This window comes from Coffea arabica, chromosome 6e (genome assembly GCF_036785885.1).
Source record: "Coffea arabica cultivar ET-39 chromosome 6e, Coffea Arabica ET-39 HiFi, whole genome shotgun sequence".
Lineage (NCBI taxonomy): Eukaryota > Viridiplantae > Streptophyta > Magnoliopsida > Gentianales > Rubiaceae > Coffea > Coffea arabica.
The window spans coordinates 15,179,533-15,308,083 of NC_092321.1; the positions used below are offsets into that span (position 1 = coordinate 15,179,533).

Consider the following 128,551-nt stretch of genomic DNA (forward strand, 5'->3'; position numbering starts at 1 on the left):
TATGGGCCCTAAAATTAACTTCATCAATAAAAGAGAGGAAAATAGAATATAATTATAAAGTGAGACATCTTCCTCTTTATCTTTTATCATTTGATTCGCTCAGTCGTATTTTATATGTTTATCTTTTATCACTTGATTCGCTTAGTCGTAATTTATATGTTTTTCGTGATTTGTATAATGATCATAGTTAATAATAATCGCTTGGGTTGTAAAAATTTCTTGACGGAGGATTGCAACTTTCATGGTACCAAAGCCCAAACGCAAAATGAAGTTTTCATGTCTTTCCCAAACAGACCAGCAATGGGCATGGACTAGACGAAGACCACAGACTGATATAGCTTAAGTTGTTTACTTTAACACCCAATTCGTTTTCTTTATTGGGCCTAGTGGTTTATTAATTAGAAAAAGGAAACAAAAAAGACCAATCTTGGTTTATAATCACAACTAAATTAAGTGAACAATACTAAATCGAAAAAACACAAAATTTGTACCGCTTACCATGAAAAACTCAGAATTCATTGATTCTCATCCACTGATAAAACTCAAGTAAATGCAGCGTAGGTAAAATTGCTCGTCAATCCACGTAAAATTTGTTTTAAAATATAACGTGATTTTTTTTTTTTTTAAACTCTTAGGCCCCATTTGGAGCGCTGGAAAATTGAGACGTTTTCCGTGATCACATTTTCCTATCACCTTTTTTTCTCACATACATCAAATCGCTACAGTAATTTTTTTATAAAAAAATCAAGAAAATACAATCCAAATGGGGCCTTAATTTACAGTCAGACGCCAACTTCTCTAAAGCGAGCTGGTTATTTCCACGTGGTAGTAATTAAATGCGTAATTGGTGATGTAAAGTACTCAAGAAGGAAAGTAGTACTAGATCACTAGTATGAGGTCAAGGTCATGGTCAAGAACCTTGTTATCATTTGGTATGAAGCAGACTAAGAAACCTCCGTACCCCACGGATTTCTCATAATCAACGGCTATAGTTGCCAGCCGCGGTAAGCAACCAGCTGGCTGACCCTGAGTTCCTACCTCCATTATTATTATTTTTTTTTAAAGGAAAAGCTCCTACCTTCCTTGATTGAAGCAATTAAAGATCCCCGCTTCATTGAAATGTCAACCATTCGCATAGCCAACTACAAATGTTGGACCACGCAACATTCGGATGAAATTATTGTACACTTATTCGATTGTAATACTCTTTGTGTAGTATAGTGTACATCTATATAATTTTATTGGTCCCTTCGAGGACATCCGATATATAATTTTATTGTGCTTATAAATTTTATTCATGTATTCTGACTTAGAACATGTTTGGATTGTTATTTTTGAAATTTTTATTAAAAAAAAATATTGTAACCATTTGATGTATATAAAGTAAAAAGATGATTAAAAAAATATGTTAATGAAAAATATAAAAAATTATAATCCAAACAAGGCCTTAATATATAAATACCGTTGCGCCTCATGTATACCAAATTGTTAAAAACACTTATATAATTGTCAAAATTTAGACAAGTTAAAATCGGAAAATTAATTAAACGCAATTGAAAATTAATTAATTTTACTTTTTCGAACACGTAACACATGAGTTTCACTTAACCAGTGACTACAGCTGCTGTGCTGCGTATTTCTTCTTGCAACTCCTTTTTTTTTTTTAAATTTTATAAATTCTGTTGCAGGCATAACTCATAAGTAAAGATGCTCGACAAATTCCATTTTTGTCTTCGAATCGGGAGTTACCATCAATAAGTATTCTATTTTTCACACAGAATGCCAAATGGATGCAAAAATGCACAGAGAGAAATAAACAAAATGACAAATGTAAAGAGTGAATGGATAGATTTGAATCTCCCTGTCTAATTTGGGTGCGTCGCAGGGGGTCGTCGCAGGGCGTATCACTCAGTTTGGTGTGTCAACTCGGATTCTAAGTGACTCGGGTCGGAGTATGTTTCGAGTCATTTAAATAAAAAAAAAAAAAAGAAGAATGAACAGATATCCGAGTAGGTCGCCCGGCCCATCGATAAGGTCTTAATCAACATTTTCGTTCTGTTTTCCTGAGGGGATACGTCAAGATGTCGACTCTCTATCCGTCTACACGGGTGGTTCTTGATTATGAATGTGACAAGTGGAAGATAGCAGAGCTACCAATTGACTGCGCTTGTCCCATTTAGTTGCCTACATGATTTCCATAGAAAAACTGCATCTTCTTCAGTTTTAATTTCACCAAAGTCCTCAAAAACGGCTGGCTGGCTGCAATAATATCCTAACCAACACCTTGTTTGGTGGAAATTGGAATGTTAGCCCTACTTCTCTCTGTTCTTTTGTTCAAGGGTGCATCAAATAGTACCCTCGTTTAAATTAAACTAACATGCAAGTCTTTTACAATCATTTGAGCAAGTTTTTACTTTGCATAAAGAATTGACCTGCTTTTTGAGTCAATTCCCCGTCTTGTCGCATTAAGTTGGTTTACATCTTTTTCAAGTGAAGAAAAACATTTTAAAGTATTTTATTGCTCCAAGTCTTCAAAACCGGCTGGCAGAAATGGATGCCTCAACTTCATAGCTTTGTCTTCTTTCTTGACTACTTTTCTTCTTGTCCTTGCACTATATGAGGAATGAAGTAGGAGAGAGTTAACTTGTCTAAAAGATTGTGGAACCACTTGTCGAACTTGTTTCATACGACAAAATTTTCATATGAAGATGTAGTGATACTTTGCTTTGTCTTCGGCATTTGGAAATTTACTTGTGCCTATAATAATCAACACGACACTTGGTTGTTGTGCTTCACCAAAGCTTTACTCATCTAAACTAATTCCACCGGTGACATTTGGAGGGTTTTTAATCATCTTCAATGCAGAAAAACTTTAAAGTCACGTTTGAATATTTTTTATAAGTACCGATGAATTGAATTGGTCTGAGCTGTGAATGAGTATCTAATTTGTGCTTGCAAAAACACAAAAGAGGAGAAAAGTTTCATGCCAATGTACGTTAGCTCAATTGATATGAAAAGAAAAGTCATATCCTTTAACGAAGGTCAAGTATTTGAACTAAAGTTACTTCTTAAAGATTGCATCCACATACATGATATAACATGTAAACACTTTCATGGGCTACCCATGATCCTAAAAGCTGCTGAAAGAAAGGAACTCTTCCGCTTTGAAAAAACTCTCGTAATTTCTCTTTTCGATTATAATTGATGTAATCAAGTTTAAATAATAAAATAAACTATAATTTTGGATCCTCAGTTGCACATTTTCATATTACATTATATTACGCAACTTCTTAAACTAATAAGTGTTATATTAATTGAGATATTTTAAAACTTGAATTCTTATCCATTATTGTACGGGACGCATGGCATTTAGGATCCTATGTTACACATTTTCATGTTACATTATGTTACGCAACATCTTCCATGTTACCCGACTTTTTAAATTAAAAATTATTCATTATTGCAAGAGATACGTGGCAATCAGATAGATAGTGTAATAGGAAAAGTGCGTTGCTTGGATTGTGATTTTTTTGTAAAAATTTTTTTACGTTTTTTATAAATATATTTTTAATCACTTTTTACCTTATATATGCATAAAATTGTTATAAAAATTTCTAAAAATAGCAATACAAATGAGAACGTAAGTATTACAGACCATCAAAATGTATGTTTGCTTGTTTGTTTGTCTTGGAGCGTTCAGCAGACACGTGAAGTGTCCCAAGAAGAAGTAGTGGTTTTTGTGATATGGGGCAGCGATGAAGATACGCAAGGAGGCCAGCTTCCATAGTCCATACAACGCCGTCACCGACAAATGCAACAAACAATAATCGGTTCCCCCGTTTTCACATTAGAATTTTGAGCTGTCTGTTCGGCGACCCCATTAATCTTCTGTGGCCAGCATGCAATAGCCCAAAAGCCGAAGCCAGTAATTGACAATTTCGCCCCCAAGACTCCCCCTATAAATACACCACTCTTCTACCATCATAATCCCTCACAAAAGTCACCCACAACATAATACTACCAGTAATCTGTGAGCTCTAAAATCCTGCTTCCAAGATGGCCCAAGTTAGCATTGCCAAGACATTTTTGGTGGCCATGGTTTTGGCAATATTCTCCACAGCCTCAGCCCAAGAGTCTTTGTCACCGGCACCGGCGCCTAACACCGGAGCAGCCTTCTCCTTGCCGGTTGCAACCACCATGGTCGTTGCCTCCATCGTTCTCTCCCTTTCTGCTGCTCTCTTGAGGCACTGAACTTTTCTTTTTCTTTTTCTTTTTTTTATTGTGGGTGTGGGTTGGGGGGAGGAGTTTTGCTGTTATATAGTTAGCGGGGCATTACAGGATTTATTTGTATCACTTGTGGTTGTAGTGATGAGTTCCATTCTTTTGGCCCTTTGTCAGCTTTAATAAATAAAGGAGTTCTTATATAGCTTTTTTGTGTGCTAGTTTGTGTGATGATTTGCTTGAATTGGGATTATGAATATGGTTAGTGTTGTACTTCAATGAACCGAAAAGAAAATACAGCTAATATGACATTCTAATGCTGTGAAATTTCATCTCGTGTCTTTATTTTTTTGTCATACTTTTAATCGACTCACAGACCATGAAATCAGAACCTTCTACTTCAAAAAAAAAAAAGGGAAAAAGCATCAAAAAGCGAAACGAAGTTGTAGTGGGAATGTTTTAAGTGTCACTTTTTGCCTGCGCCTCCAAGTTTTAGTGGTCTCTGCTCGCTGTCAAAAAGATCAATTTGATGTATAGTTTGTTGGTAATGCATCAATCAATCAAGAAATGTTCTTCCTGTTTTTCCTGTAGCAAATAATGAAAAGCCTTTTTTTTTTTTTTTAGCTGCATATGTAAACCCCATAATCCTCGCATATCACACCAACAGAGTATTTGGAGCCCACTTTTCCATTTTCCTTTACACACACATATAATTCTAACTTCTTCAAAAATTAGGCTCCACCACAATATGTTAGCAAGATACAGTATATAATAAAGATGCAAAAGCTGAACCAAATGACGTTAACATCCTTCCTACTAATTTGGGTTTGAACCCCTTTTGGTACATCCGTCCGTCACACAGAGTTTATCTATATGACTGATTATTATATGGAACGGAATTTATCTAATGCGTACTCTCAAGTAACGACGGTTGATTCCCTTATTTTAAAAAAAATGACATTTACATTTATGCATTTCAAAGGTCCACTTTTACTATCCAAGTTTATATACATGAACAAAACCGCAAGACTAAGTCGACTTCCAAGTTAAATGACATTTTAATGTATAATGGTCATCACATTATTGCTGCGAATGACTATCCAACTGGCCACCCACTGATGAATGTAACTTTTCTTTGTAAAGCACTATGCTCTGTTTGGTGACCGCCTTTTTTTCCGTCCCCACCTTTTCTATTTCGAACTTTTTAGTTGCACCTTAGTTGGAGTACAAATATGTACGTTTTGACAACGAGTGCACCTACAGTACACAAAATTTGAATTTGTTTCAAAGTGCTAAAGTGCAAACGACCGTTTACAACGGAACACTTACTGAAAAAAAGAAGTCTTTTATTTGACAGTAAGGAAAAAAAATAAAAGAAAGTGAATTTCCTGTTTTAGTTGTTTGAATAGCGATTTTAGTTATAGGACCTAATCAGTTCTCAACTGATTTTCGCTTTTGATTCTAGAGTAGTATTTGTTATGTGATGTTCATAATTCTTTTCAGGGTATAATTTTTTTGACATTTTAAAAATCAGATTTTATAACAATCAGAATCATTTGAGAACATGTCCATAATAATTGATGTTGATAGTATTTTGTTACTTTTTTTTCCTTTTTTCTTTGAAGACATATTTTAACAAATAACTGGTATGACAAATCCAACACCAGCTACGGACCTATACCTATTTCCGTCAAAATTTCTAAAATCACTGTGGAAAAGTCATTATTGAAAGAAAAGGTAAAAATAAGTGAAAGTATATATACTTAACTGTTAAATCCAGAATTCGAACTCTAAATCTGATAGTAAAAAGAAATGTTAAGAGCTCTCCCTTGATCACTGGATTTTAAAAATATAACTTAGGTTGTGTTTGGATTGCATTTTCCGTCATTTTTCATGGAAAAATTACTGTAGCGATTTGATATATGTGAGGGAAAAAGGTGATATGGAAATGTGATCACGGAAAACGATAATATTTTCCGACGGAAACAAGCAATCCAAGCAAGGCCTTAATTTGTCATTTCGTTTTGATAAATTGAATCTTTCACATCAATATAACCACTGTAAAAATAAAATGGAATTCACTTCTCCAGAAATCTCCGTGCAATGAACATAGCTAGTCAGTCACATTCATATGATTCGTGCCAGCCATGTTTATTCATTTTTAAACTTGATTTGTTTGACATGAATAATCAGCATTTGGAGGGTAATCATTATTGTTCTTTCATTACTTTAATGAAATTATTTCAACCACCAATAATAAATAGTTAATTACTAGGTAGTACTATATATTTTTCCATCATATTACAGCGACATTTTCCTATTCCTAAATCCAAAGAAGCAAGAAAAATGTCTTATTTACACTCCTATTTTAATTAATCACACTTTTACTATCATTTCAATCATATAATTTTTTTATTAAATTATACGATAAAACAAATAAATGTGTGCATAACAAAAAAAAATGAAGTGTAAATAGTAATAATATTTTCTAAAAGCAAAAGAAAAATCGACATACCAAAAGAAGAAAAGGGTCCATGTTTGAAAAAAAAAAAAAAAAAAAAAAAAGGGTCCACCTCAATGAACTCACAGAAATCAACGCGTCAAACTCCCATAGGACTCCTTCTGACCACACTTCTCTTTCTTTCTCAAAAGCCTCACCCGACCGTCACGCCAGCTACTTCAACATCACCCACGTTCTCACCAAGCCCAGCTGTCCCTTCCCTGCCCACCTATAAATATCCCCCGCCCGTCACTTCGCTTTCGTCCGCCCCCAAAGGAAAACCCTTCTCTCTGAGCTTGAAGAAGAAAACTCAAATCAGCAGCACACAACTTTTTGGTAACAACCAAATGGCGCAAGTTAGCATTGCGAAGGCTTTGGTGATGATGGTGGTCGTTTTGATGGCCGTCGTGGCAGCAGCATCAGCACAGGAGTCTCCCTCGCCGTCGCCTGATGCCGGAGCAGGGTTTTCTTTGCCGGTTTCCGGTGCTATGGTTGCGGTCTCTCTAGTGCTCTCCTCCGTGGCCTTGTTGAGGCATTATTGAGTTGATCTTCTTATTATTTATGTATTATTATTTTCATCCATTCCCCATGCTTGCGCTGGGGAATTATTAGAGGGGAATTTGTTCTGTTTTGTAATTTTTTGGAGTGATTATTTGTGAGTGTGGTTTGGTGGTCCCATTGGATTGTTTTTCCATCAGAATATAATAAAATTCTTTTACTGCTTTACTTTTAGTGTAATGGTTTAATTTGCCAAATTAAGTTTAAATCTTTTGAGTCATGGCCAAAAAATAAAAAAAAAGGAAAAGTTAAATAGCAAAAATAGGACACTGTAAATTCGTGGCTTTGGTTGTTCAATAAAGTATTCAATGCTCGTTAGCTATTTCATTGGTTGTTTAATAAAGTATTCAACCTTCTTAGTAGTTCTTTACCTAATTTCATCTGGGAAGATATTTTTTTTTAAGTCCATAATTTGTTCATCACAAATTCACAATAGCGACGACAATCTACAAGTTAAAGAGAAAAGTGTTGGATTGCCTGGTAAGATATGTCATTGAGATCTAGCTAAGAAGGCTTGAAAAAAAGCACTCAGTTGGATTACATGGGGAAAAAATTTCTCAATTTCTGTGGAAATATGATCAGCAGTATAAACTTCAGATTTACAACAGCCTTTGTAAGATTCACACATAACACGTCTATCATCATGTATGATGCCCCATGTCTTCAATCTAGCAAAGTTAAAGAGGCAAATCTAGGAAAACAGAGAGCCTTTGAACTAGACTGAGGGTGCGTTTGATAAAAGTGAAATTTGAAATTTAAATTCATTAAATTATTGAATTGTTAAGTATTAAATTTAATACATTTAAATGCATATCACAAGTTTGGCTTATCACTTAATTTGGCTTATAAGTGAATAGTTTATCACTTAATTTTGAGAGTAAATTTAGTTTAGAAAATTCATTGTTATTTAATTAATTTAAATGTTCAATTTTTTATTATCAAACGATTTGAATAAATTAAGATCTGAATCCATTAAATTTAATGTTGAACTGAGTTATCAAACAGGATCTAAGCCCGGCAGATTGTTCAAGTGTATAATTAGCAGATTAATGAGCACATGACCATTTCCGGCCATATTGAGTAGAAAAGTATCTCGAGTAGCTCTAATTTGGTCCACAAATTTCTTCTCTTGCCTCAGGCCTTCTCCAAATGTACGTGCATTCTTGTTAGAAGCTGCTTAGGCCAGTAGAGAACTGCCAAATTAAGCATGGCGTTGATTTATTTATTTGGGTCAAACGGACTATAGAGGATTGATAGGTCTCTAATTAACACCCTAAACCCCAAAGGAATGCCATAGGTCATACATACATCACATATTGACAGCGTTACCATAGCCAATGGCAGATTAATCAAGAATCAAGGGTGTAGAATTCAATCTCACTTGAACTCACAAATAAAAATCATGTTTGACTAACAACTTTCAGTCAGAAAAAAAAAAGAAAAAATGCCAAAAGAGGCATGGTTTAGAAAATTATATGGTAAGCACAAAAACTCTTCCATCTTTCCCATCGTATGCTTTAAGCAAGCATAAAAAACATCTCAAAAGATTTGAACTGCGAAGGAGCGTGAGGGCAATTGTAGGCACATATTAAAAGTTTGAAATAATTAAGAGAAGACATGTAACGTGGAGGCCACTGATGTACTTTCCGGATACCGACCTTCTGGTCAATTCAAAAGTACGGTTGGTATGAAATGTACATCAACGTAAGTAATTCAATCGCGGTTTCGTGAAATTGTTACTAAGTTTGCCTTGTTTGAAAAGAGATTTTCTACCAAAAATTTTTTTTTTTATATTTTGTATGAACACATTGTTTAATCACTTTTTTATCTTATATATATCAAATTATTACAATATATTTTCTAAAAAAATTCAAAAAATTACAAAGATGACCATTTCTCATATGAAAACGACACTACTAGAAAAACGTCCAAAGTTCCTTAAAAAAAAAAAAAGGAAAAACATCCAAATTGAGCATTAATCATTTTGGGTACGATAAAATTTTGAATTACCAGCAAGTTGTGGCTTTATTGGAGAACTGGAACAAGATTGTCCAGGCACCATGTGGGGTCAAATATCAAGAGGTGCATCTTAGAGAAAATCCTATTCAAATATAAACAATTGAGTTTAGCTCATGGAAAAAAAAAAAACAAAGTTGATCATGTTTAAATAAATAAAATAAAAAAAATAAAATCCAACTCAATCCCAACCAATTCTTACAACTTTATAAAATCCAAACTGTCCACGAGTAGCTTTTTGAGAGAGCGATAATTCACAATTCAAGTTATTTTTTAATTTTTTTAAAATGAAAAGTTTTGAACTCAGGATCTTTAATTTATAACATCTCTCATTTTACCATCCAATCCAATCTTTTCCTGACAGTTCATGCTTAGCTGTTTTTATTTTTGTAAACGGAAACTGAAATGCTTGTCATTATTAGCTAGACAAAAGCTGTGACAACATAATTTTTGTTATACTCTATAGTAATTAAAGACTGTTCTATAAATTAATGAGTTAATCTCACCTTTAAATATGATTTCCAACTCTTGACCCATACCTCATGAATAAAAGATTAGGTGAGATTTTTTTTTTTTTTTTTTGTTGATAAAATCATGAGGAAGCCAACGATGGAGGATGTAATGGACAATCTAACTCACAAATACCGAGAATTATATATAACTCACTAGCACAAATAAACCCACGATTAGTGGGAAAAGAAATTCACCTATAGAGACGCTCGAATTTATAGATTTCTAATTCTTAAAACCTAACTTTAAGCTATCAAATCAAGGTCTCACAGGTATAAGGTGCGTTAATATAGGTAGAAAAATTTGCCTTGAATTTTGGCTGTTAATTTAATACAAACAATCCTACGTATCGTCAATTTATGATCTCATAATCAACGTTTGGCATCTTTCCAGCCAAAAATTACTACTTAGATCCGTTTGGATTGATCATTTTTTGAAAAAACAAGTTTTTTATGTACAATGTTACAGTAATACATAATAAAAAAATAATCTCAAAAATACCAAAAACAGTCTCAAAAAACAATATCGTCTACAGTAAAATATTTCAAAAACACCTTTAAAAACAAGTTTGGATTGAAGTTTTTCACAAAAAAATCCTTAAAGCTTTTCGTGACTATAAATTTCTAAACAACATTTTATCTCGCGTACGTTTTGAATCATTACAGTATATTTTTTTTTACTAAAAATCAAGAAAATGACAATCCAAACAAGAGCAGACTGACGAAATCCAGGATTATTCCCAAATCCTCGAGAGCAACAGTTACAAATTGCTAAAGAAAGAGCACCGCCATTAGGACAAAATGTAAGCCAAAAATCGATCAATCACCATAAAGGCAGGCATCAACAATCCAGCCGTTACGCCACGTATCCCCTCTTCTCTTCTTCTTTTTCTTCTTTCTTTAACCACTTTACGATTTCAAACGTTGGTTGAACGAACCTTCTCCCCCGGTATGTCCCTCCAGCTGTCCCTATTCCGCGTAACCCCTAGGCTATCCCAATTCCCACCCCATCAAGATCTCCCTATAAATACCTTGACAGCCCATCAACATTCCTATTCCATCACAGAACAGCACAAGAATTTCTAAGGTCCCGTCCCCTACTTTTTCATCCCCACAGCGTCTATTTCTTTCTACTCTCGACTTCTGCTATATTCTTCTTCTTCCTAAATGGCTTCTCAAGTTAGCTTCATCAAGGCGTTGGTGTTCGCTGTTGTCATGATGTTGGCCGTAGCGGCGGCCTCCGCCCAAGAGTTGGGCCTCTCCCCGGCACCTTCACCGGATGCCGGAGCTGCTTTCTCTTTGCCGGTGTCCACTGCTTTCATTGCCAGCTCCCTGCTCTTCTCTGTTTTTGCTCTGTTGAGGCACTAAGATTACAGGATGCAAGGGGAGAGGTTTTTGGGATGGCGAGCGTACTTAGTCCTTCTATGGTACCAGCATAGTTATTATGGACCTATTCAATTTTATTATTTTATGTAAAAATTTGAGATTACTGAGTCTATGATCCTTGTATCTGTTGATACATATTGTATTATATTTATCCGTTGATGAGAAATAAAGTTTGCTATTTATTGTATCACTCTGTTCTTCGTTTTTGCAAGACACAGATATTAGACCAATTTGTTGTCATCCAAAAAAAAAAGAGGAAAAAAGGGGCCAAAAGCCAAACAACATGAAAGGGGTCTTTTATCTTTTTTTTTTTTTTTTTTTAACAAAATGAGAGGTCATGCAAAACAATTCTTGAAATTGATTTTTAATATTAAGTTCGAATTTATACCATGTGGCACGACAAAGGATATAGAAAAAAAGAGTATGGGAGAGCGGTTACACAATAAAATTTTGCAATTCCCAAAAATTGATCTTTTGTGTTAAAGTGGCTGAAAAATTCTATGGCGGATTAATGGGCTAAAGATCGGAATATGGAAATAGATCTGATACCACTACGGACTACCTATTTCAGTTGTTGTTACTCTCTAAAATTACATATCCATACAAGGGTTCGAGTTTCGATTTATATTTGTAGAGTTTTTTAAAATTTATTTAAAGGATTTTTTTTTCTCAAAAGGGATATTTTCTAAAAGTAACACGAAAATATGTCCACTTTTGACATTTTCTAGCTAGACAAAAGGGTTTCATGTTCAAGCATTTCAATTCGGTTTTGATTGATCGACACATTACAAGGATAACTTCTTTTAGCTTCCAATATATGTCCTCAAATATATATGGCTCATGAAAAAGGAAAACAATATAGGCACAATGGATGAGACGCGTACATTTGTCATATTAGTTTGTCGTACCAAGAAATTTTTTTTTTAAAAAAAAAAAAAGTTTGGCATACCAAGAAAAGAGCGTTCAAAAATTTCTTTATTTGTCCTTTATCGATGTAAGATGTAAAAACTTTTATGCTTAACTCGAAATTTGTGAAGGTATTCGAAATCCCTCCTCCCAAAAAAACAAAACGAAAAAACACTCGTCAATTTTTGAAAAGATTCATCTGATTGGAGCAAAAAATCCCGGATTAACAACAAAAATTCCGAGAAATTAATAGCAACAAAATCCCGAATTGCGACTCCTTGTTTGCAACGTTACGATGTTGCCATAAAGAACGATGATGAGGGACAAATGGTACGTCCAAATCAATCAGTCCAACAAATGAAGCCGTTACGTACGCCTTCTTCCTTTAGCCACACAACAAAATTCAAACGTCGGTGGTGAACCACCTTTGCCGTCTTCATCCTCTCTCGCTCCCACCACCTGTCGACCTTCCCCCCTCTATATAAATGCCACAACCATTCCACCTCTATTCAATCGCAAAAACAACTTCGAATCAACCAATTTACACACCCTTTCCTCTCTTTCTTCAAGATCCTTAACACCATTCACACCCTCTCCTCTCATTTTACAAATGGCTTCTCTGCAGGGTAGCATGATCAAGGCCATGGCATTGGCAATTGTGATGTTGGCCGTTGCAGCCGCCTCAGCCCAAGACCTGTCCCCGGCGCCGTCTCCCAGTGAAGGCAATGCAGCATTTTCTCTGCCGGTCTCCACCGCCTTGATCGCGAGCTCTGTGCTCCTCTCTGTCTTCGCCCTACTGAGACATTGAGTATCGAGAAGCAAAGAGCAAATTGTTTGAACATGGAGGAGAGAAAGAGGGTTTTGTTTTGGATTTTATTACCAGATTTTTTGTATTACATGTTATTGAAACGTACTGAGAAATAAAAATTCTGATTACTTTATTATCATGCTTACAATCTCTTTTCAGGCTTAATGGGTGTTTTACCTTTTTTTTTTTTTTTTTTTTGTGCCTTTTATACGATGAAGGAGTAGTTATAAGTTCAGCATAAATTCGAAGAAAAAGATTCCATTATTAGTTCCAATATGTATATATTGTTTCTTGTAATTCTCCAAATATGCACATATTCAATATAGAGTTTCTCTTTAATATTTAAGATCATACGATATCAATTACTAGAGGAACATGCAATTCCTATTGTCATTTTGCGTTATCTCATTTAATTTAAGTAATTATATGAAATCTATGCTTACACATCAAAAAGGAAAATAGACAAAAAAAAGCCACTGAAGAACAAGTTCTTGAGGCTTTAAAAAATAGGTTATTGATTTCTGTCACAAGAAATTCATGAAATGCTTGATCTTTGAATTTCTTTCTGTGCATTTTTTTTCTTAAGAAAAGAGATAATTTGAAAACAATAAAAATAAAAATTAGTTAACGTTATCTCATTTAATTTAAGTAATTATATGAAATCTATGCTTACACATCAAAAAGGAAAATAGAAAAAAAAAAGCCACTGAAGAACAAGTTCTTGAGGCTTTAAAAAATAGGTTATTGATTTCTGTCACAAGAAATTCATGAAATGCTTGATCTTTGAATTGCTTTCTATGTATTTTTTTTCTTAAGGAAAGAGATAACTTGAAAAGAAAAAAATAAAAATAAAAATTAGTTAACGTTATTCTCTAAAGTCCAAATTCCAGACATACTAAAAAATAATATGCAAGTAAATTGATCTCAATAAAATAAATTCAACCAAAAAGGGATGAAATAAATATTAAACTTAATATTTTTCGTGATTGTTCAAACGTAGGAAATTCACTGGGCATTTCTTTAATAGAAAATCTATGTGCTGATGGCTTCTTTAAAGTATAAGTGTATCATTTTTTTTTTCGAGATATAATGCCTGTGAAATAAAAACAAGTTTTTTTAGAAAAAGGAAAAATATAATTGAAAACAATAATGTTTAGGGAATAGAGTAAATTATTATTATATATCATTTTACAAAAACAAAAAAAAAAAACCTATTCAAACTGCCATTTGTCCATTTACACAGCTAATTCTTCCCTTGCAGTTACTTAATCAATTTGTTTACTACTTGTCCTATTTTCGTGGACCATGGAGCAAATAGGTGTTGAATCTGTCCAAGAATCGGCATTCTGAATTTTACAATTGAATACTCTTTCTTTCACATATGGCTGCAGTGTTTGGTGTATACGTGAAAGCACACAGGCCAGCATGATGTTAAAATGGGCAGGCCAAGTCCAGGCGACCTTGTAAATTCCACCTGTACCTGCTCAAGAAAGCATACCGCACCGCCCCACGTTTGGTATGTGGTGGATCCCCAATTCTATACAACAACCATTCTTGATGGTATACAAGTTGTGAATTAGAATTAGAATGCAAGGCAACTGTATTTTATCCTCCTTTCATCTGTAATTGATCATATATAGAGCTAGGAAGCTAGATTTTCAATGAATATCTTGAACCAGGTCTAAACTAGATTTCAAAGACCAAAAATGAGCATTTATAGACGTACAAAGAAGTCGTCTTGAAGCGATTGTGACTATGCGTTTAGGTCCTATTTGATAATTCAATTCAGTGTTTCAATTTAATGAATTCAGATTTTAATATGTTCAGCTGCATTTGATAATTAAAAATAGAATATTTAAATTATTTAAGTAGTATTAAATTTTTTAGGCAAAATTTGATCCTAAAAGTAAGTGATAAGTAGTTATTTACTTATCACTTAACGTAATATATACTTAAATGTATCAAATTTAGTACTTAACTATACAATAATTTAATGATTTCAAATTTCAGTTTTCGAATTTCAATTTTATTAAATACACCCTAAAAGTTGGTAAGATAACATGAGACTAGTCCGGGACTAGCTATAACTTTCCTACTATTTCACCCTTCATTTGCTCATGGACAGCCCTTGATGCAATAATGCTTCCATTTTAATTATTGCAACGATCCCATGAGCTGATCTGCCGATATTCAACAGCTGCTGCATATTGCTTTAATTATGAAGTCAACTTTCAGCTGGATTGCCCTGTAAAAATTGTGCTCAATTTGTTCCTTTTCTTCCTTTTGCCAACTTTATCAAACTCGTCTCCCACTCTTTCATTATTGACATAGAACTTTACCATAGTATGTCGATCTTCGGAGCTATGTGTTGCATTGTAACTTCTTATCTTATTATATAGGACAAGTGCGGTAAGCTGGTTAATAAAGTACTACTATCAAAATTTCTACAGCAACAATATATACGAGCTCGAATTTGATCTCAAAATTTTGCATGCAAAACATGCATTCCATCTAAACCCGTTAGCGTAAATCTTACGATCAAAAAAGATTAATTCTTTAATCTACTCTCTAACATTCTACCGATGCAAAAGATGATGCTTAATACTATGGAGTGCAAATGATTATGCTTAATGATGTGATTGGACAGGGTGAAAAATCATTGTCCATTTTTAACCTCGTTGGCAGAAACATGGATCATTATGAAAGTGAATCGAATTCTGGACCCCCAATCCTGGACTTCCAACGTTACAATGTGTGAAAGAGTACGATACCTGGGGACAAAAAGGAAATAATCAGTCACCCGCAAATCCAGCTGTTACGCCGCCTTAATTAGCTATTCTTCTGGTTCTTTAAAAGTCTAAATTAGCCGCTTTTAATATTCAGACGTTGGAGAACGAACGAACGTTCTGGTTCCACCAGCTGTTTGTCATTGCGCGTTAAGTTCAATCTACACGTCAAAATCTCCCTATAAATGCCACCACGTCTTGACTCCCATTCCATCACAGAACAGCAAACTTCTATATTTCTATTGCTGCTTACTACAGCTTCGACTTTTGCTAAAAAGAAGTAAAAGACATCTTCAAGAAAATGGCTCAAGTTAGTATGATCAAGGCTTTGGTGTTGACAGTCGTCATGTCGGCCATTACTGCCGCCTCGGCTGAAGAGGTAAGCCTGGCCCCGGCACCGTCTCCTGATGCCGGAGCCGGGTTTTCTTTGCCAGTGTCCACCGCTTTGATCGCCGCGTCTCTGCTCTCGTCAGTTTTTGGTCTGATGAGGAATTGAGGTTTTCCTCATGGACCAGCTCGTATACATTTACCATTGATTATGGACATATTCTTTTTGTTAATTATATGCAGGAATTTGACACCTGAATTCGTGATTCTTTCATCCCTGTATTTGTGTATCACTACATTTATTAAAAGATAGTGAGGAATAAAAATCTCTATTTTGTTATCATCATGCTTTTGTTCGTGTAAGATTTGCATGCAAATTGAATTATATTTTGTTCTGTCTTATCTTTATATCTTTTACTTTTTCAATCCGATAGCGTGTCGCCTAAAAAGCAAGACTAATGGCCTCAAAAGCCCCATATATATGTTCCTCTCAAATCCAAACTTTTGATCTTCTATTCCTTGTTTTCCCCTTTTAATTCACCTTGAAAATGCCATCGTTTCTGGATGCAAAACTGTGGGGAGACTATGAAAGATTGCGTTTTTTTTTTTTTTTTTTTTTGGAAAGAAAAGAGCCAAAATTTTATTAATCTGAGATAATGTCCGCAACAAATGCGGTAATAATAAAATCTGGAGGGGAGACTATGAAACATTGCCTTAGTCAATAAGGAATTGTAAAGTTTTTTTTTTTTTTTCTTTCTTTGTAAAGGAAACCGAATTAGAGTATTTTAAATATTAGCACATTCGATGTTTAATTACTAGAATAGTTATAGGTTTCCAACAATGCGTTTAGGGCAGCAGCGACCTATGAGCAGGGGATAACTGATTCATACATAGATTTGTACTAACTATAGTTAGATATTCAATGTGAATTGTTTTATATCCCTCCTATTTAAATTGTTGCTTTAGGTTTATAATAATCTAAATCATGCTTGTGTTCAAACTAAAATGGTTGAGATTCTTTTTCTTTATTAGTATTCTTCTTACATAAAGAGACAATTTTTAGGACTTTGAAGAATGAAACATATATATATATATAACTGTGTGAATTTTGACAATTTCAAAAACGTCTAAAATAAGAAACTTTACAAAAACTAAAAGGAAGAGAATTCCACCTCTAGACTAAAAGGGTATTATACTACTGCATATCTTTCGAATTTTATGTACAGAGGTTTAGACGTCTGAAACCTGCATTTTATGCTTCACCTAGTTAGTGATCAATTCGCCTAAAGAAAGTTGGTTTGGAAATTTATCCTTGTTGGTAAATAGGAAATTGAACCATCAATCTCTCGTCAGTATTCCCTGCAGATAACATCGTCTCTAAATTTGGCCATTTGTCCCTCAGAATGCTACCTTTAACCTTTCACCTTTCTAACATCTTCCTTCTTCCGTTCTGCTCCCATCCATGTGGAGAATAGAGCAATTAGTCGTTGAATGAACCTGTTCAAAGAACTTTTGTCCACCACTTCAATTCAGTCACTACAATATCCTTTATTCCATTCTATGGATTCAATTGCCCCCTGGGTTAGATCACCCGGTCTGCGGCTGGAAAACCACTCGCAAGGTCGTGGGATCGAACCTCACCTAACGCCTGGGTGCGGTTGGGGTGGCGCTGTACTCCAGGCGCAGGGGATTAGTCGGGCCGCCTTCGGGTCTTGACCCGGACACCCCTGTGTTGACAAAAAAAAAAAAAAAAAAAAAAAAATTTTTCTATGGATTCAATTCTTTATTTCATCATGCCTTAACCCGCAACCAAACCACCTGCCACTGTAATGAGACTTCCAAGTTCCCAACTGCAGCTGATAACATGCTAAAAGCCTAAAACATAAAATACGGCGCCGCCCACGTTAGCCACATGGCGCATCAATAATAGCCCACTCACTCACTCCCAGCTAAGCTCCAGGTAACCGGAATCATGCCGGGAACGGGGGGTGGGACGAATGCTTTCGAAACGGTTTTGTCCAATTCAACAAGTTGTACGTTTAATTTTTAAAAAAAAAATGTAAATTATTTTAAAATACGAAGTAAATATAAAATAAACTTTTGCAAAGTTCAACAGTATATATGGTTTAATGTGAACCTTAGTATATCTTTTTTTTGTACCAATCTTAGTAATTTGGCATGCAAAGACCGTTATGCCATGCAAACTCTCAAGGTCCGTAGTTTTATTTTACACATTTGAATTTGTACGTCAGTTGAGTGCTGGTTTGATTGTATAAATGGAGGACTGTCAGTTGACGGTGAAGCAAGTTCAAAGCAGTACTGGCTAAAAATTCTTCTGGTATTTTGTCAAAAGAATTGAATAGGCGCTTGATTTGGCTGAGTTGGAAAATTATTTGTTTTTTCCAAACCAATTCAATTTGGTAGTGACATATGAGGTTCAGCTTAATATCGACACCTTTTCCTTTCTTTTTTGTGTTGAAATACTATATGGTATACAGCAGTATACCACCACAAGTGGTTATATCTAACATCTACGCCAAGATGTATACAAGAAGAACATATTAGTATGATTTATGAAACGATGCATCCTACCATATATACTATGCTAATGACTTCCATTAATTTAATGGAGTGGAAGTCCTTCGAGGTTGAACGATCACTTAAGAAGGAGAGGCTTCGGATTCTTGAATATCCAACTCATGCTCAGCAATTATGATGCAAGAATCAGCTTCCAGGGGTGAGTTCAAGTTCTTGTCCTTGGAGGATTCTTTGGGTGAATTGAGCATATCAGCTGAGCACTGAACATCAGGTGTTATTCCAACCTGATCAATGTCATGAAGTCCTGGGGACAAGTATTTTGCCACTGTTATAAATAAAGCCGATCCGTCATCCAGCTCCGTTATGCTCTGCAGCAAAATGACTCAGCATTGTTAAGGGAACTGATGTGCAGTGCCATAAGTTCTCAAAGAAGTGGTGATAAAAAAGTGATAAGGTAACCCCAAAGTCGAAAAGGATTCAGATGTTTAAGAGTCAGTAGGAGGAATCCAGCCATTAGGATGCCACCCCAATGGCAAGACTTCAAACTCCTGGTATATGGCAATTAAATGCTTCTTTGTTCTAACATTTTAACCATCCCCAATTCCAAACTTGATGGCCACAGGTTGAGTTCAGCTAATCTTAAATATTTGAGGTGAGGCCTAGTGTAATCTCTTGAAACCACTTAAACAAGCTAAGAAAAGTTTTTGGCGTGTCCACCACAACATGGCCAGTTTGTAAAAATCAGTCTGAGGAAGACAAGGATATGTTTCCTGGTATCTATTACCTTTAGGAAAAAAAAGGGAATCTCTGATATTTTTATGAGCTCATCCTTTGATTCAAAGCTCCAAGTTATTGATCCTTAGATTATGAGCGGAAGTTTGAGATTTTAAATGATGGAGTGCGTCTATAACAGTTATGCTTTTAAGAAGATACTGCAAACCTGTATTTTTCCCTTCCCAAAAGTTCTATGTCCAACAAGAAGTGCTCGGCCATTGTCATGAAGAGCTCCTGCCAGAATCTCACTGGCACTTGCACTTCCCTCGTTCACCTGTTCAAGTAAAAGGAAAGAAGTTCGCAGGTCAAACCATGGGAATGCTTTCGGGAAGTATTATTCAAGTATCTCTCAAGCAAAAAGAGATCCATCTACACTTCTATGTTGTTGGAATCATTCATCTACTCACAAGGACAACAAGTGGATCGTGTGTTACAGCATGCCCGTTGGCCATGCTGATTGAGAACAAATTACCATCTCTATCAATGGTGTTTACAAGAGTCTCATCCCCATCAAGCCAAATTTGGGCAACATCAAGTCCTGCTTTGACCAAACCGCCCTGCAAGGTCATAAGGAGAAAAAAGAATACTTGTAATCAAGTTATGAATGCGCATTAAAGGTACAAAAAGCTTTGCACCAAGAGAACAGAAATCCTTGAGCTTACAGGATTATTCCGCAGGTCTAAGATGTACGACTGTACGCCTTGATTTTCCATCTCACGGATGGTATTTTGCATATCGGTTGCAGAACTCTGTCATATTAAAAGGATGTCATGCAAACATGATGTGCAAAAGAAGAAGTGACTGAATATCATGAGTTTTTTCTGACTACCTGAGAGAAAGCTGACAATTTCACATATCCAGTTTTTGACATGTGACCGTCAGGTGTTCTGTGAGTGATGATAGCACTGGATACTGGTGAGAACCGAATTACTTCACGAGGTAGTTTTACCTTCACGATATTGTGTAGTTTTATATAAGTTCATCGAGTAATAAATACTGGATCTAGGTTGCAGCACAAAGCTCTGCTGTGGACATGTTCTATTCCAAATTACTGCAATCTAGCCTTTGAGATAACCGTCACTATGCCAGAATTAACTAGCCATGTAAGATGCAGTATACCAACTAATTGTACTAGTAATGCATTTGTACCTCTCTGAAATTAGAATTTTTGGAATCAGTACCCTGAAAAGAATGAAAACAAACCAGCAAGAACAGGAAGTTAGAATGTGAGTACAACATGTGATTACCAATGCATGTTAAATATGTCAACTCTCAGATTGACATGCTTGTATATGCAAGTCAAGTTACATCCACCATCTTAGAACTTCAACTGACAATGACACCAACAAATCAGCATCACTGAATGTTCATATGCATCATCTAAATGTGATTGATTTCATGCAGCTGTCGGGGCTTAGTCTTGTTATAAACAAAGTGAACATTTTTATGTTGGAAGTGAAGCAATGGTTACTTAACAAGAAAATATGTCAAAGTATCATAGAATGTTGGATAAAAATGAAAATTTCCTGACCTGTCAACTGACTCATTGTTTGAAAGAACCAGAGACATCCAGTTTTAGATACTTTGAATCCAATCAAGGTTTGAAATGAATCTTGACTTCTGGATTCCTTGTCATTTTTAACATTTGCAAAGCTAAGATGCATAATTGTCTAATTGAAGGATGCTGCAGTTTTTGAGAACACCCTATGGCCATGTTGAATACAAAGATTGGAAGGAAAATTGCTTACGGGGTGAATTTTTACAGTAACAGTAGTGCCAGCACGGCCTCTGAGCTTCTGTGCTGCTGCTTCGCTTCCGATTCCCTCAATGCCTTCCCCTGATTTTTACAAACAACAGTCAACAATGCTTTAGGCACTTATTTTTGTACACATATCTTTTCCTACCAAGACAAGTTGGTAGAATAACACCTATATTTATTTCAAGTACACAGTGTGTAGTACTAAAGAATTATGAACAGAACCTTTTGGAACGAAGATAAATACAAGCTATTAGTTCTAATCACTAGCTGAGTGGTAACCCCCGAGGCTGTTCATGGTCCTAAACTGACAGTCAAGAGAAAAGGATTTGCAGTGGATAAAGATAAAAAGCTTCCCCCATCAACAACATCTCTTCCCAGAGAGGAAGTGCTTACAGAAAGCACTTAAAAGTAGATTGGAAAATGTCAAACTTTAGAGATGAATAAAATACTTCAGGTGAGTCCCAAAGAAATTTTGTTAAATGAAGATCCGAATTTACAATATTTGATTTCCTTGTCATTATCCAAATTTATTTGTTTCTGAACAGTATGTATGAGTTTGAATACATCTGGAGCTAAAACCACAAGGATTGTGTGGATAAAGTCTAATAAATGTGGCTGACCTTAGGATTTTCCTTTAGAATACATGAGTCAGTAATCTACACGAGGCAATTCAATTACTTAAAAAACATCATCTGCCTACATGGCATAGACATAATTAACGCATTGCCTTGGCCTGATAGTCTGAACTAAATCCAGAAAATTGAGGCAAATCTTCAACTTAAAAAGAACTAACAGCATTGAACCCTATCCACAGGGTAAATTATCTGAAGCATATAGACCTTTCAACTTTCACATAAGACAGTATAATTATTTAGAATCTGCCAAGAAAAAAATTACAATCCATCTTTGAGATTAGGTCCTAGAGTCTCATTTATTTCACTCAGCCATTATGCATGGGAGTATTGTTCAATAGTAGCTCAGCCTCTATCAAATTATGGAAAATACATAAATAAATCTTGTTAATTGATAAGATGAAGAGTTTGGTCGTCATTTACCATTAATTTCAACCAGCTCATCTCCTTCATGTATACCAGCACGTGCGGCTGGACCATGCTCCACACATGATGAAACAACCTGCAGTTAGATGACAATGAAAACAATACATAACCATTTGTAGTCAAATGTTAGAAACAAAGACTATATGAATGTTTGCAGGGATCCAAGAACCTGGACAGATAAACAAATATTTTACAGTCTCAGTAGAACTTGGACACATTTAGGAATTTAGTATTCAATCCACTTGGTGGACATAATGTGCAGTCAAATGAATGCAAAAGAGAAACAAAACAAATAGACACATGTGCCAAGAAGAGAAAGGCACAGAATAACAATGGTTCTCATCACATCAGAATAACAATGGTTCTGTTCAGTCTTGTTTCCCCTCAAGGGTTGCATCTTGTGACACCCTGCTCGAATTCTGGGGAGCATGCAGACTATCAGTTATGGTGACAGAATAATGCTTTGTTCCAGAGTTTCATGATCCGTATCACCATGAATGCAACTACATGCATCTTCACTTCTTTTCACCTGCTTTGCTTTTGGTTGATTTTTCCTAATACGCTGGCTATAGGCTTTGGGCTTCTTAAGCTTGCGATTATCTTAATTAAATAGGTAGACAACAGCTTCAATTAGAAGGGTGTCAAAAAGTTTAAGCAAGTGTAGTAGGAACCATGGTAGCAAGTTTATGAACTATGCATGATATGAATAAATTTTGAACGCATTAATTCATTTAGTAATCCATTTAGGAGCACAGACTTACAGAAAATGCAGATTAGAAAATGTATTGTTTTGGCCTGATTGCTATTAATAGAATATGAAAACTCAAGTTCAAAAGAATGTGTTACCAACCAGGTGCCCTGTTTTTGGTTCGACAGTAATGAAGAGACCAACACCTTGCAAATTTCCATCAGTTCCTATTCTAAAGCTCTGGTATTCCTGCATTCAAGAACCCTCTACAATAAATCATAAACAAAATCGAAACTTTAGATGAACCAAAATGGAACAACACAGCAGACTAGGTACTTTTGATATAAAATGAGGTCAATGTAGTTTCTAGCAATTGCATTCCAAAATGCCAAGGAAGGAGTTGGAAATTTAGAAATAGGAACTTTATAGAACTGGAATGACTAGAATAGCTGCTCAAATCTTTGAAATTATAGCATGTTAAGAAGGTATAACAGGGAAGAAGAGAAAATCAAAGGAACAACCTGGCGATTAAGAAATCCAGCGGATTGTCACTTTTTATCATGCCAGGAATGATATTGGATATTGGACATTCATATCTTCCGATGGTTATTACCTTAGGACTGATAATGCGAGTAAAGGGATCTCCAAGAGAAGAAAGCATTCCCTTAATCTTGCCATAAGCTGCATCTTCTGACTTAAGAGGAAACATTTCTACCATTGTCTGCTGAAGTTTCAAATCCCAGTCTGCAAATTGAAACTTCACCAATTCAGAGATTACACCGAGTTTCAAATAGTGCTTGGTAAATGGGAGATAAGTCTCTTAATAGAGTGGAATAATCAACAGCTATCAAGAGCAGAGGACAGGAAGGACTAGCGACAATCTTATCATTTCTTTTTGTTTATTCAATCTACCAAGAAAAATTCCATTTGCCAATCAAGTATTTCTCCTCAAATTAGACAGTTCTTGACAGTGCCACATTGCATGCAATTACAAGCTTGAAATTATTTTGTTTCTCACGGAAAACATCTGAACTCAAGAACATGCATTAAAGAATTGTGATTTCATACCTTGATGATTGAAAGTAGGATCAACAAAGGTTTCCCTAATCAGACCCCAAGCTTCCACAAGGGTTCTCTGAACTGTATTTATCTACCAGTAAAACAATTCCATAATCAGGAAACTCGTAAAACAAAAGTAAAAATCCAAGTGAAACCAAACCAGGCAACAAAATACTTAGAAAGATACAGTTCAAGAACTGAATTGTTTCAGTAATTAGTTACCTCCCGCGTGTGAGAAACCGGGAATGCAATAGTAATAGACTGTGCAAAAGCTGGAGAGTCAGAACAACATAAGGATACAGCAGCAGCAAACCCAAAAACTCCACCACTGACCCATCTAAACAAACTGTCTTTTAATTCAACAGGTGCTTTATTGTTATGATGTGTATTGGACTTCCTTGTTGCAGGTAATTTAAGTCCAAATTTTTTGTTTTTATCACAAATTGAGCTAGGAAACCGACTAGGAAAGAATAACTTTGAAGTGGGTCTTTGAAACGATTTAGAAATTAGAGAAGTAGTTGATGGGTTGAGATCAAAATTCGAGCAGAAAGATTCCATACTTCTAAGAGGAAAAAATGATGATCTGAGAAAGAATTCTTGAGTTTGAGCTGTTAGTCTATTTAAAAGTTGGAGTGGTTAGGCAAAATTTTGCATGGACCGTCATGTCGTGAATCTGGTTAGGCCTGCTTGGATCTTTGTTCGTTGATACTTTGTGGTGATTAAGTCTGTTGCGTGGGCGAGTGTCTGAGTGGTAAAAAATGTTCTTCCAAGTGGGCCAATAGATAGATTGGTTCATATTATGTGATTCTTAAGCATTTAAAATTACTAAAATGAGGAGGAACTCACTTTTTGGTGGGGTTCAAGAAAACAGCCCTCCAACTTTGGTCAATTTGCACACTGCCCTGTCGCTTTCTCGTTTGCATTTAATATGCCCTTTACTAGACATGTTTGGCTCGTTCGAGTTTGAAAAGGGTTTTGATCGAATGATACGAATTTAGCTTCAACACATTTATTATTAGGATCATTTACTAGTCGAGCTAAAGATGGAATTTGTTTGTAAGCAGATCAACTATATTTGTGATTATAAACATTAGGTATACATATACTAAATTATATAATAAACAAATGGATGCAATTCCTTTTTTTTAAAATTTTTTTAGTAGAAGAGGAGTAGGATTTAAGAAGCAGAGAGAGGGTAGGGGAATTAGAATTTAAAATCTCTACGTATTAGGATTTCGACCTTAGTCACTAAGCTAAAATAAGTGGCTACAAATCCATTTGCAAATAGTTTTGCAAACATATACATTATATATATACACGCACATCTGTCCCTAGTTTCTAATCCTACAAAATATGTATAAAAGTATGTTGTGAAAAAAATATATACTTCACTAAATAAAATGTTCAGATCCTTCTCCTTCCCTATTGCTACTCAAAATCCACGACTTTTTTTGTCTCTTCTAGTCGATCATCCTTCCCCTCAAAGCTCAAATCTATTTATCCCATCATTCTAATTCACAAACCCTTTCTTATATTCAACTCCCAACGATCCTTGCATTGGTAAGTTGGATTTTATTTTCCTTTTGTTTTTTACTCTTGTTCTTCTTTACCTCCCAATTTTGAGCCTCTATTTTCTTCTTTTTGTTTTCTTTATCATGCATATGGAGCAATAAAGCTTCATTTATTGTGTCTCTTTTCTAGCTTTTCGTTTTTTTATTCTTATGATAGTTTGCACCTATGAGCCTTATATTTTAATGTTTTCTTTATTCTATTTTTTAAGAGTATTGAAACAAGGTTATAAGAACATCAATTCTTTCATATTTTACAACTAATATAACATTTGTTAAATGAGTATTGCAAACTTAAGTTCGAACTCAGCTTGGTCAAGTTTAAAGAGCCAAACTCAACTTTCAACTTGAATTCCCATATAATGTCAAAGAATTGAGCTCCAACAGTTACTTGTGCTAGTGTAATAATTAAACAAACACAAATGCTGTGCTCATAACATACGGAAAGAGATTAAATACTAGGTAATCAGCTCGTTAGTTGCTCTTTTCCACTTGAAAGAAAGAGAAGCTTTGTAAAGAGATAAAGAATTTGGAAATAATTGCGACAGGAATTAAGATCCCCAAAATAACATTCTTCAATTCATTATCTGGTCCTTCAATTCTTTTGTTTCTCACGAAAAGTAACCCACAAACATGTTGAAGTGTTAAACAGGCCTAAAAAAGGTTGGGCTTAAGAACAATATAGGGGGGTTGGGCTTAGTTAGTTCACAGTCCATCTGGATAACTATTATATATTTGGCAATAAAAGGTGCATCGCATGGGCTTTAAATTTTATCTACTATGTCGCTTTAGAATTGGCGTTCAACTTGATAGAAGGACCTATGGGATCAATATATCAATCTCTAGAATTATAATTTACTTGAAGGGAAAATCGTTCAAAATATTTTTCACATTTCGTCAAATTAATCTTTTAAAATTTTAATTTTATATCCCTTACAAATTTAAATTTGTAAAATTTGGTCCTAATTTAATTTTTCGAACCATTTTAATTTATATGCATATACAATCTAGTTCGGCCATGGGGTTGTGAAACACAACAACATAGATTTTCAATCAATTTGCTTTATTGAGAAGAAGATTACTAGAGAATTTGATGGGAATTTGTTCTATGAAATGTTTAGGTACATGACAATGACATGTTTGGTAGGAGTCCAGACAAAATGCATGAAATTGCGTTGCAACAAGGTGAATGGGAAAAAAGTGGGTGGGGAGTATAGCTGTCAAACAAACCTATTTAATTAAGTTTACCCAAATCCGCCCATGAATAGATGGGTATGGGTATCTTAAATTATTGCATATGGGTATAAATGGGTTACCCAATAATATCCATTTAATAAATTGATATTATTGGGTAACCTATCAAACCTAATTAATCCATTTAGAATTGACTTCTCCCAAACCTCCTCCTTCCTCCACCCATTTTTTTTTTTTCAAAATTTTCATTTTGTCATGATGTTAACTACTTTTGTTACATTATTATTATTATTTGTTGGTTTTATTTTATCATTTTATTTTCTCTTAGTTTGTTAACTTACTTATTTTTCAGCATTACCAATTTATGACAAGTTTTAACCTCTTTTCTTATTTTTTCAAAATAAAAATTTTAATTTACACACAAAAAAATGTTAGAGGTTCAAAATTTTTTGATTAAGTTTTTATGTTAACTTTTATAGTACTTAGTTCAAATTTTTATATTCTTATTTTTTAATTATTAAATAGTATGTAATTTTGCGACATACATAAAATTGATAATTAGGTTTATTGAGCATTATAAATAAATATTTAAAACTAATGATAAGTGCAAAGGATGGTATAAATTGATAATTTAGTTTGCAAAAATGAATTTAAATGAATTTACAAAAAGTTAAAATAAATGGGTTATAAATGGGTAATTGGGTTATCTAATTCATTTTTTGACTTACCCATTTATACCCATCTAATTAAATGGGTATAAATGGATTGACTCACTTATACCTATTACCCATTTTACCCAACCCAAACCCACTCAAATCACCCATTTTGACACCTTTAATGGGGAGGGATGGATTTGGTGGTATCAAGGGAGGGAGTGTAAGTGAGAGATATTAGATTCGAGACTTTTCACTTATATTTTAAAAAATAAATAAAAGAGCAGCTAAAAGAAAATGTGAATGAGAAAAGTAGGTGCTCTTGTGGTGTGGAGGTTTATCCTTGGTAAGCAAGAAACATTTTATCTGTTTCATGTTTAGATTATTTACGTTCTATTTACACTTGGATGTTTTACTGTTTTAAAGTTACAAGTGAAGATCGGCATGATGTGAAAGTTGAAAATCTCAGATGTAGTTCTTGGATCCATTTTTCCTTTTATAAAAGAGACTTTTCGAGAAGCAATGGATGTTTACATTAGGATAATGATGCAAATTGATTATGCAATGTATACAAATCAAAATTTTCTAACGAAATTCTAGAGGTAGAGTTGTCATCACACTATATGTATTTGGTTGTATATCTGTGTGCACTGTAAAGAATTAATTACCTGTGATCTTGTCCTCTTTTTTTCCTTTTTTTGGGGGGGGGGGTCCCAAAAATTAGATTTCATCCTGTCACCATGTCTGAATTCATAAATCACAAGGAGTTTATCTGGAGATAATTTTGTTTAATGGCCTATGAAAAATTAAACTTCATCAACTTTATTTGAAAGTTCTGATGACTGATTCAATTGTTCTTTTTGTATTTAGATGGAAAAGAGAAGATCTCCAAAGAGACCATTGAGGCCATAGATATGAGAAAAACATGACTATCACACATACAATGTTTACTTGCAAGTTAGATTCTCTGCATGGAAATGATGCTTAAGAGAGAACTGATTAACTATCTTGATTCTAGAAACATCAAACTGGCAATACAAAATCAACCGAATTCCATCCAAATAACTTGCATCCCTTAACGATGAGATCTCGACATAAAACTAAGTTTCACTTTTTGCATCCTTTAATCAAGTGGAAGGGGCTTGCATCCTTTAATCATGAGGTCTCGAGTTCAAAACCCATAGGAATGTAAAAAGACAACGTTGAGAGAGTTTCCCCTTGCAAGAGACTCGACGTGACTTGAACAAAATTAGTTGCAAACCGTAAAACGAATGCGGATACTTATATACAAAATAAAAAAAAATCAACAGAATTCCAGCAATAACCAACAATTGCAGGCTATTGGTCAAGAACCTTGTCGTCCTATATTCATGCCAGACATCATAGATGTAAGTGTCTTTGCTTAGTTTCCATTTTTCCATCATGCTGTTCCAGAAATACACTGCACTTCGTGCACTATATTCCTACTGAGGATTCCTATAAACATTTGAAGCATTGACAATTTTTTTTTCCCTGTGAAAAGCTTTTTGGAGTAATGGAGGAGAAAAGTGAAAGAGGAACAATAGAAAATTAAATGCCAATGAAGGTGCCAATGAAGATAGGATAAGCATTTGCAACCTTGAAGGATTAGTACTCAGCCTGATTGATGTAGGGGATGTGGCAAATAATAAAAAAAAATGCACTTGCAACAAGAAATTACAACAAATTAGAGGCTTTGCAATTGTGACCTAACCTATCTATATATTTGATGGTGACACTCCTTAGTGTTGCAATTTTAAGGGTTTATAATAATAAATCCCCTTAATTTCATCTTGGTATTCATTTCCTCCCTCTATGTCATTTTCTCATGACTTGAGTTTCTTCTACTGCCCACAAATATAAGAATTTCAATAAAAAAAAAGCCTTAGTGGTTCAAAACATATTGATTGCAATCAAGAAATTTCTCCAGAAACCTTAGTAAAATAAAATAAAGGGATCCCCAAATACAATGAATTGTAGAAAGCTACTTTTTTTTAACTAAATTTTTAGTAAACCTAAGTAATTTAATTAACCCCAAAAGTAATGATAACAAAATGTATGCTTTAATAAAATTTGTTAAAAGAGCATTTCTATATTTTTTGTCAATTAAACTAGTCAATTTTTAGTACTTGACATGAAAAGTGCCATACCATACTCAACTCAATTTTGCTCTCAACTATACGGCCAGATGCCAATCTCTTGTACCAAAACTACAATTGATTAAGGTGATTGCTTTAATATGTATGTTATTGTGGAAAAATTCAATGCAATAGACATGAACACTTCTAATCTTGAAGAAATAGTTCTACTATTTGATTGTACGCTAGTTTTAATAAGAAACACCTCAAACAGTTCAAAAAGACAAGGCCAAATGCTCTCTCTAAAGTCTGCAGAATAGTTTACTAAGTTCAATCTTAAACTTGTTTCAATCATCATTTTTCTCCGTGGAACAAGGAACTAAAATGTTTCGAGTGACCAAGAAAGTGAAGAATTGCAAGATTGATCTCCTAAAATGGAAAAACACTTTCCAGGCAAACTCCAAAGTAAGAATCAATGACATTAAGAGTAGGTTAGAGAGGTTGAATGTGTCAAATGTGGAGAACAAAAGGATGATCAGATTTGACCTTAAGGAACAGATCAAAGAGGCATATAAAGAGGAGGAATCTTTTCGGAGCCAAAAAGCTAGAGTGAACTGGCTAAGAGAGGGAGACAAGAACACTAGTTTTTTTCATGCTCATGTGAGAGGGAGGAGAAACAGGAATAGAATCTGTAATGTTCAAAGAGAGGATGGTACTTGGACAAAAAATGATGAAAATCTAATTTCTGAGATTTCCATGTTCTATAGGAGCCTTTTTACCAGTGGAGGAAAAGAAGATAACTCAGAGGTACTAAGGGATATCCCACACTCTATTACTGAGGAAATGAACTCCAAATTGACAAAACCAGTGCATGAGGAGGAAATCAGGACTGCTATTTTTTCCATGAATCCAGATAAAGCCCCTGGAATGGATGGAATGACTCCACTGTTCTTCCAAAAATTCTGGAAAGTGATTAAAAATGATGTGGTTCAAGCTGTCCAAGATTTCTTTGTAACTGGCTGCATGCTTAAATCTATTAACCATACAGTTATCTCCCTCATTCCAAAAATTCTGAATCCAATTAGGTTGAAAAACTATACACCAATCAGTCTGTGTAGTGTCTTGTATAAAATCATATAAAAAATTTTGGCAAACAAACTGAAACCTGTTCTTGACAAGTGCATTTGTAAAATCAATCTGCCTTCATACCAAATAGACAAATCTTAGATAATGTGATCATTGCTTAGGAATATATGCAATATCTGAAAAACAAAAGGCAAGGGAAAGAAAAGTATATGGCTATCAAGCTAGACATGGCTAAAACTTATGATAGAGTTGAATGGCATTTTATTAGAGACATGATGACAAGAATGGGGTTCTGTGATAAATGGGTAAGTTGGATATCAAGATGCCTGAAGACTGTCTCTTACTCTTTCAATTGCAATGGGGAAGTCAAAGGCTTTGTAAAGCCAGGAAGAGGAATAAGGCAGGGAGACCCCCTCTCACCTTACCTGTTTTTGATCTGCTCAGAAGGCTTCTCAAATCTACTCCAAAGATCAACAGAAAGCAAAAATCTGAAAGGCTTGAAGATCAGTAGACAAGGTCCAAGCATAACTCACCTTACCTGTTTAATATATGAAAGTACTAATTCCGTTTGTTGAAAAAAAAAAATGTGCAACAAGCTAAGGAACTCATGAAAATTCTCCAAGATTATGAGCAGGCCTCAGGACAGCTAATCAATCTGGAGAAATCATCAGTGTTTTTTAGCAAAAATTTGACATGCAGACAGAAACAGGAGATTTGCAGTGCTTTAGGAGGAATGGCAGAAGTGAAGCAAGGGAAATATCTTGGTCTTCCTATGGTTATTTCAAGAACAAAGGAGCAGATTTTTGGCTATATAAGAGATAATATAAAGATGAGGCTGGAAAGTTGAAAGAATAAATTGCTAAGTCCTGCTGGAAAGGAAGTCACGCTCAAAGCAGTCACAATGGCTATGCCAACCTATGTTATGTCTTGTTTCAACCTGCCTAGGAAACTCCTCAAGGATATCAACTCAGCTATGGCCAACTATTGGTGGGGGGAAACTAATGGCAAAAATAAAATGCACTGGATATCTTGGAGGAGAATGGCTTAGGATCGACAGGAAGGTGGCTTGGGATTTAAGGATCTAGAAGTTTTCAACAAAACTCTACTAGGAAAACAGGTTTGGAGATTAATCACCAAACCAAACCTCCTAGTCAGCAAAGTATTGAAAGCCAAGTATTTTTCGAAAGAACCAATTTTTACTTGTAAAGTTCAGAGTAATGCGTCTTGATTTTGGAAAGGACTGATAGAAGTCAGAGGGATTGTGGAAGAAGGAATAAGGAGGAGAATTGGCAATTGGAGAGGCACAAACATATAGGAGCATAAATGGATACCAACTTTTCCATTAGGTCTGCCTACAACTCCAAGACCCCCAAACTGTGAGCTTGTTTTTGCATATCAGCTAATCAACCAAAGTAGATGGAACACAAATGTAATATTCAGATTGTTCAACAGGACTGATGCAGAGAAGATTCTCAGTATTCCAATTAGTCTTGCAGGTAGAACAGATTCCAACTACTGGAAACACAGTGAAGGAGGCGAGTATACGTGAGATCTGGTTACAAAAGGTTCTTAGATGAGAGATCAGGCAGCGATAAAGGACAGGAATCTGTTGGAACTAGTTTTGATGCAGGTAATCATCAAAGCAAGCAAACTTGGAATACACTGTGAAAGCTCAACATCAAACACAAAATTAAGGTGTTTATCTAGAAGTGTATTAATGGAGTGCTACCAGCCAGAGAGGCAATCCACAGGAAAACTGCAATTGGGGATCCAGTGTGCAAGGGATGCGGAGAGGAGCCAGAAACGATAGAACACATACTTTTGCAATGCCCTTTAGCAAACGATGTCTGGAAAGTAGCTCCAGTTATGTGGGATGGAGCAAAAAACCAGAGATGCAACTTCACAAGGTGGTGGCGCAGGATCACAGAAGCTAAAACAAGGCAAGAGGGTAACAGCCATATTGGTCTTACTGCAAACATCTTATGGCACATTTGGAAAGAAAGGAACAAGAGGGAATTTGAGAACCAAGGTAGACGCCAATCATGCTGTGTTATTCAAAAAGCACATAAAGAATGGTTGGAGATGGAGAAAGTAAATAGGAAGGAACCTGATCAGAGTATAACAGAAACAATGCCAGACCTAGAGGGGGAACATGAGGTACAAGAGGACCAGGATTTGATAAGGCTGAGAGTGACAACAACGAGCTTATTGAGATCTGCTTTGTTGGGTATTGGAGTTGCTATCAACACAATGTCACATGATGCAACAGAATTCTGGGCATTAAAGGACAGAAGCTACGGAAACAAGAATACGGATGTAGCTTTAGCAGTCAGACTAGTCTTGTGCAAAACGCTGAATAAAGGATGGTGCAATGTCCAAATACAACTCCAAAACAAGGAAGTGCTAAGACAAATCAAGCATGGTAAATCATCGGATGACAGACTTGTGACGCCCCCACTTCTCCCTAAGGCGAACTAAAGGGTATCCGCGGGACGCCTGCCCAACTCTCGCCAGTACTCGAAACAAATTCAATTCAAACCTAGTCTAATACTAACAACGAAAGTCGGAATAAAGGTAGGAAATCATTTCCATACATAATTATCCAGTCTTACATCACAATTTCAAATTTACAAACACTTTTCCCAAAAATATACAACATCCAAAAGTGTCTAGTCAATTACAATCAAAACACTAATACAAAAGTGCCTCAAGTCGGCATTTGCTTAACTCCTTCCAATCGGGTTCCTGTTAAGAAAAATAAACTAATGGAATGAGCCAATACTCAGTGAGACCAAGAAACACACATGCAAACACATAACCCAAGTAGCAACAACAATTACATTGTAGATGAAGCTATCAAATTCGAATAATTCACACTTCGAATAGGAAAATAAACGAAAACAATTCAAGGATACTGTAGCTCTCAGGAGCTAAATTCCACGTAGTCGAGTCAAAGTCTTAATCGCAGCTCATGTTGACACTCCGTCAACCACATAAGTATCAAATCCGTAGATACACCACTTTTCTTCGAATTTCGTCACCGTTACACTCCCTTACCGGGCCCGCTCATCAAAGTTTTGATAATATTCGAGTATATCATGGCAATACTGCGCGAGTAATGCCGAACAAGATCTCTCCAATAGATCATACTCTACGAATATCTCATGGTTTGCTAAGCTTATCGACCAAACCCATACTGGCTCGAATCGCAAAGTTAATCAACGAGTTTGGGAGTCCCCCGAATACGAATACGAATATAAGTCAATAAGCAACACTCAAATCGACGATTCCAAATAGGAATCACATATACGAATCCATCCACATTACTATGTACAAGTCGAATATGAATTCACATAGCAAAATACGAATATAATTTCGTTCGAAAGGGAACGAGTGCGATAAAGTACATACTCGTCTCAAAATTTCAAATTCACATAACGAATAAGAAATAGTTAATCACTTAGCAACAAATTCATGCACTTGACACTTACCAATCAAAATAAGAGAGTGAGTGCGTAAAGAAGCCTTTAGGTGTTCCCTTCGAGATCCTCACGAAGGTCTCCTTGAGCACCTGAGCAAACAATAGTTATCTATTACACACCATCACTTGAAAATCCTTTCTTATCAAGAGAGGGATTGTACACTTGTACAATCTAGAAAATACCATGGAATGGGGCTTTACTTGCTCAAAATTCAAGGTTCTAAAGTAGTATTTATTAACACAAGAAAAAACTGATTTTCTTCATGAAGACAAGTTCAAAATGGTCAATTAATATTGAAGGATAGGGAAGAGTTTCAAAAACTCAATTCCCGTCAAGTTTGAAAATTTTCGATTTGAGGTTCAATTTTTGAAAAATCGTATCTCACTCTTCGTATGTCCAAAATTGGAAAACTTGATACCGTTAGAAACTAATTTCAAAGTACTAAAAGTTCCTAGATGACATTTTTTCAAGATTCCAAATGGATAACATTCAAAATTCGGTTCAAAGTTGCTATTTTGGACCATTGAGACAGTTTCTGGGTTGATTTTTGGCCAATTTTAAAAATTTGAAAAAATTCACACAATGTAAACTAACCTTTGAAATTTGCAACTCAATTAGAGTTACAAATAAAGTTCAAAACAAAATAAGCGGGACAAGAATTGAAATTTTGAGCACTAAGATATAGCGGTTCAAAGTTACTGAAAAAGTGAGACCGTTAGGCCAAATTCCAGATTTAATTCACGAAAGTTGGGACTTTGATTGAACATCGAAACGGACTCGGAATGGCACCAAGTTTAGTAGTATTATCCTACCATATAAGGGCTATTCCTCTACCAAATTTCATAGGAAAATTCATTCAGAAATTTGGTTAACAAAACCTTCAAAGTTTCTAAATCTCCAAGACAAAGCTGCCTTGCACCTCTAGTTTTCTTTTTCTCAAACCTTTGGCCAATAAAATGCCTAAAACATGTCTCATTTATGATAACCAGGTCTAATAAGGATCAAGATACATTTGGTAGGTGATTTACACCAAGAATTTCGAATAGAAAGTCTCAAATCAAGATTGGTTACAAATCTGTCCAACATGAGGGTTTTCTCCCACAAAGTCAGTTTCGAAATCTGGTCGTAAATAACTCAATTCAACTCAGAATTGAGCGTGGTTGGTGGCGTTGAAAACTAGATTCATTATGCTAAAATTTCCTAGAAGAAACCATTTTCAAAATATATCCACAACCAGCTCATATGTGAGCATCAATTTGCTGCTCAAAACAGAGCTCCCAGTGTAGACGTGAAACAGGACTATCATGTTCAAACGATTGGTATGGACGACTCAGATGGAACCAGAATGTGCATTTATACTGTTAGAAAGTTGGAAATGTCTAGTTTCCAGTGCCGTAAATGGCACTCAATTTTGACATCGGGGCAAAAAGTTATAGCCAAAACAAGAACACTGCCAGAGCAGTTATGGGAAAAATTTTCAGTTTTGCTGATTTCCGAAAACACAACATTTGACCAACCAAATCACGTTATTTTTTGTTGAAACTTTGTACACAATTTATACTACATATATACATCATAAACAAGTCATTAGAACCACGAAAAATCACCCTATGGGTCATGGAAAACACAGGGGCAGAAATGAAAAAATTTCTCTCTTCACATCCTTTGAGTTTCCACAAACAACACAACATTATTTCACTAAATTAAGCACTAGACCAACATTAATAACACCATAATTCATCAAATCAGTCCATCCAACCATAGTGGGAATTCATAGAATCCACACAATATTTTCCAACATAAATAAGACTACCCACATGTATGCAGTTTATAAATGCTATATTACTTCCATAAGACAAGATTTGAGTAGTGGATCATCACTTACTTCCTTAGATGAACCAAGCAGAAATTTTTGGTTCTAAGATGCTCAAGAAAACCGTGGAAAGTAGCCCTCTTTCCTAACTTGATGTGGTCTCCAAGTGATTAACTAAGTCTGGTTAAATTTTGGTGTGATTTGGTGGAAGATTTGATGAAGAAATGAGGAAGAAATTGGAAGAGCTTCTTGGTTCTTTTTCTTTCTTGATGGCCGGCTGTTTGGAGCAAGAGAGAGAGAGTGTTTGATGCAAATGAAGCTTCCAAGAGAAGCTAAGATGTGTGGCCCAAAATTATGCAAAAGTCAACTCTCTCCTCGCGCGCGTTTTGTGCTCGATTTCTCTCGAGTTTGTTTCACTAGTGTACTAAACTTCTAATGCACTTGTATTCATGCTATTATTATTCACTCTTAATGGTATAAAAATAATGGTTTTAAGTCCCTCAATTTAATCGCGCGCATAAAAACGCGTACTTCCGACGCGATAAAGCGAAATCTCCAAGAAATTCTTATAACGATTATATCACTAACTAATAATTGAACATTTAAATATAAAAATACATATTTCAAGATTAATGTACTCTCGGATCAAACATAGTCTCGAAAAATGTGTACTCCTTATTTCTCGCTAAACGAGCTCTAGAAAAATTAATTTTACTAACGAGGCGTGTTAAAAATATAATTGAGACATTATTCCATGTAAATAAGTTTAAAGTAGTTGAAATAAATTATTCTGAGAAAATGAGTGAATAAATATTTAATAGAGCCATTAAAATAATACAAAAGTAAGAAAATAAAAATCTGGGTCCTTACAAGACTGGTAATGATCCTAGAGGATATTTTTTGCTTAATGTCGTTGTTTCGAATGTGCTCTTTTTGCTTAGATAGTAATGATAATAGTAACACTATTGCTAATGTTAGCTCATATGCCTTAGGCATTATGATGGATGAGAAAGGATCTTTTCCTCTGTGTTGTTGAACACAAGTTGTACAGCTTGACGAGCCGTTGCTCGAATTGTAAAGTCATCTTTTATATCAATACAAGTAATCTAACGTTTTGAGAAAAAAAAATCATCATTTTTCTCCGCAAAATATCTCTACAATAATAAAGTCTCTATAGGTGTTAACTTTGTTTGTTTTCAAATTTTCCTCCATCTCTGACACACAAATCCTATCCAATCAAAATTATCTCCTTTCAATTCTCAAGTTCTCCTTTATTAACGATTTTTTTACTTCCAATTATACATATTTTTGTATTATACATTTTTATTACATATTACACAAAATAATTATATTCACTTGTATTATTTTTATGATTCTTTCAATTAAAAATATTTTTTGACAAGTTACACACGTATCGAGTGTGCCTTGATAACTAGTGTATATTAAGTTGGTAACGCAAATAACAGTTAATAAGATTTGAAAGATTTAGATCCCATTTGAATTGCAATTTTTTAAAGTTTTTATTAAAAAAATTTACTATAACGATGTGTGATGTATATAAATTTAAAAAAAAAGAAAAGATAATTGAGAAATTTGTTAACACTATATTCCAAAATTTTTCTACAAAGAAAAATCACAATCCAATTGGGCTCTTATATTCGTCCGTCTTTTTTTTTTTTTTAGTTAAAAAGTTGTAATATTGTCTATTAAATCAATTATTTAAATGAAACACCACAGGAAATATAATTATATTATTACAATATACCCAAAACATTAGTAACCATACAACTTGTGGAATTATATGGCTGTATTTAACTTTGGAAATTGAGAAACCTTCAGCATTCGGAAGAATGCTATGTCTATATAGTAATAAATAATTTATCAGGAAATTTGGATTCGTATGTATCTATTAGTATTATCATATACCGCAACTTTCTTTATAAATCCTTACCCAAACGGCTACTATGTTTGCCGCCACTGGATTGTCTGCTGAAACAATTATTCCCTCAGCTGGGACAACTCTTTTTTTTTCCAAAACGATATATGGTTATAATCCTTTTAAAAAATGTACAAGTACGAGCAAAGGCTCGATGAAATTATATAAGCGGTCATCTAATCATTAAGAAAATAAAAATTCCTCATCAAAAGTAATGCCTATAGCATAAGTACTAAGCTTAGAGTTTAGATGATAATTATCATTTTGAACTTGACAAAAGGAGCACAGGTGAAATAAAAGTCTAAGTTGAACAATATCCTCCACCACAGTTGCTAATCTGATATCCCGAGCTTGTTTGGATTGAATAAGGTTGAGCAGCTGCTGATTCTGCACTTGGAATTGGACCACTCTGTGTTGCATTTCAGCAACTTTACACGTTGCCAATTTTAGAGCTAATGCTTCATCCAGCAAGAAAGATCCTGAACTGGTTTCACGCATTGCCCCTCAGCTGGGACAGCTCCTCCGGTCCTTTTCCCTAACTCCAAAACGGAAAAAAAAAGGAAATTTCCATTCTGGGCTTGGAAAATTGCTAGTCTTTGAAGCTGTTCATCATCTGGTTTGTGGAGTTCCAAGAAAATGAGAATCTAAATTAAGGTTATTCTTCTGTTTCCCTTTAATCTATTCTTCTCTTGTGATCTATAGTTTTAAAAAAAAAAATTTTTTTGATGGGCTAATTTGATAACTAGTGGGAGAAAGTTACATTTTGTAGTTGTGTTTGAGCTTATTCGATGTAGTCATGGGTTTTCTTGATGAATTTTTTGGCAATCGAGAAGAGGGCTTTTCTCTGTTCTGGCCGATTCATATTCCAGTTGTTTCTTTTTTCCTACTAATTGCATCTGATACCTGGCAAAATTCGCATACTGAATGTAGGAGTGGTTCGAGATGGAAAAAAAAGGGGGTCTTTTAAGGCCTTCGTGAGATTGGTTTTAACAACTGCTTGCAGAGACCTGCAACAATTGAAAAAAAAAGTGTTTGAGCATAGACAAGAATATCTGTGTATGTCCTGGTTTTGATTGGTCTATCAAAGGATTTTGATAGGATCAGTGATAGTCAAAGTGGAATTAATTGAGAGCAAGAACTAGAATCAGATGGTAGTAATCAATTAATTAAAGAACTGGAAGCAGGAACCAGTTCTGGATATTGATTATGTGAAGAATAGACTGATCAGAGTGATCAATGGTTTTGCTTCTGCAAATTACACTATCAGAAAAGAACTGGCTACAATCAACATGGCTAATCCTACCTCATTATACGTAGTTACATAATACAGCTGTCAGTTAGTTATGATGCTACGCTGACTAACTACTTGTGACTGCTGAGCCTCACTAGCTGAGTCATCTTGACAACTACTAAGCTGTCCAATCACGTATCAGATCAATCTTAAGCTGATGATGAGCTATACTCCTGATGATCATGGCTTCATCCACTAGTCTCTGATTCTCTTACTTCTCTTGATCAAGTGCATATCTATCAAGGATTTCTTGTCTTGCTACATGGTGCTCTTTGGATCTCTAATATCGCTAATTGTCTTTCGCCTTAACATTCCATTAACCTCCCAAACTTATCCTACTTAGTTTGAAAGTGGTATCTAGACATTTTGTTTTCTGTTAAAAGTTAACATAGGATGCTTACCATTTTTTTGGAGCATGCTATTTTGCTTTCTAACTTTTAATTCTGACGATGAATACATCAAGAGTTCTACCTACGTCTAATGAAAGAATCATTGTCTGACATTTGTCTACTTATGCACCTTTTCGTAATTGATTGTGTTTTCTAGATATAATGTTTTCTTGAGAATTGAGGAGTTTCTGGTGGACTTTCTCATCTTTCAAACTAAGTTGTTTGCTTAATGAGCTCGTTAATAGTGTTTTGCTCCTGTAGTATTTTCTTTTTTGGTGCTTATGTTTGTTGATATTATGACGCTTTTAGACTTGCTGAATATCTGGAGTAGCTCTTTAGCAGAGGCTCTGAGCTTTCGGTGAACATATGCCACAATGACTATTCTGAGTGATTGAAGTTTATATATTAGCTAATATGTTCCTGTTCAATTTTAAGGTCCATCAATAGCAGAACATCAGGCTGGTTGCTTCCACAAAAGAAGCATGTGTTAGGTGCTAGGTTTCTTCATGCAATAAGTTCTAAATATACATTGTGTAGAATAATTGTGCTGAAAAAGTTGTCATCTCTGTTTGAAGTTGTATGTGTTTAAGCTAATGGTTGGAATACATGGTTGAAAGGTTGAAAAAAAAAGATGGACCATTTATAGAGAGGCTTAGGTGTTTTCAGTTAACAGTTATTTGGTGGTTTTTGGGGTTGTCTAGGCACTTTAGGGTTGCAATTTCTAGTTCAAGAACATAGACATCAATGGTAGAGTTAAAATTGAGTTAAGACAGTTTAAGATTGAGACCATTGCTGGAGCAAAAATTTTCTTATTCAATTGCTACTGAGAAGGAAAAGAATGGGGAAGCCTAAATAGACACACGTGATTTCCTGTTACATTCAGTTACTTATTTTCCAGGTTTTCAGCATGGTCAAGTAAGCTTACTTTGTTTTATATACTCTGCATTCATTTTGCATATCTCCGCCATCTTTCCTGGAGTTGACTCTGGAAAGCTAAAGACCATGAAACTGCTTATGCTAGATTTTGTCCCTGTTCAATCTGAAACTGGTTGTATTAGTTTTGCAAGATATGATCTAGAGGTTAAAATGGCTGCAGGTGGTGTTGTGCATGAAATCCTCATAATGCCCATTTTCAGTGTGGATAAGCTCTCTACATGTATGTTCTTTCATCTCTCCCTCTTTCTTTATAGATGTGTGGAAGCCTCTGGAAATATTAGATCCTCTTACTGAGTCATAAGTGGTTCAAATGTAGAGTAACTTCTCTCAGCATTACAGCTAAAGTAATAGCTACCATATATCAAATTTTTGCTCATTATGTTTTTGCTTCCGTTAAAGGGAATGTTAAAATTGATATAGTGAAGCAAACTAGAGAGTTGCTGGAGAGCAGTCTCAGACTCTTACAGGGTTGTGTTTAGATTCAGGATCCTTTCATAGTTTGTATTATTATTATTTGTTTACTAGCCCGTGAGCATACCAAGTAAGGATTTTCTCAACTATAGGTAACTAACCAGTCAAGCACTCAAAATGTCATATGTTAACCCCAACATAATACTTGAGCTCAAACTAATATTCTCTGCATCCAAATTGACAACAAAAGCAAGATGGTTCAACCATCAAACTCAGATATGAGATCAAACTTGGGGCTTATATGAGCATAAACAAAAGAGACTAGAGGTAACTTCTCACTTATTGGTCCTCACTCGACTTGCTTATCCAATGAAGGAAGTTTTGCACATTTATAGAATTTAAAGTATTGCAAAACTCATAATAGTGGCTGGTCAATGTTGTAGCTTGTTCTACGTTAAGACTATCGTTCTGAGTAGATGTATCTACGTAGTTTTATATGACACATTTGTGAAGAATTTCCCAGAGACTGAGAGGGAGTGGAGTTAAAGATGTCTGATAGTCTGTCTCAATGAAATTCTGGCATCCAATCTAACTGGTTAAATTTGTTTTTTTATCCAGCTCTTGGTAAATATGTCAGAAACTTTATAATCCGTGTTTATTGCTTTCATCTCAAAGTCACATTCACTTTCTATGAGAGAGACTTGACGTGCTGTCTTCTTGGCTTTCATCTGTAAGTCATAAAACAGCACTCTATAGGACAGAGCGTTTGCAGCAATGGATTTACAAAAAGCTTTATATCTAAATTCCTTGGGCCAACCACTAGGACCAGAGAGTAGTTCTTGATTCCATTTCCCTGATTCCTCTCTTGTTCATCCTCCATGTACTACTTTACAATGAACTTGCTGTATAGCCAATTCTTCAAGTCTTGGGGTAATAAACTTTGTTGTCTACATTAGAATTTTCCTCAGGACAGGTGAGGTTGTTAAGTGGAAAGGAAGTCAATTGAGGGTAGAGTTGGGAAGCTACTAGCTCTAATCTCATGTCCATATGTCTATAGGAGTCACTTATGCCTAAGTTTGGTTTTATGTGCTGAGCATGACGGCATGAAATCCTCGAACTGTTTTTTTGGTTGGTCGAGAATCATTTCTTCTGTTATGTTCTAGAACCACTTGGAAAAATTAAGAATTGGTGTTTTGAAGTGGAAATGAAAATTTGGATAGGTAACAAAAATGTGGATTCAAACTAGGACAGGATTATATTATTTTCCACAATGTAGTTAAAATTGTGATGGGGATTTACAGGAAAAGATGAACCTATTTTATTTGTTCTTGAATATTGAATACTGCAGCTCACATAGCAGGCCACAAAAATTTGGCAGTTCTCTGGTATCTCTCTGGCTTACTTCACTAATACTTGCTCACTTACATGTCGGTCTCGAAATGATGCAACTAATGGTTTTGCTAAAAAAAGACACTTGATTACTATAGGCTGTTAACTTTTTCAGAAACAATTTATACGTGCCTGCCCAAAATTGTGTTTCTGAATAGTTTACTTCTTCTGACAGTCATGATGGTCATTGAGCTAGATGTTTTTAGAGGGTTTCTAACATGCTAAGCTATGAGAATGATATGGTATTGAGTTCACCCATTTCACATATTAGAGGAGGTTGCTCTCAAATGTTTCTTGAAAAATAAAATGACCCATTCCTGATTTCTATTGATTGCCTAGGACATATTCTTGGATTTGGGCCCAAGTTCCACCATGCATTTTCATGCTTTTAACTTGCAATTTGCAAATCTTGTAAAGCTGAGGTTAGGTAATGAATTTATTGCAATAACTATTGAAAGTAGAGAAAATATGTGGAAAAGAGACTTCAAGTTACAATATTCAGAGAGTAATGGGATGCAGAAAACATGTTTGAGTACTGGTTTAGCCTCTTGCATTATGATATCTGCTATGCTTCCAGCTTTGAAAGGTATTCCCATTTTCAAGTCAATGGTACTTATCCTTCTTCAGAGATTTTACAAGCCAACTTTTTTTTTTTCAGTTCATGAAGAACCAATATACTCATTTTACCTTGTCAAGATTGGGGGAAAACTTACATCCATCTGTAATGCATTTTGAATAGTTTGGTGATCAAATATTATGCGTAATTTGTTCTATAAGTAACACTGCAATTAATTTGCATATGACGAACTTGATAGATTAAGTTGTTGAAAGCATCAGTTTTTTCGTAAGTATAATTAGTTTGTGCTTTTCTTTTTCTCTTTCTTTTTTATTTAAAATTCTCTAATTCTTCTTTTTAACTAAAATGATAATTTCATAATTAAACATCACCAAAATGAAGTTATTACTCAAAATCAGACAGTATTCAAGGAAGTTATTTTGGACATCAAAAGAAATCAATCATAGCAGAGGATAACAAAATAAATTCACATTACAGGAGTAAACAAAATGAAGCCTCGTTTTATAAGTGAACATGTCTTTTTTTTTTTTGTAATTGTTTTTTGGTAAGTGGGAGGTCTTGAACTATCAACCAACCCAACCGTCCCCCTCTATAAGTGAACATGTCTAGAGACAGAGAACTTGGAAATGGCTAGGTCTCTAGAATGTAATCTTCCCAAATAGACGAGGCTGCCTTGTCTATTGAGATTTTTTTTTTTTTATGAATTAATTAGAGTGAGCTTTACAGTTAGATCTCTATAAACAATCTTTTAGATAGCTGCTTAGAATTGTCATGATGAGCCTGAGTTTGTGTATATCTAATACATATCAGAGAAGGTAGTTTAAATTTGATACCCTCAATGCAACGTTTTACGTTTTGGTGTTGACCCAATTTTGTTGGATTCTAAATAGCTGTGGATGCTGAAGACTGGTTTTAGCATGCCTGGATGCAAAGGTATAAAATCGAAGGATTGCTTTAGCTGTCATTGTTTTGGTGTAGAAGGCAGGGTGGGAACACATAAGTTCAAAGGCTTGAGAAAGTGCTGAACCTAGCTGCCTCGGAAATGAGCGCTTGGCAAAACCACCATCACAGTGAAGCATTGGTGTTTTGTTGCAGATGTCTTCTCTTAGAATATGGAGACAAGTATTACATGTATAAAATCTAGCATGAACTTTTCACCATCTGTCTGTACAGTATCCCTCTTCCACATGTAGCATTCACTCTCTGTAAATAATACTACTGTTACCTATTAAGAAAACTCGGAATCTGGTAATTGAGCACTCGAGCGATAGGTCACTTGTGGAAATTGAAGTTTAATCAAGATGTGCATGTAGATCAAATCTTGAAAAATGTACTTTTCTTTCCCATTAAGAGTTGTCTCTTAGGTTTCCTCTTTTCTTTTTGCAAAATTAGGCTTTTTTTTTTTGTGGCTAAAAGTAAAATCCAGGTTTATCATTGTAAGTAGTACAATTTGTACAATCTTCTCTGGCTCCTGTTTTTATCTTCACACTAAAAACTTATGCAGCACTTTTTGCTGGGGGACAAGTTCCATTGAATTCCTCCTGATTTGCTCTCTTTACTATTGCTGTAACTCTAAGTTGGTCTTCATTTTTGGAAAACTGGTTTCTCTTGTGTGGAGAACTCACATGAAACGTGACGAACAGCTATAGACATGTTCAAGGTGACTCTAGATTTGCGAAACACTTACCTCGGATTGCTGTCACTTCATGTTTCTTTCCGTGGGCTTGGTTCTTGTATGAATTGATAGTATTGGCTATAGCTCTGTCCTGTGCTAACTTATAAAGGCTACACCTAAATTCAGGTTCTTAGTGAAATACTTCATCAAGTAATTTTTAAGTCTTGGTAGAGGTGGGAGGTCAAGGGTTTGATCCTTGCCTCCTATCAGCCACTATTTGTGGCTTCTCCCTCCCTCTTTCCTTAGATTAGGTTAGAATGGGTTATACAAACAGTTTTCGTTGTTGGCAAAAAAAAAGAAGTAATTTTTAGGTTCTTAATGCAATCATTTTTTCTAAAAAATTAAATGATAAATAGGGCGAGGCGGTTATCCATTGATCCGACCCTATCTTAGCGGGTACCCTATAATCGGGTTTCCGTTGATATGCAGGGCAGATAAGAATCAGAAAATGGTTGATCCGTAAAGTGCGAGTCGGATCAGTCAAATGATGGACGGGGCGGGTACTCGACCCGCTCCCATTCCTGCTAGCTAAGTAGCTGCTATAAAAGACAGTACTTGGATTGCATAGTTTTGAAATAAAATAATTTACTTCACAAATTTCGATTACCTTTTTATCTTTCTAATCACTTTTTTATCTCACATACATCACATCACAAAAAGTACTACAGTAATTATCTCAAATAAATCATCCAAATAAACTCCAATCCAAACAAACTGTATAATCCTGTGGATTCTAATAAGTAGTACCCCTCTCCAGAAAGGACCAAAAGAGTTACCACAGAGAAAAAGAGATAGCCCTGGCCCTCTTACTGAAGAGGGATACATCAGCATATTTGGGCTTTAACTGAACCAAAAGCGTTTTCACACACTGTGTAGTTTTCTAGGCATTCACTACATACTAGATAATGCTGTGGTGTTACCCATACCCCAGTTTTGTACTTTCATCATGAATGGTCTTTTACAAGTGGAGCAACTTCAAATTCTTCTTCCCTTAAGGTCACAACCATTTGCAATGGAACAAACTGAAGGTTCAGGAGAGAAAAAATGTGAACCATTGAAGTTCTAATGATCCTTAACAAGATCATAAAGTTCTTCTTGAATGTGTCGTCTAATTGGCTTACACAATAAGGTTTATGAACAGAAGGGATAGCTGGTTCTTGGATTTTTCAACAATCACTAATTTTCCAAGAACATGAAAAAAAAAAAGAATAGTATGACCACAGAGTTTTTGTGTATTTATTTATTTTTTATTTGAACGAGTGAGATTTTATTAGTACATAAAATGAAATACTACCAAGTATAAGTGGCGGCATACCCCTGGCACCGACAAGAAACGAGAAGGCAAAATTGCATTACTGATAGACTTATCAACGAAAGACCCTATACAAGTCTAGGACAAACTTATCAACAAACCTAGGAAAGTCAAAATGGATTAATTAATGGATCATTGATGAGGGTTCATATTAAATGTTTGGCGGATAATATTAACCCAACCCACTTTAGATTCATTAAGCTCTCACTTAATTTTCCCAAAATCATTCTCGTACTACTACTAGGTGAATAGCTAATTGAGATCTTTACTTGTAAAACTCGTTTAATTTTTTATTTTTTGAACTCTTTTTTTTTAGCACCAAAACAAGAAAGAGTTCAAAAACAAAACAAAAATAAAACGGGTTTTACAGGATGTGAATGGCTAGACCTTCCACCAGCATTAAAATCACCTCCGGAAAAAGAATGCTCATATCGTTTGATAACCACGAGGAGTCATAGCTGAGTTGGAAACTTCTTTTTCAGTACAAATGAATGTATATGGATCCACATGGATTGTAAAACCACCATTTTAATGGGTTAAGTTGGATAAACCATTTAGATCCAAGATACATTTTTTCTTCTCATCCAAATCCATTAAAAATGGATGGATCAGGATGGATATATGGTCTTGGATTAAAATTGCCCCAAGGAGTTATTTTTCTTGGAAGATTAACATGACAGTGATATCAGGTGCGTGGCTCATAATTGGAAGCTTATATCTGCCCGCTAGTTCTGGATGATGATGGAGCAAATTGGCAGGATGAGCGCTTAGGTCCATTGATAACTTCTATGTGCAAGCAGCAGCAAGCTAGTCAGATACAACATGGTATTACGAACTTCCTGTTCTTCTTTCTTGTCCATACGATAGCTGCCTTACTTATTATGATGCTGCATAACAACAAAAGAAAATGATTTTTGCAACAGTCCATCAAATTTTGTTCATCTGCAGTCTCATTCTCTTTGGTAGATGGATATTCCTGCAATCCATGTGGAATGCAGAAGCTTTTAAGAGAACTAGTTTCCAGCTTGCAGTGATGTTGACTGCCAGAGAAAAATCTCACGGGCCTAAGAGTGCGGGTGAGTGCCCTGCTAGAATGCGACTGTAGGGTCATTTTCCCGTTAGTTTCTAGGTGATTTTCTATCGTCAGTGCCCGGTTAATTTTTTTTTTTCCACATTTTTCAGTTTGTTATAACTGAGCTCCAACATGCCATGCCCGGGACATGGCCAGTGAAAGATATTTCTTTACCTGTCTATTCTTCTTGCCTTTATTGAGAAAAAGCAGTGCATTGAGTGCATTTGCAAAAGCAAAGTTTAGGAAAGGATTTTGGAAAAGGGAGAGACAAAAGATACCTTACCTTAAAGCAAAAGAGGGATAAAATTTACTGCTGTTATAATTTCTCGTGTAGAAGTAGCTGATTGTAGGATATGTTTTGGATTTTGCTGTCCTCCTTTTACCTCTTAACAGGCTTTAGGGAGTGATCTTGTCTATCTATAGCTAGGTGCCATTTTTTTCCCTTTGTTTTCTTGAGTTGATTTTGTAACAATCGTCGAAAGCAAGAGTATAGAACTAGCTATAGTGAACCTCTATGCTAGACTAAAGTTTCATTTGCAAACAGACTATTGCACATTCTACAACTAATTGTTCACTTGTGTTGAATGCTACATCAAAATTTAGAACTCACCCTTTCCTCTTCTTTGCTCCTGTCATCCATGTAAAAGAAAATGACAAAGTAAAAGAGGATATTTTGAAAGACTAAAAGAGGACTGGTTTTTGAGTGAAGCTTTTCCAAAACTAAAAACTGGCTTGGCAAAGGTGAAATTGATGTACCATATAGAGACTGCCTCAAATATGACACTGACATTGACATATACGGATGAAGTTAGAAGTTGATTGGCATCCTTAAACTGATTGGTATGGGCTTTAAAAAGGACGTTGTGGCTCATGAAGAAGACCAAATTGAATCCCAACTGAAAACCTTTAATTACTTTTTAGCTTATAATAGGCTTTTATTTCAAGTTTGAAAAGGAAATAGAAACTAAAGCATGCTCACTGGAACTGGCCCCTTGTGCATTAAAAACGTTATGCTGATGTTTATCATGTTAACAAACTCGTACTAGTTGTCATGTCGGTTTAATAGTTTGCATTACCCTTTAGGTTGTAGGATTAAGGGATTTCTACTCTTTAGGGTGTTTAATGATTGGAGGAAAACAATGGGAAAATGAATTTTGAGAGTTGGAAATTATCAAACGGATGTCTGAGGATACAGACAATCAAATTTCTGGACAAGACTAGACAGGCACCAACAAATAATTTTTTTCCTAATCTTGGTGATAAACGTTGCTCATTAATGTTGATCAATCAATAATTATCTCCACACACGGGCAGTAACTGCATACTTTATCATTGATTCAACTATCGTTGAAAAAGCTAAAGATTTTTTTTTTTTTGTGTGTGTTTCTTTTACATGTATTATTAACTGAAGTAAAGTTGCTAAGGCGCAATCCCATTATACCCAAGTACTTAGGTATCACGGATGTTCCAAGAAATCATGAAGAACTTGCTAGTCCTTCCTGATCGATCCCAAGTAAGTCGAGGCTATGAATCTCCAAAAAGCTTTTTTTTTCTTTCTTTTTGGCAAAATGGGGCTTACTTGATTGGATATACTAGAGTTAATTCTGCATAATATTTATCAAGCCTTTTCAATAAAAAAGAAATGATTTGTTGTTTTCTTCTCCTTTTCTCACCATCTGTTTTTGGCATTCGCAATTTCTCTAGGAGCAAAGTAGGTCCTTGCCAACAATATTCGAAGACAGCGCGGTATGGGAATATGATTGGCAGATTTCTACATCACAGTAGCAGCAGCACTGCATGCATCGATGCAACCGTGCACTAGATACAATCACTTGTATGCCATGTCTAACCAGATTTGGCACAATAATTATTTCTCTGTCAAAGTATGGAGATCTGTATCTCAGTTTGATCAAGCAAAATGGGAAACATGATAAATTTTTTCTTTTTCAAATGAACCAAAATGAATGGGCTTAAATGGTTCATGAAGATTTTCTAAAGTTTGAGTTGGATATGCCTGTCCTCATGGATTGCCTACACTTTTTACCATAATTGGGGACTGAAATAAGGAAAAAATATCCACCGTGAGAATAGAGATCAAGTAAAATCACGTTTCCAAACTCTAAAAGCGCTAACAATGGCAGAAAACCAATGCTTTAGCAACAAATACTTCTCTCTATCTAATATATGTTTAAGAATTTTAGTAGCATCAAGACACGGTAATATTAAAAGTTAAGGACAAGAACAAGGATATTGCGTGAGTTTCTGAAGCATAGGAGGTAAAGATGTCTAAAATTTAGGAATAAGGAGATAAAAATAGCCATAGGTTTGAAAGAATAGTCAATAAGGATAGCCTCCAACTTTTAGTCACAGTGTCTCTGTAACTTCCCATTTTTCATTTGTTTTAAAGGTAAATCTCACTTTGCACCTTTCTATATACCTGAATTTTCACTTTGAATCCTAATATTGAAACTGAATTGCTTTACTCCCTCGAATATAAAATATGTTCTACTTAAATAAAATCTGTCCCATTTTAGTTTTTAAAGTATAAATTTTTTCCCACTCAAGTATACAATTTGTCACACTTTAGAGACTAAAGTATAAAAAAAATTGATATTTTAAGGATTAAGGTGGAATAGATTTTATTTAAGTAAGATAGACTTTAGAGACTACAGTGTCCAGTTTAAAGTTTAGAGATCAAAGTAAAAGTCTAAATATAATTCAAAGATGCAAAGTTGTTAGCACAAAAAATCGTGCAGCGGAATTAACATTAAAATCTTACAAATAATAAACAATAAAAAGGGCACGGGAGGAAGAAAAATATTCTGCTTCAATTCATTAATTTCCTTGAACTACAAACCTAGGACTCCAAGTGCTTAAATAAAGAAATATAACCACAAATTCTATTCTAATGATAATATTAAAATATGACAACTCTGTTTCTCAAACCAAATATGACTTAACTCTATAGCAGTATAGCTCACACGTAACTCTAATTTAATTGTTATCTCCAACTTCACCGATAGGAGTAGGACATGCTTTTACTTTGCACACAATTCGACAGCCAATTTCGCTTCATCAAAAAATTCATCCATATTGACCCATTCACTATTAGAGTCTTCATATTTTCTTGGATAATAATAATTCACACTATTTTCAACCAATAAATCATGGCTTCCATAATATTCTTTATGGTAATAATTTTCATTGTAAAAATTTTCAATAGATTCAATCACCTCAAAAATATTGTCATGCACATCTTCATTCAAATCAAAACTTTCATGACAGGTGCCGAACCTGTGCAATAATAATAAATAAATAGATAAATCCTAACTACCACCTGAAACAGTCAGTAATCAATTCGAGTACTAGAGCAGGGACTCTAGGTGTGCAATAGGTTACTTGATTCACCCTGTTCCCGAAGAGTTTGCTTAATCCGATATACCTGAATTAATTATTTAACTGAATTCCCTAACTGAATTCCCTAACTAAAATGCACCCACTAAAATATTGTCATGCACATCTTCATTCAAATCAAAACTTTCACTAACAATTTCTTTTTGCCCTTCGTCTACAATCAAATTAATGCATTCACTAACAAATTCTTCTTCATCAATCACCCAAACAAAGTATGCAAATCATAATTTTCAATCGTATAAAAAATGTCAAAAATCTCTTTGTCATCAACAAACACATCCTCTTCCAAATTAACTTCCCATTTCAAACCAATTTTTTACTTATGATTAGATTCATATGGAAATTCTATCACCAAAATATAAAAGAGATCTGACTTAAACTATTGAAATGATTGAGAAAAGATGATAAGTCTTTTGTAATACTCTTCAACCATTGATTTTCGCATTATTTTGAAAAATAATTTGGCCTTCCTTCTCTTAATTTCTTTTGATGGACCACTATTTAAATTGATCTCAAGAAATTCACCCAAACAACACTTTTTAAGATATTTGTGTATTATTCTTGACCATTCAGATCTTTCTTTATCACTGCTAAGTGTGCATAAAATTTAAAATTTTTCATCATTGGTAAATTCTCTCTCCATAACAATTCAAAACAATTTACTTACCTTCACAAATATTTTTTTTTCCTTGCTTGAATTTCTTAGCCTCTCTGGCTTTAGATTTGATCAAATACCACTGTGATAATCAACAATTTGATAGGACTTTTTTTTTTTTTTTCTGATTACTGCACAATACCAACAATGTCAACAGAGTCCTCTTTTTAGACCTCTGTCCAATTAGATTCACTTTTCCCCAATTCCAATCAATGAATGAATACACTAAGACCAACTCTCGTGACTCAATTTTTTTAATATACGAGTACTCTACCACAATTTCTGTACCCTTGTATGGCACAGATTTCTCCATCAAAAACTTTGCACACCCTTCAGACGCCATAGATACCCCAAGATCAAACTCTTAAAATTAGGGTTATGATACCACATGTTAGTACAAAAAATCACGCAACGGAAGTAACATTAGAATCTTACAAATAATAAACAATAAGAAAAGCACATGAGATAATAAAATATTTTGGTTCAATTCATGAATTTTTCTCAACTACAAACCTAGGATTCCAAGTGCTTAAATAGAGAAATATTACCACAAATCCTATTTTAATTATAATACCAAAATATAACTCAACTCTGTTTTCTAAACCAACTATAATACCAAATTTAATATACTTACCAAATAACAAATCAGTTTTTAAAACTACTAAAATTCCAAATATTCATGGTTTAAAATATGTCAACAAAAGTGAAATTAATCCTATGTTTAATTATGATTTTATCTAACAGATAATCGAATTAGTTTTCAACGAACGGTCGAGTCACGTCAAATAAGAGGGCAAGAGAAATGAATAATCCCCCCAAGAAAGCCTCTTATGGAACTAGCACTAGAACTGAGGGTCCAACAAGTGAATTCTTACGCGCCAAAAACAAACCTTTACAGCCTCTTATAAATGCTTGCCTTCCCCATTACTTAATCAAAAGCCAAATTGTACGAAATTCAATGTACAGGAGAGCTAACTCTAAATAGTAAATGTGGAAATAAGCAGTTGATGTAGGACCTATCTATGTTGCTTCAGGCAAGATGGCCCTTATTCTCTTTGTCTGTAGACTTCAACCAGCTTTTAGATCCCGGTATGGTGGCTTTTGGGATTTTGCCACAGATTTAGAGGGGAAAAAAAAAGAAAACAAAATCAAGAAATATACGGGAATAAAGAAGTATTATTTGGATTATAACTTTTTTAGGAAAAATTTTTGGGAAAATGACCGGTTTCATCCCTCACATTTCACAAAATTATTCTTTTCATTCCTTACTTTTAAAATGAAGCAATTTCATCATTGATATTTAAAAACAGAAGTTATTACGTCCCTAAACCCAATTTTCAATATGAATCAAGCCATCTATCAACCTAATTACAAATTTTGGGGGTATAATTGGTCAATCACTTGACTAACTCAACTTGATATTCACGTGAAATTTAATGAATCCAAAAAGAAAAAAGAAAAAATTATAACATAAAAAAGAAGAATTAATCTTTCCTACATTGTCATTGTATATACTGACGGGTTTATGTACTTGCCACATCATTTCAATTTAAATTTAAACACCAATTTTGTATTTATGATATACATATAGACTCGCAAGTGTATATACTAATGGTACATGAAAAGATTTACCCAAAAAAGAAACCTTATTATTCCAATACAAAGAATGACCTTTTATGTTATACTTTTTATTTTTTTTTTGGTTCAATAAATGTCATGTGAATATGATGGAGTTGACGGAATGATCTATCAATTCTATCTCCGAAATTTATTACTGGCTAATTGGATGGTTTGATTCAGATTGACAATTAGGTTTAGGGATGTAATAGGTTTAATTTTTAAATGTTAGGAACGAAAAGAATATTTTTGTGAAATGTAAGGGATGAAATAGGTTATTTTCCCAAAATTTTTATATTTTTTGTGAATATATTTTTTTTATCATTTTTTAATCTTACATATATCAAATTATTATAATGTATTTTTTATAAGAATTCTTAAAAATAGCAATCGAAACAGAACTGTGACCACAAAATTGAAGTTGGCAAAGCACTGTGCCATTCGAGCATAGTACGCTAATTTTGGTCTGCATAGTAGAGTAATATGTCAATGTGGAATGCTTTGCAATGGACAATAACTCTTTTTCTTTTGGAAACTAATATGTCAAATACCAATACGAAAACTCATGATAATATTTCACTATCCCCCTATTTTATATCTTTGTGACTTCTTCAATACTTATTAAGACATTTAGGAGCCAATTTCGGAAGTTGAGATTAATGCACTTGTATTTGAGCTAATACACAACTTTTATGGAGTGAACTCTATAGAATTCCTAAAAGGGAAAAAAAAGAAGAAAAAGGAACAATTGACTACAAGGAGATTGTAAGAAAGAATGCAATTGATATTACATGCAATTTTTTCCCTCATTACTGTTCTCTTTCAATTTATTCTTATTAATTTTCTTCGTTTGTCAGACTGTATACAAAATTGACCATAACATATAAAATAGAGCGGAGAAATTAATGAGTAGTGTACAGAAAAACAAAAGGCAAAAGAGAGTCTATGTGATAATGTCATGCACTTTCCTAAATCGCAAAAGACTTGTTTATTTGCACTTTAGATATGCTTATCTTTTTCCTTGCATTCTGATTGGACTTAGAACTTAGAAGTGAACCCTCCTCTCCATTAATTTGGTTTTTATCTACTTTACCAAGTTTTCAAAAGACTGGAGATGGTTAAAGTTCTTCGTTTTGCAGGAGTAGTTTGCCTTTAAAGTTGTGATTCGATTCTTGTTTTTAACAAACTGCAATGATTATTGGGACCCATAATCTTCAAAAATATATTTAGGGAAAATTTCAGAAACCTCCCTTGAGGTTTTAACAATTTCATTTAGCTCCCTCAAGGTTTTAAAATTACACATACCTTCCTTATCATTTAAAATGACAATACTACCCTTAAATATTTTAATCAAATTCCCTTGTTTGGTATGCTTATACTTAGAATGACTTTTAAAATTATTTTTCCTTCTTATTCCTTTTTTAAATTTTTTGCCAATAAAATTGTAGAACTAGCACTATTACTTCTAGTTTCTATTGTAACCAAATGTCGAAGTAGTTATTTTTTTTTATGAGTTAACTTATATGTAATCCAATGTTTTTGCTAATCTTTATTTTCTATCTTTCGGTATTAAAATTAATAATACATAAAAAAGAAATGGCCCTAAGCCCCTACTAAATTATGATAATCCCACTACTCGAAAAAAATTCATAAACTCTAAATAAATTATTTCAACATTTTGTTTTCTATCTTATAAATCTAAATCTATAATAAAATATTATCAAAAGTATCCTATCATAGTGATAAAATTATTATTATAGTTGTTTATCAAATAGTAGGTATGGACATGAAAATTTTGGTACATTTTCTTTATAATTATATTAGATAATCTTATAATTGTATAGAAAAATAAATTAAAACTCATTACACAAGAGCATTTTTGGGTATTTATTTAAAAATTTGATCGAGTCAATATTATTTTAAGGTTTTGTTACTAAAAGGGAAAGTCATTCAAAACGTCCCTCATATTTTGTAAAATGATTTTTTTCATCCCTTACTTTTAAAAGTATAATTTTATGTCCCTTACAAATTCACATTGATTAAATTTGGTTTCTACCTAGATTTTCAACTAGTTTTTTATCGGAATTCATCATGTGCTTTACATGTGATCATTTTTAGGGGCAAAATTATCAAATTAAAATTTATATAATCCAATCCATAACCCCTCACATTTGATAAAATAATTTTTTTGTCCCTCATATTTCACAAAATGAATTGTTTCATCTCTCATATTTTACAAAATAAAATTTTTCATCTCTCATTGATCATGTGTACGAATAATTTTTTTTAACTCATGTATATATCTATTTGATTTCACCTGAACAATACGAATAGTATCTAATGTATAGATATTTGATTTCGTCTGAACGTACTGTTCAGATGAAATTAAATAGATATATACAGGAAATTAAAAAAATTATTAGTTTTTCACTCATGTTCATTTCCTTTTATTCGAAAATTAAAAAAAAAGAAGAAAAAATAAACAAAGGAAAATTGACACTTTCAAATTTTAAAACAATCACAAGGCAAGAAATTCAACTGTTAGTTTTAAAGGTGACGAGTAAAAATTTCAGATTTAAACTGTAATTTATTAACATGACTATAGAATTCGATTTAGCACCGATTAATTATATGGCCTTATTACACAATTCAATAAATGAATTATTATCAAAAGAGAATATGCTATAAATATTGAGTAGATTCACATGGTGAAATCAAATAAATATATATATATGGGGGTTTAAAACAAAATTGTTAGATTTAAATTCATGTATATATCTATTGAATAGCATGTATATAATTATAATTAGTCTGTTTATGTGAAATCAAATAAAGATATATTACATACTATTCGTACTGTTCAGGTAAAATTAAATAGATATATACAAGGATTTAAAAAAAACTTTTCATACACATGATTAATAAGAAATAAAAAATTCATTTTGTGAAATATGAGAGATGAAAAAATTCATTTTATGAAATGTGAGGGACAAAATAATTCATTTTGTGAAATATAAGGAACTATAGATCAGATTATGAAATTTTTGATTTGAAAATTTTACCCCTAAAAATGATCGCATGCAAAGTATGTGATGAATTTCGACCAAAATCTAGTAAAAAATCTAGATGGGGACCAAATTTAATTAATGTGAATTTGTAAGGGACGTAAAATTACATTTTTAAAAGTGAAGGATGAAAAAGTCATTTTATAAAATGTGATGGACATTTTGAACGATTTTTCCTTACTAAAACTATCAAATCAAGGGAGGTAGGTATAATTTTCCAAACCTGGAGGGAGCTCAGTGAAATTGTCAGATACCTCAGAGGAGGTTTCTAAAATTATCCCATCTATTAATTTAAGAAAGCAATGAGTGTGTTTGGATTGTAAATTATTTGAGATATTTTTACTATAGCACTTTTTGTGATGTGATGTATGTGAGATAAAAAAGTAATTGGGAAGATAAAAAAGTAATTGAGAAGATAAAAAAGTGTATTGAAAATTGTAATGGTGATGTAAGCAAATATATTTGGGCAAATAATCTGCTGTCCAAAATGTCTTTGGTCCAAAAAATAATGGAATCAACACAAGATTAGATCAAAACCTTGATTACTAATTATTTAGTTAATAAAGTTCATATGCCATAATGGTGTTGTTATTTACATGAACATGCAAAATAACTATTCCTAAATATTCTTCTTAAAATTTAAAATTTTCTTAAGGTAATCCAAGTCTGTGTTACATCAACCATTACAAGAATGACAAATAAATCCTATTCTGAAGGACCGAGGCTATGGATGTGAAACGAATTCGTTTCCAGTCTACATAAAATTAAGGCCTTATGAAATCTTTAAGTTATTCCTGTGTTAGAAAATTTTATTTGTGTTAGATAACAAAATTAGTTCCAATGACATCATTCATTGGATGTCATTATAAAATTTAAATGCATATTCTACATCAATGGCATTCAGGAATAATTCAAATTCACGAAAGAAAATTTCGTATTTATAATTTCCCTAGAAATCTCTAGTTCAGACGTTGGATTGAGATGATCGTACTATTGAGGCATAACAATAGGAATTAAGCATCCCACTTTTTTTCTATTGCTTCTTGTAACCCAAAAAAAAAAAAAATTGCTATTGCTACAAACCTAAAAGCCATAGCAAGTAACCGTCAGTCAAAAAATCCTCCTCACAGCTAAGTTCACATTACGAAACAATTTTTACTAACCGAGGCCAAACCATATATCAAAATTTTCAGGATTTTGATTTTGAATATCTCATTTTCATGTTGGGTTTTATTATTAAATCCACATATGTCAAAAACTAATTCATGCTATAGTTTCTTTATTACTTTATTAATTTTTTGTAAGCCATTTTGAAATTGGAGCAAGAATGCCTACATGTGTGTGTGTGTGTAGGACATGCAAGAACTAAAGATGTTTCAGTTAATTATATGACACAGCTGAACCTTTTATTTATGTGTCCTGACTTTTAGTCTCTCCCCTAATTTTTGTTCATGTTTAGGTTAATTGCACTTTAAAATGGTTACAGCTTTTTCTTTGAACTAGCAATTACATCATTCCTATTTTGAATTTATTCTACATAATCATCTCAGAATGCGTCGCAGGAAGAACTTTCAGTTCGGCTTGTTGATTTTAAGACGAAGTGATGTTTAATTTGATTAAAATTAGCTCATTCAATCAAGTTACGAAATTTTGGTATATTCTTTCTCATAACACTGAGTACTAAGCAAAAGAGGCTGTCCGACTTTCCATGATCTGTTATGGAGTAGACAGGAAGTGCTTCTGCTCTTTTTAAAGGAGACATTAATCTTCGGATTTCAGAAATGCATAATTATGTGAGCTTCTTATTTTTGACCAACATTTCGTTGAATGAAGGATTTGTGTGGCAAATATCAAAATCAAACATTTGGGAGATCAAAAAGTAGGTTTCTCTTGGGCACCTTAAAAGTACCTTAAACTTAGCTCTTGACTACCAATGGCGATGCAAAATTCTCCATATAATTTCTTAATTAATCAAATCAATCCTTTTAGCAAAAGGTTACTACCGGTGCCCTCAAGACACTCGTTAACATACTAAGTATTCACCTAACCTATTAAATATATATATACACACACACACTAAGAATTGCTATCCAATATCCTTACATTTATATACTTTTTCTATTTAATCTTACCTACCATCTCTTTTATTTATTTATTTTTTCTAATTAATCTTATATTTTCAAAAATATAACACCTAAAATATATCTTAACGAATACCCTATGGGCACCCATTAAATAGTACGTTAAAAGATACCAATCATAATTTAATCCATGGTTTCCAAACAATGATTAAATTTAGTGCTTAATTTATGCAAACAATGCAAGATCTTTATGGGTATACAACAATTAATTCTAGCTCAATCCACTCAAATACGTAGTAATATGGTTCTACAAAAATAGACATGTATGTTGTATAGACTATACTACATTGACTAGTTCCTGACATTATATGGTTTTAGGAGTTCTTTTAGAGTATTTTGAAAAATGAAGCCACGGATTTTTTTTGTTTTTGTTTTATTATGCCTCAATTTCCATATTCTAGTTGACGCCAAATTAAGAACCTTTTCTTAAAGTTAATTTAAGGACATTAAGGGCAAGTCACCAAACGAAGGAGTATATATATATATATGTATATAATTTTTTTTAAAAAAATTTGAGGGATGGAATTTAAGAAACAAAAAAAGGAACGGAGGATTTGAACTCAAAACTTCTAATTCTTGGGGTGATATTTTTCTTTGCGGAGAAGAAAATCCAATAGGGATAGCAAAAGCACCAAAATGTCGGGCCACAGCAAAAAAAGAAAAGAAAAGAAAATGCCTCAAGGATACAAAACTTGTCAGCAAATTGGTGAGGAGCTAATATTTTTTCCCCAAAAAAAAAAAAGTACCTTTAGGATTTATATCGCGCAAGACTGCATATGGGCAATCTGTAAGCTGTCCGGGCTTTACGTAGCTTTTTAGCTATATGCTATTTGGTACGTAAGGAAACAAGTTCTTGCTTACACAAGTAGGCTGCGTTGGTCGATATGTATCTCGATTATGTACGAAGGTTCTTCTTTACACCATATTGGAGAAAACATTCCAATTTCTTGATTTGATGTTCATGAAAACGTCAAACTTTACTTTTTCTCATGAGCCAAATATTGCAGAGAGAAAAGCCTAGATTGTGCTTTATCTTTCACATAAAAATATGCAACCAAAAAAAAAAAAAAAAAAAAAATTTCTCTCTTGCTTCATCATGAAGATTTCGTCCATATTATTCCCATAAAACAAAGATACCCCAATACCAACAATTTGGAGAATCTTCAAAAATCAAAGTGACAAAAGTTTAGCACAAGACATATATAAAAAAAGAGGCTAGGCATACAGCATGGATAATGATAACGGGAAAAAGGGTATCACCAGGTATTGTCCAAAAGAAGAATTTTTGTTACTTGTTGTCTTTCTTTTATTTTTCTACAATTATTTTCTTCTTTTCAAAGGTGATCATCATGGGGTCAAAATCATTTTTTTGCCTTTTCCCCTTTATCTTTTTCTTCAAGGGCCCTGCCAACAAAGTTGTCTCTTGTCAATTATACGGAAAGAGGTCTCTAGCTTCTTGTTCTTGGACATGGCTTGTCATAATTTAACTGGCCGATTCTTTTTGTTCTTTTTTTTTTTTAAAGTTTACATTTATATAATGGACTTAATTCAGGACGAAAAACTTCAAGGAATTAACTTGGAAAATCTACCAAAAAATTACGTTAAAACCAAGAAGCAAAATAATTTAGTTGCTCCATTTGAAGCAATTTGACTCCAAAAGTTCCAAGAAAAGGGAAAGGAAAAAAAGAGAAATTCATCACTCGGGAAAGAGGTACGAGTATTACTGTTAATGCTAAAAAATAAGCAAGTTCCAAACGATTAGTGAAAAAAGAAGAATATATTAACAACAATTTCTTTTCTTTCCTAACCAACCTTGGGAAATCTTTACGATTAATGAAGATTTTTTCTTTTCGAAAATCAATAATCTAATAGTAGATGTTGTGCATGTCAAAGTTCCATGAAGCAATACTGTCATATCATAGAGAATTGAAAAATACATAAAGAAAAAAGAAAAAGACTAATCTAAAAGATCTCTCTCTCTCTGAGTAACAGGAACAAAACTTCAACTTAAGCTTGCTAGTACCCATGAAGTGTGGACTACATCTTGAGAATAGAAACGAGTGGCTTGAACTAAAAATTATGGAAGAAAAAGGCTAGTGATTCGAGCCAAGGGAACAAAGCTGTCTCCCTTGTACTGGAATATGAATACAAATGGGAAGGATAAACATATACCCATATTCTTTCTAGCTTGTTGGGATGCTTGGTCTCCTTGAAAACTCCACTTTCGGTAGCAGTATATATGCAATATCCACGGGTGGTTCAAGACTAGTCTATCATCACTAATATAAATCAACAATCTCTTGAGAAGCTACATAGGAGATGAAGAGAGTTTCTTGGGATTTTAATCAAACTATTACCCCAAAGCAGATGTTTCTGTTAATTTAATTTAATTTTCATGCTCGCTACACCTGGTAATATATACCACCATTACCAGTTCTTATTCTCTTTATGTAATAAGGCTTGCTATTATGGTATAATGATAATACACTTGTAATTTATCTACCTAATTAATGCAGCTCTGGCCAATAAATTATAAAATGTATTAATTGTAGGATTTTTAAATTTTAAATCTCATGTTTTTGTAATAAAAAAAAAAAGGTACTTAGCAACTTACCTAACAGGTGCAAATACTGTTCCCAAGTGCATTGCAGGGGTTAAAATGGGTGTACACTCCAAAAAATGTTCAAAGTGCTGTAATCAAAGTTCATCAAAATGACAGAATACCACACAATTGGGAGCTAGGGAGGGAAAGGGGTTATGGCATTTGCTGATGAGCCATGTACCTATTGTTATTTATTTTAAAAGAATTCTGCTTTCATCCACTCAAAGCCAAGGTTTATGCCCTATTTCAACCAAAAAGATGTCGAGAAGCTGGTTATTTCAAAACAAGTTTTGGATAGGAAGGGGAAAATGATCTCATTTATCATTAAAAATGGGTTCTGGCTTCCAATATCTTCAATAATTGATGGCAGAGACGCAGTCAAATTCTTGTTCGAAATGTTTTCGAGGTGCATGTATTTAATTGTGAGTACAATTTAGTTTTCAAATTAATGTGTGTCTTTTCTAATATTGAACAATTTTATCTCTGTTGTAGAACATTTTATAACAAGAATGTGAAAACCGTAAAAACAGGCTTATGGATTACAGAATAACAGCAAATGTGCCATTTGACAAAATAATAATAACAATAATAGTAATAATAATACTAGTAGTAATAATAGTATTAATAATAGTAGTAATAGTAATAATAGTAACAACAGTAGTAATAGTAGTAATAGCAACAACAGTAGTAATAGTAATAATAATAGTAATAATAGTAATAGTAATAATAGTAACAACAGTAGTAATAGTAGTAATAGTAGTAATAATAATACTAATAATAATAATAATAGTAGTAGTAGTAGTAGTAATAATAATAATAATAATAATAATAATAATAATAATAATAATAATAATAATTGGGTCAGAGCGCCAAGTGGATACTTATTATGATATGGTTCAGGTATTGATTATTTTAAGATATAAAAATAAATATGAAAATGTATAAATAGAAGAAAATAATTATTATAAATATGCGTATTCACATGATAGATTATTAGGTTAGATGTAGAGGTGTTCAAATTTTGGAAAAAAATCAAAAAAAATGGTTGATCCAAGCCAGATTGGATTTCAGATTTTGATAGAATTGAAATATATCCAATTATAATTTTTGACAAAATAGTTTGAGAATGAATACTAAGAATACATTACCGAATTACTGATTACCGATCGAATTGCTGATTTTTCAATCGAAATCTAATTACTAATATTCAATTTATCAAACTAAGATTTGGACAATAATAGAAAATTGGTCTCAAAAAATTGATTCTCAAATTTCAAAAATATTTTGTTTCCAAAATTTCGGTTGCTGACTCGTGAACATCCCTAGATAGATGTGATTTAATTGAACGAGTGTGCCGTGCCATAGACATTCGTGAAAAAAATCGAAAATAATAACGTTAGGGAGAGAGAGAGAGAGAGATTGGTGAATTGGCAGGCTGACAGTCGGTAGAGCTGCAGGTCTTGGAGTTGTGTTGACGCACCCGGCAGAGAAACTTTTATGTTCATGCAGACAAAAGGATGGTAAGAATTCGTAATATTTTGTTCGTTAGTATTCCCCACTGCCCATTATTATTGTTTTTCCCATGACCTATTCACTCATTCATTCTCACTCATACATGGTCACTCACTAGACTCTAAACAGTAAACGGAAACAGCAGAAGCAGTAGGAGTGTTTCAGGCTTCAGAACCTAAAGGGATATCAGTCAAATTAATTATTGAAATGTCGCTTCAATCTACAGTATATATCAGATTGGTTTTCCTGTTCATGTACTGAAACTGAAGGGGATAACAGTACTTGTATGTTTCATATCTGCTCAACCAACCAACCCTCCAAACTAGGCCGTAGGCTCTATACTGTTGCACTTCGTCCCTTCTTCAGTTCTTCTTCCTCGTGTCTCTTTCTCATTCCCCCACCAGCCAGCAGTATTCACTCAATGCTAGCTGTTACAGAACCTTTTTAGTTTCTTTTTTCTGTTTTTCTTTTTCTTTTTTAAACATAGTATGATAAGAGTATAAAATTTGCATCCTTAATCATGTATTAAGTTGGTTGGATTCTTGATCTTTAGCTTTTAAATCTGTACAACAACTAGTACAACAACCATTTGAAATTGTACCTCATCTTTTTATCCATCTAGCTATTGGACAATCTCCAGTCTCTCTCTAGCTTCTTGCTAATCATTTGCTTTTTTCCAAGCAACAGTGAATCTCAAATGGTATATGTTCCAACACCATGAATAATCACATGATACACAACTCCACTATCCAAAGCAAAAGGGCATCATACGCACCCCAAAAGCTGATTTTCTTTCTTTCTTTCTTTTTTTTTTTTTACAGGATGAAAAGCCCAACTCAAATAGATTTTGGATCAAATATGCTCGCCTGGTCATGTTATCCAGTCACCTTTTGCCTAAGAATATGTACAACCTTTATACCATCTATTTATGATACTACTTGCCTAGTTAAGTCTTCATGTGGATGATTGAAAGATATATGTTCCCACTTGGATGGATCATTCCTATTGCATGCATAGTATTCCCCATAAACAGTTGCTATGTGCATTTTGAGCTACTGGACATCCCTTTTATCACCTCTCATAGTTTTACCAATACCAACAAATAACTAGCAAGGACAAATTTGGATTTGCTGATTCAGTACGTATACAGGCAAAAAGTAATATCTAGGTACAAAAAGCAAAGGCACAGATTTTCCCGGGTACTCTTGGCAGTGAGTTCTCTTAAGTTTAAACTTTTAACCCTTTGAAAAGCATACGTGAAAAAACTAACCAGAAAACCTCAAATTAACTTTTCATTTAGCCAAAAAAAGGTTTGGACTTATTTTAAGCAAGAATTAATAGCCAGACTTTTGGCATCTTTTCCTTCTTCTTCCTTTTTTTTTTAATTAAGAAATTTGATTTTTGGTTACTTTATCACATAAACAAGATTAATATGAAGCTACTCTAGCTTATTACCCTATCTTCGTTACTAACTGTGACCTAGCCGGCTTTGGAATGTATATTAAAAAAAAGGAAAAATAAACTGCGAAAGCTGTTACTCATGGAACCCCACTATAGAGGTCTGAATGAAAAATTGGAAGATTTGGAACTACTCATTCATTATGGAAATGAAGTTGAAGATGCATGGATTTGGAAAAACTCCTTCTATTTTTGTCCTAACAGAAAACATTCTCCATGTCCGGATGGTGTTCTTTCTGGGAAAACTCCGTCCTACAGAATTTATCATTATCTGTCCAACCAAAGCTAAATACCCAATTCTTGGGTAAACAAAAAAAATTTCCAGTCCTTACTTCTTTAATTAAAATGCCAGAAGCTTTTGGCATTGCTTTCCCGTACTTTATGGGACTATGTTTCCCGTGTCCACTGCCCATATGGTTTTGCTTCTGCTAAGTATAACTCTAGTTCCTTGATAGGTGAGTAGCTATGCACAATGTTGTCAAACTTGGTCTTTCTTCACTAGATTTCAGTTGTTAAGTCCTCTATCATAGGTTGCAATAATAGAGTATCACGCTATCATACAGTTAGAAGAAAACATCATTAAAGCATAAACTGAAAGCGAAAAGGTCTTTACATGGAGAACATAATCTAAACGAAACTTATGACCGATCCTTCATTTTCTTTTTATCTTTTTTCTTGATCCTCGGGGAAGGGGAGATGCTAGAAAGTTGAACTCTTGAATCATTACTACCTTAATGGCTGAGTAATACCGAGAGGTAACTAGTTGCAAGTCTAACTAAATCAAAAGCTTTGAGGGATTTTCAAACTTGAGAAGCCACTGATATGTAAATCCTACTTGAGTTCGACTACTTGCTAGTTGCTAGTTGAGTACCCTAGACCACCATTATATTTCTGGATTTGTGGTCATGAGTGCATGGACTGGTCATCATCTTGTTCGATCTCAGAAGCAGGTTCGTCATCTTCTTCAAAGCTATTGACACCATAAGCTCCATGTCCATTTCCAAAAGCTTTAATGTGATCCTTGAGGGATCTCTTGTGCTTAAAATCCGACCCACAAATGCAATACCAGAGCTTCCCACAATTCTTCTCATGAGTCCTCCAATCTCCTCTTACTGCAAAAGCTTTGCCACATTTTCTGCACATGAAGGGCTTGATCCCATGCTTCCTTTTGTAGTGTGTTTGGAGGGTTCTGAAATCTTTTAGTGGCTTTGCTCTTGGATGATCAATATTGTTTCTGCAACCCGGTGCACAACAATAGCAAGGGAGCCTTAGCATTCCAGTAGGTTGAGTCCCCCTTAGAGATTCAGGCCCTTTTCTGTACTGAGATCCATGCCCCCACATATGCATCTGCATCACCGACACATTGAAAAATTCTTGGTGAATCTAACAGTACTTATGTCTAGAAGAATTCTGCCAGATAAAAGGGGAAAAAATACAAAATGGAGGAATAAAAGACAATGCAAAACATCTTCGTCGATGAAATAAAGGATGTAAATGTTGAATATCATGACTAAAGGATCTAAGAGCATATCAGTAGTTATAGGAAGCATTTCTACACAAAACGAGAAATATAATTGTAAATAGTTAAATGAAATGGTTCTTGAAAGAAAACAAAACAGAATTCTTGATTTTTTCCTAATTTGTTTGGAGATACTACTATAATGATGGTAAGATCTCCATATCATAGACAAAAATAAGATAGTAGTTCTTAGTTAAACAAAATATTAAGTTGACTGGAGCTAGGAAGATTCGCGTCAGATGATAAAGGGCTTTGATTTCTTAAGAATGGGGTTTGCTGGTTTGCAACCTGTAGTTTTGGTCTCGACCGTGGGGACAGTGGATAAAAGCTTAGAGGTGGGATTCTGTTCCTTAGTACTTCAAGGAAAAATCCCGGAAAACTGCAAGATTTTCAGTTGGAATGCACAGTGCAGATATGTGTGCAGACAACAACAAACTTCGAAATGTCTAAAGCAACAAGGAACATTGTCTGTGTTGTTCAATCACATAAATGAGTTCACTGCTCACGCACCTAGCAGCTTTAGTTCAGTTGGATCAGGTGTGGAGAATTATGGCATTGAAATTGAAAGAAGTCATAAAGAACATTGATAAATACCGAATAGTTAATTCCAAAAATCCAATAGTACTTTTAAAGTAAATGGAATTTTGGAAATAATTAACAACTCCTCCATATCCATATCTAATCCTTTTCTTAAAGTTCAAGCTTTTAGAAAAAAAAAGGATTAGAAATTGGGAATTTGGGAGCCTATTCTTATTGAGTTTAGGAATTGTATTTGGAAAAAGGAAAAGTAGAGAGAGAGAGAGGGCAGGGAGACTCACAATAGAAAAAAGAAGAATAAAACGAGGAGGAGAGAAAGCTTTGGAGTTAAAAATATTTCCTGCGGCTGCTTTGATCTGTGAAATTGACTTACTTGCATGTTGTTGTATCTGTTGAAAGTTTTGCAGCAAACTGGACAGGAAAACTGAGTAGGACCAATAAGAATCTGGGAAGGAGTAGGGATCCAATACTGGCCCTTGTTGAGTCTGTTCATGATGGGGTGGTATCCAGCAGCTGAGACATCTCCATCTTGATCATGATCTTTATCAGTGGTTTCAGCTGAAGAAGAAAGTACGGAAGCCAGATCAGCTGCACTAGGGTTTGGTAGTCCTATATGTAGTGCTACAGTAACATCTTCATCATCATCTTCAGCTTCAGCTTCTTCATGAACCTCATGAACAGCTCCGGGAAAGAGGGTTTTTTGGCTGTCCTCTTTGGATTTACTGCTGCTACTTCTTTCCATATCCATTTCCTGGCAACAGGGCTCTTCTGAAATTGCTCCATGATCATGCCTTGTTGGACTTAAGCTGAGGAGAGGAAGGGCTTCTCTTAGAGGAGGTGAGCTTGGTGGGCTGTTGTGAGAGTGAAAAGAGGTGCTAGTACCATTGTACTGAATGCAATTGTTTGAGTAGTAGAAGTTTTGGACATAATTAGGAGGCTGATGATTTGAGGAGATTGAGGAAGAAAAAGGGTATGGAGTGTTGAATTTGAACCATTGATTGTAGAAATTTGAGTAAGGATCAGTCATGGTGAAAAGGTGAGCTTTGAGGAGAGAGAAAAAAGAGAGAAAGAGAGAGAGTAGAAGATGGCCAAAATGTGATGGTGATGAGGAGCAATCTGGAGACTGATTAGCACTCAACCTTTTTCAAAAGGAGCTGAATGGTGAAATATATATCACCTTACAGGTTCCTACTTCCTACTATATACTTTTTTTATCCCCCTTTAATAGAAAACCAAAGAAAAAAAAAAGCAACCTTGCCTTTTACCGAGGTGGGAAATAGATCCATGGACCGTAATTTCTTTCTTAACTTTCTTCATCTCATGCCTCTTTTCTCCACTAGGTTTTTGAATATTTATTGACCCAAACATTGCATTGATATCATGTAACTTTAATAAACCTTGTAGTGTGAAAAATGGATTTCCTCTGTCAAATACACAGAACTGCAAGTTTTGTTGAAAAAAGTTCCTGCTAAATAAGAAATTGTGGGACGTTATAATTGGGAATGCATAAGTTCCCAAAATTTAACCAACTAACATTTCTTTTATTTTTACGAAAAGAACTCTGAAATGAGTACTACTTTCTTTAGAGTTGTAATCACCTATTCTATGAGAATTGACAATAAATATCTTAAATCTTCAAATCTTTAGTGAAATGTTCCTGTGTGATGAGAGGGTTAGTGAACACTATTAGTCAGCACATTTGAAGATTAATTTTTTTTTTTTATATCTGGCCATTTATTCTAGATGCCCCATCGAATAAAAGAATGGTTTGAGTTCTTAAAATACTTAAATATTGCGAATTAGTTGTAACAAAATATTCAACAGCAAAAGAAAGGATGAGTGGGAAGGTTTAGAATATTTGTTGATTAATTTTTTAGAATTAATTTCTCCAACGCTAACAATTTATACAGATTAGCACAACTAGATACATGATATATGTGTAAAATTTAGAATATAATTTCCAATCGAGATTATTATTTGTCAGGGCTTACTTGTGTATACTATCACTATAATAAATATTAACTTTTTATTTTTCATATCTAATCATTTATTCTAGATGCCCCCTTGATGAAAAGACTGGTCTTAGTTTGTTCTATTGAATATTAGTCTTACCGGAATGATCAACAGCAAAAGTTAATTTCTGGTTTCATTTGGATGTAATCAAGAATCCCCCTCTGATTACTAACTTTAGGAGTTTTTATAAAAAATTATACTGCAACGATCCGATATATGTAAGGTAATAAAATAATTAAAAAATGTGTTCACAGAAAATATAAAAATTTTTCTGTAAAAAATCACAATTCAAACAAGGCAGTTTAGAAGGGGAGGAGATTAGTGACACAGAGTATTTAAATTCACCTACCCATATCTCTCTTTGCAGCAAAAATCCAAACTCATATCTTGCACGTTTGCCTAACTTTTACCCCCCAAAAAAAAATTTCACTTGTACGGCTTTCTTTCTTTGTTTTTTGTTCCCCGTAAGACTAGTTGTTATCAAGACACGAAAGTAACATTTTACTCGATCGTCCAATATTGAATTGTAAACCATAATAATCTTGTCAATTTCAACTGCTTGACTTGTGTGTCTGTTTTCCACCAGATATAGACTGATCAGCTTCCTGTCTTCTGTCCTTATAATGCACACATGACATGTTATATATCAACTCCAAGTATTACATCTTTGTTACATTACCCCTGGCCTAGGATTGATGCTAATTTTTCATAATTAAGCATATAAAATTTATTGTCCATTAATTCTTCTCTAATTTACCTTCTGTTCCAGGTAAAATAAAAGATCCTCTTGACCATTAATAATGTTTAATTTTAAGGATTCAAATATCCCTTGTCCATAGGAAAAAAAAAACTAGGGGTAGAACAAGATAACATGATGAAAATTACACATTTTAATTTATTGATGGGGTTGTGGGAAATGTTTCACCAAACAAATACTGTACTATTCATGATACTTTAATTTTTCTTCTTCAGTTCTTTGTATTTTTTTTCCCTTCTTTATATGACTCTGATATTAACGTTGTTGAAATATGCTGCAGCTCATAATAATTAAAAACAAAACAAACATACTTGTTGACTTCATGGTTGACCATGCAGTCAACGTTTTCCATGTCGAACCTACCGCGGAGGTGATGGGCGACTTGCCGACTGACGATGATTCGATAAAATCTTAGTGCGGGGATGGTGAAGTTGACCTTCGTTGCAAAAAAGTGTCCACCAATTTCCATCTTCATAAGGATGCCCTGCTAATTACAACTATAGGAAATTTACATACGTATTGATATAATTAAGAAGTATATCTATTATCTTTTCGAGGGTCCCAAACACATTTCTTGTGTTATTTTATTCCTAGTACTCAAAACTTGCAAATGGAAAGTTAGCAATGGATCCCCCAAAATTTTTTAAAAACACACTATTAGTTATGGAAATTTATGACAGTTTCAAAAAAATTCCAAATATGTTGCCCCCTAATGCAAAATTTTTTACCCATTTATTCTTTTTAAGAAGATCAACGTCTTCTTATCAACTGGATCACACTTCACTGTTAAAAAAATTTGATACCCAACTTTCTCCTTAACATATCAATCTTAGTTTCCCTCTAACATACCAATCTTTAGTTTCTTAACCCAAAAAAAAGGGAAAATCGTTCAAAACATCCCTTACATTTTGTAAAATATCTTTTTTTTAATATATTTTTAAAAGTGTAATTTTACGTCCTTTACAAATTCACATTGGTCAATTTTAGTCCCTATCTAAATTTTTGACTAATTTTTGGTCGGAATCTACCACGTTTCTTACACATGATCATTTTTGAGGGGTAAAATTGTCAAACACATTTCACATAATCTGATCCATAGTCCTTCACATTTTACAAAATGAATTTTTTTGTCCATCACATTTCACAAAATAAATTTTTTTCATCCCTCACATTTTGCAAAATAAAAAATTTTCATCCCTCATTGATTATGTGTGCAATAGTCTTTTCTTTTTTCTGAAAACTCATATATATATATATATACATATATATATGTTTATTTTGATTTCACCTAAACGGTACAAATATCATGTAATATATCTTTATTTAATTTCATCTAAATAAGCTAATTGTAGTTGTAGATTAAATCGAATACAAATATATTACATGCTATTTGTATTGTTCAAGTGAAATCAAATAAATATATACATGAATTTTTTTTTAAAAAAGAAACTATTCATACACATGATCAATGAGAGATGAAAAAATTTATTTTGTGAAATGTGAGGGACGAAAAAATTCATTTTGTAAAATGTGAGGGACGAAAAAATCAAATTATGTGAAATTTGATTTGATAAATTTGCCCCTAAAAAATGATCACGTGCAAGGCACGTGGTGGATTCCGGCCAAAAACTAGTTGAAAATTTAGGTAGGGACCAAATTTGATCAATGTGAATTTGTAAGGGATGTAAAATTACACTTTTAAAAGTGAAGAACGATAAAAGTTATTTTACAAAATGTGAAGAACGTTTTGAACGATTTTTCCAAAGCAAAAAGTAAGATACCAATTAAAATAGAATTTCAATCTCTAGCTCGCTACTATTATGGGAAGATTTTTTTTGGTCATTTATTTATTGACTTGTATATCTCTTAATCATCATTTGTAATCTTAATTCCCTATTAGTTTCGTAGGATGAATCTTGATCACAATCTTATAGGTTTAAAATTCTCATTTCAAACATAATAATCTTTTGTGCTTTCCTACTACACTTTGATAGTTTTCTTAATGAATTTGGGATGGATGGAAGACTTATTCACATCCAAGGCAACTATGTGACTTGTTAAGTTAGATTGAGGTCGAGAATTTAAAGATCATGGGTTCAAATTTCTCTTCTCCCTCTGTGTTTCTAAAATCACACCCCTTACTTGCTAAAAAATACTCCCCTTATTAAAAAAAAGGGTTAATTCCACTTTGTCCCCCCAAACTTTGGACGATTATCCACTTAAGTCCCTAAACTTCAAAATGGGACACTTAAGTCCCTAAACTTATAAATACCTCCCACTTAAGTCCCTGAACTTATAAAATGGGACACTTAAATCCCTAAACCCTTATAAAATGGGACACTTCGACCACCAACAGCATTCAGGATTTGTTAACAATTTTCCTTAAGTGGGAGGTATTTATAAGTTTAGGGACTTAAGTGTCCAATTTTGAAGTTTAGGGACTTAAGTGGATAATCGTCCAAAGTTTGGGGGGATAAAGTGGAATTAACCCTAAAAAAAAAGGGTTAAAAACAAAAAAACCCCGTGGTAAATCTAAAATACAAAAAAGACCCCCGTAGTTTTAAAACATACAAAACGACACCTCATGTTTTGAACTAAATTGTAAACTAATAGAATTTGTTAAATTTAACAGAATCTGTTAAACTTAACGAAAAACTTAACGGAATCCGGTAAACTTAACGGTAAATTTAACGGAATCCGGTAAGTTTAACGGCCGAAACCGTCATTTTCGTTAAGTTTAACGAATTCTGTTAGTTTACAATTTAGTTCAAAACATAAGGTGTCGTTTTGTATGTTTTGAAATCACGGGGGACTTTTATGTATATTAGGTATACCACAAGGAACTTTTTTGTTTTTAACCCTAAAAAAAAGTGACTTGTTAAGTGGTTGACTTCGTAATTACATGATGATAACAGAATTTTGTATAGGGAAATTACTATGTAGATAATATTACATCTAGATAGTACTTTCAAATAAAGTGTTTTTTGTGTATTTTTAATTTTTCTGATGATCATTTAGTTGAGTTAGATATTTATAATCTGTTCCCCTAAACAAACATCCTGCCTCCATCTATTAAAGTTAGTGAAGTTTCATTTTCGTACTGTATACATGCTTTTGCATTTCAATTAGAGAAGAAAACACATTTTGTGTTTAACATGCATGCACTCACGTTATGTTATATAGGGATTTAATATTTAAGAAATTGGCGCCTCCCACTTGAAAAATAGAAACTAATACGACAAATATATGTACTAACACAAATATTCTGTGTACGTGTACTTCTTTACCCGTATATCCTTTTACATACTGAATTTTATTCCAATGCACATAAACTCCAACCAAGAAGCTATGAACAGGATCAACTCGCTTAAATATACGTTTTCTTTGACTTGTATACTTTTTTGGTGTGGGGGGGGGGGTGGAAGGGGGGATTCGTTGGAAGGTTTTGAATTCGGCACGTGTTACTTACAATTCCATTCAATTTATCATCCAATCCAATCCTCCTCCAATTTCGAGTTGTGTACATTGTCAACTGCATCGGGCTAAATAAATAAAAGAATGCTATTCAATAGGGCCAATTCAGTTCAAAGCCACACATGTACGTCGGAGTTCAAAGTGAGTTTAGGGTTTGAATATGCACTGATTTAGTTTAGGCTTCCACAATATTTTAAAGGAGTTGAGTTTGATTAGTACGTCCGAGTTCATTGTGCCTATAGACTACACTATCTAGAATTGTTTCACCTAAAGAATACTTTATAGCCAATGGTAGCTAGAGATTTCACATTGTTAAACTCTCATTAAGTTTATTCTATCAATTGTTGTTTACCCTTCTCAATGATGAACAGAAACGTTACTTCTGTTGACAATAAAGTTTGATTACAATAAAGTATGATACTTCTTCATTAAGTTGGAAAAGCATATTAAAAAAAAAGAGAGAAAGGAAAAGAGTAACATGCCAAACGAGAACAGATAACCTACGTTTCTTGGTTTTTTACAATTAGTTTTTCTTATTGTGATTAATTACTAGGAAACTGATGAATGGGACGTAGAAAATGTCTGGTTCACACACAAACATATGGGCGGCAAAGGACATAAATGGAGGCAGAAAGTAGCCTAACAAGAACAAAAAGGTCCCTAGTCTTCTATCTGTTCCGGCAATTCCTTTGGGATGTGAAAAACTCTGCTCCTCCTGTTCCAACTGCAAGTTGGAAGCCTGTCTTTCTTGCACCAGAAGAACTCCCAAGGTTGAAAATTGCTTATCATTTCAAATATTTTAGGAAGTACAAGGACCCAAAACCGGGACCAAATTCAATTGATGCTTTTACAAATCGATTTTGATACGTGAACAATAAAGATGGGTACTTATTAAGATAGTGAAAGACTATGGTAGGCACTATTCATCTGCACCACCCTATCATAGTTTAGACTTTAATCCCAGTTTATATCTTCATCATTTATGTTCTAACAAAGAATAATTGCTGAGGCCCTCATCCCCAACTTTACTTCCTAGCCAGCAGAAAAAATTGACCATAATTCTTTCTGGATCTATAATCTTATTCACTTTTCGAGATTGCACGAGTGTATAGTATAAATATAAGCTTCGAAAGGCGCGCCACTTGAAACTTGTATTCTGATCATCAAACATATTTGTCCCCTGTACCGCAAAATCCCATGAATAAACAATTCAACACTACGGTTTTCTAAATTGAGAACTACCACAAAAATATGTCTTTATCACAGGTGTATATGTTCTCTTGTAAGTTTTTGCTAACATGATAAAGATCAACCCTGCAAGTGAGCCTAATTATACGTATTAACATGAAGGGATAATTTCAGATACCTCCCTTGAGGTTTTTAACAATTTCATTTAGCTCCCTCCAGGTTTTAAAAATTACACATACCTCTCTTGTCATTTAAAATGACAATACTATCTTTAAATATTTTAATGAAATTTTCTTGTTTGGTATGTTTATACACAGAATGACTTTTAAAATTATTTTTTATTCTATTTCCTTCTTATTCCTTTTTTTTAAATTTTTACCAATAAAATTGTAGAACTACCACTATTACCTATAGTTTCTATTATAACCAAATGTCAAACTAGTGATTTTTTGATGAATTAACTTTATATTGAATCCAATGTTTTTGCTGATCTTTGTTTTTTATATTTTGGTATTAAAACTAACGCTAAATCAAAAGGAAATGGCCCAAAACTACTACTAAATTATAATAATCTCACTACTCAAAAAATTCTTAAACTCTAAATGAATTATTTCAATATTTTTTTCTATCTTATAAATTTAAATCCATAGTAAAATACCATCAAAAGTATTCTATCATAGTGATAAAATTATTATTATAGTTGTTTTATCAAATAGAATGTATAGGCATAAAAATTTGGCACATTTTTCTTATAATTATACTAGATAATCTTATAATTGTATGGAAAAGTAAATTAAAACTCATTACACAAGAGCATTTTTGGTATTCATTTGAAAATTTGACCAAATCAATAATATTTTAAGGTTTTGTTACTAAAACTATCAAATCAAGGGAGGTAAGTGTAATTTTTCAAATCTCAAGGGAGCTCAGTGAAATTGTCAGAAACCTCAGAGGAGGTTTCTGAAATTATCCCTAATATGAATTAAGATCTTTGCATTGTTTAATTTAATATAGTACTATACAGGTATCATAGTGTATGTACATATGTGTATAATCCATACCACAAGCTAGTTACTATCCAAGAAAATGGAGTACAAATCTAAGTGCAAAACAATTTACTGTTTTAAGAATCTTTATAGTAAAATCTTGCAGTTAAACTTATCCTTCAAAAAAAAAAAAACTTATCCCCCGAAAAAAATGGGACGAAGAAGAAGAAGTTCTGGGCTTGTACAAGTTTAGAAGATGGTAAAACCGGGCTCAAAAGTAGCCCATTTAGAACTTTGGTTTTGCCAGCGCAATCTTGTGAGATGTTCAAATACAGGGTCCAATGCTCTTGCTCCAAAATCCCAATCAATCCCACGTGTTAACCATTTTTAACTAGTTAGAACTTCCTTACAAGCTATGAGTCGTTGGACAACTGTGTGCTGGTGATAACAATTTAAACCCAAAACTGAACCAACGGCCCAACTCTCAGATCCCTTGTACTGACAGTTTTTTTGTTCTTTTTTTTTTTTAAAAAAAAAAGCTAGAAAAGAGTGCAAGTGTGATTTAAAAAAAAAAAAGCCATTCAGGATTTTTATTGAGAAATTTTTTTTTTGAAAAAAAAAAGTTTTCCAAACAGAAGTAATTAAGTTTTAATGAGATTATCAGTTTACCTATTGGGGGTAATATGATGGATTAGTAGTATAGAACAATTTTTTCCCAACATAATAGCTTCTGCAAATGATGAGTAAAATTAAGCTTGAATTAATAATTTCCTCTGCTGGGAAGTTTTAACACAAAATATTGGAAACACTATTAAATAATGAATCCAAGCTGAATTAGAATCCCATGCAGGAGAAGAAGTAGTGGAACGTTACGTTGTCAAGAAATGTCCAACAAAAGCCATTATTTCTTGTCTCGAATCACCCAACTCATCCTTCCTTCAAATTGGATTTCACCATAAACAGGCAACTTATTGATGGAAAGGTTTTTGAAGCTGCTTCCCATTCTATTACTTCATAGGTGGACCAAAGTTAGGCTAAATTGGCAAGACATAAATGGACTAAATTCTCAAAATGAGTGATTTTTTTTTTTAAAATTAACTCTCAAAAGATGGCATTTTTCAAGCCTCTTCTCAAAGGATAAAATCCGCAATGCCTTATTTCCTTAAAAGACACGGACATAGAATGTGTTATTTTATTTGTCTAAGCATCTTTAATGTATTCAATGAATGCATTTTTTAAAAGACGCATTAGGTTAATGCATTCTTTTAAAAAATGCATTCTTTCAACTTCTCACTATTTGGGAAAACTTCTTCAAAACTACCAATATTTGAGAATTTGCTCTATCTTATAACAAAACAATAGTCAACTTTTAGTTTTTTTTTTATTTGATAAAATGCCAAATTATGTTCTCTCAATCTTTGTTTGGATAGCTTCTTATTTGCAAAATGTTTTATTTGGTTGCGTTATAAATACATTGTTAGTTTTTTTTATTATTCCAATGATCCTTTTTGTTTCACATACATTACATTACAAAAACTCAATGTTATTATTCAAAAATTTTCAAATAATCTTATATCCAAACACACTTGTTTTATGAATATCTCGAAAGTAAGGCATAATTCATTCAACATGTAGATGAGTTGAAAACTACTTTATATGAAGTGTAAAGCAAATTTGTTTTATCTCTGTCAAATCAAAGTAGCCTTAACTATTGCTTCACATTTAATTTAGTTAATTTAGGTTTTATAAAGTCAACTTCCCGTTCTTTGGTTAATTGCTTTCCAAAATAATTTGTTAGCCATAATAATATTTTTTTAATGGCAAACCCCGTATATGGGGAGAGATGCCAATCCCTTATTTTATTAATAAATAAAATAGATAATACAAGAGTTTAAAGGGAGCCAAAAGGACTCCATAAACTATTGTTCTCAGTCATAATAGTTGTTTTCTTCCTTCATCTAATGGATGATTATTATTGTTTACTTTACCAGTACAAACACAAGAACTAAGTACTGAATAAGGTAAGCATAGAGGCATAAGGTTAGCATACAAAATAGGAAAGCATAAGGTAAGCATACAAAATAGGAAAGGTAGATTCACTATAAGTTTCAAATACTATTATCCACATTCTGAATTATCGTACAATATCATTTGTATGATATTAAAAAAAAATAATATTATGATTTAATGGTAAAAATATTGTGAGTATATAGCAAATTTGGTGGAACATAACGGTATTAAGAATTGTTTATCAAAATTGAATCCATAATTTACCAAAAAGCTCAAAATAAATTCAAAAAAAAGAAAGCTCAAATATATTAAAAAATCAATATATCAAAGAGTTCGTATTTGAATAGTCTTTCTAACAACAATTGGTTAAGGAAATTGAAAATATAAAATATTCTATTAATCAGTAAACAATCAAATTTCACAAAAAAAAAATATACCTAAGAGATGTTATATTTGAGTTAATAGAGTTACACGCAAAGTACTTGAACTATTTCTAGTACATATAAAATTAGTAATTATGCTTTAGACATATATCAAGACGAGGAAGTGATTAATCTTCAATATCATTGAACACTTTTGTATAATTTTGATCGAGTCTTTACTCGCCACTGTAAAGTTCCTTATATTCAATACAAATCACTTAACGTTTTGGGGTACATATATATATATATATAGACACACACACATTCCATCGATGTATATATATATATGTATATATATACACACATATTCCATCGATGAAAGAAAGAACTTAAGATATTGTACTGCTTCAATAGTATCTGAAAAAGAGAGTTGTAAAAGGGAAGAAATTTAGAGGGTGAAAAGAAGGCAAATTACACTAGTAGTTATAACTTGGAATATGTCCTACAGCTCGTAAGTCATCCCAACTTTGAGCATTCGCTTTTGAGGAATATCAAACACCTCATTGCTTTGCCTCAAGTTCCTCTTCAAGAAGTTAAATGCATAATCTATCAAAATCCTTTTCCCTAAGCTAGCTCCTTTTCCTGCCACCACCTCTTGTTCCCCTACAAAATGAACAATGCCTGCACGCCATGCCTCTTCCAGTACTTCAATGTCTCTTTTCACTGCCTCCTGATCATGGTCAACATTTTCACCATTGCCTGATCCATCACTGTCCATTTCTTCATGGTTTCCCTGAGATTCTTCAACAATAGAAAACTTGTAGTCTTCCTTTATAAACTCACCCAGCCTTTCAACTAGCAATTTCTCAAAGGGCTCTTGCTCGTTACGCACATCTGTGTATCCATATCTCACCACACAGCGGAACACATTCAGATCATTAGGCCTTACTCTACGAAAAAGGAACCTCTCTTCCATTGGAACTTTGCTGATAGGCAACGATTTGATGGATACAAAAACCAGGACGGAGGGGAGTGCTGGTACATTTTCGACATAATGCTTAAAAATTGGTGGGATGCCATGGACAAGTTCTGAATAGAAGATTGCAAGCCCAGGCAGACGGTAAGAGTTTGTATCGATGATTACCTCCTTTAGCTTCTCTGGAGAGACCTTGTGATCTAACTCAAAGTAGTACTTCTTCCTATAAACGTAGTTCCAAGTGAACATGATGGACATAAGGAACATCGCAAAAGCTACTGGCAAGTAGCCGCCCTGATCAAACTTGTAGAGAACCGAACTTAGGTAGACAAGCTCCACTGATGCAATGACCAGAACATACAAAATAACAAGAAGAATTTTGGTTTTCCATATCATAATCATGATGAGCACTAGAAATGCCGATGTGAGGGTCATCACGAAAACCACAGCTATCCCTGCATTGAGTAAATGGTACTAGAACATCAGACGCTGAACTAAGATTCGAAAACTTTCTTTCCTGGAAAAAAGGAAACGAGAAAAAAGAAGACCTACCATATGCGTTGCCGATTTTGACTGTATTCTTAAATGCAAGAGTGACAGCTACACAAGCCACCATCAAAAGGTAATTGATTTCGGGTATGTAAACTTGGCCTTCATACTTGCTTGATGTATGAACAATTTTCACCCGAGGAAAGCATCCTAGTGATAGTGATTGTTGGATTATCGAAAAAGTCCCAGAGATCATCGCTTGACTTGCTATGATTGCAGCAAAAATAGCCACCACAAACATTGGCCAATACATGGGACCTGTGTTACAAATTTCGCACCTACTTAGCAATTATAAGCATATAGTTGCCCTTTCCTCCATCCCTGGAAGTCCAATTCTATATTAAGGATAGGTATGGCAATCAAATTTATGAATTGTCATGCATGACTGGCTTCCATGCTTCGTTGAGCCAATATTATTAGGAGCTTTTTATTCATGCTTAATAAAATGTAATGCAATTTCTAATTCGGAAAAGAAAAAGAAAGAAAGAAAAGACAAAAAAAAAAGGATATCTAATAGTCAAATTTATCAACCTGGAATAGACTTGAAGAAGGTATCGGAAACATCTGAGTTGTTCTTGCGAAGATACGCAGCCTGTCCTGTGTATGCTAATATAAGTGCAGGGTAAGTCACAGCACACGTGCTGATTCGTATGGATCGAACACTGAAGTGACCAACATCAGCAAATAATGCTTCAGTTCCTGCATTTTGTGGTAGGTAATTCAGGAAAAGATGTTCAGAGAATAGAGCAACATTTCCTCTTGAGGTATCCAATTCTATGGAGAGAAATACAAGCTGACCTGTTGTACAAAGAACCACTCCCCCAAGGGAAATCCAAGCATTTTTATGATTTCTTCTGAAGTAGTCTAAGATGTATTTTGGGTTCAGAGCTTTGATAACCAGAGGATCATACTTGATGAAGTTGTAGATGCCAATGCCAGCAATGAATATGAACCAAACAAAGATTATAGGAGCGAAAGCGTAGCCAACTTTGTCCGTTCCCATTCTTTGAAACATAAATAGGAAGACTAAAATTCCAACTGATATCCATACAATCCTCTCTACAAGAACAAAACTCAATTTCTTGAGAACAAAATAAGTACCTCAAGCTTTACAAACCCAAAAATAATAAATGATATAGTTACTGAAGTACGAATACAAACCATTGGATTCAACATAGATAAATGCATGTTGCACATGTAAATTTTTTTTAAAATGCAGTATACATACAACACATAGTAATATTGTTGATATTGCAGAAAGAAGGCAAGCAAGAAACACATAGTGATATTATTGATACAACACAAAAGTTTTAAGTTAATTTCTGAGTTCAATAGTACCTTCTGTCATGGCAGAGGTAGCTTCTTTGATCCCTCCTACTGCTGATAAGACTGCATTTTTACAATTTGAATGTCAGAGAACATGTTAATCTTTGACAGTACAAATTGTTCAAATTTCATAAAGTTGAGTGAGGGGAAATTAATCAGTATTATGAGGCCTAGTTGGAAATATAATTCAAGCTGGCTAGAGCTATTGAGATACTCGAGCCCAATAAGGACTACATACGTATGGTTTGCAGTGCCTCAGCAGTTGTACTATCCCACTTACTGCAGCTGAATCAATGGCATTACCCTATTATACATGCGAGTAAATAGTAACTTTCACAGAACCCATGCGCATTTGATTTTTTTTTTTTCTTTGGGATGTTTATTTTTGGGGGATGGGGTTGTTTGGTTGGGGTGGACTCTGAAGGAATTGAAAACCGAACAAAATTTCATGATCAACTTGCTAATGTTGCTGGCAGTTGAGTGGGTCTTGGAAGCAAACTCGAAGGGAATTGAAATCTGATTAAAATTTCATGATCAACTCGCTATTGTTGCTATCAGTTGAGTGGATCTTGGAGACAAAATATACCAGAATTATATTTACAGTACTTATATATTATGTGTCAATCAACTCTCTTTAGGCGAGTTGGCTATCAAATAAAGTACAAAATATCAATAAAATTCAAAAGATATGTAGTAGTGCACTTCTAGAGGTTGAATCCTCTTCCTCTAACCTTCATTGGTCTAGTTGGACCCTCCCCTAGACGGGATGGTATTACGTGCCAATTACATAGGTAGAATAATAGGAATAATACCATGTACCTTTTTGCAGCGCATATGGTACTTATTCATAAAGAGATGTAAAACTGCAAATAGGTAATACTAATTATTTTAGAACAGCTTAAAGTCACACGAGCATGAGGTAAAGGAAGAACGTACCTGAAATTGAAGGAGTGAGAATACCATCCCCAATCACCATGGATGTACCAAGCATTGTGATTATTAGGAGGAAAAATTTGGCAAATTTACTTTTTTCTAGCTTGGATTTGAATATGGATGCTCTTAGCAACCGATGATTTGCCAGCTGAAAAGTCGAAACATCTTGATCTGCTGGTTCTTGACTTGGGATCAATCCAATCTTGGCATGACGACATATCAAAGAATACATTGCGAATGTTCCACCTAAATACACAAGACAAAAAAAATTTTTTTTTTATAGAAATAAGTGATGAAATGGTGTAAATGTTAAAAATTTAAAATGATTATCTCCATTTACAAAAATAAATTTTATCTTTCAATAACTTCCAATAACTTTATTAAAAGTTTCCAACCGAAATAATAATTCCATAGCCACCAGAACTTTGATATTAAAAGTGTCCTTAGTTTAACATTCCCCAAATCTACAGAACAAAGGCGTTTCTTTTCTTCTATGACTATGCATATTTTGGTCACAGAAGCACGTATGCAAGATATCTCTTCAAATCTTCTCAATTATGAGTGACACAAATCTACACTCATTTTCCTACAATAGGAAAAACTACATCATAGAAAACATTATAGACAGTATGTACAATGTCTAAACGTACATCATATACCTTTTTTTTTTTTGGTAACACCAGTTTTTATTTTCCTTGTGAAAACCCTTTCCATTTGTTATTTTCTCTTGAAAAAGAAACTTGCAAGAATTCGTTTCAAACTGCTCTGATGAAGTAAAAACAGCAGCCGAGTGAAGAAAATTCAAAACTTATTTAAAGAAATAGCTGTTAGGTCTTGCCTTCTCCATTGTCGGTTGCGCGTAGCACAATGAATACGTACTTGATGAGCGGGATCAAAGTGATGGTGTACAAAATCAAAGAGAGAACAGCAAGAATATCATCGTTATGGTTAATTCCCCCTGGAAAGGTGCTGGAAAGTACGTATAAAGGCGATGTCCCAATGTCTCCGTAGACCACACCAATGCTTTGGAAAGCCAAATGCAAGGTTACTAACCATCCTCCATTCTTCAAATTGCAATAAATAGCAAGCGAAGAAAAAGGGTTTAATTAGACAAACAATTCCCAAAAAGAACAAAGATAAATCAAACCATATCAATCTCATAAATCTTTAAACCGCAGTATAAATAACTTTTTAATCGTGAAGAATAAATGGTTGAGTTGCTTACCACTCGTACTCGCCTCTGACTCTAAGTTAGAGTAATACAAGCATATTTGTATTTCCATAAAACATAGATGTATTTATATATATTTCAATGGGTAATCGATTTCTTGTTTCTAAACTTTGTGGATCACTTTAAATCATAGATCAAACATATATCGCCCCCAAAAGCGAAAAATTAAAATAAAATAAAAAGAAATTACTGTCTTGGAACAACAAACCTTGGAGCTATGGTGATTAATGGGATGAAGCTTGTTGGCTTCAACGTCCAAGGAGTCATATCTTGAGAATTTCCGGCAAGAAAGTTTCTGCTCTTTGAGCTGTGTTTGGGATGGAGGACTTTCACCACTGCTTATTTCATTGGTGATTTTAGTCTCATGAGTGTTGGTTTCTTGAGTGGCAACCTCTTCAGCAATACTACTAGTAGACATTTTTATCCACGTACAGATTCTAGGAGGAGAAGGGCTGAGAGATTTAGTCAGCCAGGCTGAGGAAGTATCAAGGAAAGAAGAAGCGATTTATATTTACACGCCGTCGCCATGCATGAATGAGCTTTTTTGGGATACCACACGGTTCCTCCGTGGATCAAAACTGCCCATATTTATATCATCAGCAGGATTCATGAGTGGGAAAAAGGTTTTCTCCTTATATGGATTCATTTGGCTAGTGTGGGTTTTTTTTTTTTGGTCATAACGGCACATGTCTAGCCTACTCCTATTCCTACGGGGCGGGGGAATCTACTCTATGGGGAGGCTTAACTGAGTATAACGGCACATGTCTAGCCTACTCCTATTCCTACGGGACGGGGGAATCTACTCTATGGGGAGGCTCAACTAAGTGTAACAGCACATGTCTAGCCTACTCCTACTCCTACTCCTACTCCTACGAGGGCGAGGAAGGGGGGAATCTACTTTATGAGGAGGCTCAAATCTCATATTGAGGCACATTAAGGTGGTGGCCAACTCCTCTAGAGGAAGTTGGTTGGCTGGTTTGGGATTTGACTGAAAAAAGTTTGACTAGTTTTACCTAGTACGCGTACAAGTCGCGTAAAGAAAATTGAATTAACATCATTTATCAACAATTTCGCGAATTAAGCTTGCCGTTTTAATGCTTGGTATGCAATCTTCTTCTTTTCTTTTTTTTTTTTGTCATGTTGTGGAGTAGGTATACAGATATTTTATCACGTCATATGTTTCTAATTTTCGATCTATTTTAGAAATGTCTTTTGTCATTGTTCTTTTCTTGTTATTGCTAAGTTATATAAAGTGTGTCTGGATAGTAAATTACATATGCAAATTTATCTGCTTACATTATAAATATATTTTTTAATCATTCTTTTAATCTCATATACATCACAATAAAGAAGTGCTACAGTATTTTAAAAACAATTATCCCAAATAATCTTCTATCCAAACATACTACTTGTTTTCTTTCTTTTTATGGGAGCCCCGGCACAATTTTGAGGACAATTCAGACTTTTTAGTATGGTAGGTGTACTAATACTTATCTGCAGACACGTACAAAGAAAAAGAAAAGGAAATAGTTATTTGTAGACGCGTTAAAAAAAAAAAGGATTAAATTAGATTTGGTTATTTATGGGGCTTTGCTATCAGGGTGAATGTGTAAAATAGGCAGGTAGAACTTGACAGATATTTACACTTATTGGTACGATTTAGGAGCAGTCAATTCCGAATCCAGTCATTTTTGGCTAATAAATTTGTACCATTAAAAAAGTACAAAAAGGAAAAAATAAAAGAAAATAAATTGGTAGTCAAATTTAACAATTGCTGGTGCCTGGTTGCAAATCTACATTATTTTCGAAATCTCTATGTTTATATATATATAGACATCGTTGTATTAAGCATTTTTTTTTCTTTTCTTCCTTTTTTGTTCTACAGCTAGAGGAAACTGCACACTGGACCTGACTTGACAACTTCTCATTTCACATAAGTTGAAAGTGAAACAAAGAATGTTTAGACTAACTTGTGAAGATTCGAAGAATGAGATTAAAACTTCTCTGTAATTTATAAGCTAATGCATATATAAGTAGTGAAAGATGAAAAAAGAATTAAGAGAAAAACAGCACAAAAACATTATTATATTAGCAATTTATGGATGTATGTCATGGAGATCTCCTACTTATAGTTAGCCATATTGGCATTCTGACCATCTCCTAGGATGAGCAGATAATTAATAACAATAATTCAATGCGCTGTATTTGAATAATTCAAATTCTTACTAGTAAAAAAGTTTGTCATAAGATACTACGTATTATACAATGCTCGAGGAATTAGAGGTTTTGATTCAAATCTTCCTACTCCCTTCCCGCTTCCTAAATCCCACATTTTCCTTGCCAAGAAAGAATGATTGCCTAAAGTACACATCTAATAATATTCTGATTTTGATTTTCAGATGCCAACTCTTTTGGACTTAAGATATCGTGATTCACAGAGAGTGATTATAGCATGCCTTGAAGCGCTTAGGAATTATCTAGCCATAAAAGACAACAATATCAAGAATGGATTCTGGACTCAAAAAAGGAAAAAAAAAAGGGGGGGGGGGGGTGCACACACACACACACACTTTTCTTTTGTATGAATGTATTTTACAGCCTCTTGAGGCCTTTGAAGGCAATTCTTCACCATTTTCCCCAATTTTTTTTTTTTTTTTGCTCCAACCCTAGCTTGTTTTGTGATAAGAATAAAATGGACACATTCCTTTTTTTTTTTTCACACTTCATGGAAGCATTGTTATTTATTCTTCTTTTTTTTTTTACAAAATGCGAGTTTCGGTGTCCCTAGGATCGATATATTTTATATGTTGTAACAATATTATTGGTTGTTTAATTCAATTATAAAAAGTCCAATTAATTAAATGGTTACATCTCTATTTCTTTTGGAAAAATTCATCGTCGCTACAAATTACACTCTTCAAATCCTTACTCATGAGAGTCTATGCCCCTCGAGGGAAGGGTCTATATTGACCAGTCCCTTAGAACCTTGTAAATTGTTTCAAAGCATTTGACCATGGATGATACAAAAAACAACCCTTCCCTGAATTTGTGTTTCAAAATACAGATCATAAGCCAAAAACTTAGAAGCAAAAAAAAAAAAAAGACAAGAAAAGGTTTTACCAGAATTTGTCAAAGTGAAAAAGGTACATTGACTATGAAAATAGTGACTGGCTAGTGGATTAAGTTTAATTAAACAAAGCCGCCATTGACTCGAATAATCTGTCCATTAACCCACTCCCCTGCGTCACTTGCCAGGAAACCAACCAAGGGAGCCACGTCCTCCGTCTGCCCCAATCTTCCAAAGGGATTCATATCCACCACCCTCTTCACCATCTCCTCCGTCTTCCCCTCAAAGAACAGCTCAGTTGCAATAGGCCCCGGGGCGACGCAGTTGGCCGTAATCCCCGTCCCTTTCAGTTCCTTGGCCAGTATCTTCACCATCGACTCCACGGCCACCTTGGACCCCACGTATGCCGCGTACCCGGGGTATAACGCTGCCACCAAGGTCGTCGTCAAGCAAATGATCCTCCCCCCTCCACCGCGCTTGATCCTGTTGGCGGATTCCTTGCAGCACAAGAAAGCCCCCCGAGCATTGACGTTGAAGATGTTGTCGAAATCTTCAATAGTTGTGTTCGCAACAGTGGGATACTTGGGGTCCATGATGCCTGCCGAGTTTACGACTCTGTTTTTAAACTCGGACCGGACCGGCCGGTCCGACCGGGAACTGGCCAAATGTCCGGTCCGAGTTGACCTCAAAAATCGAAATGTAAAAAAATCGGTCAAATCATGTCAAAACCCCGGTTTGACCGGATTTTGACCCGGTTTGACCGGAAAAATAAAGAACCGGGTCAGTTGCAAGCCCCTTCGCTTGGTTTGGTTGGGGAGCTTCGGGCCAGGTACACAGCAGAGAATAAAAGTGGAAGTCCGTAAAGGACAAGCTTGCAGAATCATCGTGTCAGAACTCAGAAGCCATAGACTATTAAGACACTCCTTGTGTTGGATACCAAGATGGGCCCCAAGGTCGGTGGTCCATGATCTCTTTCACTTAATGATGGAAGAAAACACACAGACACATATTATATCAACCACGACTACTTCATTTAACTCACAGACTCTCTTTTTATCCGCCGAGGTTGGCACCAATTTCAGGTTTAACCAATTCACTCTCCTTTTTTTTTTATTTTTTTTTGAAAGGTCAAAATATTTTTAATATTATGTTTTGATCCTTAGGTTATTAAAAATTATTAATATATCTCAAATATTTCATACTTTATAAATGTTGTCTTAAAGTTTGGTATTATTTTTCAATTAAATCCATAATTTTAATTCTAAACTTGTTAATGCTCATTAAAAAATATAAATTGCTACTTGATTGTTCTAATTTCTTTGTATTTTTTTGTTAAATATATTTGAAATATCAAATATAAATGAATATACTTTTATTAATATTAACATGTTATTAGGTATTTTACATATAATATTTTAATTTGTAAATAATTTTTATTTATGACGTCATCCGGTTCAACCCCGATCGAACCCGGTTGAACCCATTGACCCCTGACCCTTGACCTCGATCGAGTCGATACCCGGTCCGGTTTTGAAAACATAGGTTTACGAGGATGTGGACAGGGGAGTTGAAGGCTGACTCCGCAGAGTCGAAGAGGGTCTTGACCTGAGTAGGGTCTGAAATGTCGGCTTTGACGGTGATGGCACGGTTGGTGGAGTTACCATTGATTTGGGAAGCGACGATATTGGCTTGAGTAGGATTGGAGGAGTAGTTGATTACGAGTCTGGCTCCGAGTGAGGCTAAATGGAGGGCTATGGCCTTCCCGATTCCTCGGGAGCTGCCAGTGACAATGGCTACTCGGTCTTGGAGAGGGAGGGATTGTGTAGAATGAGCAGTTCCTTCAGCCATGGAATTGGATTTTAATTGGAGGCTGCCTATAGCTAATAGCTACCTAGTGAGTTACAACTGCTACAGCTGGAAGTGATTGGAAAGAAAGAAGATCCCAAGCAGCTACATATATAGAGTTAGAGGTTGAGGCAGTAGGAGGGAGCCATGCAGGGAGCTGGATGTTTCCGAATTTGTATTCGGTTATTATTATTCGTAGCAAATTGAATCGGACTTGTCTTGACTTTTGATAATTGAACGATGATCTGTTAGCTTCAGTCGTCACTGCTAAGGTCACCAAATGCAAAGAGTTGGACCATTCTGCCCTTCAGTATTATATAACAGTGCAAATTATTGAAACTGGGAGAAACAGAAAACAAGGACTGAAAAAAGTCCAATCTGGACAGATAGTCAAATAGATTGTTTGGATGAGAGGTTGTTCGGAATATTTATTTGAAATAATTATTGTAGCATTTTTTCTGATGTGATGTATATAAGATAAAAAAGATGGTTGAAAATTGTGTGTATGATGCAAGTAAAACAAAATTTGAGATTTTTATTTGAAACTCTTGCAATCCAATGACTCCCTACTTGACAGGACTTATTATATAAAGGCTCATGAAAAAGAACCAATTATGAAAAGGTTATAGCAGTTTTTTGTTGAAGCTTAGACTAAATGTTCTGGGACAAACAAATTCTGGTCTTAGACAATTTTGAACCCAGTCTTGAGAACTTGCATTCGAATATAGAGTTTCTAAATTATACTCCCTCCGTTCCACTTTGATAGTCCTGTTTTTCTTTTTCGTCTGTTCCAAATTGTAGTCCACTTTCCAATTGAAAAATGTAATTGTATTTTAATTTTCCTCAAATACCCTTATTCAATGTAAGTTGTTGTTACTATAAACTTATCCCATTTAATGAGAGTTGATTCTTTTTTTACCATCAATTCAAGTTCCCATAAAGTTGTACTCTAATTAATGTGAGGGCATTTTAGAAAAATAGCTACCTAAATTGATTGTTCCAACAAAGTTAACTACTCTTTCTTAAACTATGTGAAAAAAGAACTAGAACTATTAAAGTGGGACGGAGGGAGTATCTTATGTATTTGGACGCTAGTTTCAAAACAACTTAACTTTGCTACTACTGTACTAATGTGCATTTAATTTGGTAGGTATGCATGAACTTAAGGGCCTTGAAATTAGAGAAAAAAGATAAGTATCATAACTAGTTGTATCACCAATGCCATGTCAAGCTCTAGTCTTTTTTTTTTTTTTAACTCCCTGTTGAGTAATTTCTGATACTTTTTCTTCATCTAGTTTTTTTTTTTTTTTTTGGAATGTCATATGTTTTGTTTTATTCTTCTTTCCCCGTCCTTTCGTCTTACAACCATACCCTCTCCTTCCTTACCCGGGCCACCACAACTATTAGCAGTTTCTTTCCAATGAACCCATCTGTATTACAGGACATTTGGATTATCCTTGAACCACAAATAAATTTGACAAAATACTTAGAAATCAAATCCAAATAAAAAGTTACATATTGCTTTGAGCTAATTTTATATACACGTACAGTGTCTACATTATTACGGTTGAATACATGACACATATAAATTTTAAAATTGAATTTAAATTTGAGTTAATTATCATATATAAAATAGTGAAAATGTATAAACCATCAGTGCATAAAAGATTTATTCTATTATTTTGTCCACCTAAATAATATACCATTAGTAGATATATCTCTTTGTTGTTAGGATGGCCTCTTTGTTCCACAAGTATACATGTGTTTCTGGTCTTGAGTTGTATCTCTGTCTTGAAGAATAAAAGAAAGGAGTGGGATGAGGGCATAGGAATAGCCAGGGGAAGGGAGAGCAGAAGGAGATGAATTTTTCGGGAAAGAAAGTTATGGGAGGTGGAGGGTGGCTGCTGGTCTATATCAAGGTTGAAGGACGAAAGGCAAATATTGATTGAGAAAGGGACATAGATGAGTTTAATTGAGAAAATTCTACATCATTTTTCTACATGGGAGCAATGCTAACATGGGCCGTTTGGCACCTTTTTGTTTTTTACATATTTATTTTAGATTTCAATTTAGCTATAGAAACTTGTTGAAACACCCCAATTTCTAGAAAAGACATGTTCTAAAGTACTTAAAAACACACATTTATTTTTCTTTTCTACCACCACCCTCCATAACCATTTCTTCCACCCCACCTTATTTCACCACTTTCGTTGCTTGCCACCACCTCTATTATTGCCAGCTTTTCCTTTCTCTCCTTCCTTCTCCTTTCCAAACAAACCTCTTCTCCATCACTACCCACCAACCCCTCTCTCTTTCTTCCCCTTCCCATCTTCCTCCCTAGCCCCCCTCCTCCTTTTCTCTCACCCCTTCTCCCTTTCCTCTCTTCTCGTCCTCTCCTTCCCCTACCACCAACCTCTCCTCTCTCTTTTCCGTTCCCTTCTCCTCCTTCATCTTTTCCTTTCTCCATCTAGTTGATGACCAAATCTAAGATAGACATGGTTGAGCGTTCGATTCTGAGACCTACCACCAATTTTTTTATCTCATTTCTACCCTTTAATTGTGTTCAACTTCACATAAATTTTTCCAAACAACAATATATTCATCCCACCTAAGGGTATAGAAGAAAAGAACTCATGTTATATGAGTACTAATTGAACATTATCTTCTAAAACTATGACCTGATTGCATGTGCCTCCTATACTTTCAATAGTGACATTTTACTATCATGTACTCTAAATTTGTTGAAATCAAAATGGTTTCACTGCTTATTTAAAACTTAAAAGATATGTTAGCGGTTCTTCCAAACACACGAAACGAGGTAGATATAGTTAACCTTGACTATTTCAAAAAGGAAGTATATTTGGAGAGCTAATGAGCAAGTTTATTCTAAGTGATTTCATTACGGAAAACCACCGTATCGTAGTTTCTCACTACAAAAATAGGACAAGAGTGATATTTTCTTTTTCTTTATATTAACTTATGTGTAGGATTTAGGTTATATGGGATGCACAATTGCTTTCCTAAAATAAACTTTCACATTTTGTTTATTTAGTTAGAGTTCGCATTCTTCCTTTTCGAGTTAAAAAGTAACAAGACAAGGCTAAAGAGGCAAAATAAAATAAATTAGGCACAAAAAGATTGAGTAAGGAGACTACAACAAAATCAATTAGGCCCTATCAAGAATGACAGAGTGTGGATTTAGATTATACGTAGCTTTGGCACAATAATCTTCGTAACAATAACTCGCTCATAGGGGCTTTTGGCAGTTTTCTAAACCTTACGAGGTTTTCATAAAATTTGGTCCAACTCTAAGGGTCGAAACGCAGTTAAGCCAAGAACCGAAAAAAAAAAAGTCAATAAATAGAAGAAAAAGAAATGACGGTTTCTCTTTTGTAAATAGCAAAGTGTAACTCAAAATCAAATCCCCAACAAATGGAAGTCCCAAATGTTTCTCGTTCCCAGCCACTGCCATGAGATGTTACCTCTTCCCCCGAGCTCACCCTGTCCGCCGGAGACCCAGAGACCCAAAATAAAGCCAATCTCTCTATCATTAGTTTACCATATCCTCTGACAAAACCCCATTAAAACCCTAATGTAGAGCAACTGCGTTGAGTCAACCAATGATCTAAGGATTTTCTACAGCTTTCTCAGGTGAATTCCTTGACAACCCACTAATCCAAATTTCGTTCCCGTCCAACCCTTTTTAATGTTTTTCGTTAGTTCCTTCAAAGTTCGTTTCTCTTTTCAATTATGCCTATTTTATGCAGATATAAAGAGATAATTATTTTTTTCTTGTTGATATTTTTCTTTGCAAAATTTGAACTTCGATGGAAAGATAGATAGGATGACTCAGCCATCAGTGATCTTGGCAACTTCAAGCTATGATCATACAATTAGATTCTGGGAGGCAAAAAGTGGGCGTTGCTATCGGACTATCCAGTACCCGGAATCTGTAAGCATTACAAAGTTCTTGCCTTTCATTTTAAAGTTGATCATTTTTTTTTCGTTATTCGCAAACAATGTCTCTATGTTTTATATCTTTTAGAATGTATGTTTCGTACATTTATGTGTATGAAAGTTGTGAAATTTAGGTGACTAATTACCTAATATTACAAGAGTTAATAAGCTTGAATGTACTTCTTGGACAGCTGTGTATATTTCTTGTATGCATCTTCTTGAGCAAGAATGCTTTAGTATCGAGAAAAAGAAGAAAAGCCTGAGCAGTATCTCTTGTTATGGTTTCCATGTGCTATATGGGATGGCATTACTGATTGAATAATCTTTGAGCTTATTTTATTTTGATATTTGAAATTGGTTGATAACTCGTCTATTTGTTGTTTTTGGTATTCCTCATCTCTTGTTTGGTATTCCTGTTATTGGTTATATTTTTATACTTTCCATAATTATTTGTCTTTTACTAAATCAAATACTAGATCAGTCAATAACTGCGTAACATAGACAAGATGTTTGCAAAGTTAAGGTGCATATTGGCAACCCAAAGCACCAATCAGATGTGGATAAGCAACCAAATCAAATAATGAAGTGAGCCTACCCATAATCCCAATGAATTTCGTTTCATCCTTTGATTCCAAAACTGGTTAATGAAGCATTAATGGAAAGTCAGGTATAAGAGCATATCAGTGGCAGGGAAATATTTGCCTAAAAATGGCTGGTCTATATTCTAACTGTTGCAAACACCATAAACAAAACAGGACACCGTATTGAGACTTTTGATCCTCTAAATGCTTCTTCTGCAAGCTTCTGTGCCAAATTAATTATTGGGTAACATGCCTTTACTTCTTGAATGTTGATGAAGACATTACATCAACCAAGATTCTACTCTTTTTTTTGAGCTACAGGAAAATTAAATATCAATTGGAGACACACATTATTCACTTTTACGTGTGCAACACCTGTGGGGCCTCTCTCTCTCTCTCTCTCTCTCACTGAATTATAGTTTCCTGAGATACCAAATTTTGGTAGGTTGGTTGCTATACTTTGAAGAGTTGCAGTAGCAAATGTTTAAGTAGGGAACCTTTAGATTACTTCCTGAAATCTTTTTCCCAGACTTTTTGGCTTATTGCTGTACCCTTTTTGTTTTGAGATATAACTTCTGGTCTAGAAAAAATTTAGAGGTTTATATTCTGAAAGCATAAGATATTTGCTGAAGCCTGTTGTTTATTTACTGCTTTGTGGACGCATGTTTTATTCATAGCTAATCTTCAAAATGACAGGCTAAGAACTGGAAATAATTGTATAAATCCTTTTGTTGCCTAAAGAGTACCGTAGATACTGGACTTCCAATTATGAACTTATAATGGTGTTGTGGAATCTAATGAATCAGTTTTATTTCTTCAGCAAGTGAATCGGCTTGAGATTACTCCAGATAAACGGTTTCTGGCTGCTGCAGGAAATCCACATATTCGACTGTTTGATGTTAACTCCAATAGCCCGCAGCCTGTATGTTTCTAATGACCTTTTCTTATTTGGCTTCATCATTCTATCTCTCTCTTTTATGAATCCGTTCAGGGGTATTCTGTATTTATAGGTGTATTTGAAATTCTATTCTGGTCTATGGCAGGTAATGAGCTATGATTCACACACAAATAATGTTATGGCAGTGGGATTTCAATGTGATGGGAATTGGATGTATTCTGGATCTGAAGATGGGACAGTAAAGATATGGGACTTGAGGTACATTTAATATGCAAAAATAACTTCTTGAATTGTTTATTTTGATGTCCTTTCCTCTTATATGGAAATTAGACCAGTGATCACTCTGATTGTTATTATAGGGCACCAGGCTGTCAAAGAGAATATGAAAGTCGTGCAGCTGTGAATACAGTTGTTTTGCACCCGAATCAGGTGATGTATGAGAATTTTTTATGGTAAAAAGTTGCAGATATTGTCTGAATTTCTCATACTCACATTTGTTCCCTAATGTTGGTGGTGGCAAATTACTGATTTTTCTTATCTTTGTGATAGTTTATGATTTAATTGCTTGTCTAAATATTGTTAATCAGGAGTTCAGCATTGTTGGCAAAGTTTTCCTTTTTCTTTCATCTGTTCTTGAAGTCAGTGTTAAGTTTGGACTGGCAAAGGCTTTGTTGGCACTTTTAGGGTCGTAATGGATAGACAGATATTTTACTTGATAAACTTGTTCAACATGTGATGGGCATGATATCCAACTTTTATGTGACTTTTATTAACCCCCAACTTACAGTTTAGGAGGTTAGGGAATCATTTGGACTTTCGTTTTGCCCTTAGAAATTGAAAATTTGATGTGGAGGTATTCTATGTGGAATATAGCTTTGGCTATCAATAGTTTTGACCTCTACAGGAATGATTTGCATATTCTATCAATACCCTCTCCCTGGTTCCTCGCACACCAACCCAAAAAAAAAAAAAAACACGCACGCACATAGAAAAAGGACCAATGGCATAAGTATGGAAACATTAGAGCTTCACAGTGATCGCTGATATCTGATTTGATCTGTGGCTGGTCGGTAGAATGCTGTTGCATCTTTGAACCAAGAAGGTAGTTATTTGTGGTGCATCCTAGTGTTGGATATTGAATTTCACTTGTAACTCTTCGATCTGGTGTACTGCACGACTGATGGTTTGCACTAGGATGAAGTCCTTGAATACTGTACTCAATGTTCCATCGCTATAAGGTCAACTTTTCCTGTGCATGCAAGGTGCTGCTTTGGCTTGCTACTCCTTTAGCTGACTCTGATGATTTGAAATTGTAGACTGAGCTGATATCAGGGGACCAAAATGGCAATATACGTGTCTGGGACTTGACTGCAAATTCATGCAGCTGTGAGTTGGTATGTTGGCTGTTCTGCTTCTTAGTAATTATTTGGATAACAGTCACCTGTTATGCTTGCCATGAGCGTGTCAGAATTTGAGAATCAATTTTTGCTTTCTGGCTTAGTTTTTATATATGGTTCCATCGAAAAAAAGGTGTGTAGATAAAATTTCCTAAACTTGTGGCCAACTGGCTAAACTGATTCAGGGAGTTTAAAGCCATTCCTTTTGCAATTTAAGCTCTCTCTCTCTCTCATACATGCGTATTATGTTTCTTTAGTTGATTTCCATACGACTTTTCTGATCTCAGGTTCCTGAGGTGGATACCGCTGTGCGATCGTTGACGGTAATGTGGGATGGAAGTCTGGTGGTCGCTGCAAACAATCGTGGAACTTGTTATGTGTGGCGCTTGTTGCGAGGCACCCAGGTATCTTCATCAGATTTTTACTGTTGTTAGTTTTTTCCCCCCTTTCTTTTGGTTCACAACCATTAGATTATTACCTTGTTCTTCCATAAGAAGCACTATGCAGCCTACCGTTAGTGACTCATGTGGACTTTTTGTTGCAGACTATGACCAACTTTGAGCCACTACATAAGTTACAGGCTCATGATGGCTACATCCTTAAATGCCTTCTTTCCCCTGAGTTTTGTGAGCCTCACCGGTATCAATTTTAAATTACATTTCCTGTCACACACACACACACCCCATTATGTTTATATATAGATATACATGGACACGCACAAACACACATACAAAAAACACATGTATACATATACATAGAAAGGGTTTTCTCATGATACTTTAGTTTTCAGTTTAATATTCTCTTTACATAGAAAGGGCAACTTTAGTTTTCAGTTTAATATTCTCTTTACATAGAAAGGGCAATGTACGTTCGTGTCTCTTCTAGTTTATTTTGTACTCTTCTTTTGACAGGCTACGCTTTCAGGTATTTGGCCACTGCATCATCTGATCACACTGTCAAGATATGGAATGTTGATGGCTTTACTTTGGAGAAAACATTAAGAGGTCTGGATCAACAACTGATTGAAACGTCTTTTTCATTTTTTGCAGTCATATGGACCTTTCAATCTAGCTGTTACAATATTTTTCTTGCTCTTCTGGTTGTTAGGGCATCAGCGCTGGGTTTGGGACTGTGTTTTCTCTGTTGATGGTGCTTATCTCATCACAGGTAATCACATCAGAAGTGAGCGGATACTGGCGTATGTTTAGTTACCTGAATGACAACATTCTTGATCATTAGCAGCCAAGAAGGATATAACCACAAACTTTTTTACTTTTTAGGTCTCCATGAATGACCTGACCTTATCCTAACTCTGTTTGACAGTATGGTGCCACAAGGGCTTGTATACTTATATTGTGGGAAAAAGTCTTCAGCCACTAATCCTTATACCATGCCATTTCTAAAACTACCAGCATTATCTGATTCCTACTAAAAATGCTTTGTGCTCTTGAAGTTTCTTAACTCCTCCATGTGATATAATCTTCTGATGGCTTGAACATGTATGAGTTTACTTTTTCCCCTTTTATGAAAATATTAAAAGAAAGGCTTATTTAGTTTTTGGATATTGGGAATTGCAAGTTTTTGGTTGAGACTTGGGGTTGAAGGAGCTTCTTGCCTTATTTATCTGCCTTATCGTGTTAATGACTTTATATAATCTTCAAAAAATGCAGCTTCCTCTGATACTACAGCTAGATTATGGTCAATGGCTTCTGGTGAAGATATCAGAGTATACCAAGGGCATCACAAAGCAACAGTATGTTGTGCTCTCCATGATGGTGCAGAACCTTCTTCTTAGTGTCTTCCTTCTTAGATCTCCTATTTGCAGCGAGACTTGTCCATGCATGCCATGGGGATTCTTTTAATCTTTTTTTCTTTTCCCTTTTCTTGTTCTGTAATTTCCATTTTTTAATTGAACATGTTTTCACAGTCATAATTACACATTTACCTTGGCTGCTGTGTAAATATTATCCATTTAAAGCTCACCTAATATATTCATGTGCGTGCCATGCTTTTATGCATTTGATTTATAGGCTTTGCTCATTGGAAAATTGCTATTAGTCATTTCTTGTAACCTTTAAGCTATGCATCCGGGCAGACAGGTATTGAGTGGCAGTTTAAACCTTGCCACCAGATGCATGCTTAAGGGCGAATTTTCTACACTGTTGGGTTCAAAATGGTTTATAAGGCTAAGTGCTTCCATTTAATTTTTAGGTCAACGATAGAATTAGATCAACATTCGGCATAAAACACTAGAGAAGCTGTAACCGTGCACAACTGTTACGGTGCCTAAACTAACTAGCCAATACGACGATGTTAAGTATTAGCTGCATTGTCTTTGGAATTCATAGAACCAATGCAGTAGAGGATCACAGCAATCTTCTATGCTTCTACCCTTGCTCACTTAGCGGCGGAGGCACATTTAGGTAGAGGATCTAGCTCACTAGCATAGGCTGACGGCTGACCGAATGGCTTTAAAGAAAAATGCATTCCCATAATTCTCCATTCAGCATATCAGTATTTCATTCCTAGCATCACTGAACCCATTTTCCATTTTAGTCACAGCCAATGGGCTAGAATCGAGTAATCAGCAACTTGCACTCTTCTTGTTTGTTCTTTTTTTTTTTTAGAGTAGTACGAAAGACCAGTACTTGATAGTCTAAGAGGAGTTTGCAAAACGAGGCAGACAGAAACCTCTACGGTCATCTTCTAATAACTTAGAAATACAAGAAGGTTTACAAGGGAAATTAATGAAAACTAGCTCATCCTTTGCACCCATTCTTGCCAAAAAGTCTGCACATTTATTTGCTTCTCTGCAGATGTTTAATAGAGGCAGTCCGGAAGTTCTGCATAATCGTCCTGCAATCAGAGATAATAGAGAAGAGTTCATGATTGTTAGCATGTGAATCCTTGCTAAGCTCGACAATCTGTAAATTGGAGATATCTAAGGATTGAGCTAAAATGAGTCCGTCTTTTAGTGCAGAGTTCAGCAGCAATCTTTGAGGCAATTCCCATGTTTCTGCAGAATCCTTCCACTCATTCACCAATGTAATTGCGAATTAGTCCACTTGCACTAGCTTTACCTGGATTTTCCAAGGATGATCTTCCGTCAGTGTTAAATTTATAAAAGAAGAGGTTCTAAAGGTCCCCATTTAATGATGATTTGCTGCTGCTTCTTTACAACACCCGAATTTATTGGCCCCAAAAAAAGTTACTCTTGATGCCAAAGCAAGGTTGATCTAGAAGGAATCTTTCATCATAGATTGAGGTTTGAAAAAAAGTTTATTCCTTTGTTTCCAAAGGATCCAGCATCCAAAGGCAATAATTGTGCCCCATTGACACTGAAAGAAGGGGAAGCTGATGAATTCAAGCAGGCCTCCTTCAGTTTGGTAGGGAAGTTCTGATCATTCAAGGAAAGACCGTGGTTAGGAACTCCCAGCTTTTCCTACACATATTTTGCATTCGGACAACCAGAAAGGACATGAACAATGTTGGCTGTCACAGAAGGGCCAAGACTCCTATTGAACAATGTTTATGCTCAGAAGGTTACTTTTCGTGGGAATCCAGTGCATGCTAGCCACCCAGATGAAGTGTTTCTGTTCAACTCTCACCGATCCCAATTCGGAAAACAGAAGTTCCCTGCTAGATTTTAAAGAAAACTCCCCATAGGGGGAGGTTTTCCATCTAATAGAGAGTCATCCGAGGTTGGAGCTTAGAGAACTGGGGATGGATTTGATTCTGTAACATATCAGCAATTTGTTTTCATTCATAGTAAGAATTATTCCATCTGTCGGCAAAGTTGCGAATTACTACATTGGAGGAAGTGAATTGTTTTCACTTGAACTATTGACACTAAATTAAATAAGACATTTGAAACACTTTACAGAATTAAAAATTTAAGGGGACTTATCAATGACAGTCATCCCAGCAGATGGTGACACTAGAAGCCCGTTGATGTAGCAACAGGGAAAATCCAGCTTCTAGTTTTGTAGAGTCTAGAACAAAAGAAAATGTTAACACGAAGACAAAAAAATAAAAATAAAAGAGAGTGCTGCATCCACATTCAACCCGTCAAAGAAGACGAAAAGCAACAAAAAGGATGAAGAGAGGCATCGCAATAGCACGAACCAAAACTGAAACCAAGGAAAATCGATGACACGTTTTGTTGTAAAATTTCATTTTTTTTTCCTTTGTTTCTTTTTGGCACATCCGCATGCAGTAATTACTCTTCCATACAAGTTTCAAATCCAAAAACTGCACTGGCATTACGGTAAAAGTAGATCAATATCTACTTAAGATGCAGGTGAAACAATCAGATGACAATTTCCCTTATAATTTATACGTTATTTTCGAGAAAAACAGAATTTGTAAATCCTATACATTGATATCAGTATCCAACTGCTGCATCAAGTCAAAGCACCCAGTACCCATTTTAACTGGCAAGCCAAGGCAAATTCTTGAAGATGGTGTCTCCAAGTTGTCAGTCATCCCATGAGATGCAGCTTCAACTATAAATTTTCCAGCTGTCTCAAAAGACATTTTAGCCAATGGTGATAGAGATTCCGCTATACTTCCATGTCTACTCATTGGCCGGTAGCCACCAGAGTGAGTCATGTAATCCGCAATTAAGCTTAAATGCCGGTAGTCTATCTGTACTCCATAGATACCAAAAACATTCTTCACCTCTCTTATGATGGTCGCTCTAGCAGCTTCAACTCCATATGTTTCCAGCATCGCATGAATGCTATTAGAATATATACGTGCAGTGTCAAGATCATCTTGCATTTCCCAGAAAGGAATGAAGTCAACACCTGCAGCCTTGAGAGCCCAATAAGGCAATAGGTCATCTACATTTGCTTTCATCTGTTTTTTTGCCTTGATTTTTTTATCCACTTTCTTCGCATCCCAGATGACTGTATTTTCACTTACATCATGTTCAACCATTTTACACTGATTGATCTTGCCGGAGCTCTTGATGTACACATGCTTCGCAGTCTTCTGAGCAATCTGCACCCCAGGCAAGAAATTATTGTGGAATCAATGATTTATCAAACAACAAGCTATAAGACAAAGAAAGAAAAGAGAGAAGAGAAAAAAAAAAAAAAAAAAAGCAATTCAGATCAGGACAACAGCGCAGAGAAATAAATCTAGAAAGCAATTTCAACTTGCAGCCTAACTATGATAAGACAAGGATCTATTAGGATTTTCATTTGAAATCTGCATTCAGACATAATATTCAGCTGCTGTTAAATACCTATTAACAAGCATCAGTTAACCAATTTTCATCTAGTAAAGATAACGTGATGCAGTATTTAAACTTAAAAAGGCAGCCGACTAGAACTCCAAAATGGTTTTACAATTGGAAGTTCATCAGTTCTGCCTGCTATGGAGTGCTTGTGAGATGTATTGTATCTCAGGAGTCACTGGGGGAATAATAAATGAAGGTCACTGTTTCAGAAGCAGCAATTATGTCTAAGGTTAACCTACAGGTAATAAATGTAACACATTTAAAAGAAGTAAAGACAATAAAGTACCTGAGCTAGCAAGATATGGGGTTCGTTGGTAAATCCAAAATGGGCTTCAAACTTTTGCCCTTCAACTTCCACAAATATATTTCTATCAGTTTCCTTCCTGAAAAATTTTTTCTCCGCCTTCTTCCTCTTTTTGAGTGTTGATTTTCCATTTTTGCTGCCCGATTTAGGCTTTGACATTTCTTCATTATCATGTTCCATTTCAATAGCATCATCATCAACATCCATGGCTTCCTTACCCTCCCTAATTTCACCCTCATCATTTAACTGACCATCTTTTCCTTGTTCATGATCAGCAGTTGACTCATCCTCAGAGATGTCTTCATAGTCCATCTCATCAGTAGCCTGCTGTTTCCTCTTCTGTGCATCAGATCCAAGATCTTCAGCCATGTCATCGTTGCCCTTTCCACCATCACCATCATCATTTTCATCATCTCCCTCTTCATGAGATGTCACACCAGAAGCATCCTCATCCGTCTCATTTCCTTTGGAACGTGTGTTTGACATTATATTTTTTATTCCACTAATCCTGGAAAGCAATACCAAATGGTTTTGTATCGCATCCTCTAATTCCCTCAAGAATGAATGTCTAAGAGTTTCCTTGCAATCTTCTAATGAAGCGAACTCATGGTGTTTAAAGGTCATCATGAGCTTATAAATTATTCCAATTCCATTGTTGAGGACAGAAAGTGGCAGAAGATGCACTTCCATGCTCTCTATAATGTCCGCAACAGTGATTTTCTTGACTTTTGCCACAAGAGACTTAGCATCATCCCTGCAAAGTGGCATATTTCAAGAGATTATTCACTGGAAGGGAATAGAAACGGGGGCCATAGGCAAACAGGAGGAGGAAGCCTCAGGTAAAATAACAGAAGTATAGCTTCAAAGAAGTTTGACCATGTAGCACAAAAGTTTACAAGCCAAAGGTCACCAATATCAAACAATGTTCACTGACTGAGAAACAATAATAACACATGCATGTCCAGCCAAAATGTCAGGCAAGTTCTTTGCCACATTTTATGCACCGCATCCAACGTGCCTGGTCGAAAAGCTAACACTAAACCAACTCTTTCTTTTTGATGTACACACATAACACCCATATATACTTACATAAGCTTGTAAACATATAGATAGATTATCTATATATCCACAAGAGAACTGGGTATCCAAAATCTTCAGATATTCAGCTTTCTGCATGCTTATTTTGATTGTGTTTGAAAAACCCTGGAGAGCAGGGGGTGTTACCAGACAGTAATTTGCTCTGTTTGTCTTACAACCACTCAACCATGTATATATATTCCATTTGGATGGTGCCTTACAGACTATAAATCTTGGAGGTTCGTGTGGGTGGTAGCTCTAAAACCATGATTAAGTTTTCAAATTAACTTTCACCTAAAAAGTTTTGTGATGTATTATATTGCTTAGTCCATCCATCAAACCGAAAGAGAATTCTCTGATCAAATTATAGTTATTGTATGAAAGCATGCCCTGTTTTCTCGAGGTTAAAATTATTACTACCTTGAACTAGTTAAAGCTTAGAACAACTTACATGGACTTAAACTGCAGAAAAGGACATGTCATAACGGGAGTCTTGATAACCTGAGCAGCAGTCATCAAAATCTCCTGCAGACGGGGAATACCAAGGGTCACATTCATTTCTCCGCGGCCGGCTAGATGGAAAGTGTTCAACCTGTAAAAAAATGTTTTAACAAATCATTAAACAGAGCTTATAGATTGCAGCAATCCATTGACTATCATATCCAGAAGTGTCTTGAATCTGTGAATGACAGTTGTTTTTTCCCTCAGAAATAGTAAGAACAACGGATATGCACATTGACGCTCATATCATTATCTCAATCTTCTAATTAGCAATTCAGATTATTTATAGCAATCTTTAACGCAAGTCAACCATCACCCCGTTCCTCAAGGTGATAAGATTTAAACCAGCCATTCAGTATGTACTTGTCAAACACATGGGAGAAATAGTTTCTAGGCAAGAGGTGTACTGATCTTAAGCCTAATACTTGAGAGAGTGTATACTTTATTGAACAATTTCTGCATCAGAAAGAGTAGCATAGAATTGAACCCTTTCTGTGCTCGTAGTCAATAGCAAGGTTTTACATATAACCATTAAAAACAAAAAGAAGTTTTGCTTTCAAGTCTTCTCACCCAAAGCCCTTGGATTTAAGATAACTTACACTGATCAAACATGAAAACAATAATTTAGAAGAACTTTATGAATCTTACGTCATCTGGGTTGATGGTTCGCCAACAGATTGAGCAGCAATGACACCAACTGGTTCCCCCGAAGGTGCAAGACTTGAGAGATATTTTTGTGCAAGCAATGTCATAAAGTCCATGTGAGAATCAGTATTTACCCCTTTTAGAAAACCTTTAGCTTTTCTTTTCAACCCATCTGGCAACTCAACAATATAAGCATTGAAGTCACGCTCACGTTCATATTTTTGACGGACAGGCACCTGATTCTGAACATGGTTAATGACAAAAATAATCATGTCATTTTTCATGTACTTTCTAGATTAAAAAGCAATAAACACATAGAGGATTCAGAATAAAGAATCTTATGTTCTCACAAGAGCCAGCGCTCTGAGGTTCTTGAGAAAGCTGGTCCGATGAACATCAACACCATCTTCCCCATAATAAAACTGAACAATGGATCCGTCAGCATCACGGACGGTATAATCATAGCAAACTTTCAGACTCTCAAGATTCTTTATTAAGCACCTCTGGAGGTATCCACTGCGAGACGTTTTAACAGCAGTATCGACTAACCTGGGTGAAAAATAAGATAATAGTTACATGTGAGAAAGGCCTGACACTAGCATTTTCAAGGAAAACTTACATTTATATAAAGAATATAGATACAATAAACATAAGTTCTTAAAATTCAAAGTTATCAGAAGTATGATCACTGACAGCAACATGCACCACAAACAGGATGAAGGTTCCCACATGCACCAAATTACTCTATAAGCACAAGATTCAGATGTCATCAGCACACTTGTCAGTTGTCATCCAGGACAAAAAAAGAAGAAGCAATTGCTGTGTTTCTTTTTGAACTTCCTAATGACTAGGTTGATACATTTGATCACCCATAAGTCACTAGAAGGATGCAATGGAATTCAAAAAGTAAAGTAAGTAAACAACTTTGGAAACAGTGTACAAATTCAGACAATAATGGAACAAGAGATTTTGGCCTCATAGTTAACAGACTAAATGGCCCTTCATGAACTATCTAAGTGGAAACCCATCAGCATAAATTAGTATCAACGCTGTTCCAACAAATGGTTGATCAGTCTTGCATGTGCGGGCAGTATGCACAAAAGGAGATAATGCTTGGTTTGTACCAAATCCACAGTTGTTAGAGAACTGAGATTTCTACTATTCTGTTCTTAAAACCACAGTGCCTTTAGTTCCAAGTAGCTGTAGACAATCTTAGAAATGTCAAAAGTACAAGCCTTCATCCTAGAGATAATAGTAGTTATAATTGAAAACAAAGAGGAAAAGATGGATACATATGCCTGAAATAGTTGTAAAAGAGACAATTAATTCTGACAAAATAAAAACAAAGGACGCAAAGTGATTCATGATAAGCAATAAATCACAATCAACTAGGATAAGATTGGACAGATAAGCAAAAGAATCAAATGTTAATTTTGTGCTCAAGCAGTTACTGTAGTGCGGATTCCACTAGAGAAAGCATCAGGCATCAATACTTCTGCACATCCAATAAGATATCTTTTAATGCTTTGATTGACTGAAAAATTGAGAAATATGACAAACTCAGCTAAAAGAGGATCTTGAGGTCCAAACCATGAATACTTGCGGTTAACCAGCTCAAAATCTGCTAAGTGTAGTCAAGCCAAAGACTCTGAAACTCTTAATCAATCAGTGACCTTTTACACAAACTGGACATCACATCATTATACTTATCATTCAACCACGACTCTTGTGAGACAGAAACCATGTGTGCCAGAATGGTGTTATTAGAAAAAGCAAACCAGTGATACTGCACAAAGTGGATGTATTTATTTACTACAACCAAGATGGAAAAAATACAAAAATAAGGGGCACCTTAAACAAAGGCAGAGATACAAGATAAATCATATTTACTAATTTTGAATCTCTCCTTGATTTTTGTAGAACATTATGCTATATTTTGTTATTCAATCTGGACCACAAAAATATGCTGACAATGTGCTCAAAGCTCAAATGGCTTAGCTTTTTTTTTTTTTTTTTTTTACACTCACCTGCTTTGCTTTCACTATTTATGCTTCCAAATAGGCCCAATAGGCTACCAATTCCTTCAAATATCCTAAACTACCCTTTTTGTCAAAAAGATAAAATGGAAAAATAAAAAAAGCTTTGTTGATTGCTATTCTTCCGACACCAAAACCAACAAACTCTTTCTAACAAAAATAAAAGTTTGGAAAAAAATTTTCAACTATAATGATTGCCTTCTTCCAAGCAACACCACCACAAAAGCCAAGCAAACATACCAATTTAAATCAAAATAAATTCCAATAATTCTTGCACTCAAAATACTACAACGTAATTTATCTCCAGTAGCCCCAACCCCTACATTTACTACACAAGTCAATTAAATCCGTCATTTGGTGCTAAACTGGATAAAACTCGACCTCAAATTTTACCCAAAACTAACACTTCATCAACAATCAATAGCACAGCTCTTTTGTCTTCCTCTCTTTGCAGCCTCCTTTATTATTTTTTTTTCAACCACCCATTTCTCTAAAGCCCACCCATCCCTCAAATTCTTGACTTTTGACATCACTAAGTTTTATCACCCATAATCAACCAACATTGGATAAAATAAATAGACACAGAAAAATCAAACCCATTACACTTAGAATTAAAAGGATAAGAAGGATGAACCTCATCATATTTGCAAAAAAGAGATGAGAATAGAGATTAAAAAAAACGAAGAAGAAGGAGAAGGGGAGGAGGAGGGGGATAAATACAGGCAAGGGATGATAGATAGAATTTGGTCTTGAATTGGAGGAAGAATATTAGGCAAAGAGGAATTTAGCAAAAAAGGAAATGGAAGAAAGAGTAAGGTATAAAGGAGGAAGCGTGAGAGAGAGAGGGAGAGAGAGTCAATTTTGGTTTTTCTTGGAATTTCTGAACCAAAAAAAAGTCATTAAGTATACTATATAGCGGTAGTAGAGTACTTTTGCAGCAATAGGGGAGGTATGTGTAATTTCGAAATATTAAGGGGAGCTTTGTGAAATTGTCAGAAACCTCAGGGGTGAGGTTTCTGAAATTATCCCTAGAAAATATTCAAAACTGAGCTAATTTTGCAGTCACTCAAGAAAACTAGTGCAATCCAAAATTTGGTATACCAATACTTTGCAAGCAAAAAAAAACTAACTTTATTATGACCATGCTGCATAAAAATTTCATTCCCAATGAACAAATTTGTCATATTTGATGTCAAAAACGTCAAGTACAGAACTATAAACCTCAAAACAGAAAGCCAGGCTACTCTCCAAAATCCCAATTGTCAAACACCAAAATTAGATTACCTTGAGATAACAAATAAAACATCCCAATAACTGATTTTGGAAAACATCAAAGTTTTAATAGGAAGATGATATGAAAAAGGTGTAATCAGATTCAAATAAACAAATTCCACCCACCAAGATGTAATCCTAACCAAAAGAGAGAAGCATACAGAAATTATGTAGTAGCATACAAGCCAAGTAAGAGAGAGGGCAAGAACTAAAAACAATGAAACATTATCAGAACTCGTACCAAATAAAACAGAAATTACTGATTCACTTACCCTTCACGACCAGCCATGCAGTGAAAGTAATATTCCTGTGGGCGAAGACCAGAAAGGAAACGATCCGTGATGTAGCCCCCAGCCCTAGAAGTAAAATCCCATGGTGGAAAACATGGCAAAGTCTTTCCAGAAACCATTCGTGGAACCCTTTTACCTTCTAACTCTTGCTGCCCTAGGTATGAAGATATTTGCTGGAAGTTGACCTATTTACACAAGAACCAATAAGAAATTCAGTCTATCAGAACCACATTAAAAAAAATTGTAAAATGACTGGGTTAAACTACTAGAAATATGGGGTTGATATTACATGGGATTAACACATAGTACCATTGTATGAAGTTGGGGCATTAATAAATATAACAACCATTTTAATGCCTGCTCTGCCGACAAGTACTATAGGGCTTCTTCAGACATTAACACAAAAAACACAAACAGATTCTTCAGACTTGAAGGATGGTATATACTTCCGATAATTTTGCAACAATCAGGAATTATTCTACATGTACTTGGACTATGCAGTAGGTCCTCCTCTCATTCTTCTAATGTTCGAATCCACAAATATTTGTATCTAAAGTGTATAGGTACAGATAATTCTATTGCTAACAGAAATCCCCCATCAGCCCGAAACAGTAATCAGAGATAGAAGTTTTTGAAGAGCATATCCCGAATATCCCCTTTCTACAGCCAAGTAACCGAGAGCAGTATAGAAACTTTTCATAATTAAGAAACCATTTTGTTTAAAACTCTTGAGTCCCAAGAAATAGCTCCTTGTTACTCAAGCCACCAATGCTCACAGTAGTAGAATTCTTTGGCTGCTGTAACGTCAAACTGATGTTGGATAGAAGCATACATAATGCTATATATGTGGTCTCTAATGTTAGGTAGCACTTAGAATGGGAATTGACCTTTACAGACAGATCTAGGCTGTAGCCACAAGATCCAGTTTAGTTATACAATAACGGGCTTTTAGCTTGATAAGGTCGGGCAAAACCAAATATCTTCTTCAGGGAAGAAAGTCATATGAGCAGGATAAAAGAGAAGCTAATCAACAGAAATAAGAGAGAGAACAGAGCAGCTTGCCTTGAATTTAATTAAGTCCATTATAAATCCTAAGCTTCCCATGAACTAATGGAACCAAGACAATTTAGTTGATCCGAAACCATACTAGACACCCAGAAGTCACCAGAAAGCAAAAAACAAAAAATATAAATACAAACATACACACATGATCTACATAAAAAATAGGGGAATTTTCACAACAAACAAAATAAATTCATGGGAAAGAACAACTGTAACTTAGTTGCATGGTCTAATACCTAAGAGGTTCCAACCAAGAACTAGTTGCATCAAGGCGGCCTCCTAAAGGCACCAAAAACATGGGATGTCCAGAAATATTCATATAAAGAGAAGAAAAAATGTAACATTCCTCTACAATGGATCACTTTTAGTCTATCTTTGATGTTTATACTCATTTATACTGCTTTTCCATATAATGGACTCTCTGATCAATGGTTACAGCAATCACAGAACAAGCAGCATAAGTTAATTCTAAGTATCAGCATATATTGGTTTCTGCGTTAAACTGCACCAACTCACCGTGCTACCCTTAGCCCCACTTATTGTCATAAGAGAGATGCAGTTCTTAGGAAAGGGTTTTAACAATCCTTTAAGAAGCAATTCCTTGCTGATCTGTGAAGCCTTCTTAGTAAGTTTATTTTTCATCTTCATGTCTAATGATGCTGTAGCAGCTTCTCTGTCTCGGCAAATTACTTTCTCAATTTCCAATTGCAGTTCTAAAGGACCTGCCAGCCATGAATGTATGTAACACAAGAATCATCAAGAAGAAACAGATGGAAGAAAACTCAGAATGTATAAAGAACCAAAATACAAATGAAAAAAAATGGAAAACTAAAATATTCTAAAAATGATGCTCCTATGAAATCACCAGCACCGACAGGAACAATTGCAGTGTTTCCTTACTGACATAGAACATATATTTGCCCTGATTGCAACATTTCAGGCATTAGGAATGTCACATAGAATAATTAGTCAGGCATCTAGATGAAAAATTCCTTGCATCACCATCATTTAACTAACTTAAGAAAGAAGTTGTCTCATCTTTGTCCAGTGTTTCAGAAAAAGATGGTAAGCTACTTGTTTGCAATGTAGCAACTTCAACTAGGCCATCTCTAGCTTCCTTTTAACCATGTTACCCCCTGCATCCTTTGTTTCTTAATCTGATTTCATCAATGCACTACCCTGATCAGTAATCTATCAGCTCACTTCCTTTCTAACCATCCCACTTCCAACGATCCTTTGTCTCATAAACTAATTTCATCCATACATTAGCCCCAAAAATAATCTTCCAGATACACCATGAATTTTCTTCAAGGTGCTGTACCCTTCCACCTCTGTGTTAATATGTTCAAGAACTGGACAAGATGATGAACTCATTGATGTGGCTCTATATAACTAGTGGTTTGATAAGACTAATGTGGATTTTTAATTTTAAGAGCTATTTCATCAGCACATCAGGAAAAGATAGAACATGAAAAAGCTACAGTACAAGCAACAAATGAATAAACTGTGTTATCTGAGAAAGGCTAGGACTCCCCCAATACAAGTCAAGAGACTAAAAACTTTCTTTTCTATTTTTCAGACACCCATACATTAAAATCGACAAGATGCCCAAACTCAACTCCATTTAGACCAGCCAAAGTGTGTGTGAAATGGGCAACCTACAGAAAACTGCACAATGTGCAAACACAATAAGAGATCTTACCTATTTGTCCACGTTTGAAGTTGACAAATTCACAGTGAACATCTTCACCAACATCTTCACCCTCAAGCTCCTCCTTCCTTCGCAAATCAAAATGAGGCAATATTATAAGGTCCTCTACCCCACATGTGAAGCCATGCATCTAAAACACATAAATACCACACAAAAATCACATCCTTCCACCGTGCACCAGGTGTAAATACAGTTATCCAGAAAACTGAGAGATACATGAACCAAAAAAGCCACCTGTAAAAACATTGTAAATAGTCGACTAAGTGCAGAAAGTAAAAGGCCTGCAGTGTTTGCCCCATAAAGCTCCTGTATACTGTGCACAAGACCAAATTGGCCAAACTGTGCCTTATCTATAACACCACGAACAAGCTCATTTTTCCAAACTAATAAACAATTATCAGCTTTCTTTTCGTCATTTTCCTTATCGTCATTTTCACTCTGTTGAACCTCATAGGTCTCAGTTGGAAAATACTGCTTCGGAATTTTCATCTCTTTTTCAATAGAACAAGGCGCGCACCCCTTTGTCAATTGATTCAGTAGTGCAGTGATAACCTACACACAACAAACATTCGTTATAATAAACAAAAGGAACAGATTCCCGTGCCGTACCAGGATAGGCCATTAGACTATACAGGTAGATTCCCAAAACCAGGTGACTTTGGCATATCTTTCATTTAGTCTCACCATGTATGTATATATGGTGTTGTATAGAGAAAGAATTTGCTTGTATATAACTTATCTAACCTGCTTCCCTGTCCACAGAGGCTTTGGTTTCAATACAGCTGGCAAGATAGGCTGGATAATACCTTCAGAATCTACAATGGAAATTTTTCCAGAATAATTGCTAAAAGTGCAACTACTCCCTGTTGTAAAGACACCAGAACCATAAAGAAGTTGATTGAATTCATCATAAGTCAAAAAAGTATCCTTCATAGTTAGAAGCACGGCACTTCCAATATGATCCTGCATAAACAAAATCAGAAGTTCGATGTTCAACATTAATGGAAAAACAGATTAACTGACAAATAAAAACTGGTTTTACAATTAAATTCCATAGATTCACATTCACATAGATGCAGAAACCTGAATCAAGCCTCTAACAGTATCTCCCCTGGTTGGAACTATATACTGTTCGTTGGCATTCACAATGTTATAAGCTTCAGCACGAGAAATTTCATCTTGAGGAAAATGAACATTCATTTCGTCTCCATCAAAATCAGCATTGTATGAACTGAGGGACACTTGCAATCATATGTCAGCCCACTGAAATAAATCTTGAAACATAAAAAAGCTAACATTGCTGAAAGCACCAAGGCCAACCTGCAATTTGCATAATGCATGCGAAGAGTTTTTTCCCCTTTCAACACACGAACTACATGAGCCATTATACTTGGCTTGTGAAGAGTAGGCTGCCATAGAAATATCAATCATAATAAATAAACAGCATCTTGACAGGAAAGCTCGGTAACAACATTAACAAGTGAATCCAGATGCAAGCATAACCCTTCTACTACTTTGACAGATCATTTTTTTGACTAACAAAATAAGTGCAGAGTTTGAAAAGAATTGACCTATAATGAAGAAACACAAAGTATCCGCCTCTAAAAAGGAAGAATGGTTTGAGAGAATTTGAAGTTAAGGTATTGGGACGCCAAGAGTAGAAAGGAAGAAAGTTGCCAGTCCTCAGAGGGTTAAAGTAGATTCTACCAAAGTCTTGTAGCCTTGAAAACATACAGCTCAGACAAAGTAGCCACTCACTGGATCAAAATTAAACATTCTAACCAGTAGGGTATCGTAAAGTTTTCCCTACATTTGGTCCAGTGTAACAAGGATATTCTGTAACTATACGAATTTAAGAACAAGGATATTCTGTAACTATAATAATTTAAGAATCAATTTTGCTAGCAGTTTAAGCTCCAATAGGTTTCCACGCCATACACTACCCAGTTCATTAAGCTGATATTAGAGCAAGTCATTCCCAAAAAAGGTGAATAATAAGCAGCATACAGGAGAGAAGATCCTATAGCACCTTGTAAATCAGAACAGGTTTGTTTAGAACTACCAGTTCACCTAATTAGTCCCAGCTGATTATAAAAACAAAACATATGTAATGTATATTTGATAATAATCCCATTAAAGACGGTAAAAAAATGAAACTATTGAGGTACAGCTACATCCCCGCACATGGAGATTGGCTTTCAGGAGAGGTATTTAAACCCTCATTTGATTAGTGAATCAAGTTTTCCAAATAAGAATTTATCGCATGTAAACTAAAGACAGTTTTATGCGTTGGTGCTAAAAGTCATTCAGTTGTGCAACAAGAAGGCTAGATACCTATCAGATAATTTACTGGTGAATGCATTGGTCAGCAGCCTGAGTGGAGGTGATAAGACAGAGACTAAGAATGCCAGTAGACCCCACACACCTCCCCTTCAACCTAATGAAATACATAATCTAGGATACAACATAATATGCAAATAACACAATACAGAAATATAACGAAGCATACCTGTCGATTGACAAGTACAATATCTCCATCTTGTAGATGACGATAGACAACTTTCCCCTCAAATTCATGCTCACTATTCTTCCCCAGCTGTGTTACCACTCCTCTAGAAGAAGGCAACTTTCTAGATAGTGCTATACGCATTTTTTTGCTTGATGGAAGTTTTACAGTAGACACTTTATCAGTATAGGATAGAGCTCCAGGATGAATTTCTGGACCATTAACTATGGCATCTCTTAGTTTGCCAACATTCCAAGGAGTCACTCTCTGCAGCCACATTAAGCAAACCTCCTCAGCTATTGAAGAAAAGGAAATATAAAGAATCAAAGATCAGAAAATAACTAGCTATTTTCTTCTGTATTTATCATTTTTTTGGCTCTCATAGGTAATTCAAACATATGACAATCAACAAGCCCTTGAACCAAAATCAAAGATATAAAAGAATCTAGTCAACAAGAGATCGAACACTCTATGTTACTACAATTTTGGGAATTAATCCTAAACTACTAATTATGTTTGTCTAACTGTAATTGTGCACATATGAGTGGTGGGGAGGAGGGGGCTTTCTCCTCCTACGGACAGCAAAAGGCATCATTCAACTTAGATTTGCAGCATTTAACTTCTCCCGTAAAACTCCTTAGATAACTTACAATATCTTACCAAGTAATCATAAAAGCATCAGTCAAAATGAAAGAAACCAAGTGTTGTTTTCCAAAATAACCCCAACCCCACAAGTCAAAACAAGAAAAAAAGAACCCAATTTAGGGTGATCCAGGTGGCCATCAACAAGGAATAGCCATGTCAGCTGCACAACATGTTCTACAAGATCATTTGGAGTTCTAAAAAGATATGCAAGACCATCTGGTGCTTCTAATAAGATAGAAACATATTAGAAGTTTCTGCTCAGAAAACCATTCATTACTCAGAGATCAATTGCTAGAATTATGCTTATTCTTCATTTAAATCATCTTATGGTGCTTGATCATTCAACACGGTATGTTAAGTCAGAAACTCACACCCAATGCATCTAAACATGGGAAGATAGTACTTTATCCAAAGACACACAAGATATCATAATGGACAATACCTAGTTTCTCAAGACTGTATGTCCTCATTGCATGTGTTAAAGTTATCACAGAGAAGGTAATGATATGGTCTTAATGCATCCACTTGTTCAAAAAGCAAAAAAGAAAGTCACTATTATAGCATTGAAGATCTGCCATACCTCAGGATAAGTTAACCTCAAAGCAAAATATGGAGGAACCCCAATTTCATTGACTGCCAGATAAGGATCTGGAGATATAACGGACCGGCAAGCAAAATTCACCCTCTTTCCCATCATTTTTTGTCGAAAAATACCCTCCTTTTTTTCCAACAACTGACAAATTCCTACAGGCCCAGCTTTTTGACTTTGACCTGCTATTAGTTATGGTAGGAAGGCGACAGTTAGCAGCATATGCAACAAAATCAAACTCTCAAAAAAAAATCAAAGAAAATAGACACACCGATCAAGTTACCCAGAAGTACCAAAATCACATGATTAATTTGCATCAACATACCAATCTTTACACACACCAAGCAAGAGTTACCAGACAAAAGCATCTGTAGACTTTTGAAATGCAGGAATCCATCTCTATGAATGTAAAGAACAGAACTTGATGCAAAGAAAGACTCGTATGATCACCAATGATATTGGCTCAAGAAACAATTGGAAACCAAATCACATATATGGAGCAATTACCTTAAAAAGCTTCCAAGAGACTACATCCAAGTAAAATTCTTACATGTTAAAATTGAGGGTACCCTCAGAATGACTTGATGTAGTCAATATGAATAAAATTTGTTTCAGACATTTTCCACAGCTAACCTAATTCAAGAATAGCTTTTCACCCTGTACAAAATATTTGCCTTCATTATGATCACTATTTGATGTTTTGGCCAAGTTAAGCTTCAAGATCCACTACAACAGACTAACAATAAATAAGGGGAAGTAAGCAACACCTCTTCACTTCTAAAGTAGTTGAAATTTCATTCCCTGTTTTTAGTCATTGATGTCATTATAAACTAAGTCAAAAATGATGGTGCCAAGCTGAAATTGCCACATTCTAATTCCCAAACTAGCAGGTGCTAATTGAACTCAAAAAGGGGGACTGAGGCCAAGCTGCCAAGGCCACCACCTCCTTAAGAACCTGTATTTCGAAAATCAAGCTAGAAAACCTTATAGAAGGTGTCTACCAAAGCCTGCATTGACAACACGTAGGGTATTCCTATTTTACTTTATTAACATATAGAATGAAGTGCAATTAATCTCATTACAGTCAATACTAACGGCAAAGCAATTCACTATATTGGATTAGAGGGCCAAATGAAGCACCAGACCAACAAATCAATCCAATATGCATACTAGACACAAAGCATGGATACTAGACAGAAAGCATGGATTACAGCCAATTATATCCCAATTTTGCACATTTGTGCCAATATTCTGTATCTAGAAAGAACACACAGCAGGAACTTTGCCATCCAAGTTCAATTAATAGTAGATGCATACATGCATTAAAAGAAACACATTAGCAGCCTGAAGTTGTTTTAGCTATAAAAAAAATAAAATAAAAAATAAACACACACACAAACACAGGCAAAGCTGAGCAACTGGAAGGCTCTAAGTCAAGCAACTGATGCTCCCAAGAAATGATAAATCTAAGTGGTCTTACGCCTGCATACATACACAGGTTCCTTCTGTTCTTTTTCTTCAAAATCAAGGCCCAAAAGAATAAGGAACCTTATAATGCACCTAACCATCACTCCTAAGTCTAACAAGGATTGGTACCTTCACCAACAGAGCATGATATCACTATGCTCCCCATGTTTAGCTAGTATAGTTGATTCAGGATTTAGATTTCATCAACTTAAATAAAGGAAGAGAACTAGTCCCATCTAAATGACCAACTATGACTCCAAATACCAAATTCTTCAATTTAATCTCTCGCGTACAACATTAACAGAGAATTAACTGGAAAGAAGTGAAAATATTATGTCTTAACCAGCTTTTTTCCAGTCTGCGTCATGCATAGTAACCCGTTCTACTTTAGAAATGACAAATAACATAAATCTCCACTTCCCCAGAAATCATAGCAGAGGCCAAAAGTTCATAAACCCACTATAATATGAATGACATTATCAAGAATGAAATATCACCTGTAGTTGTTTTGCTATCATATAAAACATTAATAGACTGCTGAAGATCCATCCAACGATTGACAATCTTGTAGCGCTCAGCATTATTAATGTAAGCATTGCCTAGAGCTATATTCGATTGCAGCACCTTGCTTAACAAATTAGTATGAGGATGCTCCATTACCTGAACGGAAAATTAAACTTCAAACTGTAGGAACTTTATTCATTTAACCTGTCACAGTAGTAATCAAGAAAACGCATTGTACTACTTGAATAAACATGTAAATATACTTACTGCATCACCAGTTCTGGCCAGAGGACGAAATTTGATTGGTGGAACAAGAATGGAATCCAAAAAAAACATTGAATAACCTGCGATTCCGGCAGCTGAGTTATGTTGCTCCCGCTGAAGGTCACAGATAAATGAGCAGAGGGGAGCCTCATTTTCCCACAGTCGTTTCACCACATCCCTAACCTGTCAGATGGGAAAAGGCTGTTAGAATTGAGAGTCCAGCTGTAAGATGGGTACAAAGCTATATGGATAAAAGGAATTGTTCCTAAATATATTCAACATTATCGCTGCTAGATCAATAAAAGCAATGTACTCTAGATAGATTAAGACATTAAGAATGATAACATTGAATATTAAATACAAGCTGCAGAGTGTGGAAGGAAGAATTCATGAAGCATTCAGATTCAGTGTTCTTCTGCCTCTAGAGGAAGATCCAGAGATTATGCCGGGCTTTATGCTGCTCATGGCAGGAGGAACTGAATTAGTTAGTCAAGCATAACTCTTCAAGCTCCTTTGCTTGTAGAGTAAGAAGGCTGGATCTGGCAACAACTGTGTATGAAATTTGGAGCACGAATAACACAACATTCAATTCAGTTGCTTATTCGTTCCAAAAAATTGTGCTAACTCATAGCTGGTTGAAAAGTGATCAGGAGAGCAGAAGAAACCTCGGATTTAGCAACAAAGCTGGTTTTTCTCACAAGTTTTTTACTTAGGCTCTGTCAATCTGTTTCTTGTCAGGGTAGTTTGCAAATAGACAGCTAATTTAGCTTTTATTTTTGTCTGTTGCATACAGGGTCTAAAAAGACAGTTGTTAAGCATCATGGTTTATCAATAAAATATACAATTTTGCCTTGAACAAAAAAATAAAATAATGAAGATGGTAAGGATTAACACTGGAAGATGTCAAAGATATAAAGATACATGCTAGCAAGTTCTACCCCCAACTCACCAATGTTCAAAGAAATCATACCTCAGATGGTAAAATATGCTCTGAAAAGGCCTCCTTCTGCTTCTTCAACTCCTCACCCACTCTTCCAAGTTGATTTGGAGATTTTTTTGCCACAGGAGTATCTATTCCATCAGAGACAGTAAATGACGCAGTTTTGCCTGTTTGGGAATCATCCTCCCACAAAGAGTCATTAGCATTTACAACCTCAGAAGAAGATCTTTCCTCGGATCCACCAGAGCGAAACCCATCTAATCTGTGGCCTCGAATTATGTTCGCACGAGTTTCAGCATTCGAAACAACCTAACAAATCAATACCAAGAAAATTCAATCGCAAATACTACCGAAGTTGCAATAGTTTGAGTTACTAAACCATAAGAATCACAATTGAACAAAACACACAGTGCCCCCCCCCCCCGGCCCAAAAAAAAAATCCATGGGAGCAGGCCCAACCACCACCTAAAAAGGAAAAAGGGAGATATGAACATTTGCATCAAATGATCAGAAAAGGAGAAACTATAACCAAATTATAGTTTGGCAATATATTATACAGGCATAAATTGCTGTCTTATTTACACTGAAGGAGACCAGTAAAAACATGTTTTAATGACTTTTATCACCCTAAACTTTAAACTGCCTTCCCAAACTGCAGTTCTGCAGTACCATGGTAATCCATAAGAAAGTAGCTTGAAGCAATATCTGCAGAAAATAAGTAAAACTAAATGTGCAGAAGCATTTTCCAATTGGATATATAAGTTAACTTAATCATTCCTATTTTTCTAAAACTAAGTCATCAGGTCGAATAAACACTACAAATGTCTGAAGACCAGATTCTCTTAGTTCCCAACTCTAATCTTTTTCAGCAAAACACGGAGATATAACCGTGTCAAACATCTCATTTCAAATTTCCTGAAAAGGTACTTTACGTCCCAGATCATGAGATTTGAAAAAGGCTAATAATCCAAGGCTTCAAAGGTTACTACATCTTACAAGAGCAACATACTTAATCTGCACATGAAATTATCTTCCAAAATCAAACAGCCATCCATGGCATTTTTCTATCCTCCTCCTCATTCATGTAAATTAAGAAGCCTGTAACTGTATATTTCCCAGCCACAACTTTTTAGGGAGAAATTATGTAAGATTTCTAAAGCCAAAAGGGCCAACAACTGTTCATACAAAATAATCTATTTGTCTGGTCCCCGGACTTCACCAAATGCCATATTTCTTAACCCAAGACCAAATAGTCAATATGCAGTGGCAGCCACCATATATCATGGTTAACAACAAATAGTCTACGAAATAAGCATTAGAGTTGGTAAAATGATTGGCCATTGAGGAACATATCTACCCTTTATGAAGCATAAATGGATGTAGTTGCGCATACCATGTGAAACCATCCGAAGGTTGGTTTCTTGATCTTTGGATTTTTAGCCTCACATTTAGCACACTTGGAAACTTTTGGCTTCAGAAACATATTTAGAACAGACATAGCTTCAGTAAACTGAAAAGAATCCCAAGAAGGCTGTTTCATATGCTCTTCTGCACCATGATAGACATTACCACAAGATACATGGCTCCCTTCACTATCCTCTGAGTTAACTAAGTCAGCTGAAGAGGCTGCATCCAACCTTTTTGCACCTATGACATCACCCTTTGCAATTCGTTCCAATTGAAGCACACATTTATCCACCTAATAGATAAGATGCACATATAATGAGCAAAAATCATCAGTAAGGTTGCAAATTAACAAAACCTAAACGAAGTAAACCATGGAAGGATAAAGTGAACAAAAAAGGTTATTGAATATTTACACCTGCAGGTCACCAATATGTTAACCACACCAATTGACATACCTCTTCAGTACTTGATCGAAAATGAAAGCAATAGAAGCAGGTTCTTTGCAGTAGGTTGTACAGCATATTAAAAAGTAAAGGATTGTAGGCTGGTGAAACAAGCTCAATATGACCACAATGACCAGTGCAGTGGAATGACCGCTGACCGCAAGATTTGCATCTGCAAAGTTATTCAAGACCTCAATATTTTCATAAGAGTGTTGCTACAAAACAAAAACTAGCCAAATTCTCCAATTGTAAGTATATACCAACCCAATCACTCTATGACAAGCTCTGAAACCAGCATGCATACATATATAACAAAAAATAAACAGCCACAGATAAAAGCATCCACTTGTTGAGGTTTGCTTTTAATATTCCTCTCTTGTTAATGCAATTCATATACCCCTTGAATTACCGAACTTTATAACGGTTATTTTAGAAACAAGTGAATAATCTCCACTTTTTCACCCAAGCATTAGGAATCACATCCTCTTCAAACATTGTGTGCACAATCAACATCCCTTGGCACCAAGAAATAGGATAATTCATATTAATCCAGAAATAACAAGTTGAAGGAATCACAGAAGTTTTGTCCATATCAAGAAGATTAAAACCTGTATACAATTGACACGACAAAAAGTTCATTTCTTTCTATAACACATGCAATAAAGACATGAATCACTATCCGCTACCATTTTCAGTTTAAGTCAGAGAAAATTGAATGTTTTGGTCAAGTTAAGCTTAATCCATCAGAAACAGTGGAGATATCATCGCTCAATTTTCCTGATTCATAAATAGGCAAGCAACTTTCTTAAGAAGGGGTTTATCCCACTAGCTTACAAGCACAACAAAAAATGGAATCCATTACACGAACAACCAAAGAGAACTCCATATGTTTTCGTACACAAAAGGATGGAGTATGAACTCTTAAAGTCACCCAACAAGGGCTCCTTAATCTCCATTAAAAAAAACCACCAAAATAGCTCTTTAACGTTGCAACTCCTTCAAATTCATCCATATCAAATGGATATAGTAGAACATGGAGAAATAAAGTGCAGCTGCAAATGTCTATAGAAGATATTGACAAATGTCTATAGAAGATATTGACAAGAAATTCTTTGGGTAAAAGTGACTGCAGTACCAAGTGTTGGTAAATTAGAATCCCATAGTCGAATTAAGCAAAGGCAGAATAGCACCAAGTACATACTTCAAGTAAGTAAAAACATCATCACAAAATTACGGTAAAGCAACAAATCCAGAAACAATGTGCCACTAAGAAATAGCACTAGGTCCACATTTAAGACCCCTTTTATCCCATTCATTTCTATCTCAATAAACAAACTATTAAGCAAGATAATGATTAGCAAGTCTTACATCGGCCCATCTACTTTTTTGAATCATAACCAACTAAATCGCAACCAATAAAACATTCTTCTATATACTACATTTCACAGAAAAGGATACAAAAGAGTGTTGCTTTGAGCTCGAACTAGCTAGAAACAAAAAAGGAAAGGTTCTTTGGATACTTACGGAGACTGTTCATCAAAAGGACCCATGGCTGGATCATATAGCCCACCCGGCATTGGCCTTCCCACGGTATCAAGCAAGACAGGATTTTTAATCTTTACAACACTATGCTTCCTGACCTCCTCAGAAGTCATAAAACTAAATAGAACCTTCTCCACTGCCTGCGATGCACCACCCTATTACAATGAAAACCCAACACAATAGATGCTTTAAGTTTGTGTTCCAACTTTAGACTTCATTACTTCAACCAAAAATGAGTTTTTTTTTCCTTTACTGTGTTACAATACCCGAATATGACTGCAAAGGACTACATTTTAAGATACTTCCGGAAGATAATTTGCAGAAAACCACCCAGAACCCAAAAGTTAGTTTCCCCAGAGAAAAAAAGATCACAAACTTCAAGTTGAAATCCAATAAAAACCTCAAGAATTATAGACCCCAAACGCCAAAACACCTTTTTTAGGCCAAAAAACCAACGACCATGAATATTATATAAAAAAAGGGGAAAACATCATTCGTGAACACTGCCCCGAGAACCCAATATAATCATATCTAAGAAAATGGTTCAAATTTACTTAAAACTTCACGAAAATTTGAAAAAAAAAAAAGGAAGAGTTTTTACTTTCCTATTCAAGAAAAGCAGCTAGCCAGAAGCTTAAAATTTTAAGAAATATTCCTGAGACATGGTAATTAAGGAGATAAAATTAGCCACCTCAGTAGTCTGAGCCATCCTTAATCTCCTCCAACCTCGAACAGATTCAAATTACAGGAACAAACGAATGAATTAATAGAAGGGATATATGGACACGGGATTTTGGGCAGAGAAGCTCAGGAGTTTCAGCAAACAGCAACCGCAACAGCAGCAGCAGGACTATTTATATTTATATTTATATATACGTGAGAAAAGAAGGAAAGCAGCAAAAGGGTTTAAGGCTTCAGCGGTTGGCTTTAGGCGTGAATGCAGCACTCTTAAACCCTTGACAATGGGAGAGGGAATGCCATAACAGCAACAGGGTGTCTGATGTGCGAATTTGGAAACAAGGGGCTAGACACCTTAGAATTTGAGAAATAACCCTGACACTTTATGCTGTTATGCGCTGCCCTTGAAGACGTGAAGATTACACTATGTACTAATGTAGTGTATTATCACCATAGTTATTAAACCTGGTTGAACCGATGAATATTAATTTAATATTTATTAATATATAATAGTAATTTTAATATAAATAAAATATAAAATAAAGTACTTTTAGATACTAATTATTATGCACTGCCTCTGAAGATTTGAAGATTACACTGTGTATCCTATGTAGTGTATTATCACCATAGTTATTAAACCCCTAGTTGAACCGATGAATATTAATTTAATATTTATAAGTATAAAATAGTAATTTCAATATACATAAAATATATAATAAAGTACTTTTAGATACTAATTATTATACTTAGAAAGATATACGATAAATATATAGATATTAATAGAAGATTTAATTTTATTTTATCATATTTTAAAATAAATAAATAATATAGTCAAGTATAAAACAAAATTTATATCACTTGTTTTCAAAAATATAGCATTATTTGTTCATTATTTTATTTTTATTTAAAAAACAAGGTAATGGTAATTTTCTAACTAATCAAATATTGTCAGTTTAAAAGTTAAAAGGATTAGTTGTATAATAAAAAAATAAACAAGTTTATTAAAAAATATTTAGTTATCAAATAAAAACTAACCAAGCGGTAAAGTCTATATATATTTAAATGAAAACCTAATGTACAAATCCTATCAAAAGCATATATGCATTTTGGTTCAAAAAACAAAGACCCGCAATTGAAAAAGAAAAAAACAAAGGGTAAACAGGTGCATTGACCCGGATTTGTCTGGATTTGACCAGATCAATTACTTGTCCGGTCAAACTAAAGACCCAATCCGATCTCATGCCCAGATCACCAGGCTAACCGGTTCAACCATCAGACGGGGCCGGATTTAATAACTATGATTATCATAGCCTTGTATGATAAACTAACTAATGCTTCTACATGACTATCTAAACTGAGAAGAAACAATCTTTTATTTGTAAGTGTAAATGTAGCTTTAACCAATTTATAGGAATATCAAGCACCAAATTTCAGTACTATAAACAAAATAATAGTGAACTTCTAGTACAAAATTGATTATTCATGCAAGTTGCAACTCACTATGGCCCTTTTTTGCTTTTACATTTGTTACACAATGTGGCCCAATTAGAAGAATAACATATAACTACTAACAAAATCCATTAATTTCCTTAAATAAGAAGGAGAGAAAAACAAAACTATCACTCTCAACAAAAAAAAAAATTTGTTCAAAATCATCACAAATATTCTTTTTATTACAGGAAAAAGGAAAAAACCATCACGAATATGCTTTTTATTATAGGAGAAAGGAAATAGTAAGGTAAGTGTCAAACGACAACTATGTTGGGAAAAAACTAGTTCCACTATACTAATAAAGTCTGCTTAAACTTTGGTCAATTTCTAGATAAATGAGGTATAAATAAGTATCATGAGAAAACTGTTTAGTCATATGTGATATTGCAAGAGCAAAAAGTTTCCTTCTAGAGTAATTTTCACCTAAATGCATAAATTACCCTTTTTGGTAAAAAAAATTAAATGGGTCTCATAATCTTGATTCTGTCTCTTCTCTCTCCTTCTCAACGTTTTTTTCTTTCAACTAAGTTCCCTGTCCTCCTCCACTTCATTTCCTATCGACCTTCTTTCCTATACATCTAGTGTTCTCTTGCACCCCAATGGCTATTTCACTTAACAACTTCTATTTTTGCCTTTTTAACCCTCCAGGGTCACTCTCATGACTCATGCAAGTTACAAGCCTTTTAGCCATCTTATCCTATCCCTTTTCTCCAACAAATTTCTAGCCCCTTCATACAACCACTACTATCACTACACCATCCCTTCACCAATCTATGTCCTAAATCTCACTATCATCCCAACCCACAACTTGGAAAAATCTTTGTCTCAATTGATTATTAAAAAATTAAGGAGGATTTTAAGGGTCGAATTTATGTTTGATAAGTTATTCTAGAATCAGCACTATTTATGTGTTTTTCTAGAGATGCATCTCTCTTCCTAATTTAATTAAGAGATTATTATACATCTTCTGCAAACAAAAGCTTAACAATAAATCTCTTCTTGCATGATAAGGGAAATAGTTTCCTGCTCTATTTGTTGTTGAAAACTAGAGTATTAGGTAGCATTGTTGTTGTGATGGTTTTTGTGACTGCAATTGTGGTTTTTTTTTTATCTATGAGAGGAATTCTAGAATGGGAAAAATATATCGAAAAAAGAGGACAAGTTTTGAAGCACAGAACTACAATGAATTGGTGTAGTGGTGATGATGTTCTTGTCCATGGTGTTTGTTGTGATGGTTGTTCTAGGGATAATAGTGCTAGTTGTGGCAATGATGATGCTTTGTGAGAAAATAAAACTAAACGAATGGGTAGATAGGGTCAAGTTGGTATTGACTTCATAGATGTAGTCTAGGCATTTGAGTGAAAATTGTTCTGGTAGGAAAATTATTGCTTGAACAATATCGCTAGCCATTTAGATAATATTCTTAGTATGTATCATATCCTACTGATACTAGTATAAAACTTGAACATTCTAATTAGGTGTATGCAATACTATAAGAAACATCTCAGTTTGAAAATGGAATTCTCAAGTACTTGTAATACTGATTTCTCAATGTATATTGTAACTAAATGTCTAAGACAAAATCAAGATAAAATCATTCAAAGTGTTCCTCACTTTTGCCATATATATATATATATATATATATATATAATTTTTTCAAAAAATTCTATAATATTTTGTCTTTATAAAGACTTCATAAATGACTACTCAATGGCAAAAGAGATAAAGAAAATACATTTAATGTATGAATAATATACTAAATTTTAGTTTTAAAGAGGTTGCTTTTCTTCATCCATCATATGATAATAGTGATTAATGATTATCAGATTATGCTATTGATAGTTTTGATAAACAATGTTACAAGTAAAGCATCTTTGATGTCATATCAAGAGACGATTTAATTAGGCATGTTTGGATTATAAATACTTTACACAGTCAAAAATTATCTATATGATACGGTTATTTTATTTATATCTTTTTATTTGTAATAATATATCTAAATTATGGCCTAACTTTAATACTAAAGAAAAGTATTAAAATTTAGAATACAAGAGTAATTTTTTAGATTATTTTTCAAGTAATAACAAATACATTGCTACTAATATTGAATTACTTTGTCTAATTTGTGCTCTTGCTACTTTTTCTTCCTATTTTATTTTTCATTAGACATATTAGAATGGATTAGTAGTTACAATATCTAGAGAGTTAAAATTATGTGATTCATAAACACAAAAAGTTCTACTATATATAAATTCTAATTCAGAGTAGAAACAACTAATGTTAATTATTCATTTATTAAGACATATATTGAATGTGATTTTAGTCAGATATTATTTGTCAATGTCTCTTAGAAAAAAAAAAACACCATAACTAGAACATGCAAATTGAGTTTATGTCAAAAACTATTACGTTAAATAAGTTGCATTTATTACTGATCTGATCTAAAATCACATTAATTTTGAGTTCTTAATCTAGAAATAAATCTTATAATTTTTGAATTACTATTTAAATGAAATGAATCTTTTGACATTTTACAGTTGTTATATTCTTATGATATGCCCTAACTAAAGTTCTTTATTATTACAAAAACAAAATGTCAAAAGCTTGTCCGTTCCAGCTAAAGTCTACATGGTTATGTGCTTACTTTTTAAAATGACAAAATCTCAATCTCCACATATATAGAAGTAGGTGTATAAGGTTCAAGTAAGAAAAATAAGTTCGATTAGAAATTAAAACTATAGTATAGTGCATGATTTAATCTTAACAATTGAACTAATGCAAGTTCGTAGGTTCAAATAGTTTAGGTGTAGCATAGAGAATGCAAATTTGAACCTACATTACTCGGGCCTTTAGTTTACCTTTACCAACCCATGTGAACACTTCACAATATTGATATTGATATGAAGTATACACTGACATAGTTAATTTAACTTAGGGTGCTCTCTAATGGCTCGTTGTTATATAAATCTATTTTTTTAGAAAAATAATAGAGTAGAAAAATATAATTTACTAGATGTTCCTGATATTTTTTTTGTCTCCAGAAATCAAATAAGTTTTTCAAACATTAGCTACTAGCAACTATATATTAAATAACTATCATTGTTTGCATACTAAATGATTTTATTGCATATTATCTTTTATACACTAGAATATTTACATACACACATACCTATATGTAAGTCTCTGGATGTGCTCGCTCCTATATACTAGTTTTAAATGATTGAAAAATCACTAATATTTGAAACCTATATCCAAGTTGAGTAAAATATCTTTTGAATATAGTCTTGATTTGACCTTCTTCTTTATGACCAATTTTTTTCAGCTTTCTACAATCAAAGCATTATCAACATCCTTAATATATGAGAACAAGAATCAAATGTAACTATAGTACTCAATCATCCCCTATGCATTTAGGGGGTTTTTTGATTATTTAGGTGTCTAGGAATCCTTTTACTATGGAACCATAGTAAAGGTACTTTGTGATTCTTTTTAGTGCTATAGTGGTAGAGGTGTTGGTTGTCGGACTTGCCCTCGTGAGTCCATCTTGCCTTTCAACAGTTGATTACTCTATGGGAAGCCTAATTCAATTATTAGCATAACATTTGTACTGCTCTGTTTGAATTTGTGGAGTACTTTTACTGCTTCTCTAATGGAATTATTAGTGATTTCTTGAATTTGCTTAGTCTATCATCTTGGTTAGTCTCGACTTAGCTTGTCATGCAATGCTTTAATGATTGCCATCTACTAATCTTGCCATCTAAGAAATTTAAAAAGATCAATATGCTATAACCTCTTTTTTTGTAATTTACAAAAATTGGATTTAGTCCTTTTCTTAGTAGTGATAATATACACATATATAGTCCAATTATACCTAGTCATACTTTTAATGTTTTTTTTTTTGGCAATTACTCAGGCAATAAAAGCAAAGAGTTTCTAGAAAATTATTTTATTCGTATTGACTTTTTATTACTTCTCCAATTAATGTCTAGATACATGAATTACTTTGTTACTTTGTATGTATTTATAAAATTGCAATGTTATAGGTTTTTTTGCTACTTAGTTTTTGTAGATATGTACTGTTGTAATCTTTTATTCGATTGATATTATAAATTTTGTTAGTTGAATTATGACTTAATAAATGACAAGAGTCAAGATATTAGATAATCAGAATTTTTTTTACTATGTAATTTAAAGATGGTTTATCACTATTTAAAAGTCATTTTTTGGTTAGCCCTATGAATAAGAAAATTATCAAAGGTTATGCATGCAAATGTTGTATGCATGATATAGTTCTTATGCATATTATTAACTTCGGACTCAAGCTTATTTTGCATGTGCATGTACATGCTATGGGATTTTTTAGAAAAAATCAATAACTTAAAATGTATTAGTAATTACGTAATCTATTTTGCTACATATTTTCTGTAGGAGTCATAGAAGGTATCTATTTGTATGTAGTTATTACTGTCTTCTTCACTAGTACGTATCTATCTTCTGACAAGTTACTACACTTATATGGTATAATTGTGTATATATATTGGTACTCAACCTAAATTTGCACCATGATAGAAAAGTTTTGATTAAAATTTATTTAATATAATCTAGTTTAGTGTTTGTTTAACTTAAGCCATTATTTTCATTTGAAAATGGAAATTATACAGGGAGTATCATAATGACGACACTAGAGGCATTTCTACCTTAGCATTGATGGCAGTCAAGATTAGTGATTTGGGTGTCGAAAACTTAAATAAAATGTATAATTATCTTTACCTATCAAACCTATATCTGAATTGTGTCTGGACATAGATAAGTCTCAATAAGTACTATTTCTATTGGTTACCTTGATGACAAAGCATAAACAAATTTGCTACTGTCTTGATAATATAATGATTATACAATTGCAAATAAATATTTTTCAGGAAATATAGATCCAATATTTTAAAAAAGTACATATAAAGTGTTTATAGTATAATAATTATCCTTCCTAGAAGTTAATTAAATCTTAATAACACAAAAATCTTAATAATTATGAGCTATAATAATTATAACTAACACACAAAAATGCATTAACCCATGATCTTATTACAATACTAGGGAGAAGGCCCATGCAAAGCATGGGAATTTATACCTATGGTGTTGTTAAATAATTTGGTAATGTTGGACAATTTGTTTTTACCTTAGGCAAGGCATACTATTAATGATAGCCAAAAATTTCATACCATGTGTAGATAAAAACATTGCATACTATTATAGTAGATAATCAGTTGAAAGATTTATAAAAGTTTACGCAACCATAATGAAGGGATAATAGACATAGTTGTAGTTCAGATTGAGAGTTGATGTTGAATGGTTCTACTATCCAACCTCATATTATTCACATAGATAAATAGATCATGTAGTAGTCCTGAGATGTAAGTAGGTAAATAGTTGAGGTAGCAGTCTCACAATCCTTTCTATTGAAAAGTAGGGATGAGAATGGACACGATTAGATTTCTGCTTCTCTAGGTACGGTGCTTCTTGATTGGTGGCTAAGCACCTTTTACAAAGTTTTGAGTTTTAATAATTGTGGTCAGAGCTTACGGAGTGAGGCTTGGTTTTGTTGTTACTTTCGAAGACTTCTGTTTCATGAGTTCAACTAAATTCAGTAAGAAAATAACATACCATATGAATATAGAGACCTGTCCATTCAAATAGCAATTTCAATCCACACACACCATCTCATGCACTTAACTATTGAAATAAAAATTGCGTCATCTGTTATATAATTTTAAAACTAGATCAATCATTCACACATTTTTTAAAGACGCCACATAGTAGTAATCAATGTAATAAAAATGTAATCACATTTAAACAATAGATGACATGCATCAGGTGGAAATACACGATTACCTTGTATCTTGAGGAACAAAATGCAATCTAACAAGAAAATCTGCCCACACTTCACTCACCTATGATAGCTACAACAAAAGCTAATTCGGGAATTTTATTGTGCAAACAAAGCTATACAGTTCACAAAGCGAGAAACATGAGTGAAAATGAGCATACCTCTACAAATCTGACTCTGATGGTGTGAAATGGAAACATCTGAACCCACAATTTTATATATTAATGACTGTCATTTTTGCCACTTAGTTCAGAAACTAATCTACAAATGGTGGAGAAGATAGAGGGGGGGGTCTTCAGTTATAATTATAATGTTGAGCTCAAATGATTCTTAATCTCCCACACTTTAATGAGTTCTTCAACATGCTGCAATTACTGGTTCAAATGAGTGTGTTTTATTGGAAGAACTCAATTAATGTTTTTTGAGCTTTAACATGAAGAGCACAAAACTTGCTACAGTTACAATTCACAAATAGTTTTCAAATGGTTCTTTTACTTTGGCCCATTAATATCATCTTAAATACATTTAATTCAATCGGATGACTTTACCCCAATTCACCCCACTTCCTTTTTATCTTACCATTGTACTAAACAAGTAGTTAAAAGGGTAAAACTATCACTAACAATACATAAGCACCATTTACTAATGTAATCATCATCTCACAAAGGACACTTTAATAAACTCATACTCCAATAAGCATGCCCTGTGACGGGTTCTTATTGTATCAATGCAAGTTTAATTCCGATTTTACACCCGTTGGACTGCAAGTATACAGGTCGAAATTTTAGTACAAGATGTGTATCGGGTCGATCCCACGAGGAGCAATTTAAACAATTACTAAGCCCCTGTTCTCTCTATTATTTAGACTTACCATTAATTTTGAGCAGAGAAAATCTAATGCTGTAATCTACAAATCTGATGTACAAATCTAGTTTAACAAATGCTGAATGCAAATAGAGAAATTTCACTTAATGAAGATTCTAGGGATGTAGATTCCACTTATGGCATAAACTACACAAATAAATGGATTTACTTATTGCTATTATTCTTGCTTAACCAGAGATTTATTTCCAAGATTACCAAGTCTCATTTCCATGATGAAATGGCTTAGAGCAATATAGATTTCCCTATTTCCATGGTGAAATACTACTACAACTCTGTTTTAGTTCATGAAATACTAAGTAATCCACTTAAGTGTATTTCTATTTTCATGAACATACAACTCAAGCTCTACTCATGTGTTTCCATTGTTATTACCAATTCTCATTGAACAATAACAACTGTAAACAAGTTATTGGTGATCAAACAATAACAAGAAATCACAGCTACACAAGTAGACAAGTTAACTCAAGATATAACAAGTGTAAATCACATTCAATTAGTATTATTTAGCCATAAGTTTCATCTACTCCCTAGATGAAGGAGTTTAGCTACTCATGAATGATTTAACAATCAAATTCACAAGTTTATTAATACAAAACATCATAAAGTACAAGTATAAGAAAGATAAAAGAAAGCTTAGCCAATTGAAGGTGAAGCTCTCCAATTCCTGCTATGTTCTTGCACAATATGATTACAAGTGAAAACTCTCCAAAAAATGCTTCTCCAAGTACTCCTAACTAGAGAGAAAACTTGTTGCAAGAAGGAAAACTAGCTACGTATGGTTATCCTTGCTTCTCCCTTGTGTTTCTGCATAAAAGGTGGTAGAAATTCCATTCCTCTCACTTCATAATTTCCTCCACTTAGATTTTGTAAAAAGAAGTCAAAGATATGATGTTCCTTTTGTCCACACTCATTTGGTCTTCTCTTTTATTGCAGAAGCATGTGCCACCGATTTCTGTCCCTCAAAATAGCTGTAAAAGTTGTGAGAAAGGTAAAGAAAAACGGCTGTGCCACTTGCTGAGGAGAGAGACAGATCCGAGCCTCGGATCCGAGGAGTGATAATGGATCCGAGCTCGGATTATAGGATCCGAGGCCTTCCCATGATGGATCCGAGGTCGGATCGTCCTGACCTCGGATATACTCCGCCAGAAGTACAGACGAGGGGTCGGATCCCTCTTGTACACACGGATCCGAGCTCGGATCCGTGTTGAACATTTTTCCAGTTTTTCACTTCTTCCCTTTTTCTACATTTTTGCTCCCACTTTCTTGTGTACTTTGTCCTCTGGATGACCTTGACATTTCTTTCAACTTGTGCATGAATTTCATACATCAATTACCTTCACAATTTCACAAAATTACGCATTAATCACTCATTTATCAATTTCTTAACTCTTAAACAATATTTAAGCAATTATCACCAAAAGAGTTTAAATATGGCTTTAATCTTCTCAAAACATACCAAAAATTCATGCCAAATTCATACAAAATGTACGTTAAATATTCACTTATCAAATTCCCCCATACTTGAATCATTGCTTGTCCTCAAGCAATTTTACACAAAACTTACTTCAAATATTCAATAGAGAAAACAGTATGCGTACTCTTGTCAAATTTAATTCCTCAAAAACCTAGAAACCAATTATTATGCCATTTCTCAGATTACACTAAATACTCATAATATTCAATTAAATAAAAATAATTATGCCTAAATTTTGACAAATTCAAATCAATTCTCTCATTCTATCCTAATTCCACAAATAAGTAAATCACATAGTCAATTTTATGGCCTTCCTCATCCCAAAACTTAACAATTTAGAGGGATTTATTCACAATTCATTTTATTTAAATAGTGAAAACGTCTTTTTACGCGAAAATCAACACTTTTAGGTGAAAATTCCCGGTTACTCAACATTTCACTCATTTAAATTGCCAATCATACTCTTAATTCCAATACTTTTTTACGCGAATGTCGACATTTGTAAATGCCAACCCCCGGTTACTCAGTATGTGAATCATTGGAGTAGAAAATTACTAATAATATTTTTCTCTTTTTTTTTTTTTTTTTTTTTTTTTTTAACAATCAAATTCAATTTCTTTTTTTCTCTAAGTATAATTAAAGGAAGAATTTGGCCTTTCTTTGACTATATCAATCACTTACTTATAAAATTAAGTAAAAATGATAAATATCATTAATCTTGCAAAACTCTAAGCATAACCTTTCTTATTTAAGCAAATATATACTTTCTAAAATGTAAAAATATTACTTGCATAATAATTCATTTCAAGCCAAATAAGAATTAAACTTTTCCAAAATACACATAGC

General features: G+C 34.4%; 6 protein-coding genes and 1 long non-coding RNA gene across 13 annotated transcripts; 2 read left to right on the top strand and 5 right to left on the bottom strand.

The window, feature by feature from the left end:
* Positions 1-18,453: 18,453 nt before the first annotated feature.
* LOC113694885 (carboxyl-terminal-processing peptidase 3, chloroplastic) lies at positions 18,454-24,585 on the bottom strand. Its single transcript, XM_027213787.2, has 12 exons — positions 24,116-24,585; positions 23,903-23,984; positions 23,448-23,578; positions 22,997-23,083; positions 22,144-22,222; positions 21,078-21,166; positions 20,479-20,511; positions 20,159-20,278; positions 19,992-20,078; positions 19,737-19,886; positions 19,496-19,603; positions 18,454-18,923 (listed from the first exon to the last, which is right to left on the bottom strand). The coding sequence occupies exons 1-12, from the start codon at positions 24,449-24,451 to the stop codon at positions 18,678-18,680; spliced, it is 1,548 nt and encodes a 515-aa protein (XP_027069588.1). The 5' UTR covers positions 24,452-24,585; the 3' UTR covers positions 18,454-18,677.
* A 13,192-nt stretch (positions 24,586-37,777) lies between these two features.
* On the top strand, positions 37,778-44,014 carry LOC113695177 (uncharacterized). Its single transcript, XR_003449536.2, has 2 exons — positions 37,778-38,375; positions 43,605-44,014. It is a non-coding gene; the product is annotated as an uncharacterized lncRNA (long non-coding RNA).
* A 19,786-nt stretch (positions 44,015-63,800) lies between these two features.
* On the bottom strand, positions 63,801-66,427 carry LOC113695506 (zinc finger protein WIP2). The gene is made up of 2 exons (XM_027214632.2): positions 65,667-66,427; positions 63,801-64,584 (listed from the first exon to the last, which is right to left on the bottom strand). The coding sequence occupies exons 1-2, from the start codon at positions 66,318-66,320 to the stop codon at positions 64,141-64,143; spliced, it is 1,098 nt and encodes a 365-aa protein (XP_027070433.1). The 5' UTR covers positions 66,321-66,427; the 3' UTR covers positions 63,801-64,140.
* A 10,032-nt stretch (positions 66,428-76,459) lies between these two features.
* On the bottom strand, positions 76,460-81,653 carry LOC113695484 (potassium transporter 5). Its single transcript, XM_027214601.2, has 8 exons — positions 81,307-81,653; positions 80,706-80,931; positions 79,871-80,113; positions 78,947-78,997; positions 78,407-78,667; positions 78,140-78,307; positions 77,612-77,866; positions 76,460-77,514 (listed from the first exon to the last, which is right to left on the bottom strand). The coding sequence occupies exons 1-8, from the start codon at positions 81,514-81,516 to the stop codon at positions 76,586-76,588; spliced, it is 2,343 nt and encodes a 780-aa protein (XP_027070402.1). The 5' UTR covers positions 81,517-81,653; the 3' UTR covers positions 76,460-76,585.
* A 2,463-nt stretch (positions 81,654-84,116) lies between these two features.
* Positions 84,117-86,139, bottom strand: LOC113694618 (NADPH-dependent aldehyde reductase-like protein, chloroplastic). The gene is made up of 2 exons (XM_027213459.2): positions 85,714-86,139; positions 84,117-84,791 (listed from the first exon to the last, which is right to left on the bottom strand). Exons 1-2 carry the CDS (start codon positions 86,011-86,013, stop codon positions 84,288-84,290), a joined length of 804 nt encoding a protein of 267 aa, XP_027069260.1. The 5' UTR covers positions 86,014-86,139; the 3' UTR covers positions 84,117-84,287.
* Positions 86,140-89,329: 3,190 nt separating this feature from the next.
* LOC113697181 (target of rapamycin complex subunit LST8) lies at positions 89,330-94,861 on the top strand. Of its 4 annotated transcripts, none has more exons than XR_011816976.1 (11): positions 89,330-89,661; positions 89,850-89,962; positions 91,369-91,470; positions 91,592-91,704; positions 91,806-91,875; positions 92,763-92,840; positions 93,131-93,247; positions 93,388-93,482; positions 93,755-93,847; positions 93,951-94,010; positions 94,514-94,861. XR_011816976.1 is itself a non-coding variant. In XM_072055419.1 (11 exons), the coding sequence occupies exons 2-11, from the start codon at positions 89,855-89,857 to the stop codon at positions 94,636-94,638; spliced, it is 948 nt and encodes a 315-aa protein (XP_071911520.1). In that variant the 5' UTR covers positions 89,330-89,661; positions 89,850-89,854; the 3' UTR covers positions 94,639-94,861. The 4 variants fall into 4 exon arrangements, 2 of the variants coding, with proteins under 2 accessions (XP_071911520.1, XP_071911521.1); XR_011816974.1 differs by having other exon boundaries at positions 93,388-93,469; positions 93,768-93,847; XM_072055419.1 differs by having other exon boundaries at positions 93,768-93,847.
* Positions 94,862-97,079: 2,218 nt separating this feature from the next.
* On the bottom strand, positions 97,080-118,243 carry LOC140009543 (DNA-directed RNA polymerase I subunit 1-like). Of its 4 annotated transcripts, none has more exons than XM_072055422.1 (21): positions 117,985-118,243; positions 117,276-117,448; positions 115,764-115,923; positions 115,295-115,600; positions 113,932-114,210; positions 112,965-113,144; positions 112,691-112,853; positions 110,718-110,908; positions 109,496-109,759; positions 108,307-108,395; positions 108,070-108,217; positions 107,731-107,949; positions 107,221-107,538; positions 106,978-107,116; positions 105,792-105,997; positions 104,196-104,398; positions 100,966-101,164; positions 100,619-100,857; positions 99,921-100,061; positions 98,375-99,146; positions 97,080-97,847 (listed from the first exon to the last, which is right to left on the bottom strand). In XM_072055422.1, the coding sequence occupies exons 1-21, from the start codon at positions 118,000-118,002 to the stop codon at positions 97,215-97,217; spliced, it is 5,040 nt and encodes a 1,679-aa protein (XP_071911523.1). In that variant the 5' UTR covers positions 118,003-118,243; the 3' UTR covers positions 97,080-97,214. The 4 variants fall into 4 exon arrangements, with proteins under 4 accessions (XP_071911523.1, XP_071911525.1, XP_071911524.1 ...); XM_072055424.1 differs by having other exon boundaries at positions 117,276-117,433; positions 117,985-118,242; XM_072055423.1 differs by having other exon boundaries at positions 110,718-110,911; positions 117,276-117,433; positions 117,985-118,147.
* Between the last annotated feature and the right edge of the window lie 10,308 nt (positions 118,244-128,551).

Bases quoted from the DNA above. Each gene is read 5' to 3' on its own strand.
- LOC113695506 (XM_027214632.2), bottom strand. From the start codon at position 66,320: ATGACTGATCCTTACTCAAATTTCTACAATCAATGGTTCAAATTCAAC. The intron at 64,585-65,666 runs GTAAGTCAATTT...TCGGTGATGCAG, and splicing joins ACAGATACAACAACATGCAA to ATGCATATGTGGGGGCATGG.
- LOC113697181 (XM_072055419.1), top strand. From the start codon at position 89,855: ATGACTCAGCCATCAGTGATCTTGGCAACTTCAAGCTATGATCATACA. The intron at 91,471-91,591 runs GTATGTTTCTAA...GGTCTATGGCAG, and splicing joins ACTCCAATAGCCCGCAGCCT to GTAATGAGCTATGATTCACA. The intron at 93,248-93,387 runs GTATCTTCATCA...TTTTTGTTGCAG, and splicing joins GCTTGTTGCGAGGCACCCAG to ACTATGACCAACTTTGAGCC.
- LOC113695484 (XM_027214601.2), bottom strand. From the start codon at position 81,516: ATGTCTACTAGTAGTATTGCTGAAGAGGTTGCCACTCAAGAAACCAAC. The intron at 80,932-81,306 runs GTTTGTTGTTCC...TGCAATTTGAAG, and splicing joins TTAATCACCATAGCTCCAAG to AATGGAGGATGGTTAGTAAC. The intron at 78,668-78,946 runs GTACTATTGAAC...TTGTTCTTGTAG, and splicing joins TACCTCTGCCATGACAGAAG to AGAGGATTGTATGGATATCA.
- LOC113694618 (XM_027213459.2), bottom strand. From the start codon at position 86,013: ATGGCTGAAGGAACTGCTCATTCTACACAATCCCTCCCTCTCCAAGAC. The intron at 84,792-85,713 runs GTAAACCTATGT...GTCCGGTCCGAG, and splicing joins ACTCCCCTGTCCACATCCTC to TTTAAAAACAGAGTCGTAAA.
- LOC113694885 (XM_027213787.2), bottom strand. From the start codon at position 24,451: ATGGAATCTTTCTGCTCGAATTTTGATCTCAACCCATCAACTACTTCT. The intron at 23,579-23,902 runs GTATGAAATCAC...TTCAATTTGCAG, and splicing joins TCCTACTTTCAATCATCAAG to ACTGGGATTTGAAACTTCAG. The intron at 20,512-21,077 runs GTAAGCAATTTT...CATTCTTTTCAG, and splicing joins TTACTGTAAAAATTCACCCC to GGTACTGATTCCAAAAATTC.
- LOC140009543 (XM_072055421.1), bottom strand. The intron at 115,924-117,275 runs GTAAGTATCCAA...ATAACTTTGCAG, and splicing joins CCTTTTGATGAACAGTCTCC to ATGCAAATCTTGCGGTCAGC. The intron at 100,062-100,618 runs GTAAGATTCATA...ATTTTTTTACAG, and splicing joins GAACCATCAACCCAGATGAC to GTTGAACACTTTCCATCTAG.